At 39.4% G+C, this 126,650-nt stretch overlaps 5 protein-coding genes and 1 long non-coding RNA gene across 9 annotated transcripts in view; 3 read left to right on the plus strand and 3 right to left on the minus strand.

The window, feature by feature from the left end:
• The window catches only part of LOC145446752 (baculoviral IAP repeat-containing protein 7-like), a 19,392-nt gene extending 17,137 nt beyond the window's left edge, over window positions 1–2,255 (plus strand). For both annotated transcript variants that reach the window (XM_080325106.1, XM_080325107.1), the window contains one exon: window positions 1,869–2,255. In XM_080325106.1, the coding sequence (XP_080181232.1) occupies window positions 1,869–2,030 (162 nt within the window). In that variant the 3' untranslated portion in view covers window positions 2,031–2,255. The remainder of the gene's footprint in view (window positions 1–1,868) is intronic.
• A 10,821-nt stretch (window positions 2,256–13,076) lies between these two features.
• Window positions 13,077–22,526, plus strand: LOC145446759 (uncharacterized). Its single transcript, XM_080325115.1, has 9 exons — window positions 13,077–13,229; window positions 15,385–15,489; window positions 15,752–15,847; window positions 16,541–16,594; window positions 16,650–16,787; window positions 18,027–18,200; window positions 19,273–19,389; window positions 20,423–20,483; window positions 21,317–22,526. The coding sequence occupies exons 1-9, from the start codon at window positions 13,173–13,175 to the stop codon at window positions 21,547–21,549; spliced, it is 1,035 nt and encodes a 344-aa protein (XP_080181241.1). The 5' UTR covers window positions 13,077–13,172; the 3' UTR covers window positions 21,550–22,526.
• A 581-nt stretch (window positions 22,527–23,107) lies between these two features.
• On the minus strand, window positions 23,108–30,002 carry LOC145446758 (eukaryotic translation initiation factor 2 subunit 3-like). Its single transcript, XM_080325114.1, has 10 exons — window positions 29,841–30,002; window positions 29,593–29,784; window positions 27,888–28,095; window positions 27,672–27,830; window positions 26,671–26,805; window positions 26,511–26,605; window positions 26,129–26,273; window positions 24,199–24,368; window positions 23,475–23,647; window positions 23,108–23,419 (listed from the first exon to the last, which is right to left on the minus strand). The coding sequence occupies exons 1-10, from the start codon at window positions 29,913–29,915 to the stop codon at window positions 23,353–23,355; spliced, it is 1,419 nt and encodes a 472-aa protein (XP_080181240.1). The 5' UTR covers window positions 29,916–30,002; the 3' UTR covers window positions 23,108–23,352.
• Window positions 30,003–33,501: 3,499 nt separating this feature from the next.
• On the plus strand, window positions 33,502–106,807 carry LOC145446754 (dynein heavy chain domain-containing protein 1-like). Its single transcript, XM_080325108.1, has 100 exons — window positions 33,502–33,668; window positions 33,782–33,935; window positions 34,806–34,979; window positions 36,038–36,167; window positions 36,893–37,034; window positions 37,101–37,232; window positions 37,876–38,070; window positions 39,140–39,346; window positions 39,930–40,136; window positions 40,844–40,955; window positions 41,015–41,199; window positions 42,638–42,765; window positions 43,359–43,473; window positions 43,672–43,862; window positions 44,848–45,029; window positions 45,430–45,636; window positions 46,362–46,481; window positions 46,539–46,601; window positions 46,764–46,873; window positions 47,414–47,516; window positions 48,017–48,169; window positions 49,105–49,319; window positions 50,086–50,197; window positions 50,260–50,442; window positions 51,182–51,311; window positions 51,377–51,441; window positions 51,503–51,655; window positions 52,282–52,469; window positions 52,533–52,670; window positions 53,117–53,293; window positions 53,361–53,521; window positions 53,582–53,630; window positions 53,934–54,080; window positions 54,149–54,313; window positions 54,370–54,561; window positions 54,621–54,788; window positions 55,461–55,580; window positions 55,707–55,767; window positions 56,320–56,543; window positions 56,692–56,767; window positions 57,302–57,424; window positions 57,493–57,659; window positions 58,072–58,163; window positions 58,366–58,513; window positions 58,576–58,642; window positions 59,146–59,176; window positions 59,239–59,340; window positions 59,399–59,483; window positions 59,849–60,034; window positions 61,265–61,472; window positions 61,930–62,051; window positions 62,710–62,812; window positions 63,250–63,362; window positions 63,421–63,565; window positions 65,120–65,267; window positions 65,891–66,114; window positions 66,809–66,988; window positions 67,048–67,149; window positions 67,731–67,844; window positions 67,904–68,048; window positions 68,573–68,731; window positions 69,509–69,687; window positions 70,774–70,902; window positions 71,013–71,055; window positions 71,761–71,845; window positions 71,941–72,047; window positions 72,756–72,863; window positions 73,122–73,288; window positions 73,349–73,493; window positions 73,818–74,046; window positions 74,674–74,795; window positions 74,964–75,167; window positions 77,337–77,430; window positions 78,228–78,331; window positions 78,542–78,649; window positions 79,251–79,368; window positions 79,430–79,682; window positions 81,101–81,285; window positions 82,830–82,923; window positions 83,174–83,346; window positions 85,163–85,277; window positions 85,759–85,950; window positions 87,079–87,270; window positions 87,475–87,668; window positions 87,814–88,047; window positions 88,914–89,157; window positions 89,942–90,073; window positions 90,633–90,818; window positions 91,370–91,543; window positions 92,521–92,740; window positions 93,383–93,571; window positions 93,633–93,696; window positions 94,620–95,285; window positions 95,652–95,790; window positions 95,965–96,141; window positions 97,077–97,229; window positions 104,464–104,673; window positions 105,303–105,449; window positions 106,299–106,468; window positions 106,533–106,807. The coding sequence occupies exons 1-100, from the start codon at window positions 33,580–33,582 to the stop codon at window positions 106,687–106,689; spliced, it is 15,189 nt and encodes a 5,062-aa protein (XP_080181234.1). The 5' UTR covers window positions 33,502–33,579; the 3' UTR covers window positions 106,690–106,807.
• LOC145446761 (uncharacterized) lies at window positions 98,058–103,664 on the minus strand. 2 transcript variants are annotated; one of them, XR_013917342.1, is made up of 5 exons: window positions 103,538–103,664; window positions 101,476–101,572; window positions 101,085–101,235; window positions 99,251–99,430; window positions 98,058–98,357 (listed from the first exon to the last, which is right to left on the minus strand). It is a non-coding gene; the product is annotated as an uncharacterized LOC145446761 (long non-coding RNA). The 2 variants fall into 2 exon arrangements; XR_013917341.1 differs by lacking the exon at window positions 103,538–103,664 and adding an exon at window positions 102,851–103,489.
• A 432-nt stretch (window positions 106,808–107,239) lies between the features above and the next one.
• Window positions 107,240–120,476, minus strand: LOC145446756 (uncharacterized). 2 transcript variants are annotated; one of them, XM_080325110.1, is made up of 11 exons: window positions 118,329–120,476; window positions 116,776–118,130; window positions 115,532–115,861; window positions 114,405–114,785; window positions 112,257–112,399; window positions 111,817–111,963; window positions 111,540–111,691; window positions 110,034–110,213; window positions 108,889–109,101; window positions 107,934–108,101; window positions 107,240–107,598 (listed from the first exon to the last, which is right to left on the minus strand). In XM_080325110.1, the coding sequence occupies exons 2-11, from the start codon at window positions 118,061–118,063 to the stop codon at window positions 107,529–107,531; spliced, it is 3,072 nt and encodes a 1,023-aa protein (XP_080181236.1). In that variant the 5' UTR covers window positions 118,064–118,130; window positions 118,329–120,476; the 3' UTR covers window positions 107,240–107,528. The 2 variants fall into 2 exon arrangements, with proteins under 2 accessions (XP_080181236.1, XP_080181235.1); XM_080325109.1 differs by lacking the exon at window positions 118,329–120,476 and having other exon boundaries at window positions 116,776–118,263.
• Window positions 120,477–126,650: the final 6,174 nt, after the last annotated feature.

A 126,650-nucleotide genomic window follows, 5' to 3' on the forward strand; every position in this document is an offset into this window, starting at 1 on the left:
ATATTGTAGGATTAAATGACCATAAACCAAAAATCGCGACAACTGGTACGGTGTGAATTTCTGTCTGAACTGCGAGTACCCCATAGTATTAACACATTTATACTATTAGTGAGTAGCAAAATGTGAATACCTTATCTTTGTTATTGTCATGTGGTAATAGTTGAATAAAAATGCTTTATGAATAATTTAGCATATTATGTACAATAAGATTGCTCTCACTGACCCTTCAGCCAATTCGCCATTTCACGTTTATTGGCTCGGCTGATAGGAACTTGATAGTCTAGCCCAGTATCGTATAGTCCAGGGGCGGGCAACTTCTCCAGTCGGCGGGCCGGATTGCTGAATCGATACACTATTCGCCCATTTATCCACTATACACAGAATAAATCGTATTTAATGAATGAATTTTAACGACAGCAATGTCACTTCAAAGCCATTTCTCGCAGATCATGACAAAGACAATGTAGATTTGAGAACAGCATTGTCATACCGGCGAAGCCATGTCTGCTTATCACTGATCAATTAACCGATCGAGAAATGTGATAAAACTGGGGTCAATCGAAAGCTACCGCGGTACTGATTTCGAAAATAAAAGTTTTATTCTTCTCATAACTCTGGAACCCTCCAAAATCAGCCCCGAATGTTGCATTGTAACGGAGTTTGGTATTGTGACGCAATCATGCCGTCTGGGAGCAAGTGAAAGCCGCAAGGATCTTGGCCATTGTTAGGCAACCAATTCAGCATGCACACTCTCACTCTTATCTCATGCGCACTTGCTTCTGAGCTGCTCAGACGGCATCGATGCGTCACAATACCAAACTCTGTTACAATGCAACATTCAAGGGTGATTTTAGGGGTTCCAGGGCCACTAGCTGAATAAAATTTATATTTTATTGCAATCAGTACCGCGGTAGCTTTCTATTGATACCAGTTTTATCAAATTTAATGCTCGGCAAGCCAGTCAAAAAATACCGTCAAATTGCCTTTAGCCAAATGGAAAGTGTGAAGTAGACCAATTTCAGTAAGCTGTGAGATTTGCTTTTTGTGCACACCATACAGGACACTATGGTGCAAATGCTGCAATCCCTAATTAGGATTTCAAGGCGTTCGAGAAGTCCGGCACCCCAAATTTGCCAAGATATCAATTCATTAGGGTTGAGTACATGGTTAATGCCAATAATGGAAGTCTTTTCGCTTCGACAAATTTACCGGTAAGCTCTACTCTCGCAGGCTGCTCACACATGTACGTAATATAGCGTTAGCATATTTTGGAAATCTGAAAAGAGGACACTTTTTCAGAATTTTCAGATATGCAAAACCAGTGGAAAATTCTGAAGTAATGGTGAATTTTTCACACTTCGTGGTGGTCGGATGACTAAAAAAAAGTGGTGGTCGGTTGACTAAAAAAAAGGTCAACTTTCTCGCCCAGTGACCAAAATACAGTTTTCCCTTCACATTGTCAGGAGGTTGACTAAAAAAAAGGTCATCTCCGGCTCAGCTCCCAAAATACCCGCCAGAGCGTAACTTAAGTGCTGATTTACGGCGTCTCAGTTGATTTTGGCCGTTAATTTGACCAAAATTCTCAAAAAAGAGGACAAAATATCCAAAAAGAGGACAAAAGGGCGTCCTCAGAGGACACTTTGAAAAAGTAAAAAAGAGGACAAATCCTCTTAAGAGGATGTATGGTAACCCTAATATAATAACATCCAGTCACTAAAACTTGACGTTCAAGCAAGTAGTGGGGAATCTCGGCAGACTGGGGCCGCGGGCCGGACAAAATCCCGTAGTTGTCCATGTGTTGCCCGCCCCTGATATAGTCGTTTGATTAATTTCACAGTGTAATGAATATTCGATTGTGCGTCTTTCAGGAGACCCTCTCCATGATTGAAGAAGAAGCCGTCTGCAAAATATGCTACCGTAATAAGGCAGACTTGCTGTACCAACCTTGTAACCACATGAGTTGCATGGAGTGTACACAGGCGGTACGCCACTGTCCGTTATGCCGCGTTCATTTCTACCGAGCGAGATAGTGCAATGGTTGTTCGTCCGGCTTCTCGGGCGTACGTCGTGGGTTCGATCCCCGGCCAGGTCAGACCGAAGACTCGAAAACTGGTATCCGCTGCTATCCTGCTAGGCGCTCAGCAATCACAGATAACATGGAGCATCTCGATGGTGCAGGCGAAAAAGAATGCCATATCTCTCTCTCTCTCTCTCTTTGTTTTGTTGTTACCTTTCAATAAAATGTTTATAATGTATCTGCGCGAGTGGATGGTAGATGTAGTTATATTCTTTTCTCCTTTCGAAATTGGCGTGATAGGGGTTCCAGGGTTCACAACTTGAGTTTATGAAAAGCTACCACATTGGAGTCCGACAACTGGGTTAAATCTAAAACACCTTGTCCTCTTCTCATCTGGTTACCTCAGTGCCCGTGTCGGTCCTCTTTACTTTTTATGTCAACGCCGTTTTTGAATCCTCATTGAGTACCACAATGTTCGCTGATTATACTCACGTTTTCTCTTGCACATCATCTACGTCAAACTTGGTGGTTGTGACCAGTGATCAAACAGTCTTTGCGCCAATGCCACGAAATCCCAATTATTGGCCGTAGACTCTGCAAAAAAACTTAACCATTGACCAGAGGTGGTCAGTAACGAAGTACTTCTACTTTTTCGAAGTACTCAATTAGTTTTCGTCTATTTCTGGTACTTACTCAAGTAGATATGATTTTTTTTCTACTTCATAATATTTTGTGATCTACTTACTTACTTTTCGCTATTTTCTGTTTGTCAAGTAAAGGTAGTTAATCTTATAATAAATTTTCGTCGCGCTGCGCGCTCAGTGGATGTGGAGTAACCAGTATGATTTCACGAAAACATCGTTGAATATAATTCAAGTGGCGGGTTGGCGTAGTTCCGTTCACAACGCATTGTCGCCCATATGAAATATTTCCATCATAGTATATATGACTCATCATAACGTTTGAAAGCGATCTTTCGCAATCTAGCATTTACTTATCATCAGGGCCGTAACAGCACTTCGTCAGGCCCGCCCCCCAAAACTTTGGTCTTGGGCCCCCCATAGGGTTATAGACCGAACTTCTGGGGGGTTTCGCCCCCCAGACCCGCCTCCGGTGATACCCTGTTTACCGCTATTTATCATATTCGTTGGGAGTTTGTTTAGTGAATCACCTTTTGTCGCCTAAGCGCGGGAAATTTCGAGAATTCCTGACTGAATCGGTCAGTTTGATCGGAAATTGCATATATATTGTTATCAATTTTTATCTTCTCTCCGCTCACGTAATCAGATTTGCCGGTAGAGCTGAGTGATGTGCGTTTTAGGACCACTCAATAATAATTAAACATCTTCGGGCGTATACCCGTTGGCAGGAACGAAACAGCACCTCGTCAGGCCCCCAAAAACGTGGCTCTTGGGCTCCCATAGGGTGATGAAACGACCCCTCCATCACGTTATGTTCGCGTTTGTCACGAAATCATCTGTACTGTATTGTGAGCCAGCGCGAGGCGCGATAATTTATGATAAAATCGGTCAATCAGATCGGCGATTGCATATATATTATGCTACCAATTTATTGTCCTCTCTACTCACGTAATTAGATTTACCGGTATAGCTGAGTGAAGTGTCTTGAAAACGGGAGGGCCCGTAAATAATAATTAAACATCTTCGGGCGGGCGGACCCGTTGATATGACTTCGTTACATGATGTTATTTCGTGACTTCCAGTCTGCTATATCAAAAAATATAGAATCGCCCTAACGTAGTCTTCTAAAGAGACGCACACGATTTCAAATTGGTATTTCTTCACTGGCATAAAATTTTCCCCAGCGGTATGGTATTTGTCTTGTGAGGTTCAGATTGCAAAGACAGGAACATTCGGCGCCAGTCATTTAGGCGCCTATGGACAATTAAACCTATACGTATTTTGTATATATGACGAAGTCTTCGGTCGGCATAAGGGCATAGACCTTTTCGGCCAAGGTTTTCTCGCTGCCGATCGTTCTGGCACACTTCTTGGAGTCGCATGTTATATGACCTAAAACTTGATTGTATGTCTTGGTGGGTCGTGGCGCGGTAAGGGCCCAATACCCAATAATAAAGGTAAATGGCTACTTGAATTCGCGCACAGCGCGAAAAAATTTTGATAAAATTGCATAAATTTTCAAAAAATACTCCATGATTTATGCTAATTCACGAAATAATTTTGGGCCCCCTTCGAGCTCGGGCCCCCCCCAATTAGGGGGTTTGGGGTGCGGCAGTTACGGTGCTGCTTATCATATCGTAATCTAGCAGTCCATGGCGTGTCCTAATCTGGAAAAGTGGAAAATGAGATTTATTGTTTTAGCATGCCACCTTTGAAACTTTCTGGACATACGACATTAAATACATTTTCCACTTTTAGAAGTATTTCACTTTCAATTCACAGTATCATATACTTTGAGTTCTAATTATTATCAGTTCGTTTGTCTGGATAACATACATGTTGAAGTATAAATGCAAGTCTAGTAATGCCTTTAATTTCCGGAAATAATGCTACACAATATGGCATTTTTACGCATATTTTTTATTAACGTTTACTAATCGCGCAAAGCGTTTACACCGTATCCTATATACAACTTCTCTGTATTGCTCTTCGGCCTTATAATATGGGGGTGTGCGTCATCCCATGATATTTTCTAAATCGTGCCGTTCGAGTAAACAGAGGATTAGTATCGAATTTCCATATTAATACTATCATTTTCATCCCATATGATGTGGACGAATACTTATGCTATCGAAAATTGGTTACCTGCTGGTATGCATCAATATGAATCAAGCTCGTCATTTATCGCATAGCTCAATTTGCACCTTTTTACCATCCATGTGAACCAATTAGGATCGTTTTCATAACTACTTACTTGCTTGAGTACTTTTAACGTCAGTCAATTCTACTTCTATTTCAAGTAGTTTTAGGTTGCTTATGGAAGAAGTACTTCTACTCGTGCTTGAGTGGATTTTTTCGTCGCTACTTCTACTTCTACTTGAGTAGATTTCTTGAATACTTTGACCACTTCTGAGTATTTCTAACTAAAAATCTTAGAAATATTCTGAATAGTATTTTTGAATCTACTCAGAATTGCTTCGCGGGCCGGATGAAATCACCTGGCGGGCTGTATGTTTGACACCCCTGGTCTAGGTAGCTTTATATATACATTAATAGAGTATGTCAGATTATTATGATATTGATTGGCTTAGCCCGCTTGTTGTGTAGGGCTCCAGAGTCACGTTGCGCTGTTGATGGTGGGTGTCGCTCTGTCGATACTTTCTATAGTCGCTTTGGTTAATTGTGATCACACATTACCATGCAGCCTTTCCTCGGCCTGTAAGGGTCCGACTTGTACAAACTAAACATTTAGTTAATGGTCAACTAACTAACGGATTTTTGAGTAGTTATCTAGTTCTAGTTGCTGATTCTTAAAATTGAGTAGTTGTAGTTGCGCTTTTATAAAATCCAGTAGTGTGTACTCAGTGGTGGCCTTACGAACGATGGGGGGGGGGGGGGGCTGGGCGAGAATTACCGGGGGGGGGGGGCTATAAGTATCTAACAGTAACTTCTGGGGGGGCTCTGCCCCCCAGACCCCCCTTTCCCGCGGTAGGGTTTAACTGTTGGATTCGCCTATGTCTATTGTTGTATGTGTCTAAGGATGGACTACATCAAGACTAAGTAATTCTACCGCATGCAGAGACGTGATTATTATCGGGATATGGGACTTTTCTCACAAATGCAGAGATTTGATGATGATTGACACATCCGTACGGAATCATATTCTTACTTGGTACACGGATTTCCGTGTTTATTCGTTATTATCCTTGAAAAAATCGCATAATCCGAATAGGGGGGCCCTTCGACCAGGGGGGGGGGCGGGCGACCGTCCACCTCGTCCACCCCAAAAGCCCCCAGTGTGTGTACTGTACATTGTACAAGTCTGGTAAGGGTAAAACTTGGTCCGCGAATGCAGCAGGTAAAATGTTGCTGAAAGGTTTGCAGCAGGATTGTTGAACTAAACTGGGGTCGCGGTCCGGATCCAATCCTTTATTAGATGGCTATATAACGGGGCCGGACCAAAGTGATTCCAAAATGTTACCAGCAAATCCTTAGCCTGCCTTCGTTTTTCATCGGAATGCTATCATCATCATCATTGGTTTATTAGCAATTTTATCAGTTCAATACACCACAAAATGCGATACAATGAAAAGACAGGAAGATGTCGAAGCGACAAGGAGTAGTCTATGGCTATTTCCAAGCTTAGGCCTATATATAGCCCTTGTAAAGAATATAGGAGATTTAATTAAACGGGTACGTTAGAATTTTGCTTTTATTTTTCAATCACCTTTCGGATTTCTCTGAAGGCCGGAGACCTTTTGCGTCAGTAGTAATACAGACTTACAGAGGTATCATTGCCGCGACGCCAGCTGAGCACCAGAGATGAGCAATGAGCATGGATTAGGAGTAGGTTTTGAAAAAACAGGATTTGTGAAATTTTGGCGGATTTGGATTGGATTTGGATTAGACATTTTTTTCAGAACGTATTAGGATTTGGATTGGATTTACCTATTTTCTGGGAGATTGAAATGTCGTGTGGCTATAGAGACTGTAGGATGGAGCGACGACCCATTGTTCCAAGTTTAGATCCGTCACGCTTGACTTTGCGTAGTAAAATTCCATTCGCGAAAGTCCGATTGTCCTATTTTACATGTAAAAGTATAGGCGATTTCGGAAATGCATGGACGAATTTGAGTGCCGAAAAAGGGGGGAAATATTCTGGCTAGACGTTTCAAATTTTGCATGTTACGAGGAAGTATCAATATGTTCTCACTAAAAAAATTTCACAACTGTCGTCCACCCAGAACACGTTTAAAATCAATTTCCCGCAATGCCTCATTCAGCGATAAGTTCGCCACGGCCGAATCCCGTAAACTCGTAGACAATGCTATAATTGATAAGGCTTTATGCGGTAATAACTGAGTGGCCGATGATACCGGTACCAAGTTACCAACCTGTTTTCTGTGCATAAGCATTAAGCAACCGATGAAAAAACGAATAGCCTACACGGAAAGCGGATGACAAAGAGCGACGAAAAGATTATCAATACATCCAAAAGATCAATATCGTACAGTGTTTCATCGGGCATTAGGCCTATGTTACATTGGAAGACTGTACTTGTTCGTTTTTACATCTTCTTTTCTGTTCACTAGGCTACATCGCATTGTCTTATATCCCAAAGTACATTTCGCGTCTTTAGCAGTAAAAATAAGGGAACCGCCACGGCAATTATGGTCAACAACTGCGCTATCCCTGGATGTACCTATGTGAACAATCCGCGTAGTGACCAATCTTGCAAGAGGTCCTTATTCACGGTACGAAGACCAGAGCTGTTAAGGAATGAAGCGGCCCAGAAGCAGCACGCAGCAATGGCCAACCTGCTTCTTTCCATCAGGGACCCCTCAAAAGGAGATCGTATCAAGACGTTGCTCCATAAGGAGACGTAAGTAAAGCAGCTGTCTCAAATTCATCAGAATAAACAGTGTAATTTATAATAGAGCCGCAATCTGCGAAAATCATTTTGAGGAGAGCGATATCATTCAGCTCAAAACCAGAAAGCAGCTCAAAGTGGGAGCTCTGCCTAAGCTAAATTTGCCTGAAAGATGTAGCACAATCATAAAGGTATGCGGGGTATCTCTCACTCAGATCAAGAAACCAATGCACCAAACGATTCCAATTGATATATTTATTCATGTAGAAAGAAAGGAAGATACCTTTCCCAAGAAAAGAGTTGCCAGAGACAGTGAGGCACAAGAATATTCCAGATTTGGTACAATCAGCTTCTAATTTGAACAGCAAAATTTGGGGTATAGCAGGCCTGATGGTTTGATATCAGAAGTAGATTCAACGGCTGGATATTGCTTCTTGATTTAAGGTAACTGGGCATTCTATGAACTGAAAGGTAGACTGCACATTGAGAAGCATGGTATGGAAGATGACATAGTGCCAATAATCAGGTTAAGTTAATGTTAATTTCATTACATTGATTGAATTGTCCCCGCATGAAATTATATTCATTTTGAACAGGGTAGTAATTTCCAGCACTCTATCCATTGAATCAGCAGCTCTTCACGGCTGGAAATTCTGTACGGACCAGCTTCTTCATATCGATCTGAAACATTCAACCCTTCATAACGTCTTAGGTTACCTATAAATTAACATTAGATTAGAAAACTCGCATAACACGAGTTATTTATAGAAAAGCTTGATGAAGTAAGACTTTGCACCGGAGTTCAGGAAGTGACAAAGCATACAAAGGAGCATATAATTATGAAATGGGATTCGGACCAGTTGAAAGTGGTAAAAACATTTTCACGAGCTAAAAATTGCATTATAACAGGTAACCATTGCAGTTCAATTGTTTGAATCTATTTTCAAGTGATGCGGTATGTATTTAGTTTGGGATCCCGATTCAGTATGCACTAACTGTGCCAAACACGACATAAAAGCGAGATACAACAGGAAGTACTGTAGCAAAAAAAAGTTGGAACTCTTAGAAAAAGATGAGAGGCTCACAGTGCAGGAAGACCTCCACATGGATATTATGGTTGCGAGAATCATCTCGTGAATAATGAAGTTCATTGTTCAATTCATTTATGACTTGCAGGCAATGATGAATGAGGAATCGGAAAACATGAACGAGTGGCAAAGAATGTTTTTTCAAGAGCAGTGCTCAAATGCAGAGAGGCATCCTAACGCTAGACGATATCATCCAGACGTGATTAGGTGGGCACTAGAATTGTACGCAAGATCACCTGCAGGATACCAAATGCTCCGACAAACCGGAGTTTTATCGCTGCCTTCATCTGGTGTTCTGAGGCAATATAGGTACACCTATACAGAATCTTCAACATACTTGTAATATTGGAACTTTTTAGCATTGCTTGATATGTTCAGGAATTTTGCATCTTCTAATGCTGGCGTTTGTGAGTCCACACTCCTGCAATTAGAAAAACTGACAAAAACTATCGATGCATATTTGGTGGTTGACGAAATGAAAGGTACGTTATGCGTATGTTACATTTATACAAACTGGCAGGCTAAACAAATGTTTCATTCAGTGAGAGAAAACCTAGTATATCAGGATGGCAGGATATTGGGATATGTAGATCATGGTGATCGACATTCTCCCGAGGATATTGCAACACATATATGCAGTAGGCTCATTTTACTGTAGCTACAAGATTGTCCCTTACAATTCAAGCTTTGATATTTATTTCAGTGTTTTACGTAAGATCGTTCGACCGAACAATATCAATGCCTGTATCTTGGTACCCGACAAAGGCCACTCCAGCGGCACAATTGACTTCAATGTTCTGGGAGGCATTCATGGCTTGCGAATTCCGCAGTGTCAGAATCCATGCTGTGGTGGCTGATGGAGCATCAACAAACCGAAAGTTTTTTTCTATGGCGCATGGAGCAATTGGTAACCCAAACTACAATAATTACACCATCCCACATCCCAGTTTACCCGACGAGCCAATATTTTTATGCTCCGACACAAGTCACTTATTGAAAGTAAGTTTCTAAATACCATAAACAAAATACAGATATGGTCCTATTGATTCCCATCAGACAGCAAGGAATGGATTGTATTCGTCAAAACCAGGAGGGACGAAATATTTTTGCAAGGATGGAAAAGATATTCTCTGGACACACGTGCGCGAATTGTTCAACAAAGATCAGGCACAGCCACTGCACCTTCCTAATAAGTTGACAAGATCACATATTGACCTAGACTCATACAGCAAAGTTCGCTACCTTCTTAACTTCAAAATTATCGCTGTACGATTCCAGTTTGTAAATTCTAGATGAGAGTTTCACTGGCGAAAGATGTGCTCAGTTACGAAGTCGGGAAGTCACTTGTGTACGATATTTCAAATTCAGTTGGGACGTCAGAGTTCGTCTTGCTGTTCGATCGATGGTTTAACATTGTAACATCTCACTCCATCTCATCTGTAACTGATGAAAGATTACTTTGGCTGAAAAATGTGTTCATCAAATATTTGGAGGATTGGCAGGTGGGTATTTTTTTAAACCTTCAGAGCAAGAACTATACCAGTAATACAATCTCCCCACAGAATGAGGTGCACACAAAACATCCTGGTGAGCACAAACGATTAATGGCCACGCCAACACTGATCGGCCTCATGTTTACAACCAGAAATATGATTCGCCTAGTAATTCGGTTACTTAATGCTGGACATAAATCGGTAGCATTAAAAGTCTTGACACAGGATGTACTCGAAGCAACTTTCGGATCCTTGGTAAGGAAAAGTGATTATAAAATAGGCTTCAAGATTCAAAAACTTGATTGAAACTTTTCAGAGGCTGACAGGGAGATACTCCAGGAATCCAGATGTGGCACAGGCTGGATACTCGATCACAGCTGTATGCCAAAGGAAAATTATCAAAATGGTCAAGGGTACCAACACAACCTACGCTCATGGATCAGTAAATCCATGGACTACCGTTTGTGAAGATCAACTACCCAAACGCAAGCGAAAGGCTAAATAAATTTGTTCAAATAATGGACTGTCATGATATATGGCTGCCGGCCAATATTAGTGTAAACAACAAGCCAATGCACCACGTCAAGGTTTTGGCCTTAGCATTGGTTTACTTTTTTTGGTAGAAAGAAACCCATTGTACATAGGCAGCATCAGTTACAATGGGAAAAGAAAACTACAGAAGAACTCCCTAGCTACGCAAGGACTTCAACTCATCTCGTAACGCCTTGGAAAACTTGGAGTTATTTTTTAGCTTACTGTTCAATTTAAATTTCACCAAACCATGCGTCAGAATCCTGTTCAAATGCTTCATTGCCATGTCAAGAACATCTTCCACATAACTGTCACATTCACCTGTTTGCATGACAACATTTTCAATAAGACTTATATACCATGGATCTTGATGAATTTCATCAACTAGTTGAAGAAAATCAACTTGCGAGGCAGGTTTAAACCTTTCTCTGCTATGGAAACAGTAAAATCGCATAATCACTCCCTTGAACTTATCTGATGGGTACTTCAGGCAGTGATGCTTTCTTTCCATTATTTGAATAAGTTGTCCGGTTGGTGCATCCTCCGACAAGCAAGCAGCAACAGCCTTGTGTGATTTCGTAGAGAGTGAATGAAGCAGTACCCCTCCAATGTACTCCAGAATGTCTGCAAAGTCATCTTACTATAATGAATTGAATAAAAACTAGGCCAGCACACGGAACTAGAATATTGATTGGTATGCTATTAAATTTCATTATTAACACCACACATTCAACATAATTGCACAATATACCATACCCGATTCCCTGCTATCGATACCAGACATTCTTGCAGTGGAAACTTTTTCCTCAGCTTGAACAAGTGCATCAACAATCTTCACGAGCAAAGATGCAGCAAGAAGCTGATGCTGCAGTCCAAGAAGTTTGCTTGCCTGCTGGCAAATGTTTGAGTAGTATTGATAAATACCATCAGTACCAACGTCACAGAACACAGCATTCAAGCGTTTGACAAGTGGAACAATAAGATCCAAATCCAATTCCTCAAATCGTGGTCCACACCTGGAAATAGAATGACAATTACGGCAAGCAATCTTCAAAATGTTCATTACTCGGTCGATGTCAATTTGCTCAGTTGGTGACGGGAGCTTATGTACTTTCCCGTGCTTCTTGAGTTCCCTTACAGTGGGAAATATGGCTTCACAGACGTCACAACTTATTCCACTCCACTCATCCAATCCTTCGAAGCATTGGGAAATTTCCTCCTCGGTGATGGATTCCCAATCCTCCCACAATGATTCTTCGGCCATAACTTTTACGAAAAAGTATCGGTTATAAAGGAATCAAAATTTCTGTGAAAGCATAATACTCAGAATTTTATTCCGTTTTGCTAATCAAATAACAATTACCATACTGTAACAATACATGAAGATAGCTCGCTAATTATATAGTATCACAACAATGTCCTCCAATAGTACGGTAAGTGACTTATATTTTCCTGTCGGCAAGTTAAAATACATACAGATTCTGCTGAATGACGCCTTCCAGAAGGACCATGATTTGGCATACCCACTTCGCCTGCAACGAAATGCCGTTTCATTTTCATCGCCTGCCCTTTTATTGTTATCTTCTATCATCATATAATACGCCACTATAATAGCTATTATATCATAAATCATCGCTGGTATTCACCGACCGTGCGCATTGCGCAGCGATATACCGGCATATTCATCGCTTCGTACGGCAACAAACGCAAGACCGTCACGCAAGTATCCAAGATATTCACTAATCAGGCCAAACATATTAGGACGTCCAATTAGTCACAGAGTCCGTTATAAGTATTTAACCTCGAAAACTCCGACTCATTCCCATAGACAACCATGCATTAAACCAAGAAAAACTCAACTTTTCACCGTCTGAATTCCATGTGGGATTAATAGTGGTACACGTAACAATGGGTAGCTCCCTACGCAAAGCGGAGCGTGACCGATCTAAAGGGAGTTGAAAATATTATTGCGCGCAGTGTAAATAGGGTAGTTAAACTTATATAGATATTTCGGTATATCAATGCACTAATACCAGTATAATATAAAATATTTATAGTAATATGGGCAATAATACCATAAATATCCATTTTTATAAAATAAATGCTGTAAAACCATGCAAACAAAATATGTGGCGGATGAATATTAATTAGGCATTTAAATCAGTCGTCACTCCATCCTACAGTCTCTATAGTGTGGCGAATGGCAACAAACTTTATTCAGGTCAGTTATTAATGTACTTATGGTTACTAAGTTATCTTGAATCAAGTGAATCGTTGGTTGAGAAAGAAAATTTTCGAATCTCTCCATTGCATAAATTAGTATTTTTTCTGAATTTCCAGTTGGAATCGGATTAGGATTGGACATGGACTTGAATATGAAAAAGTTATGGATTAGGATTTGGACTTGGATATGAAGGTTCGGATTTGGATTGGATTAGGACATAGAAATTTCAAATCCGCTCATCTCTGAATCTTATATGTATTTGTTTATTTACTGAAGTATTGATTGAGGGTTGAGTTGGCTGGTACAGTATGGACAGTACCGCGCAGCAATGTGATCAGAACGATGTAAATAGTAATACAATTCAGGTAATAATATTTTAAACATTCTAGATCAGGGTTTCCCAGCCTTGGAGTCGCACGATAATATAGTAACCATGGCCAAATTAAATTCCTAACACAGTATTGTATATCCATATACTATCTATGGGAATATTGAATTTTCAATTCGGATAGTTTACATAAATGAGCTCTGTTATCCAGTCAAGGAGGTCTCGGTCTTGGGTTTTGTTGAAAATGAGTGTTGCCGAAAATTTGCAATTAACTGTGGCGAATGAAAGACTTGATCAATAAAAATTTACCGATACAAAACATTATGTTTTGAATTTGGTTTGAAGAAATAGTTAACTTGCCTTACAACATCACAAAACAAATTAATTTATTTAAAAAAAACATTCATTTATTTGTAGTATAATGTTGTCAAGAGGGAGAGTCATGGGTTTGCTAAAGCCCTAAAGGAACGATATCTTCACAGTAAGAAGCCTGTAAATAATTTGTATTCTGAGCTGGTTATCTTGTTAACATCAAAGGGCAGCGTTGCAGTGCAGCCTTAACTAATGTGATGACTAGAGTCCGACTGATATTGGATTTTTGGGCCGATACCGATATGTATAACACCTTCACCGATAACACTGATATATATTCAGTCAGCCAATATTCAAATAATGCGGAACCTACCTCAAAAGGCACATTTTCAAAACTTCAGTGCATTTATATCATTTTTCAATAGCTTTACGGCCATTGTCATACTAGAACATGAAATATAAGATAACTAGAAAGGCTGCATCTATAGACACCGTGAAAGTGTAAGCTATATGGAATATAGCTATATTTCCAGTCTAGCGGTGAAGGATTATAGTGTTCTGAGTTCCTACCACCATGCTATGACGTCACAAAAATTTCTGATATTTTTTCACCTCCAATGGTCAATAACGATAATTCTTTTGGCACTTCTTCGATGGCAGTCAGAGATCGAAAAGTGCTCACCATGATCACCAATCAATGTTTTCCATGAACACGAACTAAAATTTATAAACGTCAAAATAAACTGTTTTTTTTGTGCCTTTGGAGTGACGGATATTAGGGTTGGGGTGGGGGGAAAAGGGAGATTGGAAGAGGGTTAGGGTCAAAGTTGGGGTTAGGTATCTCAAGATTAGGGAAGGGGGATATTAAGGTTGCGGGATATTAGGGTTGTGGGAGGGGGGATATTAGGGTTGCGGGAGGGGGGATGTTGGGGTTAGGGGGAAATTAGGGCTGTGGGAGAGGGGATAATAGGGTTGGGGGAAAGGAGATTGGAGGTGGGTTAAACCCCGGTTAGGGGTAATCTAACCTCAACTTTGAACCTAAGCCACCTCCAACCCCCCAACCCTAATATCCCCCCTTCCCCAACCCTAATCTTGGGATACCCTACCCACCTCCAATCTCCCTCTCCCCTAATCCTAATATCCCCTACCCTAAACCTAATATCCTCCCTCCTGCAACCCTAATATCCCCCTCCCACAACCCTAATATCCCCCTCCCGCAACCCTAATATCACCCTAACCCCAACCCTAATATCCCCCTCCCACAACCCTAATATCCCCCTAACCCCAGCCCTAATACCCCCCCCCTAAACCCTAATATCCCCCTCCCGCAAGCCTTATATCCCCCTAACCCCAGCCCTAATACCCCCTCCCGCAACCCTAATATCCCCCTAGCCCTAATACCCCATCCCACAACCCTAATATCCCCCCTCCCACAACCCTAATATCCCCCCAACCCTAATCTTGGGATACCCTAAACCCAACTTTGACCCCAACCCTCTCCAAACGCAAAAACAAAACAATATATTTTGACGTTTATAAATTTTTGTTCGTGTTCATAGGAAACATTGATTGGTGATCATGGTGAACACTTTTCGATCTCTGACTGCCATCGAAGAAGTGCCATTCTTTTTAACATGTGATATCGAGTCGATTATAATCGGTTTGACTCTATTGATGACCATTGTTTTGTACTTTGGTTGAGTTTACTTGGTGACATTTGTTGCTTGATAAATTGAAATTTGTAACCACAGTCTTCAAACCACTTCAACACAATGCACTCTCCTATTACTCTTCTAGTAAATTACGGTATTATATTTTGAACAGATGAATCGATGCTAAAGACGCCATTCAAAGCTTATTTTAATTATCCCATTTTTCAGATTGATGGGCAGAATGTGCGACTCGTCACAATGAACGTAAACCAGTTACTTGGAGGTGCTCAGCAACCGGTGATACTGAGATCGAATGAAAATGACACAAATCGGGTGAGATATCATTAACCTCGACAAGAATATGCTCTTGCGGAGAAAATCCCAGTCCTTGTTATATTGAAGGGTTGTATTGTAAGGACCGCGTCATTAATAGAGGCTCATTTTTGAATTTATAAAGAAAGCAGTGATGTTCTGTTGCCATGGTGTCATGGCAATTTATAAAGTAGGCTACATTCTGTCTGATTGTAAATCCACGCAAGCAAAACTATCAGCTCTGCTGTACCAGTTTGAGTAATGATAACATAACGTCTTTTAGATGACTGGTGGCCAATCACTTGGGAATTCGTCAGTTTTTCAACTTGTCCAAGGACAAGGCGGTCTTCAGCTTCAGCAGACAGTGGATAATATCCAGGTATACCGGAAATCCCGAATCGATTACATTTTTAGTATAACTTATGTTTGTCTGGCTGGAAAACCACAAGGCCCTGCCTCGAAATTTGAATTTATGAAAGACGCCTTTGTTTTGATTTTTATCTGCTGCGCTTCTATCGGAACAGTGGTATGAACCACAAGTGGCATCATGCAAATAAATGCCTCTGAGCAGCATGTGATAAAGCTGGTTGACTGAGGTGGTTATTTTTGCGATTAGAGAATTCACAATTCATCCAGTTATTCTTGTAGCAATTCTCATGTATCATAGACATGGAGTTTATTGAAAGTTAGTAAACTCATACCTCCTTTTATTGTATCCACGTTTTGTCATTGATTTTATCTGATTTGAAGACATTTTGTGACAACCATGTCACAAGTCCATCTCGCTTTTATATTTTTAACTCAAGTCAATTTCTATTCACCACCCGGTCGAGTCAAGAGTATAAGTCAGGGTGCAAATATTCGAGTCTGAGTCACTTAAAACTCTACAATTATAGATTATAGATATAGAATTGCTATAACAGGTAAAACACCCTAGAACCGAGAAAGGCTATAAAATTTATCACATCAATGGAGTATCGAGTGTTCTCGAATCCAATGACTAGAGCCAATATTTTTAGTCGACTCAACTTGAATTGAGTCATTACAACCCTGGTTTATTTTCTCATTTCAGCAAATGCCATCTCAACTTTTGCTCAACGCAGACAACAGCATGCAGACCATACAAGTATGAGCGAGAGTTGTGGCAATTGACACCTTTCATATATAATATATTTTCAAAGCTTGCTGGGGCATCTCAACAGCCAGTCATGTTACAAACCCTAAACGGCGACGCAGGTTCGGATGGCAATCTCAAAGGGATCAACATTGCAAATTCACTTCTAAATATTGGCGGAGCGCGCACCGGTGGCGTTGTCATGGTGAGGAATAACAAATGTAATGTGACACGTGATAGCATACTCATCGGTCGTCAGAGACAAAGTATTTTATTTGGAGTATTGACGATGGCTTTGCCTGCTTGCACTACTCATTCGAGTGTTGATGTTTTCAGATTACTTCCACCGCCACTGAAACGTTTTTGACGCCAGAGTACATACTTTTCAACTATGGCTTGTGTAAAGTAGGAAATAGGTGTGGCATTTGTTTGTATCGCTTTAGTGACAGAAATTATCGTAGGGTTGTTGCGAATACACGTCTTGCGATTTTGGATGTAACCCATCTTCGATTTCCCACCAGATGTTTGCTCTACCAAATCTACTGACAATATAGTGTAAAGTTGGAGCGTCTGGTGTCTTGAACAATACGTTGCGGGTTCAATGCCCGGCCGGGTCAGACCAAAGTCCCGATTAATAACACTGGCATCCATAGCTTCCCCGCTTGGCGCTTAGCATTTTGGGGATAGCAAGGTGGGGTGGTGGAAGACTTGAAAAGCCTCGCAAGGCTATTTCTGCACCTTCCTTGTCCCGTGGCATATGCACATCACGCACTCATGGTATGCATATGCGCAGATCGTGTGTATGTATGGGTCGGTGTATACTTCAAGGACACATCACAAACTCATCATCACTTCTGCATAAAGTAATTTAGGAATTTCTTGGAAATAGCTACTTCTAATTTGATAGAGATTTGGAGCAATATTTCCACATGATAATATATTGATAGTGAAATGAACCTGTATATTTTGGGCTGACACTCGTCAGGGGCAATCGTCAGCAACTAGTAGGAGAATTGGAAAGAACATTGTACAATTCACTAGTATATTCATATTGAAATGAACAATGTTCTTTCCAATTCTCTACTAGTTGCTGACTATTAGCCCTGATGAGTGTCAGCTGAAAATATCCGGGTTCATTTCAATATTTAATATACTATTCAATTATATATTGAAGTTCTGTACCTCCAAGAAGCTCTACAAAGAACATTGTATATCAACCATTGTATTATCAAATATGAAGTCACTGAGATGAATTTTGGATATCCAATTCTCTACTAGTTACTGTTGATTACCTCTGACGAGTGTCGGATGAGGGAAATTTTGGTGATACAGAACATCACCATACTATTGGAAAATGTAATGATATTGAAATAGACTGGCTGACACTTACAGGGTAATCGTCAGCGACTACTAGATTAGTACTTGGTACACTTTTGAATCTTAGATGGTACCAACGGCCGGAGGTGGCTTTCAGCGGGTGCAAGGCAATATTGTGACTGGCGACGCCAACGAGGAAGAACCGCTTTACGTCAACGCGAAACAATATCACCGCATCTTGAAAAGGAGACAGGCTAGGGCCAAGCTCGAGGCCCAGGGGAGGCTACCAAAGGAAAGAAAGGTTAGTGATAATTTGGTTGTAATTTTGTTTGGAAAATATTGGCTTTTTGTTTTATGTTGCTTTTCTGGAAGTAGTCAGAGGGGGTCAGTAATGAAATACTTCTACATAGTAGATTTTGCCGCGAATTGTATGGTTTGGACGTGTGGTTCTCAACCTTATTGAACCTCACGGACCTTTAAAACTTCAAAACAAATCTCGCGGCGCTGTGAACCTTCATTACCTAAATTCACCCTAAATTTAATTATGTAAATTTTAATATAATATTGGAAACTCCAGTAGATGTGAATTTTTGATACTAGATATCTATAAGTGGTGATATTGAAGTTTCTGCGAGCCGAAGTTTGTAAAGTCCTAAGTCCAAAAACCGATATCTTGGTTGTGAGATGTCCTTAAAAAGAAATATGATTTTGCCATTGAAGTTTGTTTAACGTCTGCGTAGCTTTCACATATAACTCGTTCGAAAATAGCTGTAGGCTTCGTTTTGGCGGATTCTTGTAGCACTTGTACAGTTGTGACGAACGCCTAAAGTATCGACCGCGAACTTCCTATTGCGACACGATGCAAAAAAGATGTGCCGCACTTGTAAATAAATTTAAAAATTGATGTTTATTCCTCTAATTAACAAACAAGAACCCAACTTCTTGCATTTTGGAATTTAGATATCTCATTCTAACATATCTAGCGCCTAGCGGTCTGGCAATTGGTTAGACTACTTCTACAGTTTGAAGTTTCCCAAGCAAAACTACGCCTAGAATACTCCACTTTTTTCCTTACTTGATTAGAGAGTTATGACGCTACTTGAGTACCAAAGGTGACTGCTTTGACAACCTCTGAAATATGTGCTTGCTTACCTTGATTCTGCAATGCTGTGTGTTTTTTTCCTACATTTGTATTTTAGTTGCTTAATCTAAAGCAGTGAATCCCAAGATCCCCTAGGAGGAGAATATGTTAGAACGTTCTGTCAGTCGAGTGTGTTATAGTGAGCCTGCTGTCTGTGCCTTACTTATCCGTGTATCACACTTCACCCAATTTCATTTTTGTAAAGTGTGTTATTGATTTGCTGATTTTGTAGAAATATTTGCACGAGTCTCGGCACAAGCACGCCATGAACAGAAACAGAGGTAACGGCGGACGGTTCAACTCGAGCGGCGATGGGAAAGACTCGGAGGACCCCAACGCTATGGATTCGGCAAGTTACCTTCTGTGGTCAATAGGCGAAATGTCACTTTAAAGACTCTTGTCACTGTAAAATACTGCAAAAATCAGAGGTATTTGAGTGACCGGTTATGAACATCTGGAGTCTTGTGATGTCACACTAGTCGCACACATTGTGATGTAGGAAATGGTGGTCTTCGCCGATTGATTGCCACAAGATGACAGCACTATAAGTTCAGGGTTGTATCCAAGTCACGAGTCGATCTCACTTTTATCGTTTTGACTCGATTCAAGTCGAGTCATTTTCAATTCTCCACCGAATCCAAGTCAGTGAGCAGAGGGTCGAGTCCGAGTCATGGTGTTGTGAATCGAGTCCAAGTCATTGTGTTGATTGTTTGGCTAGCATTCATATTGTCGTAGTTTTCTTCAGTCCTAACAGTTTCTGACCCTATTTTCCAAGTATCGGGACTGATGGATGAAATACCAATGACTTCACTATTCTTCGAAGTTACAATGAAATGTCTGTATCGGCCGTCCTAATCTCGAGTCATGTGACTTGGTTCGAGTCATGTACAATGACTCGAGTACAAGTCGAATCATTTTACACATGTGAAAAAATGTAAAAAATATATGAGTCGAGTCATGACTCGAGTCATTTCAACCCTGCCATAGTTAGAATTGAATAATATATTCATATAGAAATAAATCCGAATATTTTTGGCCGACACCCACTATAGGTAATCGTCAGTACTAGTAGAGATTTTAAAAAGAACTTTGTATATCAACAACCATCTGTTAACCTCGTTTGTTCGAATTCGTTTGTGCCAGTGACGTAGCATTTGGTGATATAACTGTTGATGTGCAAATTTATTTTCAAATCTGCTCCAGTTGCTGAGAAGTTTCAGCCAAAAATAGTTGGGTTTATTTCAATAAGGAAATATTATTTAATGGTATACTGAAGTTGTGTGCTTTGAGAGTTTCTTCGAGCATCATTTTTTCATAATTTTGGAGATCCTCTTACTATGGTGTTTTGAAGTCTCACCGATTGTAAGTTAATCTTTTTTTAGGAGCGAGCTTTTCAATTGATGGACTTGCACCAGCATTCGACTACCACAATATCCATGCCAGGTAATGCGGTGTTGCATGTATCCCTTCTAGGATGTGGTAAATAAAACTCTTTGGAAGATCACAGAGCACACAACTACAAACAGTTGGTCCGAGAATTGGTATCTGCATATCGAAACCTTGTCAGTCATCTCAGTCACCAACTCAGTCATCTTGATATATTTTTTGATAATATTGTTGATTAGAGGGAATAGAAAGGGGAAGCTTCAACCAAGACATCAAAACAACAAAAGAAAGACATCGGTACATATGTGACAAACATTATGGCCGACTATTGCTGGAGTCTTTCAAGAAACAGCACTCAATTGCTTACAAGCAAAAATGGTACAATAAACAATTATGCTTCAAGATAAGTTATCAATATTATATTCCAACTGATTATTTTGAATTTAAAATAGGTGGTGGACATAAAACTGATTCAATTAATGCAACATTATTCAAGTATCTAAGTAAATACTTATACCCATGATTAAAGTTTATTTATGTATATGATATCTGTGAAATTCTCGAACAATGATAAATCCATATACCCTGAAATATAATTCTATTGATGTATTTTGACTTAAATCAGTCTTCATCGTGTAAAAATAAAAAGTAGATTGAATTTCTCAACTTTATAGTACGACTGAGCGAAAATATAATTTAGTAATAATAGCCCCATGGGTTATCTCCAAATCAAGAGCCAATTTGAAGAAAAAAATGAGGTCATATTCGAAATCAGTGCCTTTCAGAAGCCCCAAAACCACTCTGACTTTGTCTGTCTAAAATTATGTTGGCCAGTGTTATGATTGCCGAACAGCTGCTGTACATCTTACTATAGCTACTTCTATTTGCAGCTCAATATCAAACCACCCTGGCGCCTGATAACGCGTCGGAACTGCTAGGATCGTTTCTGCGCAAGTCGAGAGCTGACGGCGCGAACAATTTGTCCGACGAAATGGTCCGAGTTACGTCGGTTCAATCCTCCGACGTCACAAACTTTATACTGAGCTCCACTGCGAACACGTTCACATCTGCCGGCGGCTACTCGGACCAGGTGGAGTTCTCGTTGGAGGTGCCAAAGTCGTGAAGTGGTGACAAATCGACCGGCCTTGCTGGTGCTAGCGTTTCTCAGCGTAGCGATCGTGGCTGATATCTGCCGAACAGTACAGATGCATGGATGCTACATTGCATTCCACGGAATGGACAGTTGCTACTGTCTAACATGAAGAGACTGGCATTGACGTTAGGGCTATTTCACATCCTAGGCTAGTTACTAGGGCTGGGCTCAATGATTCGAGTCAAGCAGTGAGAAATTATTTCTTTGAGTACTAAAAGTCAAGTTTCCTAGCCACGAAGAGTCACTTATCATTGACAATTTTCGTCGCTGTTATCCACTGTGGATTGGTCGTACGGCAACATATGAAACATGTAGTGTAGAGCTACGTATGTTTCTGAATATAACGTGTTTGTGAAGTCAAATAATACTTGATTTGATGTTCAACTGGGATATTTTAAATGGTGTTGGCAAGTCCATATCTGAACTTTTCACATCGTTCATGCTATTGTGGCGACATGAGTAATACGCGACTCAAAGCCTAATACTCGATTCAGAATCGAAGTGCTCAATTTGTCCAGCCCTATTAGTGACCGCTTGTGGACGATGCTGTGCACCACATGTCCAAATCTTGCCTTTCGCTGCACCCAGTGGAAAATCCTGTTAAAGCCCAGCCCCGTGGTCAAATTTTCTGCAGATGAACGTTGTTTGGATCCAAGATCTCTGATTTAGCAAAGGATTTAAGTTCAAGACGACCTAGTTTGCACTGCTTATATAACAGAGCATCCGTTTGTTGCTGAAGTGGACCAACTGGAAAGTACTTATTTTGCTATTTGCCTTTTGAAAAGCTCATCCGTCATTGACTGCTGACATAGCAGTCGAGGAAATGTTGGGCGGGCGTACCGCTTGCGTAAACTGTCTACGTACCGCGCAAGGGCGGCCTGCCGCATACTGAATGCTGAACTGCCTCTATATTATTTTTAATTATAAGAAACTTTACAGCTCTTTGACTTGAGATTGAGTTGCTCAACTAGCTGAGCGGGATTGATTGAGTGGTGTTGACAGATTGTTGGGTGGGGGATTACTTCAAACACAATGGTGCCGTAGCGAGGTTCTATGATTCACCAATTAACGAAAAACTGAAACTGTATACAAGATCAATATCATGGGCGGATTAGTAAATATATCAGCCAGGAAATTTCAGAACAAATGTGGCCCACCAGCTAATCTACCTATTATTTATTAACAACACGCACTACTAGCACAGGGAAACTAATTTGATTGCAATTATTTCCTCTCCACTAAGCATTCGATGAAGCCTTGAATCGAAATCCATTTTCTGCGTACCGCCAGAAATGGCTTGTGAGGACCACACTGTTCCAAGGTGTAGATTCAAACTTTGGCGCCAGACGTGTTGGAAACAGAAACTGCATAGGATGTCTCGAAGATTATGAAACAAGAGCAATCCTTACGCGCCACAAGCTGAAAAAGGTGCAAGTAGACTCCCGAAACATGTTGGAGTCGTTGTCTGTAGTATGAATCTCGACATTCATTTTTTCAATATCTAATCAGCTCCCGAAAAACCAGTAAGCCGAGTTCCCGTAATTTTAGTATTCCATCAAAAGGCAAGTACACGAATCCGCAAACTCCACACAATTATCTATATCCACGTAAGACAAGGTCGTAACGACAAGGGTCAGTCCCGTTGCTGCGCGTATTTTCCTCTAACGGAAAGAGCCAAACTTCACCGATCCTGATATGGAATACTATTGCGACCGTGCGCCACGACTTCAGTCCCCGCACTCGAATTTTTTAAAACATAAATAAAATTCTCGACTACTTTTTCAAAATATCTTTCGGCACTATCCTCGCCCCGCGGCGGATTTGTCCCCATCCGATCAATCTGAAAAAAATGGAATTAGACAAACCTACATGGATGCTAGCGTAAAGGACACTACCTCCAATGCTTGTCCACCCTTCTGCTGAGGGCTATCTTTTCGCCGACGTCCGTGCATACGGGCCCGGTGAGCATGACTTTGGCTAAATCAGCTTTGATCGCTAGGACGCGACCTCCCGTCGACAGGGAACCGATGTTAACCATCAGCACTTCGTTCTTTGTCAACTTTTGAACCTTTGAACGAAAAGGCAAAATCGTAGGTGATAATATGACGTGACACGAAGAAATTACTAGATTTTCAAAATGCGCAATTAACTAGATTCAATTCTGAAGAAACTCGTTCATTTTGATGCTAGTGGAAACAGTACGGCATTTCGCAAGGACTAGAACTAGAACTACTCAAAAAACAGTGGTCCATTGACCGTCAACTAACGAGTCTATATACGACGGGGGTTCTGCAATTTTTTCTAGCGAAAATAAGGACTAAGTCACAAGCAAGGACAGATCTTATAGATGGTGGTCCGATATTTGACCATGCGACACAATGAAAAACGACAGTTGAGCACACTACACTTACATATACTATATAACCACAAAACTAGCCATATTCCCAACCCAAAGTCAACCCCCTTATGCTCAAGTGCCGCATGCCCTCATACGTCCACGAACTGTAATCAATAAGGACATCGCAGTTTTACAGTTGTAGTTTCAATATTAGCCTCTCATGATTCACTTAAAACTGGTCCGCTGAAAACCCCGCTATTTGAGGACTTTATCTTTCTCACCTTCGCCCCTTTCTTGTCGCCCTCGGTTTTCACTCCGAGCAATCGTCTCAGCAAGAAGTACGAGATTTCGATCTCGGTGAAAATGTCAGGCAGGGAACCGATGGCGCCGAGCACGTGACCCACCATACGATCGGCCCTGCATAGCGTGGGATCGACTTTCGTTCCGACACCTAGGTTGAAGACGAGAGCGGGCGATGATTATTATTTCAATACTCAAAGCCGAAGGATGTGAAATAGTAATAATACTAGAAGCCGGCAAGAACTCGGAAAGCTGGTATAACAGTATGTCGTGTGTAATGCTGCGCATGTACATATACCCATATTGTGGCCTCTCCGTCTACGATTAGAACAGGTTTTGATCTCCTATGGCGTTGATAACTTTGGGTTACAATAAATAAACGCAACAGACTATAATTACAGTGTGGGCTGTAGTACGTTTCGAAGTGCTTGAAGTTTATCTGGGCCAATCCTCCCCTGTGTCACCGTTCCTACGGTGTGTCCTTAACAAACAAAGACCAGGGGCGGCATTACAAAACAACTACCGCACTGCGGAATCAACATTTACCGTCACAATTCGAGAGAAGCGGACAATCGCGATTACAAAACCCTCTATAACGATGTCTTCGAGAGCATTTTTACCGCTGACATTGACTTACCGCAAAACGTAGGGATCGAGAGAAAACGTTAACGATCTGCGTCACGAACGTCACTATCCGCGAAGTTCAGTATTACAAAACTGAAATTAGCGCAGATATCTCGCGGTAACCGCTTAGCTTCTAGCTGGCGGAGTTGAATCCGCGCTGGAAATAGCAGCTTTTTGAACTGCAAAATCTTGATATTCTATTTCAATAAAGTAAAGAAGTGAGGCAGTAATTGATCTAAAAGGGCATGTCCTGTAATTTACCCAATTGGGTTATATTTCGTAGGCCTAACTGTGAGTAAAATCAAGCAAAATAAGGCAGTGGCGATATATAACGCTTATGAATTGAATTCTCATATAAGGACCTGTAAGTGCGTGGACTGAGTAGGCTACCTCGCCGTTTAAAGCCTGTATGAATATAACGGGGACTTGAGTTCTATGTCGGAAGCATGCTATTATAACCTACCGAGGTTGGCAATCTATTGCCAAATAGATTTATTTAATATCCACTTTTTAACTTTGGCTAGCATATAGTGTGGTCGCTTTGTCAATAAGTAATCCGCTGCCGAACGGTAGAATTCAGTCCGATCCGGCAGGCCTATAAATTCGTTGCGAATTACGATCAGCGCCGTGTTTCCAGAATGTTATACATGTATTGCTCCAACTGTATTATCCTCATACGAAGTTAACGCTCAATGCACGCGTGATACTTGACGCAGCGGCCTAAGCAGACAAACTATAATGTACCGTACGCCTGTAATTTTGTTCTCTTCAAAGCAAATACCACAAACAATTAGGGTATTTCCATTTCCCAGTATGTAAAAGATTATCGCAGCTGAATTACAAATCGTTGCTGACCACACAGCATTACAAACTCTCATTTGATGTCACCTTTTACTGAGATTATCGACTTTGGCGAAATCACAAATTAGCGCGTTGATTGCGAAACGTTGTGTTGCGTCTGGAATTACGAGAGTTTACGTGAGTTCAAAGCGCCCTTGCGTGAGCTGGCCGCAAAATGTTTTGAAATACCAATTTTTACATTATGCGGTAATCGCATTCGAGAGAGCTCGTTACCGCTGGCGGAGATTCTGATTTACCGCATTTTTTTGTAATGTCCCCCCTGATGAGAAAGATGTTCAAGACCGAACACCGTTACAGCAGGCATTGATTCTTGCAATACCAGTAGGCCGATGTGGTTGTTACATTAACCCACATTTTAATCATGAATTCTCGCCTTCCTATGAGATAATTTCTGAAGAAAAACAAATAAAAATAACCACCACTTACCAATAAGTCCTCCAGGCACCGCATATACAAGGTCGTTGTGTTCCGCAAAGAGCGAGACCACTTTAGAAAATATCGGTTGCACTTCCAGCTTTCCGTCGCTGTCTTTTGTGACAATCCCAGGACGGATTTCAATTTCTTGCCCAACCTGGAAAGGTAGAGTCATCTAGTTATGATGCAGATACGTGAAGCAGACAATCTGTTCTAACAGCGAGCAAGTAGAGTCCAGTGTAGATAAGAAATTAAGAATAGCAACCGTCACCTGGTATTGAACAAAAACTCGACCTATTTCAAGAGAGAAATGGAGATATGCTAATGAGAGGTTGAAGGTCACAAGCAATATCGAGATTTGACAGTTACAACAGATTGCGGACTTCATACTCGCCTTCAAGACGCCTTTCAGAATACTGCCTCCAGCTACACCCCCTTTTAGATCCGTTACTTCGCACCCGGGCTTGTTGACATCGAACGATCGAATAACTGTAACGTAAGGAAAGCTTGATCAATTTCACGACGCTCCTCTATCATGGCAAGTAGAAACACACCGATGAGACGCGGTTGCGAAGTGAAATCGCGAACCGGAATCGGAATCTTCTTGACGATGTATTCGCACACGACTTCGATGTTGTATTTCAGTTGAGCAGAAATCGGGATGATTGGAGCTCCTTCGGCGACGGTACCTGAAGAAAAACGTCACAAAATTACGGACACCAAAATGCAAGATGCATCGCAATGTAAATAAAGACTTATGAAACATTCGTTCAATAAAAATATTGGAGTATATAGACCATAGACCAATACCAGCATTATGCCAAGCTCCCCCCAAATGTTGGTACAGGGCCGCCAATATGGGCTTCAACATAACTTTCGGGGTTCACGCAAACCAACTTTCACATCAGACACATCATATCACTTTCAGTAGAAGATTCGAGGAGCCAGACAGAAAAACACCAACGTTAAAACAAAATACGATACAGTACTCATTTCAAATTGGTTCTAAAAATAATTGCGGGTCCCCTCCGAGCTTACAGGTTCAGAGTGGGGCAGTTACGGCCGCGAATATAAGCTGTGTTATCCTACTACAATATGTTTGACCAACTAAAAGGCTGTAAGTAACAATTTAATCAATGCTTAGTAAAAACTCTCTTTCACTCTTAAAAATAAATTAAAATACCACGATATATTTGACGAGTATCTCATAACCAAAGAAACAAGTGTTCGGATGGTTTCACTAAACCTGATCGAGAAAGAAAAGTCCTATTTCATATGTCTGAGGAGCATGGTAAGATTTTAAATATTTTCTTTCTCTGTAGCCTATGTGTACACTGTACAGCATACTGCAATGGATTCACTTGATATTTATTACCGGTAGGCCTATATTTTGACACTCCACTATTAAACTTGAAAACATCTTGATTTATGTTTCGAAAAGTAATTGGGAGACTTGAGACGATGATAATCCCGTGAAAAAACCAATTGAAGCATCTTGGTTCTAACACTGCTGCAGAATTGCATTGTACCAACGAACATCTGCGCCACGACATACCTTTAACAAAGTCAACAATCTGCTGATACTGCTCCTTCGCTTGACTCTCTTTGACAAGATCAATTTTGTTTTGAAGTATGATAATGTGCTTTAATTTCATGATTTCGATGGCCGCCAAATGCTCCGATGTTTGCGGCTGTGGACAGGATTCATTCCCAGCTGAAAATATATCGAACATTCAGCGACTTGGCAGTGAAAATTGGTCCACAACCATACCGATTAATAAAAGTGCAGCATCCATAACTGCAGCTCCATTAAGCATGGTAGCCATGAGAATATCGTGACCAGGGCAGTCGACAAACGAGACATGACGAATCAATTTGAAAGGTCCTTTACAGTCCGGTATGTTACACGGGAATTCATCTTCCTTGCTGCTACTGCAGGCGCAGTAACATTCTGGACGAGGTCCTTCTGTTTTATAAATCTTTTAAAAATAGAAATATATTCTGTTAAATACTACAATGATATTGATACAATTCACGAGTCTAGTGTTATCCACAACATCACAATCACAAATCAGGTTTACACATGAACATTTATAGTGTTCAAAATTGTTTTAGGCTATAGTAGGGCAATTTGATACCCTTTCTGCCAACCCTAACACTGTGATACCTCAAACTAACCGAAAACCCAAGATTGTAACCAAGTCGCAAGGCTCCGAGTCTCAAGTCAATCTCACTTTTATAGTTTTGACTCGAGTCAAGTCATTTTCAATTCACCACCGAGTCCAAGTTAGCAAGCAGTGGACAGAGTTCGAGTCATAGTGTTGACTGCTCAGTTTCCAGTCAAACTCTTGTTAAACCCACTTATTATAACGGTGTTTGGTGATATCGAATGGTTAGCATTTATAATATGCTAATTTTCCTCACTTTTTGCAGTTTCTGATCGCATTTTCAAGAACCAGTACCGATAGACAAAATCGCAATAGTGTGATTACTTTACTATTCTTCGAAATTACAATGAAATGTCGGTCTTGGCCGTCCAAGTATCCAGTCAATGTCGCAATGACTTGAGTCCAAATCGAGTCAATGCACAGATTGACTCGAGTACAGTCATTTCTGTATTTTGAGAAAATGACTCGAGTCATCACAAAATCGTCACTCGAGTCGGACTCATTATATCCCTGCCGACAACCCTAATTTTAAGATGCGACAACGACAACTCTAATTTTAGGATAAACCACACCAACATTAATTTTACAATAGGCCTGAGACCCAACCTATCCCTAGCTGAACTATTTTAGCTCGTAATCCTAACTTTAACGCAATGGTTCTCAACTTGGTACTGTAAGCGAAGTCCATTCAAATGTGGTACGCAGTGTATGCACTTTTTTCAAGTAAAATCAGATTAACGTAATTTTTCTACGCAAGAAATGTCTTCATGGAATCCATAGTTAAATACCATACTTTGTGCGTCATTTGACTCAGTTGCCCATGACTAGATCAGATTATAGAGAAGAAATAATATAATACAGGTATTAAGTTTTGCCTTGTTAATAAATTTATAGGTGCTATTAATAATCATGAGCGGATTAGCTCGTATTTGTTTCAAAATTTCCAGGCCAACTCATTTGCTAATCCGGCCATATGAATAATCCTATAGGCTACACATTTGAAGTAGAGAGGAATTTTCGTTAATTGGCTGGTAACAAAACAAAATCATAGAACAACGAAATGGTAGAGGCCTATTATGGCAAGGAAAAGGTTCAGAACCAATTCTTGCGGATTAATGCATATAGATACCGTAGCCTATGAATGTCCACATATTGTGTTTACTGGAGAGCGAAGTTGATGATTACATGAATGAAACACCGTAAATTTTGATATGTTCGTGGTGAACACTGATTGGTGATGGTCATGTGTCAAATTGTCGTGGATATCTAGAGACAATTAAGTTACACCATATAAAAATAAATTCTTACCTTTGCATTCGCGTATCCTAATTTGATTGTGATGTTTCTTTCAAGCTCATTCTTAAATCTGACGGTGTGCACTCCCGAAATTGCTTTGACAACAGTCGACTTGCCGTGGGCTACATGTCCGATTGTGCCAATGTTGATAGTAGCCTGTCGGCTAATAACTTCGGGAGTCAATGGAGTAAGATTTTTCACATCCTTTATAAAGATATTCTGTTAGCGAACTGATGCATAATGCAAAACATCCAACTCACAAGGTTTTCCAAACTTTGCACGCTCAATTTGGGCTTCTCTGGTTCAGGTTCCTGGTCCATCATGATTTCTGGCATTACTGATCCGATCAAATTATTGTCAATTAAGTACTAATCTGTATCAAATTTTACAAGTATTTCCTGCAAGTGAAACATAAAATGAAGTAATGAACAGCTATGGCTCAACACATGATGTCACGAATAAATTGACATAATAAATCTATATACGACAGGCACTAAAAGTCAAGTCTTCAAAAATGAAGCATGCCGAAAGCTGACATAACTCAGCAAGCCATGTTGCATCAGATCGGGTAACAATAAAAGACGGACTACGCACTGTACGCAGATCGGTGATGGGAAATGCACGGATGAAGATTTTGCGGGGTCCGGATCTCACAAAATTCCTATCAGCTCGTAAACGTCAATGGGCCGTATCCTGGATAATGGTGTGTCGCGTGTGATCAGCATGGAACTGCGATACAATGAAAAAATGGAAGCAGTCGAAATGACTTAGCGGAGTTTTAATCCATCAAACTGTCACCTTGATCTACAAATATAGTAACAAAAAGAAGGTATTAAAAAGACACATGTACATTTCAGAGATGCCACTCCTGGGTTTTTCCACCCAGATCTGGGTTTTTTGAGCATCACCTGGGTTTCTAGGTTTTTATCCTTGAAATCTGGGTTTTTGTCAACATCCAGTTCGCCAGGTCAGTTTTACGCTCAAAAATTAATTATTAGATTCGTATGGTCGCAATATCGTAAAATGCACGCCCTTCAGTTCGCCATTGTCGATGGATTTTGCTGTTATTGTAACGTCAAAGTGTTGAGAATCTATTTCACTACTAAAATAAGAGGCTTCCGCTTGATGCGATGGAGCTTCATTGAATGGTAACTTCCAGGTCGCAGAAAGTCATGTTCATAGGACGATTGCCAGTAGCGAACTCGGCACTTGGGTGAACAATTCGACATGTACCGATAAATATCATGTATCTGTATGGCATGCACAAGCACATGAACAGACCAAGTGATGATTCGGCTAGTATAATCCTATTGTTATCTGAGTATATTTATAGTTCCAACAGGGACACTCATAGAAAGAGAGAGAGAGAGAGAGAGTTAGTTAGTTGGACACCCCTAGCAAGTTAATCAGAGGCATTGGTTATCAGCACATATGAACCCTAACCCTAACCCTGAATTTCATGATTTGACAGTTACCGTATTTATTTTCACTATACATTGGTCTGTGATTATTCCAAATAAAATGGATTGTCGTGGGATTAATCAATCGAAAGCTTTTTTCAATCTGTCCAGGTCGCTGAAAATACATGAAATATTCTTAGAAACAGGGAATGGATGGCATTGCATTGAACTTTCGCAGCGCGATGATATAATTAGTACCAATACACTATTAAGTATTCACGCCTGCGCCCCAATTGTTTCATGGCGATGTGTCGAGAGGAAAACGACATGTTTTTTGTGCGATTCGCAGTATTAAACAAGCAAAACGTGTATTATGAACTGTTGCAAATTCAATTTCAAAGGCTTCAATGACTGTATGAGTGTATTCGACGACTATCAGGCTCCACTTTCACAGCTATTTCCTGTCTTTTGAGTGAAATATAGGATCTGGGTTTTTCTGGGTTTATTTCGCCTCCACATCTGGGTTTTTCCGAAATATCTCAGTGGCATCTCTGGTACATTTCAGGATACACTACACACAGTACAGTGTGCAGCTGTGCAGTGTACGTACCAGAGATGAGCATGGATTAGGATTAGGTTTTGAAAAAACAGGATTTGTGAAATTTTGTCGGTTTTGGATTGGATTTGGATTAGACATTTTTTTCGAAACGGATTAGGATTTGGATTGGATTGACCGATTTTCTGGGAGATTGAAATGTCGTGTGGCGAATGGCGACAAACTTTATTCAGATCAGTTATTAATGCACTTATGGTTACTAAGTTATCTTGAATCAAGTGAATCGTTGGTTGTGAAAGAAAATTTTCGAATCCCTCCATTGCATAAATTAGTAATTTTTCTGAATTTCCAGTTGGAATCGGATTAGGATTGGACATGGACTTGAATATGAAAAAGTTATGGATTAGGATTTGGATTTGGATTTGAAGGTTCGGATTTGGATTGGATTAGGACATAGAAATTTCAAATCCGCTCATCTCTGGTACGTACGTCGTCCACTCAATGAGAAATACCCTGAAAAATTGCCCAGCTGTAAACGACCATGCGACTAGCAGAAAATGTTTGAATTTAATTGGTCATATAGATAGTTACCATACGGCAGTGATTATTCTTTTAAAAGATTCTGATACATGTTCTTAAATGAGAAGCTTCGTTCCTGGATGCCGTTTCAAGAGCCAAATGTCCCCTAATCATATTCCGGACCCTGCGGATATAATGGGTCGGATTCCATCGGCAGAATGCAAAGCGCTGATTCTTTCTAGGACTTCAGTGGTCGATGGTCGAATATACGAACGCAAATAATAATTCAGAGTACCCAGATCCGGGCTGCTTCAGTGGAACTGGTGGTAGAAGCATAGTCGTTTACAGCTGATCGTAAGATTCAATATTTATCCGATCAAGACACTCATAATGTGCAAATGCGATACACAAGACACAGTACAATGTAATGAGCAGATAGGATCAGTTGCGGTCTCTTAATCTGACATCCACCTCAGGTTCCCGGCCTAATGCCCGATGTCCATTTTTTCGATGGTAATCATCATTCGACGGCCCTTTTAGAGATGCTCTTTTCTTGCTCTTTCCTTCCATTCGCTTTCTTTATGAGTAAGTTCTGCGCTGGGTCTTCCTATTTTTTTTTGTTGCGGTGAAAACCGTCACGCGAAGGAAGGTGAGCCCAGAAAACCTCGGACCCGGGCCGTCGGCGTAAATGGCGTTGCGAAGCTCACCATTACGCGATCTCCCCCCGCTATATTATATAAGGCGGTGCTAAGAAGATCTCCAGAGTCCCTTGCTGCCGCTTGCTTCCGCATTGAGGTTAACTCTGCTTTTTTCGTTATGTGCTCATGCCGAGTTGAATAAACTCTATTATATCCTAGTTCTGTCCCGGTTACCGCATTCAATTCATACCCATAAAATAGTAGTCAGTAGTGGGCGTACCGCAGTACCGAAACAATATCCATGGAAACCTCACGCAGTCTCGTGCGATGTTTACTCATGTTTATTAATGTTTAGTTGTTTACTAATTTATGTAACTCCACATGATACACACGAGTAAATCCAGCTCAGTCAGGGTATTAGCATTAAATATAATTATATATATTTATAAGCATTAATCAGTACACGCATCTAATTGGACTATTTTCTACAAAATTTACCACAGTGAGCCCAAACACAGCGGATAGATAGTGAGACAGAGACAACTATCACGTCGCCTATTAGCACCTATTTCTAAATTCTATTACATATCAATTTATGATACGCATCCACGATATTTGCTAGATGTATTCTTACCGCTAACATGTCTAAGTAACTGATGTAACTGCGTATACTTGCATTGGTTCCGTCATGAGTTCATGGCCAGATATGATAACAGCGTTGCGGAATGCCGTCGATTTTATTTATTCCAAGTGTTTTCAACATTCCCACGAAAAAATTATTGAAATTTCTCTTCCTATAATATGTTGTGTTTCTAATTATCTCAGCATAGCATGTTTACAATAATTAAGACTGCAGCAGAATGGAATAAGATACACAATAATAAACATGTCCTCCGGTCAGAGTAATCTGCATTTTCCTACAATATTTCCTCAAGTTGACCGACAACCACTTCTTGTAACGCAACAGCTGGATAGGTAAGTCATATATTCATTTAGAAAAAACCTACATAGAGCATGTATAAATTCGATTTGTGTGCAGAAATTCTGGACTTTTTCGAAATATCTTAAAACAAAATGTTTCTTTTCAGAGGTTTACCCGAGCAGTGGGCTTTGAATATAAGGAAGCATATTGACGAGTCCATTAGAGTCAACGGTCATCCAAACAATGACGATATCATTAATTTACAAAAGAAATTTGTACGAGTTATCATCAATGTACTGCAGCCAGACTGTTCGCGGAAAGTAAGATTATGTTATAGTAGTTTCATTTATTTGTCTATTGTTGAAGTCAACGTGTATGACCGGTTTTTGATCTATAATGGCTTGCACATAATTACATAGTTATTGACTAAAAATCGGGGATTGGTGAACCTACTGTCCTGCAGGCTGCCTCAGCAGCATAACATTTGGGTTGTTTTAATTTTTTCTCATTTTCTTACCTCCATAGGTATAAATGAACCCAAAGCACACAGATGTAAAACTTCATTGAAAGGTAAATTCATATTGAAATGAGCCCGAATATTTTCGGCTGACACTCGTCAGGGGTAATCGTCAGCAACTAGTAGAGAATTCAAAAGAACATCGTATATCAACAATCGTATCACAAAATATGACGTCACCGGCATGAAATTACAAATAAGTAAAGTATTTTCATGGGGAATTTTATTCGTAAACATTTTTATGCTACTCTGTATTGAAATTTAGTTGTGGACCACATTCAAAAATAAAACTCAGGCAGGTTTTCCATTCCTGTACTAAATTGTACCTACCTATCCGTTCGATGGTACTAGAGGGCCCTGTGGATATAAAGCTGTATCAGCTGGTACAGCTTTATATCCACAGGGCCGTACTAGAGATTTTGTTGCATGGTGTCGACTTCCTGATTTATCAAGGCAGCGTCTATTGTAATTTCCATAAATTAATCTGTTTCTCTAGGCGAGATAGAACTGTATAATTGTTTAATAGGGCCAGATCTAAATCTGCATGGAAGGCTATAGTTTGCTTCATGAAGGCTGTGCCGCACTTGCGATAGCTTGGGTATTGAGTTTGCATTACAATATCCTAACTTCCAGCATTCCATTCGAAACTAACAAATGACGTTTTACTTGTTAGGATTGGTCCGCACTGTTGGACGCAGTCAGATTGATAGAACCGTACACCGGTTACTTGAATGTGAACCAAGGGCAAGCACTACAGAGGAGGCACTACATTGAACGATTGTATCGGACATGCATCAAGCATCCAGACGGAGAGGATTTTACACTTGCAATCGAGGCCATGAAAAAGGCGAGTTGAAAAATATTGCCATGACGCTGTTCAAAGGTTGTAATGACTCGAATCACAACTTTTCGTCGACTCGACTTGACTCGAGTCATTTTCTAGACAATGGAAAATGTCTCGACTCGAGTCAATTTGTGTACTGACTCGACTTGTACTCGAGCTATTGCGTATGACTCGAGGCATTCGATATGAGTTATTCAAGCAATGTATATCAAGACCGAGCAATGAAAAATTTGAACCGTCTTCTATATGTTTGAATGAACATGCTTTCTTGAGAAAAGTGAGTAGGGCTATATTATGAATCCGATGCCTCCGATATCACCCAGGAGTATCACAGAATTGAGTTGAACCTGACTTGAACAAGATACTGAACATTAAACAATATGACCTGGACACGGACTCGAGTCTTAACACTATGACTCGGACTCGACCCGTTGCTCCTTGACTTGGACTCGGACTTGACTCGAGTCAAAACTGTAAAAGTCAAATTGACTTGTGACACGGAACCTTGTGACTTGGTTACAACTCTGCGCTGTTCCCACCAAGACAGAACTGACCCTTGTGTAATGCGTATGCGTATATGTGAAGTAACGTTAACAGGAGACTGACAGACTTGTACAAACTATGAATCTATATGACGGTATATTGACTACTTTTTTGAGTAGTTCTAGTTCTAGTTGTGAATATTGAAAAGTTCATAGCTCTAGTTCGAGTTGCGCATATTAAAAATAACTTATTCGTAGAACAATTACAAAACACGTGCCGTTGTTTGACATGATTCGTGATACTGGTGTTCTGTTTTTGTGGTTTAACTGCAGCCATTGGTAGCTTAGAGTGATCACTGCTAACAGTCATGTAATCACGGTGGAATTTTTGGCGTCCTAACCCCTTCCATTTCAAACTCAACCCCGTCCATTCAAAATGCCGATTCCGTCTCTAATATTTCTTTGCTCATTTGCGTTTCAGTGATTTTTATTTGCAGTTATTTGTTGGTTGTGTTTTAGTTGCTTAGTTGCGGATAGTACAACATTATAGTCTGGTTTGATAACTATGAATTTTTGTAGGTCTTTCCCGATGAAGTTTCTTCAGCTGAAAGAAGGCATTCGCCTGCGTTGAGTCGAGACATTCCGTCTCGGAATGGCGCTAAGACTCCCAGTGTGAGAGAAACTAGACAAAAGATGCTACGGAAATCCGGTAAATATACCATGTTTTACTACTTTAGAGAAGCGGTTCTCATTACGTAGCTCTGAATCTACCTGTAGAAAATAGTTCTATCAGATCTGACATGGTTTTGGTAATTTGCGATATACGACACTGTATGATCAATATGACATATAAGGCGACTTTCTCACGTATTGAGCCATACAGTAGGTTGCCTGTGCATTTTCTTAGTCAACATTATGCCTTTAACGGTGAAGGCAGATCATTCTTCGAGCCCATTGCCGAAAAAAATGTCTGCGTGAGGTTTTAAGTTGGAGGTGGACAATGTCGTTGTTCATATTACTCAAGTGAGAGTAGTCCTACTAGTGGCGATTTCTATGCATTTTTAAGTCATGAAATTTTCAATTTGGCTGCATATCACTTCCCTGGTTTTCTTGATATCTCGAAACAATCATTTTGTAGATATTTTTGAGTATCTTGCTGAGAATAAACTGTCCTTCAAGGAGGTGCCAAAATGTTACCATAAAAAACAAACTACATTGAATGATATATTCGTATTGAAATAAACCCGAATATACAAATTGTTTGGAAAACCAATCAAGCAGCTCAGGTTCACCCGTCCCACACTTCTCTCACGTGACATAACATCGCTACCTTCATCTCCAAGACTTGTACAATTACAAGGATTACCGTCCTCGATGCACTCGTGCAGATTTAATTCAGAATTCGTGAAGGTAAAGTTTCGGTTTGTGGTGCAGGCCGGATACTATTGGGGAAGCACATACCTTTAAAGGAGTTAGGACCGGCCACGTTACCTGACGGTAGTAAGCCGTTTGACTTGTGGAAAGAGGAAGACAGTGTTCCGAGACCGCCCGATCAGCTAACAATCGGTAGCGTGAGGTGCGATAATATTTTGATAATGTCAAAACACATTGTGCTAGATAAGTTTCTATTTTTGTTTCTCAGATGGGCGTTGAATTCGGTTGCGGCTGAAACTGCTGCTCACGAATATTCCTGGCAAGCCACCACAAGTTCAGTCGTAGGGGCGTTATCCATGTACCTTGACGAGCCTGGATTTCAACCCCAATTCACAGAGGCGTGAGTTTTTTAGCAAAAATTTACGGGATCTGTTGGCTTGCCTGGACCAGAGGTCGTCAACGTAGACATTGATTGTGACATAGTGCAAAAAAATATTACTGGACCACCATCTGAGATATCGACTTTGCCCACCGACACATGACACACTTATTCTCATCACTAGCCTTTTTGTCTAGTGTGCATACCTCTTATTTACATGCTCTCTACGCCAAGGCGGGTGTCTGATATGAATACTACTCCAAGTCGTTTCGATACCTTCCTATCTTTTCATTGTATCTCAATCTTGTGGTGATTGGATGGAAATTTAATATTTAATTGAACTGATGCGTTTAAATCTACTATTATTCATTTTATATCAAATCTTTTATGAAACTCATTACGCGTACTGCCACAAATCAATCTTTTCTGTGTCATACGAATTCCATGTTTGGATTTTTGCAATGGCGAATAAATTCTCTCTCTCTCTACCGAGAAACCATGTTTTTATAGGCATTCACATACCACCTCATTTAGGTGTCATACGAATTCCTTGTTTGAATTTTTGTGATGGCAAATAACTTCTCTCTTTCTCTCTACCGAGAAACCATGTTTTTATAGGCATTCACTTAACTTTTTTAACGTTACCATCTTCACATATCTTCAGGAAATTCATTCCGCTTGTTCAATTGGGTCCGAGAACGACCGAAATCCCCGCGACAGAAATGTCGAAAGCGCCGGAAACCAAAAAAGAGTTTTCTTCGATTACGGGACGCGACGCCGTCGAATTATTCACCTCGAAACGTCACTTGGACGTCGTTGAATTTATGTACTTCAATTACGCCAACACCAGACATTACAGGTACAGTGTCTTGGCGGTAGTGGTTGTCAAAGCAGTCAGCGTGGCTACTACAGTACTGTGGTTCTCAACAGGGGCTCCCGATTTTCAGGGGGTCCACGAAACCTCCAAATTTGCAGAATGGTTGATATCCTAAATTTTATTTTTTAATTAGAGAAATCATGAGGCATAACTGCTAAAACTTTATAATTGACATAAACAGAATGGCCGTCTGAGATGAAATATACTACTGTGCAAACTGATTTTAATTGCCAACAACCTACTGATACAAATATACTGCTATTTAGATATAGGCTATTTTGTTGTGCTTTTGGAAAAGATTTGCTTGCAAAATCCATTTTCTCCTGTGATATACATAACAGCTATTCCAGAATAACTTCAAGATGATCTGCTAGATAGAAATGACTAGGCTAGACTTTACATGTTCATTAATGTTTGAACATAAAGACTGTTACGTTAAAATTGCTTACAGCGTAAGTAGAAAGTGCCAAGTCTCAAAACTACTCGAGTAAGTGGTTTCGAAATGTAGAATGGCATACTATTTGCAGTATTTGAAACGTAACTAACCTAATGCAACTCAAAAAGACTAATGACGCTAAGAATGGGTGCAATTTAGGGAACTATATTCTGCTACCATGATAAAGGGGCTGTTTTTATATGGTTCTTGTAACAAGTTCTCTCATAAAAATGATTGAAGCGCTGCAGAACTACTAGTTTTCCCTAAAAAGGTCTTCAAACATAAATGGAAGTAGTATAAAACATAACCACCTGAAAAGTATAATCATACTAAAATAAACGCAAATATTTTGGCTGACTCTCGTCTGTTGTAATCGTCAGGAACTAGTAGAGAATTGGAAAGAACGTTGCATAACCGCAATCTTGTCACAAAATATGACCTCACCGGCATGAAATTTCGAATAACCGGGGCGAAGAGAGCGCTCAAGTTCAATTTACTATCTTTAGATGGTACAGAAACTCCTCCTGTAAGCATAGACTTGGTTGGCGTATTTTGATAAAAGATCATTATCTGGTGTGTTTTGAATTTATGTCACCCTTTGCGCTTTATCCATAGGCCGTACGATCTCGTTTCCGTGCCGGAAGACAAGGCACATTCGGAGCATTACGTCTTCTCCTCTTTTGGCGTGCTTCACGTATTCGGCGACGGGACTCCGTCGGAAACTATGACTTTGGCGGAATGGAACAGGATGGCGGTTCTGTGGAACATCGTTTCGAAAATTCCGTTTTTCAAGAATTTCCTCGTGACGCGGAGCTTCAGCCAGTAGGATTATTACTCTGATCTTGTTGATAAGAATATTTGTGCCGTTCAGCTTATTGAAAGATGTCAATATTGTCATCATTGCCGCTCGAGTAGAAATAAAAGTAATGCCCTAAATTTCTTCTCAATTTCAGGCAGGAGTAGTGATTTCTAAGATATGCTAAAAATACTCGAAGTAGAACCTTGGAATAAAAGGTCTGAAATGTACTCAAGTAGTACTGAGGCTTTTGATTGTTTTCGTAATTAGTTTTCTCTCAAAAAGTGTTCCAAACCAATACAAAAGCTACTTTCTACTTTACAATTCAAGAACAAGTGTACAAAGTAATTGGTTTTTAATTGGAAGTAGTCATAAAAGTAGAAGAACTATTTCCACTACCGTTGCCTCAATAATACATTGGCTGTTTCATGATACCAGTATTTTTAATGGGATGCTACTATGGGCAAAACCATTTTTCTTACTTCAGCCAACCTGGTTATGTAACTAACTATTGAACCTGCGACCTCACGTCTGTGAGACAGTGTTCTGAAAACTGAGCTAAAGTGGCATGTAGCTTTTTCGAATTGCCACACTATTTTATCTTGACAGTTGGCGGCATATCGTGCGACGGCAAAGGCTTTTGAAGATCCGCACTTTCCTGCAGAATAATTTGGTGTTTGCCATCCCGGAATTTGCCGTTTCCATCACGCGAATTCTGCTCCTATCCAAAGAATTTAGCGAACTTCGACTTCTTCCGAGCGGGTCGTCAACGCAACGGAATTTACCTCTAGCCGCATTCGCCTTTTCAGCGTCAAAGTGAGTGGGTTTATTTGCATTCTTTCATTCTGTTCTTGAAAAGGTGCTGAATCATGATTTCATTGAACACTGATTGCTGCTAATTCATTAATATACATTTCATGGATTTGTATCTGTAGACTTGCTTTTTTATGAATTTTATCAGATGCCTATTTTCCAGCCTATCGACGACCTTTCAAGAGAAACTAGTCATTTCTTTATGTTCTCGAGATCGCCGGTATATTTGGACTCCCATTAATGTATAATTGAGTGATGATGTCAAAAATAACTGTGTGATCTTAGTTTTTTATTATTTTGTTGAAAACATTTTGACTTGCAATGTTTGAAGAGCTTCTTGGAGGTAGAAAACTTCAATATACAATTGAAGAGTATATTCATATTGAAATAAACCCAAATATTGTCGGCTGAAACTCGTCAGGGGCAATCGTCAGCAACTAGCAGAGAATTGAAAGAACATTGTATATCAACAATCCTATCACCAAATATGACGTTTTCGCCATTTTGGAAATTTACATTTGCTAACAGAACAATTTTGCTTATGTAATATGCAATCCTTTATTTTATTGAAATTCATTGAAATAACCATTATTTTTCCCCACATGTCACAATCTTAACTAAACTACATGATTTTGTTGCACTCCTTAGCGCTACTTATCTCTAAGTTACTTGATATCTTGCTAAAAATAAACTGTACCCATTTTCTATAGGCAATTAAATGCCGTTGAAGAGAAGATACAACTATATTTTCGACTATGCATAAAGATCGTGAACAGCACCAAACAGAAATGCCTAAACGAAATGAAGCAGGCCGAATATCAAGTATGCCTTTGCTTTTAAAGTTTCTGTCCTTATTAAAAGCATATCATTACGATGCACAGATGCAGCACGAGAAGCCACTTTTCAGCAAGGAATCTATGTACGTACAAAGGAAAAAGAGAAAGCAGTTTACCGTGCAGTTGGAGAAAACGAGAAACGCAGTTCGTCAGCTATCCACTTTTGTCTCTCTCGTCAGTCAGATTATTTACATCAACGTTCAACAAATGTGCAGGTCATCCGTGAATGGGTGAGTCAGTTAAGAAAGTGTTTCGTATCTTCTGCACACACCCAGATGTGTTTAGCAACACAATACATTTTTGAGCAACTTAAGTAGGTTTTGCGTAATTGCAGTTCTTAATCAGTTGTTTATGTTTTTAGACTTCTATCTGAACATTTTTTTGGCAAAATGCGTAATTGTTTCAATTTTGTCTTTGAAAAGTTCAAATTTCCATCATTTTTATCAGCAATATTGGTACAAGAAGCATGATACGTAATTGGTTGCGTATTGGTTGCGAATAAACGAATATAGTTTCGAAGATTTTACCTATCCGCTGTGCCATTAGTCATTTTGTATTAGTTGCAAAGTAGCCACCTCCAATTAACTATTAAAGGTATGTGATCCTTGACCAAATATACCGTTACTGCTTACTTGATTACTTTTAAGAGCTTTCACTTGAAGTAGTTTTGAAATGGCTCTCTCTAGTGCAGGGGTGTCAAACTCAAATTGCGTCGCGGGCCGGATTCCAGCCTTCAAATCGCTCGCGGGCCGGACCAGTCAACTGATTCCAATATGTTAACTCGTGCTCTTGCTGTTCACTTGAATATAGATAATACACAGATCATAGGGTTTTTGAAGTAGCAAGTCGAAACACCTTTATTCGCGAACAATGAAATTGGCAAAATACGATGATAGTCCGGTTGAATACAGTTAAGAACGGTTAAAACAGTGGCGTAGGTAAACGACGATATAAGTCGGCATATTCTATGCTCCCTTTGATTTAGTAGTAATCTGGTGTTAGCGTTGCATATGCGTTCTGGGGAATACAAGATATTTCACTGGAAACGTAGATGTTAGAATTTGGTTTATTACCAATAAACCGCGAGTCCGGTTTATCTCATTTCTGAGGATCTACTGGGTCGAAAGTGACACAGCAGTTCGACCATACATATTTCAATTATATAATTGTGTAACTAATATATATTTCCATGCAAACTGCATATCACGGTTCTACATTGACGTTTTCGCATCTGTGAATAACTACTTTTTGGTCCATATTTGCATTAATTCTGAACTTGGTGTGCACTTTTTGCCCTCTTAAAATTGGATTACAATTTCACCGACTTTTGCTACTAGTGGTGACTAGAGTGAAACCGCAGCGCCGTAGTCGAGTGGTTATGATGGGGGCTATGAACGTGGAAGTATTTCCTGCAAAAATTCTCAACATTTGTTACAATTGTTCTGGAAAATATAATAATTTTTCAATCTACTCAGAATTGCGTCGCGGGCCGGATGAAATCGTCTGGCGGGCCGGATGCGGCCCGCGGGCCGTATGTTTGACACCCCTGCTCTACTGGTAAAGTTGCCCCTAAATTTGTGACGTTGCTTCTACCTCTGTTTGAGTAGTAAAGCTCACTGCTTTGAGATAATCTCTGCCCAAACCCTACAAGACATTCCATTTCACCAGGTTTGTTTATCAAGTTTTGGCTGCACAAACGTCTGAAACAACCGAGGATAACACAGATCCATCTTCGTCGCCTACAGCTCAAAGCAAAGACAACACCGTGATGATGTCGCAAAAGTCAAGTTACATCGGTAATTTGCATAGCCATATTGTATAACTTGTGCATGGCTATGAAATTCATGTTATTGCTATTGTCTGGTGACGGATTTCGATATTTATGAGTAGATGTAACTGCGATGACGTTGCAAACGTCAAGTTACATCCATGAATTCTGTAGTCATATTGTAAAAGTTTTACATGTTGTAAAATTGTGGCTATTGACATTGTCTTGTTCGGGATTTTGATATTTAAGAGGGAATTTGGTGACCAAATTTTGCGGGAAATTGGCTAGAACTCGTTCCAACAATACACATTTTCACAAAAATATTGCGTCTATTCATATATTATGGAATTGACTTCATCGTATACACCTATTTTAATAAATACATCAAATGCTTTTTTTCCCTGATGTACGATTCGAGCTTCAAATTTATAATTTTCTAATGCTCCAAGGCACAAGTTGCACCATATGGCATACCTGCAATCTGCAATTCAACAATTGTATTTTTGATTGGAAAATTTGAAATTATTATGCAGTATACTCTGTGTGGCTTTGTGCGTAATGCTAAATGCTTAAGTCAATCCAACTTGTGCTGTAATGAATCCACGGTAAAAACGTTCACAGGATACCCACCCTCCATCACAAGCAGTCAACACAACTTAGAGGATTCCTTGTTCGTGACGGAGATCGTTTTTAACCGAAAGACCAAAGCGTTCGAGATGAATCCCGCCTCTGAACAGTAAGCTGTCACTTTTTCACAAAGTTTGCAAATTTTGAATAACCATAGGGGTCAGAACAGAAGCAAATTATTTCTACTTTTTCGTGATACTTACGTGGGTTTTGGTTACTTGCTCTTCTCACTCAAGTCTTTATGTTGTTTTGCATCTATTTCAGCAGTGACTCTAACTACTTTAATAGCATTTAACAACGACAACAGGTTCAGCAGCGCCATCTCCGATTTCATCCCTACGGCCATATCGGCAGTTTGCGGCAGCGCGGAATTGATCAACGAAAACACGCAAGCCGACGGGCAAGAATCTGCTGTCAATGACTCTGATAAGGACTCGGCTTACAGCGACCAATATTCGGTTGGATCTTCCGCGTCCAAGGAGGAGCATGAAGTATCTGGTAGGCTCAGTGTTAACCTTTGTTCTTTCATTGGTTTTCTTGATACTTGGCTAATTCATCTACTATAAGTGTAGGTTCTTGTGATTGTTATTCTTGTGTAATCTGACTCCAGAAGGTTGTTTGTGTATGCTGCAGTGTATTCTCTTCATCAAATGTTGTTTTCTTAACATATGTTTCTGAATGGTTGCTCTATGTGTATGTGTGTTGGTTTAACATCTACATACATATGTCTATGTAATTAACTATAGTTTACGCCAGATACTCATTCGGGTGGCGACTGACTCTAAAGACATCGTAATCCCGTGTCTTGTCTTAGTCTACATTGCCATTTTGTATTGTACCGGTATCTTTTTTCATTGTTCTTCGAGTGACGAATACAAACCTATATATCTATCCATTTATGTAAAATTACCAGGATTTATGTGTGTGAGCAGCTTGGTTAACTTGATATACCACAATGGCTTGTCTCCCAGACACAAATACCCTGTCCACACTGATATTCGTGTTTATCATCTTGTTTATTGAACCAATCACATAGTCCTATGTGTATATTGTTTAAGAGACCAATATACAGATATATATTTTACATAAATACAAGAGTCTTACCCACATAACGCTTATCTATATTTCTCGCGGCAAGCACGAGGTATCATAAAAGTCATATCGGATATTATCTTAGTTCGACGGATACCAATATTAGGAATACATTCTCACAAAATGGAACTATTACTTCATGAAACGTCAACAGGATATATTCCGTTATAGTAGGCTCAGTATCAGCCTTTTGCTGGTGTACTTATAATTTGTTTCTTCATGATACTTGGGTAACTCAGTGCCAATTCTTTGTTATTTGACTGGCAACACCGCTTTAGACGCTGGTATTTTCAGTGTCAAGTATTCGATGTGTCATGCTGGTTATCTATTTACTTAACAACTGAGAGTTATGTCAGGATAATGCTCTCACTGTTGAAAAACATGATTATAGATCCTCTTCTCTCGTGTCTGGAGGAGCCCGGCATTAACTCGGACCGAGAAGAATCTGGAAACCTCAGATTCTCGTTGAAAAACACTCATTTGGGATTGGCCGTTACTGGTGACCGTATTGTCGGCGACTTGATACCGATAGACAGCACAAAATGGGAGAGTAAATTGAACTCTGACGAGGAGGTGGGTAACTGGGTGTGTGGGGCTTGATTACGCAATCTGTAATCCGTGTGATGATTCATGGAATTAACCTCGTACAATATTAGTAGTCAAGCTAAGCTGTAATAAACTGATTTGGTGTTCATTAACCCTCTCTGGGGGTGGGGTGGGGTAGGATAGGGATAACCACACTACCTGCACACACAAATCGAATTTAGTATTATGTCATCATTATTCAGCTGTTGGTTTAGGTCGTCTAAACATAGACTTGGAGAAGTGAAGTAAGTTCAAAGCTCAGATAACTCATAAATCCGACAATGTTGTGGTAATCTGCATCAGAATGGCAGGTTTTGGCTTGTGACATAGAATTCTGCGTATCTTTAGTTCAGTGTGTATATCGATTTTTGTGTGTTTTACCCTGAAGGTGGTCGCTGCAATTTCGGTTCAAGACTCCATTCTGAGCGATGCCCTGCAAGAAGTCTGCGAGTTTTGCGACGAGCAAAATGAATGGTTTGTTCCGATCAGCGAATTTATCACGCAATGGAGCGCGGAAAGCTCGCTGGAATGGAAGGGCAAACCTGCGCGAGATCTCGAGACCATTCTCAACCAAGTGAAAGCTTGGAGTGACAGAGTAAGACTTGGGGTTCATATTCAGTCGGGTTGTAACTTTTTTTGCTGGATTCCGCGGATTCGCTGATTAAATTGGTAGGTTGCCTAAAAAATAACGTTACACACCAAATTTTACTCGATTCCAACTTAAAATAGATGCAAAGGCTTAGGAATTTGAAAAGTTTGAATTTAATATAATTTTTTTTTGTCAACCCCATGAAATTGTTACGTTGTCTGAAAAAAAAACAATGCTTGATAATTTTTGCTCACTTCCACCCAGTAGAAGCGAAGTTATTGAAATCGAAAATTTCAGCATTTTTGCGAACAATTGCCTACAACTGATGATTGTTACAGTCATTCAACTACGTCACTTAAATTTTTCGGAAAAATGCGGGTTTTATACTTTTAAGGGTAATTGTGGGATAGTTATACTGCCCTGGCCAGATTATCATATCTTTTCGGAATCAGTGCGACAGTGCCTTTCATTCAAGACTCGTTTTAATTAATTTTGCATTTGGACCCGAAGCTATAGGATTACCATATTTGTTAACAGAGGTATGGGTAATTGCTAGCCTTTTCTGGTAGACCAACTGTGCAGTCAGGTATTTGGTATCAATCTGCTGCTTAATTATCTATCAGACGCGTCAATCAGAATACTCGCAATTTATCACATACATATGTATCCTGAAGTGATCATTTCAATCGTTTCTGGTAAATTAGCATTGATATAAAGCCATATATATTCAGGTGAAGAACATGGATCGATTCGTGAAGTCTACTAACGGGCTCGTGATCGCCGATTGTCGCAAACCAAAGAAAGAAGCTCTCTCTGCATTGTCTAGTATTTTCAAACAACTCATTAATTTGGTATGTCGTATCTAGAACTCTAGTGAATGTTATTGTGACATTTGTGCTCGATTTCAGATTATCAGTGAAGCCAGGAGTCTTGCCACCGAGATTGTTCACAGTTCCAAAGATGCCATTAAGGTATTAGTAATTATGTTTGGTTACTCCGCTCTCAGCCAGTGTATTATCCATGATCAAAACTTATATATTTCAGTAGTGTTGGTAAACTAAATCGAGTGTCATTATTGAACTTTTAATGTGTTTTACAACTGGCGGTACGTAACATTTGATTTTTTACTGAAGCTGCTGGAAAATAAAGAACTTGGCATCAAATCGTTCGCCAGCTACGCTAGAAAAGTGACTGAATGCCATCAAATGAAGGATGAAATGTCTGGTAAAGTCACATATGTCAGGTGAGCGATGTTAAAAGGTTTGTTTTGAGAGCGTTCGAGTTATCAGATTTCATGTCGTAGCGATATGGATACAATGTTTTACACGCCTAGAACTGTAACATTCATGTGTTTTGGTGTTTAGTACAAACAAATGCCCCCATCTTCTACAGCACAAATTCTGTGTACAGTAAGCAATGTTGATTATAGCAAACATTTCTGACGATGCGTTTGGAGAGTGTCAGCTCGTACATATTCCCACTATGAATATGAATATATTGTCAAAATATACGTTCTGATTCTGTACTGTTTGAGGTCTCACGTAAAGTTATCGAATTTGACACAAAAATTGCTCGCTTGATTTATAAACTGAAAATTTTATATCGTTTTGGTTTCAATTTAATAATCTGTTTCAAAGTTCATTCACCCACCTTATTTATTGTAATGCCAGGATCTTCACATGCAATGTGAATTAAATTTCACCCATTGTCAGCTTTTGATAATTTCAAAATACCGAATGAACCAAATGACATCGATATTTGTTTTTTCCGTTCCGCAAAACAGGCAAATGTATGAAGTTTTGAGGATGACTCACCGACAACTTACTCAGGAAGAAGAGAAGATTGAAGAAAGAGTGAAAAATGCATGGGAGGCTTACATGTTCCAGGTCTTTATCGTGATTTTGATATAGTACATAATTTCACTGTGACATTCTGGGATTTTTTATAAATTTCTCAAGTCGTTACCATTATTCTGTAATATTGCTGTAAATATGTTTAAACCAAAGATGTTCCTGGAAGTATGGCATTTTCGTAAGGTTTTATTTGTGCTACTGGACGTATGCTAGTCTGAGCTTGAGATTACAAGACCACAATCTAACTTATCTATTTCGCCTGCCAACACATTTTTATCACTTGTCCTCTCTATGTTATCTTCTATTACTTTAATTCAATATGCGTGCCTCTTATTGACATGTTCTAGGCCAAGATGGTTGTCGGATTGAAATAATACTCCAAGTTATTTCGACTGCCTGTTTCTTTATTTTATTGCAATCTCATGGGGGTTTGAAAGATAAAAATATTAATAAAACTGAACGGAATTGCATTCCTGCAAAGCTTGGAAATATTTTGTACTTCTGGTAATTCCTTCATCATCTTTACTATTCAGTTGAAGGACGCCACCAATTTTGCCTCCAACCAGCAGCCACTCATTCTGAAGCAGCTGCACGAACTTTTCGACGAGAAGTACGCCTTCATCAAGAGTTTGGTGAATCCCGAAGCCTTAGAATCGTTGCACGACCCCACAAGATCACCATCAGAGGTATATTACACTGCTCCTTCTTAATTCTATTTTTTTCATTTTACTTTGTATAGTTGCTTGTTTCTTCTAGTTTGATTGACAGCAGTAAATACGCCTGATCATTATATATAGTACAGTATTGGGATGACTCAGGTCATGGCTAGACTTGAGTCACCTTTTTTATGTATTACTTGACTTGGCTCGACCTATTTTGCAAAAATGACTCGACTTGATTTGACTCGGCGTTTCAGAAACGTGGATTGACTCGTGACTCGGAGCAAATTTTATGTGTCAATTTCAAGTCGTCAAGTAATCGGTGTCGACTGAATAGTTGTATTATGTTTATGTCTGGATTCTCTAGTATGATTTAAACTAAATGAATATAGTTTATACATTTAAATTACGCGTCAACAATTGGAGCAGTCTAAATTTGTATATCATGGATGTCTAGGTGCGTAGTGCATGCATTGCATCATATCAATTTGTTTCAACTTTCTGAGGTTTCGTATTCCATTCTCTGTTTTGGGTCATAATTATAGACTGAGGCTATGCAGTTACTTACGTTTATCAGTTCTATGTATGCGTGAGCGATTCAACACCTTTTTTCATGTATATTTTACTCTATATCCATTCCTCGATTCAGAATAAACGGCGACTCAATCTGTGTTTCAAACAGCTTGAAAAATGCAGTGAATTTAAATCATTCTTTGTTTCAGAAATTCAACTTGACTCGTCCCGTGACTTAACCTCACTTGATCTAAATCAAGTCACTTTCGAAAATGCAATGACTCAAGATGACTTGTGACTCGAAGGCAATGACTTGTTCCCAATACTGGTATAATGTGACCAGTCAACTTAATGACGTAATGGCCGTATCAATGATTACCATTTCACTGAAATACTTCTTTTTCATTTTTCCTGTCCCTGATATTGTTATCAAGTTTAATTTCCTGCAGGTTTTGCTTGAACTGAAGGGGCTGATATCGAGCTTTTCGTCGACTCGACGTCAGCTTTACGAGTTTAGCGTCTGTCGTAACGCGATAGAAGGGAAGGAATTCGATTTGTCCGAATTGGAAGAGATGTCTCTCGTTTTGGACACGAGGCACGAGCTTTGGAAGTACGTCAGCATATCGGCGCAGCAAATCGCGGAATGGAAAAGTACCTTGTTCAGGTAGTGATTTAATCCGGTTCGATGGCTGAATGTAATGTCCAGTGGTTTTCAACCGCCAAATTTATTGCAAGTTTACATCTCAATTGCAATATACAAATACAAGTTGCACGATTATCCTTTACTTAGAGAGATGCAACATAAAATTTGAAAGGAATTCACCAACTTGAGCATATTTTTTCCGCATCATCTCGTAATATAGAGTTCATGGTCTACTTTGGAGCTAGTGTTCATTACAGTGCTGCAATTGATACATCCAAGGATGTATAGAGGTCTATATTTATCTGATTATACCAAAGTGTTTAAAAGGGGCACGGAACTCATTTGAGACCATATACGAAAACCAAGAACACTTTTGAATCATTCATTCAATTTCAACAATTTTCCGTCATTAGGCAGTATAATAATAGAGTCTAGCAAACTCAATATACAATTTTTGCTTTGAACAGAACCTCTCAGATCTTCAATAAACTCACATATAACACATTTAATAACAAGAAGGCAGCTTCAAATTTTTCATGCTATTAAATTTTCCAATATTTGCTTTTGATCTGCATACAATTGGTCATCATTACATTTTGGGTGAAACTTTTGCGGCCAACAAGCTAAACAAGCTTGAGAATCACTGATTTTGTCCATGGGTTGAGTTTGCACAACATGTAAAATCAGCGTGTATATGTTGCTCATTATACAGCGTACTGTATATAGTAGAAGCGATTGTATTCCCGAGAACTGTCTATGTAACACCGACCACTCCTGTATATACTAGGAGATTCGATGCAACTAAGGCTATGAATAAGATTTCGGATTGGAGAAAAGCTATGAGCAAGCTCTCAGAACGACTCCCGACTACAAATGCAGTCCTGCAATCTTGGAACGAGGTATGTGGACATTGTCTTTACTGGTATCTCAGCATGTAATGAGTGACGTCCTCGCCATTTAGATGATATCTGAAATAGCTGTCGAGCTGCCATTGCTCGGAATGATGGCGAATCCGGCTGTTAAAAACCGGCATTGGAAGAAAATCTTTAACGGATTTGGCGAAAATTATGAAGCTGGCTGGTCGTTCACTGTTCGGGATCTGTTGTCGTATCAGCTTTCGCAGCACGAAGGATTCATTAACCAGGTGATGTATTCTGCGGTGTTATTTATTTTTCAATGAAATGTAGTCTTTGAAGAGCTCATTCGAGGTACGGAACTTCAATGTACAATTGAATAAGATATTCATATTGAAATATACCCGGATATTTTCGGCTCAAGGTAACTCTCCGCAACTAGTAGGTAATTAAGAACATTAATCATTAACAATCGTAATCTTTCCGTGTTATTTCATTAGTTAGAAGTGTAGCAATGAGGCCTAGACGGTTACTGTGTCATTCCACAAGCTTGTTGAGCAATTTATGGGTACCAACACTAGTGTACTGGTCTGTGGCATGAGTGGGCAAAGCAGTTACTGGTGTGACTCAAGCAGAGATGAATTGTTGTAAAAGTTTATTTGAGTAGAAGAAATAGGTACTAGGAAAGAAAGTATAAAATGTATAGTTTGTGAAGTATTCCAGTATTTAGGTAGCAAAACATAATTTTGAAATTACAAGACTTATCTTCTATACTGTCCATAAATTGCTCTTCGCTTGCGCAAATTATGGAATTTTGCCTCAAAAACTATCGTTGTAGAAGAGCAAGTAGTAGAAAACTTATTTTCTGTCACCAAAGCTTTTTGAGTTAGCTGAATAAGTCAAATTAAAGCCTGAAAATATTTCTACTTACTGGCTCTGTAGTGTGGATTTTTGTATGACCCTAACTCACTAATAATTCAGTCTTTGGATGTTTATTTGATGAAGACTAATGGATTTTTTTTTACACAGGTTTGTCAAAGCGCGTCAGCGGAATACGCTTTGGAGCTGTTGATGAAAAAAATCAAAACGAAATGGGAAAACAAACAATTCAATCTGGCGAAGCACATTCAAGTTGTTATGACAACGCCAAAACAAGAAGGTCGGTGAACTTTTTCCGAACATTTGTCCCGTGCACCAATTTGTAATCAATAACTTTTCTTTCAGAAGAAGCAAATACTTTGCGGAAGAAAAAATTGAAAAAACTCAGTTTCTCCCAACCGGTTTCTCAGGTATCGTTATTTGAAGCTATATAATCTGCGGCTTGGCATAAAATTAAATTTTTTCGCGCAGGAAATTGACAGCGATACATATGTTCTTGTGGGATATAAAGACTTACTCCGCGATATCTCTGACAGTCACGTGATGTTGCAGAGCATGTTGCAATCGAGATATGTCGCGGAAGTTCGAGGCGACGCCGAAGTTTGGAACGACGCGTTTCAGCAAGTATGAAAATGTTTTTAATCCAGCGATTAAAAGCTAAACAGTAGTTAGCGTTTTAAACGTCTTTTAATATTCTGCAAGGTTTTGAATATCATGAGGTCCTTATTTTATAACCGTCATCCTGATCAAATTCCACCCGATCCACTTCAATAAATTATTGCTGTGTCATTGGTGTATTCGGCTTCAATATATGTTATTGCAAAATATAACTTATTGAAAGGTATTTTCGATAAAATCAATGCAAAACTTCGAAGTTCCATATAATACTTACCTTTAAACACGTTATTCGGGGTACATTCGGGTCAGCATTTCCAATATGGGTATTGCATTCACTAAAAGCTTTTTAACTGATCAGTAATACGTCAAATCAAATTCGTAAAGATTCTAAATCAAACTCAAAATGATTTTACCTGCAATAGCTAATGTTCTGTGTTGCTGTTTTTGACTATTTTCGATATTACAACGCCACACAGCTAGAATATTTCTCACATTTCAAATTTGATTTACCTGATTATTGATGTTTGCTACTGATGAGAGTCAGTGGAGAAGCTCATAGGGAATTTATTAATTACATTCGTATTATTGTTTTGTGCGATACTAATCTTTAATATTCACTTCCTTGTGTCAAGATCGCCGATATCATCGAGGTGTGGACATCATGCCAAGACAAATGGAAGTACCTGAACATGGTTTACAATTCGGGGGTGTTCACGAGGTCGCGTCTGAAATTTTCGCTATACACCGACATGGACAGACGATACCGAGAATTCGTGAAGGCGATTGTTAACGATCCCCACGTACTTTCTATCCTCTCGAGGTAGTCTAGTGCAGATCCCAATGATATGTGTCCTAGTACTTATATTCTGTATAATACTCATAGACGGCATGGACAGCAAGGATGGAGAGAGCTACAGGGCGAAGTTTTGAGAAAACACATCTTGTCGTGCATTCAGCTGCAAGAGAAGTTGCTCGCCAACCTGTCGCAACTTTTAGACGAATTTCGATCCGACTTCCCCAGGTAAATGTGGCAATTCTGTTGCAATTTCAATTATCGAAATTGGTTTCATGGAAGATCCAGTATAACGTCATATGCGTCTTCAGAATGATTGTCGACCTTTGCCTGTTTTGCTGTCTTCATGCACTTCAATTATTGGTATTTTTCAAAATGAAGATTTATCCATTTTATAGTCTTTATACCCTTCTAGTTGGACGTTACTATTAGTGTGAAGTTCGATAAATATATAAACAAATCCCCCAAACCGAAACCTTGCTACTTGTTCATTTTAATTAGATGAATACCCTTCAAAATTATAATTATATATATTATACATATTGATGCGCTTTATATGGTCACGTGGCTGATACTTCTAATAATTATAGCTGTGTGTGCAGTTAGTCGAATACAATGAAAAATAATACTCTGATTTTGAGTACTAATTTCGAGTATTATAATTTTTTGTGTAGAATGTATTTCCTGTGCGACGAAGACTGCATCCATCTTCTGTCAATAACTCGCGAGCCGAAACTGTTCGCGCCATACGTTCGAAAGTGCTTTTCTGGCATCAAATCACTTACCTATGCTCTGCCGTCTGACGTGACAGCAACATCTAACAATCTGGACCGGAAGATTCATACTCACAAGTATGTTGGTTGTGATCTATATTTACAAATTGACCACATGACCTATGGCGACTTACAATTTCTTTAGGCTCGCGGTCACTCAAGTGCGGGGACACAATTTGGAATGTATTACCTTCAAGAAGCCCATCACAATGCAGACCGAGCCTTTGGATTGGATGAAAATGTTGGAACACAGACTTTTAAGATGTCTACAAAAATCACTGATATCAGCCATCTCCAGTTTTCCGAGTTTGTGCATTCATCAATCTATCGTGATAAGCATAAACTGATCTATGTTATCATTTCCAGACTTCGTAAATGCTGAAGGAGATGATACTGATATTCAAAGCACTCTCGGGTTTGTGTATTGAATATAAGTAGTAGTAGAATTAGATTTTGAAATGTCTCCAAACTTTTTGCTTATCCATAGTAGGCTATCCTACCTTTTTCTGAAATTTTTGTGTATGCATATGTATACCGTACGCACATATACATCACAGGACCCCGTTCAACATATACGTAATATAATACATATCTATATATATTGTATATGTATGTATGTACCATGTACGTATGTACGATTTCTTTCATTAATTTACATGTAGAGCTTCTATGAATATACTATCGAATTTGCATGTTTTCAAATACCATGTCGCTTCAGGTGGGTGTCAAGATTTCCTGCGCAAACCATTTTGCTCGTTGATTCCATAAAGTGGTCAAATTCGGTTGACGATGTCTTGAGAGATTGGAATGAGGACGCTTTCCATTTGCTGGAACGCGAAGTTTGTTTGAAAATTGCAAAATGCAGGTATGTTTCAAAGGATTTTCTCGGCAACACATCGATGTAATCTCTAAATTCTTTTGCATATTTTGTAGTCTGTGTTTGAGAAAGACGTCTACAACCGATCCCAAGTACACGCAGTCAATCGGCACGCTGGTTGCAATGTTGTCGCAGGCCATATACCAAAAAGATACCTTACACGATCTAAAGCAACGATCGGTTATGTGCATCGAAGACTTTCATTGGCAGAGGATAATCAGGTACTGTTATGAATGTTTTCAAATGACGCCAACAGTTTAAAACTGTGTTTTATCAGGCATTCTGTGAATTTACCTGTAAACGGAATACCTTTGACGGAAGTCTCAGCTCCTAAGCATTTGGAATGTACCGTTCATCACTTCGGCAGCGTGCTTGATAAATATGGAATGGAATATGAGAGCTCCTTCGTTGATTCGCTATCGAGTTCGTCACTGGGAACTCCATTTGTGATGTCACCATTGTCTGAAAGGTGCTGTCATCCCTTTTCTATAGTCTGATGTTCAATTTCAATCGATATTCTTACCGTAGGAGTATTGTCTCGCTGTGTTTGGCTTTGAAGATGGACATGTGCGGCATTCTAGTGGGTGCTCACGGAAGTGGAAAGACCAGCGTTGTCAGACATATGGCGCGTCTGTTTGGCCGGCCTTTGGTGAACTTTAACCTGTCCGAATCCACGGAGATGAATATGATTTTGAGGTGAGGCAGAATTGATTGTGAATGGCAGTGTTCAGGGATGACGGCATTAAATTAAAAAATATCCTAGATTATTTGCTCTGAAGTTTGATAGCATGTCAGTCTATAATGAAGAGGTGCTTAACCTGGCTCTCATTAACCCTTCGAAGGTCCGCAGTCTAGTTTCCGGGTCCATGAAAGGTCAGTGTTAATATTGTAGCTATAAAACTACATTGTCCATATTTACAAGATCTGTCCTGAATTATTTTGATGTATGTCGTTACTACAGGTCAAAATAGCCACACAGACGATACAAACACTGATAAATAATTGCTCTCCATTTTATATTCATCTGCTTCCTCCATTTAGCGGTTAGGGGGTCCACACAACCACTTAAATTTTAGGGATTCGAGCTTAAAGAGGTAAAGAAACCCTACTCCAATGACGTAAAGTGAAGTCTGGCAGCGCTACCCTCTGTCTAGTGAACAAATAAAGACAACTTTGCAACTTGAAAAGGCTATTAAATCCAGCAATGCTTGCTAAACTGCAGTTTGCATGTATATTATTGCTGGGTAAACTGCTTTCTGGTGTTTTATAATTGATTGTTTGTGTTATGAATTTGTTATTCAACTGACTCCCAGTTTGATGCAAACTTCAGGAATTGTTTTTATATCTTTTCTTTATCGACGATTACAGAGCTCTCTGTGGAGTAGTTGAATCGCAGTGTTGGCTTTGCTTTGACAAGGCAGAGGACTTACGAACACCCATACTGAGCTCCCTCACGCAGCAAATACAGAATGTTCAGCAGCTTTACAGGTGAGGCATATACACTTGAACATGCTTTCAAAAGCTGCACTTTGGAATGACACAGAAAATTTATCTGTTCCATTGAATTAGCTACGACGCCTGGAATGTAATATAAATCATCAATTGTATTTGTAGCATTCTCCGACAGCCAAGTGTACAACGCAAGGTGGTTTCGAGGGGTGAAGAAAAATTGAAGGTTAGAGAATGTTATGTACTTGGAATTATGTAAATCAGGGAAACACATCACATTGATGATCACTAGGGCATTATATGTTTATATGCGATTGATTATTTATTTACTTCAAGAAACAATTTTTGACTGCCTTTGCTCGCTTTAGCAAAACACCATTCTCGTAAAATAACTATACCAAAATTTTGTCATGTCTTGATGAGTGTTGAGCCATCACAGACTAATTATTTCATTTAACGGTATGTGATTCATAATATGTAGACAGTGGGCCAGTTACAAAAATATAAAGTAGGCTACACGACGTAAACCGTAGAATGAGAAGTTTACTGACAATGGAATGTCTGTCTCCCCATGACAATGCAGTTGGTAAAAATTTAGACTATGTAAACAATTTTGACCCGTTAATTTTGACGAACCTCTGACTTTATTTGACAAGTCAAAAAATATTCACTGAGGAAAAATGTTATGGCATTGATTGAGAATCATGTGGCCTTGAAAAAGATTCAATATATTGATATTCACCGATATGCGCTGGTGTGAAAATCCTTTCCTTTTCAGAGGAGTGACTCGTTTCCGAGTCTGCATTCGGCTACAAACAGCAGCAGCTCTCTCCTATACACTGAGGATTGGAATCCGTCGACGTATTTTACCGTTGGCGACGACAGCTATCATCCTGTGCCGACTTTGGTTGGAGACTGCGTGGGGTCTCTGGTGCTCAACGGAAAACTACTGAAAGCCACTTCGAGATGCGGGCTGTTCATGACTTGGGCCAATCTAAAAAAGTATGCGATTGCATATGCTCTCACTTTGTCTTGTATATCGCATTGTTCAATGCTCATTGTGCATTTTGGTGTTCAGGCTTATCTTCTACATATTCTGCATAGATAATACCTGTACCTAAATCTTTAAGTCTACTTCAATATGTTTCAGAGACTTTCCAAGCAATCTGAAGGCGGTTGCGAGATCAGTTGCTTTTATCAGGCCTCTGTTTGAGAAACTTGCCGAGGTATGTTGACTTGCTTCTGGCATAACCTACTAATTAAATAGTTTGATTTCTTATACATCACTCACTGCGCTTAGGCCAACCATCAGCGAGTGCATATTAGGGGTGTTCAAAATTCTCCAATTGCTACAGGAGAAGAAAGTTTCTATTTATTATATAAAAATTAATGAAAAAAAAATCGAACATTTCTGTTAACCACATCAAAGTGTTAGGTTGTCTGTAGAAACGATGTTCACCAAATTTGACTCAATTCCAACCAGTGAAAGCGGAGTTATTGCCGTCGAAAAATTTGGATTTGAATAGAATAGTATTTGCGGTGGTCAATTCCTTAATTATTTATTATACCGTAAATACTATTTTATTCGAATTGAGAAAATAGCTTTTGTGTACAAGTGCAGTTTATCCGGTTACAATATTGCGATATTCATACATTTCGCAATGGATTAGCTGACCGTTTGATGGTAAATATAATATTACACGAGGATGGCTATATACATTTTCTATGATATGATATTTGAGACAAATTAATAATCCTAGATATGGCTCACATCACTCGGGTTCGTCAATACACGATCACTATCCGGTAAGCTGCAGGAATGCGTCCGTTTCCTGCAAGACATTGGAGACCGAGATGTCACATCGGGGAATGCGCAGTACAAGGTATATTTATATTTGAGTTGCTTGCGCGTTTCGAATATATATCTCATACCGAGTTTATGACGTTTCAGGAAATTACGATCACACTTCGAGACGTCAAGTCGATCGTTTTGTGCGCGGCAAGGAAGTTTGATGACAAATTCAAGATTTTGGCATTGCAAGGATCTGCTTTGGAGGCTGCGGAAGATACCTGTGTGGGAGATGCTGTCTGTTCAGTCCTGATAACCAAATTGACCGAGTATGATTATCTTGTGATGCTATCTTCATAAAGTTATTGTATTATATTCACCATTACGTTATAACGGGGTGGCTCAGATGTCTTGCCCAAAATCAAATCATTTATTGAAAATATTATGCCATCGGATTGTTAAAATAGAAGGTTCTGCAATTCTACAAGTTTCACGTTATCACGTATTCTATTATTGATATCTGTAGGCCTAGCTGGGGGCTCGGAAGAAATACCATTTCAAGTTGTTCCAACTCCATCCTATCTTTTCATTGTATTACAATCTTGCGGTGTTTTCAAATGATGAAATTATTAACAAACCAAACGCAAGTTAATGGGAATTCCTGTTTCGTATGGCATTTTTGGCATGAAGTCGCCTTGGATTTGTGCGATATTCCTTCAATTTACCATCTATTTTTTGCAGCGAGTTATTCCGCAATAAATTCAGAGATGTTTTATCACGGATATTTATGTTCAACGAAATTCAAAACGATGAAGTTCACCACAAAATCGAAGGTACGATCCTTGATCCCTGGTACACAATGTTTAAGTTTGGTTTATGATAGTTTAAATAGCTTTTTTCTGTGAAGGTATGTTAGGGTTATGTATGCTTCCTATCATGCTTACAAATAGGGGGTGATAACATGATAATTATACGAATTTTCACTTTTTTACGGCTGTATCGTCTGAAACTTGAAAAATAGATTTGAATTTTCAGAGGCTGTTCGCCACCAAGTGTACATCGACGGTCTCTCATCGGATTCTGCTTTTATTTCCCGGATCATGGAGCTTTATCACGCCATCAACCGTGGTAAAGCCGTCATTCTAAATGGTCCGTCTGGATGTGGGAAAACTATGATATACAAGTAAGTACTTGCTATTGATAGATCGCAAATGGAAGCTATTTATAAACTGATATCGTTCGTAGAACTTTGGCAAATTCGCTCAAGTTAATGCATGGAAATGAAGTCACTCTGGAGGGAGATACGACCAAGGTAATTGTACATTTTGTCAGCTTAACGTGATTTTGAAGTCCGCTACTTGCTAATATACAAAATTTATATCTTTATTGGCAATTGTTGTAGACTTAAGCATATGTGTGCAGCCTGAATCCAGTATGCTTTGAATTATTTTACTGTTTTTTTCCCGTAAATTCGACTTCAACACCGATTCAGCTCTGGTCATGCCATTGATAAGTCTGTCGACTAGATATGAACGTACTACTGTATTTTCAAAGTACGCAATTAGAACTAGAACTAGAACTAGAACTGGTACTAACCACCTTCAAAAATCTACAACCAACTAACTACAACCCAACTCCATCACCTGTCATCAGTCAATATTACCAGAGATTAATGAAAACTGAATCTAATTTTGATCTGGAGTTGCGCAACCAGCAGTCTAAAGAAAACTCCAGTAAATTTTCTAAATTCTGACAGCTTTAAAATGTAACGTAAACCATCTGGAATATCATGCATGAATATGTGTTTTCTCGCAGGGCAACGATAAGACGAATCAAACAGGAAAAGGTAAACGCTGACTCTGTTTAAAAAAAAGTTGTGGCCCTTAAAGTTGTGTGTTTTTTATGAAGGATTGGATGACGCGTTCGATGTCAAACTCATATTCACCGACGTATTATCGCAAGACGATCTCTTTGGACCTTTCTTGAACAAGTCGGGAGTGTGGATGCAAGGTAAGTGAGTATGTCTGTTATGCTGCGATTTTAAAAATATCGTTTTACTATCAAACAGGGATGTTATCGAAGATTTTGAAGAGCAACAATGAAATGGACGCCTTTAACGATGCTAATTCCACTAGAAAAGATCTTAAATTCAAGTGAGTATCAGAGATTTGCTAATATGACATAATGTTTCCTATTTGACAAATCATGACTCAACTTCATGATGTGGATAACTGCAATTCATGTCATAGTCTGTTTCAAAGGCTCTAAATATCTCACAATATCGCTTTTGCCTGCATGTAAGAAAAAACTTACCCCAAAACCGCCAGCTGCTCTAATAACAATCTCACAGAGTGAAAATTCCGCTCAAAATTCCGCTCAAAATTCCGGTAAATAGGATTGTCAGTGACTCTAAAATTGTTGCCCTGCCCATAAAATGGTAAAAGTAATCATCTTGTCACAAAATATTCATTATACCTAATTTTCATCAACTGTTTACCCCGTTACTTGGTACATCCAGGTTGAATAAATGGATTGTTTTGGACGGCGAATTGAACGCACCGTGGATCGAATGCATGAACTGCCTGATTGAAGCTAGCAACGTGACGAGACTCCATGATTTAGACCAAGTGTCGTTGAACGATTCTACGGCGGTGATATTCGAAGTTTCAAATCTGTCGACGGCATCGCCAGCTGTATTGTCGAGGTAGGTACATTTCGAATGATTTCACTGGTCAACACATATTTTTAGGCAGACAAAGTAAGAGTGGTTTTGTGGCACTGATTCCGAATTTGACCTTAGTTTTTTTCAGATTGGCTCTTGTTTTGGAGATAAACCATAGCAGTGGTTCTCAACCTTTTTTTAGACACGCCCCCCTTTATGATAGTGAAAAAATTTCTCGCCCTCCTTATCGTCATATCACAAAATCCAACCAGGATGCTAGCAACCCCAACAGATTGTTTGGTGGCATGGAAGGTTAAGACTGTTGGTGGGATAATTCAAAAATATGAAATTCGGTCTATATATAGAGAAAGACGTGTGAATTGGAAGTAAATCGCGCGGAGCACGAAAAAAATTTTCAGTTGACCGTTTCCTCGCGCCCCCCATTCAGATGCTTTCACGATCCCCAAGTGGGGCGCGCCCCCCAGGGAGAACCACTGATCCATGGGGTTATTTGGACCAAATTCTCCCATTTTACCTGTAATTGCTAGATAGGAAATTGGCTCAGTCGTAATATAAAGTTTAAAAATTCAATCTACTTGTTATTTTGACACGCAGAAGACTCTTTTAACTCAAAATACAGCAACAGCACTATATTTAGGGATATTAGATAGGTTTGTTCACGGATATCATGTACATAAATAAATTCCAGTCATGTATATAAGTATTAACTTGAATACTCAAATATCATGGCATTAATTCAATCAGTTTTACGTCAACCACCTATTGTAAATTTCAAATAATCAGTTGGAATATAATATGATTCGTTTATTTTAAAGCACACTTGTTTTTTGTGCGATTTTTGCCTGTAAGTAATTTAGTGCAGTTTCTCTAAAGGTTACAGCAATGGTCTGCAATAATATGTTCATCTTATCTGCCCTGATATGTTACTTATGTTGTTTTGATGCATGCAAATCCGTATTTTCGCACCAAATGTTAGGAGAAATTTCATGCAGTGAACTCCTTCCTAATATGAAAATGGAATCTTTCATCCGTATTCGAATCTGAAATCTGTCAAAGATACCAGATTCAAGCTTCTCGTTTCATAGGGACACTGGGTATACCCACTTTGTTGACTCAGTGGAAAATCATCCATTTACAAGTCAAAAGAAGTGAGACGCATATCAGTATTGAATATTCAAAGATTTGTACATAGTTATGCGTCGTCATACTTCATTGCTCACTGCAATTTTGTTAAGACATGTTACCATTCAGGTGTGAAGTCGTTAACTGCTCCAACACAAACCAATGGAATTTCATTACCGATTCGTGGATGGACTCGGCTTACAGCAAGTTTGCCGTCACGCGACTCATGGTCAAAACTTGGAAGGATATGATCGAGGACTTGGTGCCGAAATCTTTGGAATTTTTGCGCCGCTTCGACAATAACGTACTCAATTATGGGGCGACTTACGATCAGAAGGTATGTTGGTGAAATCTACGAAATCTAGGTTTGTTAGCAGACTATGTTATTATGATTGGAGAGGGCAAATTTAAATGTTGTTAAATTCACCAATTTAGGATTGTAAATATATTAATTCGGTTTCCTGCAGAAATTTTTGAATTTGCTTGGTATAATGGTATGACAATTACTTGACAGTATATCATCGAGCCCATCTGTGCCAGAGATTAGAATTCAAGCCATTGAATGTATTTCATATCATTTCCATGTCCAAGTTCATATGCGGTATTAACTGAAATTTTATTGAAAAGTTGCGTGAAAACTGTAATTTCTATTATCAGCTGAAAATACTCTGGTTTATTTTAGTATGAATATATTACTCAATTGTATATTGAAGTTCTGTTCCTCCAAAGAGTATCTTATTGACAAAGATCAGTCACTGGGGTAGCGCAGACAATTTTACTTTTCTTCATCAAAGATGCAGCTGGCGTCATCCAGCGGCATAGCGGAGATCACTTCGTTTTTGCAAATATTCGAATCCCTGATGACCACTCATTTGAGCAGACATGCCACGAAATCTTCGGACGACGACAAAGGAAGGTGAATGTGACACAAAAATCATGTCTCAGGCATTGTCATTTGCACTGGTACATTAGTTAATCGCGGTAATCATTTTCCTTCCTTGTAATTGTTATACGATTGTATTAGGTCGTACATTTCGATTTGCTTCTTCGATCTCTTCACGTCAAGTCTTCTAAATTTCATGTCGATGACGCCATATGTGGTGATACAGTAGTCAATATACAGTAGGGTTACCATATTTTGGAAATCTGAAAAGAGGACACTTTTCAAAGTTTTCAGACTTGCAAAACTGGAGGAAAATCCTCAAAAAATGGTTCGGTTGACTAAAAAAAAGGTGAACTTTCCGACCCAGCTCCCGAAATACCCGACGGAGCGTTACTTCAGTGCTGATTTACTGTGACTAAGTCGATTTTGCCATATATTTAACCAAAATTCTCAAAATAGAGGACACTTTCAAAAAAGTCAAAAAAAAGGACAAATCCTCTTAAAAGAGGACGTATGGTAACCCTAATATACAGTGTTGTTTCCAATTCGCTACTAGTTGCTGACGATTACCCCTGACGAGTGTCAGCCGAAAATATTCAGGTTTGTGAGGAATAAATTTACTCTCTCTATATATACATTCCTGCCGCTACCCCTGCTTTATACGAATATCATGCCTCGAGATATTTCCAAGGTCCACCGCGGTTTCGAGGGTCGAATACTCGCAGAGTCCCGCGTCAAGTTTCAGCGTCGCACGCTCGCAGAGGGAAAAAGACGTTCCTGAATTTCACCAGCAAGTGAGAGATTGGATTTTTTTGCCATTGGCAAAACATATCGGTAGCGGATAGCAAAAGTGCTCATGGGTTCAATGTCAGATAACCTTTCTCAGATGCTAGTGGTTTACAGCAAACTTGGACAAGTAGATAATTCTAGTTTTCCAGATAGACTGATTAAAGCGAAATGCTGAATATCTCATTCTAATCTAATTTGGAAATCCTGAAAATTTTCTAGTTCTATAGTTTTTCAACATGGACGCAATCCAGTTCAACGAAACCAGAATTGTTTCTCAATTTAAAAAGCGATCCGAAAAATACCCTGCTAGCAATATGAGAAAAAGAATAATTGTACTTATCTGTATATTGATATTTCTCATCAATGTGACGCCTGACTCCAATAGACTTGAAGACAGTGTCTTGATTGCAACACTGGTATGTATATTGAATATATTTTTCAGCTGTCCAATAATTTTTTCGCCTTTGCCTTCATCTGGGCGTTTGGAGGGCGTTTGCTCGAAGAAGACATGCCGCGATTCGACGCCTTTTTCAGGAATTTACTGTCAGAGTTGGAGTGAGTCCAGTCTTCGATTTGCGTGTGTATTGCTGGTTGAAACATGTTCCTCTCTCAGATTTGAAATCGAAATCCCAGTCTACGAAAATGTATTTGAGTATTTTGTCGACCCGGAATCGGGATTCTGGACTCTGTGGGAGGACAATATCGATTCGCGGGGTAACGCGGCGATGGAGGAAGTGAATTACTCCAGTGTTCATCAGGTGGGTCTGACAGAATAGACAAGATTTCATGACACCAGAGGTGGTCAGTAACGAAGTATTTTGTACTTTTCGATGTATTTGAGTCGATTTTTGCCAGCTTTCACCACTTTTTTACAATTTTGAAATGGATAAATAGAAATTAGTTATGAGTTAAGTTTGCATCAGTTTCTAGAGTGAAATTTCTTTAAGAACCGCCTGAATTAGCCCCTGTAAACATCAAAGACAGAAATATACAGTGTCCTATTTGTATAACGGTAACTGAATCTGTTTTCGAATATTCTACGTATGTGTACTGGGTAGTGTTCTTGTTAATTTTGCTTTAGTTGCGATAATACATCTGCCGATATCGAAAGTAGCCACCTCCTATTTTGTGACCCTCTTTGACCAAATCTGCGACCTTTAGTACCTTTAAAACCCCTCATTTTCAACTTTCACCTATGTATCGCAATTCTTGTGTTATCTTGAATCGGAAAAATAATTCTAATGATGATAATGACCTTATCACTAGGGATGGTGTGAACCTCTGAAAGGTTCAGGTTCGTGTGAACGCGAACCTTTTTGAAAGGTTCTGTGTGAACACGAACGTGAACCTCATGACGTCACGTGACGTCATATTGCTAATTCCAACCCTACATTGCGACGAAGTAGTAGCCTGTTTTAATGTACACGATACCTAGCGACAACGCGGGCCACATAATGTCACGATGCTAAAGTACATATTGATGTTTTAACGTCGCCTAATGTATCAACTGAGGCAATCAAATGGTATAATAATCCGATAAAATCAATATCTTCCGTCTCGTTGCCAACAATTTCAAAAAGGACTTGCAAGGGAGTATAAGCTTACGCCTTAACGGTCTAGGCAAGACCGAACATTGTATCCGGCGTCCGAGTATTGCTACGTTGATTAATTGAGCAGAGTGTAAATCGGGTTTCTATTCTTGCTACCGATATTACCTCATTACCAAGTTATACAGCAGTAGCCAACACCCCGATCGCACGAATTTAGTTTTTATGATACAATAAACATGTGCAAGCAGGATGGACTCCGTACGCCTGCTAGATATTTTACATCAGACAACGATATCAATTTCACTGATTGGTTGAATAAGTATCATTATGACTACCTACAATCCTATATGTAGTGTATTTCGCTCTTAATGCGGGTCACGTTCACAGCAGAGAGTCAATAAATATTCACAAACGGAAAGCTGGATATTTCGAGTTAACTTTTGTAGCGAAGCAAGTAAAATTTTTGAGATTTTCAAGGTGTATGCTCGTTTATTGTTGGTTTTTCTATGCTGTCAACGCCATGCATAGAGTGGCCGGCAGTTGAAATGCAGTAATTTTCAACGAAAGATATTATAATGAAGTAAAAATTGTAATTTAGGAAAAAGGTTCACAGTGCAGAACCTACCAAGGTTCGTTTGTGAACGTGAACCTCTAAATTTCTGAGGTTCACACACAGAACGCGAACGTGAACCTCAAGTTCACACCATCCCTACTTATCACCACATTGCAAGCCTGCTGACTCGTTTCTTCTGAACCGTGCAGATCGAAAGATACGCTTACCTCTCCGCGATTCTGTTACGGCATGAATCCCCGGTTCTGCTTGTCGGCGAACGAGGTTGTGGAAAAACATCAATGGTCACTAATCTGCTGTCGGAAGAACACGCGATGAGCCGTGTACCGATATCAGCCGGTAAACTATTCCTTTACTATTACTTATAATTGGTAGCCTCACCATGCAGACACATCTATTCAGTTTGGATTCGAATGGTTGCCGTCAATAGATTCATGTATAACACATGCAATATAAAAAAAGGCAGCAGAATATTTCTTATTCACATCAAGTTTCAATTCTTTCCTTTTGAGTTGGATAATTTATCGTTGTTGATGGCTTCAATTTGAATGTTTACTGGCCTTCAAACGTATGTGTTGAAATTTCAACACTCTCCAAGCTATAAAGGTTGTGAATACTAGTCGGCTGGTCTCGCGAACCTTGACCTGACATATCTACCTCGCCAATAGACATATGCGTCCTTCATTTTCATTGCTCGTCCTTTTATGTTATCCCTTATTTCTTTCCATCCAGTGTCTATGCCTCTTCTTTACCCAGGTCCAGGTGGGTGTCTGATTTCAAAGATTATTTCAAGTCATTTCGACACCTTCCTATCTTTTCATTTTATTGCAGTCTTGTGGTGTTTTGAACTGATGAAGTTATTGATAAAACTGATACTGTTACTGAACTAGTTTAGACTGTAATGACTGTAATGTAATGTTGCTTACTGTGACAAAATCATTCAATTCGTCTATTTATTGCAGGCATGACGCCGCGTCATTTGCAAAAGCTGATCGAATCTCGGTCTTCCAATCTGAAGCAACATAACATCGGACTTATGGCTCACCCGAACGCGGTGATCGACACGCGCGCAGATAAAGATGTCAAGTGCTTGATCTTTCTCGATGATTTATCTTGTGCTCCCAATATCGTGGGAGACGCCACCGAGAATCTGGCTATTCAGCCGGTTCACGCACTAGTGAGACAGGTATATAATTAGTTATTTGCTTGTTGGCATCTTATTTGAACTTTTTAGGTGTGAGAAATTACGCTACCTTTGATTGTATTGTTATTTAATCAAAATTCATTTATTTCATCCAAATTTGTACATTTGCTTCAAATAGTTGAATAGGTGACTGGCGGTACTTAATTTGAAAGTAAATTTCATAACTAAATTCATTGTAGTCTCATTTATTTAACTGTTTGGCTTTTTGTGTGCCTCTTAATAAAACTTGTTGTCACAATAACATGCATAAAATTTTAATGGAGATTTTAATGGAAACCAATTGGAAAAGTATGCAATAATCAAAACAAAGAAAAACGTATCAGAATCTAATTATATGGTACACTGAAAAACGTTGGATGGACATATATCAGTATATATTAATGTGATATTATGTATCATGTTATATAAAATATCATATATCAATAACATGATCTCATTCTTTGGTATGACTTTGTCTAGCATTCTTTTTATAATCATATCATTAAATTATATGTTTCCGAAATGGATTTTATTTTTATCTCTGTTTATATGCTTGTAATTGCGTCTTTACTTCTGGATGATATCCACCCAAAAATTCTTTGATGTAAATGAATTATATTGCAATGAATCTAGTTCTAACGGCAATAATGTAAAATTTGTAGACATTTGTGAAATCATCCCGTCTTTGCAATTCCAGATTTTGAGCAGCGGGACTCTGTACGACCACGAACACCAGCTCATCCAAACCATAAAGGGCAAAGTTAATTTCCTGGCCGCCTCCTGCCTGCCCGGGGCTCCTGGATCGGGTCACGGATACTCAAGCCATATGCTGTTCCCGAGATTGACGAGATTGTTCACAGTCATACATTTCCGCAAGGTTGTGTCTTGTGACTTATTCCATTAGATTTCGACGATCACGCTCCTTTTCGCTTGTAGCCTTCAAGAGAAGCCATATTGAGCATCTACCACAATTCCGTACAGTCTTGGCTTGAGGAATTTCCGGCATACTCGTTATCGCGGCATTATGATTTATCACAGGTGATGAAACTGGATAGGCTAATACTCTTTGCCAATTTGTCTGACAAGCAGGCTTGGACAGCTAGATAATTCAAATAGTCTAATTAGCCTAATAAGAGCGAAATGTGTGTAATCGAGTTCTAGTTCTACTTCTAATTACAAAATATCAATGCTTTACACATGATTCAAACCATGATTCAACTTCTCATAAGCTGCACGTGTTGTTGAAATGTTTTGAAGAGATTTTGACTTGACGTTAGTGGCATAAATTCCACAGGGAAATGAAAAGTTTGCATCATATCTTATCCTTCATTTGAAGTCGAGTTAAGCTGTGATGTAGATCCATGTTCACACCACATGCCAAAGTACATTATACGAAATCACGCCGTGATTTCTAGAGAAGTTTGTGCAATATCTTATCCTCTATTTGAAGTAGACATAAGCTGCTATTTAGATCCATATTTACTTCACTAGCCGAAGTACATTATAGGAATTCATGCCGTGAATTCACAGATAAGTTTGTATAATATCCTTTGTATAATATATAGCCTCAATTTGAAGTAGATTGATATTTATGTAACTAACTGATGTACATTACACAGGCTATCATTGCTGGAGCACACGAGATCTACTCTACGGTAAAAGGTCATTTCAAACCAGCTCCGTCTCAGCCGACTTATCTCTTCTCTCTACACGATATCGCACAAGTGATGAGGGTATAGTTTTTGCTATCGATATAGATCGGTTTATTTTTTCAGCTCCACGTTTCATTAAGGGTATGTTTTTGCTCGCGCCTAAAGCTCGGGGGCGTCCGAAGCCGATTAGGAAAAGAATGCCAGGTGGTCGCGACGATGGAAATATGGGAAGACTCAGGCCCCTGGCTGGTAGACCCACTCGACGTTTAGGAGGGCGGCAATATGGTATGTAAACTATCTTGCTTGCATCATTTTTACATTATTACAAAGTTACCGTCAGGGCTACGCAAAATTATTTGTGAATTCTAATAATTGTAATGATTTGACACTGCTGAAATGATACGCTTCTTGTCACTAACAGTTAATTAATTTATCAACGAGAATTATGGCCTCAATGCTTTCCTCCCAACACAGAAGCCTTGAGACTTCAATTTATTGTATCACAGCATCCAAAATATGTACTAAAAAGCTACACTCATTAGTGGAAATGACATATCTGCAAAATCATGATCAATGCAGAGCATTGTCACAAAGTACAACGATCTAGGCATGGTCGAAACATACCAAATTACCTTTATGTGATGCAGAAATGGCGTTATTATCTTTGTGGTCATATATAACGGTACATATTTGATCGTTCCGCATTGTCCATACTCTCAGGACACAATAACTAGTTATTTTTCCAGCCCTTGTCTGAACACAGTAGCGCGTGCTCTCATGAAATCAATTGTAAAAATTTTCTCATACAGGCGATAACGCCGCGGGTAATTCCGCGATGATGCGCACCATCATTCGACTGTGGCTGCACGAGTGTTGCCGCACGTTCGCCGACCGAATGACCGCTTCAGACCACAAGATATGGGTGTCCGATCTGGTTTTGTCCATGCTGAAGAAGCACTTCTGTCAAGGTACAGTGCTTGGTGTGGTATTTGACGTGAATTTGAGTATACATTTATAATATAAGCATTAATAAAATATATTCAAACCAAAGCTGGCACTGACACTCATCAGGGGCAGACTTGGCAAACTAGATAATTCTAGTTGTCTAATTGGTTTAAATATTTCATTTCATTTGAATTTATATGTATTAACACTCTCTTGGAGGTACAGAACTTCAATATACAATTGAATAGTATATTGATATTGAAATGAACCCGAATATTTTCGGCTGACACTCGTCAGGGTAATCGTCAGCAATTAGTAGAGAATTCAAAAAAACATCGTATATCAACAATCGTCGTATTTTGTGCTACGATTGTTGATATACGATGTTATTTTGATTTCTCTACTAGTGAAAAAACGTAAAATTTATCATTTTCTAATTTTTGACTTCTGTTGGTAAACATTTGTTGGATAATCCCGAGAAAAAATCATCAAAGTACACAAATTATGTGCTTACAGAAGGAGTTTGCGTACCATCTAAAAATACTACATTGAACGCTGTCTTATTCAAAATTTCATGTCGGTACCGTCATATTTTGTGATACGATTTGTGATATACGATGTTCTTTCCAATTCTCTACTAGTTGCTGACGATTACCCCTGACGAGCGTCAGCCGAAAATATTTGGGCTCATTTCAATATGAATATACTATTCAATTGTATATTGAAGTTCTGTACCTCCAAGGAGCTCTTCTAATTTCTGATAGTGTTTTCTTTGTAATATTTGCATCACTTGTGTGCAGATCCAAGGGAAAGCCGCGCAGATACACCGGGATCTGTTAGAGGCTACTCGTTGACGCCTCCTATCCCGTCAGGACACTTTTCTCAGTTAACTGGGTCGTCTTCACCCTATTCAACGACTATGAATGATGAAGATGTATCTGGCGGCAATCTGGAATCGATTGGGAACGAATCATCTTTGGTATTTTAACTCAAATTATTGAACTTTTACCTAAATACTATTGTAGATTGTACATTTTCAACATACTGTGAAACATCATACAATAGTTAATATCGTACAAATCATGCAATATTGCGTAATTCAACTACATAAGGTCTACATAAGTTATAATTTTGTCAAAATAAAGTTTTTTAATGGCAAATAGTGTCAAAATTTTCAAATATCCACTCAATTTTTAGGTTTAAAAGTAATCACACTGGTTATCACTAGAGCGATTTTTTGACCGAAAAACGGAAGATTTTGACCGCAAAAATCGAAATTTTGACATTTTTTTACCTTAAAAAACTTACTTTTGACAAAATTTAGACCTAAAGTATGCAGATTAGGTATTTTGCTACATAATGTTAGAATTTTACTACTTATCATTGCTGGTTGGAACTGTCTGTCCTTTCGAAGTAGTTTGGCCTGAAAAACTTTTTTGACTCCAAAACTGACGAATTTTTACATGAAAAAACTTAATTCTAACCAAATCTGGCCCTATGAAGAATTCCAGTCGTTATATCACGTATTATGGTAGAAATAATATAAATTTATTGTAGTACAACAAAAGATACTTTCCTACATTCTCGGGTAGAGAGTGTTTGTCCTTACTAAGTAGCTTGTTAAGAATAGAGAGAGAACGTTCAACAGCAGCAGTTGTTGGCTGACAACACTGAAGTTGTGCGTACACTGCTGGTGACAGACCGTGTTGCTTCATTCTGACAATGCTGTCTACATCACAATTTCTCATCATGCGCTTCTTGATATAAGAACCATGCAATGCCCACGCAGTCTAGCTTCAGTTAAAATATTGCGGTTTGACTTTGAAAACAATTCTGACATTTTTTGACTTAATGCTATAATTTTGACAAAATTTTGACTTTTTTAGACATGTCAAGTAAAAAATCGCTCTAGTTATCACCAATGAATTCCTACAGGAATCCACACTTATCCTTTAGATGTACGACTTATAATGCAGGATACATGCTATTATCTTCATTTGTATCGCTATTAATGCCTTGTCTGATAAACATTATTAAGCTGCTAATACTCTTGCCTAATTTGCAGAGAGATGGAGCTGTCACTGAAGACAACATGGTCTCGTTAACATCTGAAGACGGAGTCCAATCCGCTTCGCAGAGGGACTCGAAGAATTCCAATGCTGCCGATACCAATTCCAACGCTGCGGATACGGAGGTGAATTGCATTATTTACTGCGGAGTAAATGAATGTCTGTGTTCGAGAGCTTGCCTACTACATGCAACGCGCCTTCATTTTTGTAATTAACTTTGCTATTTCAATTTCAGATCATGGAGTCTGAGAGCGCATCATTATTCATCGAAGAAGACGGTAAAATATTTATAATTACGCACCGCTTCATTTGTCTTTTTTCAAAACTGCTTTCCTTCCACATGATGTTGTAATAATTTCAATCAATCCAATTCCCATTTATTGTTGCAACAGGCCAACGCAGACTTGGACAACCAGGAAATTTTCAGTCTTACAAAATTAGATTAGAATTAGAATTGTGACTGCAATTTTTTCCAAATTAGATTAGAATTAGAATTGCTGAATTCGTGAAAACTTGGGCATTGAATCAAGCTCAGTATGTATCAAACCAGAGTCCATTCTTATGAGCATGGGGATAGCAAATGTTTGCGCAGCAAGATTGGCTCATTTTGTACTATATAGGTCTTCTGTAGCTTTTAGCGCATAGAAACATTTCACAAATCCAATTAAAATTACAAATAGAGCAAAGAAACATTTCACAAATTAGATTAGAATTACATTATAGGCATCTCGCTCTAGTTGTACAACTAAAATTATCTAGGTGTCCAAGTCTGGACCAAGTCAATTCGCAAATTATTTTCTTATACCTAGCGAAACTTCTCAATGATCTGTTGTAGCTTGGAACTGATTCTCGAGTTCGCTTTTCTAAATTTGAGAAGCAAATCGTATGAATATATGAGATATCGTTTTTGAGACTGCCGAATAAGTGTTGAAATTCATGGTTTTCTTTTGAATTTCGATTCACGGAAAGCATTTGTTTATCAGATGGGGTTTCTGAATTCTCCGAGTTTCAAGACGACGAAACTTCTGACGGAGAATTGGGTCCGCAATCTACCGCGGTCAAGACAGCGTAAGTTCTTAACATCGTCGCCAGCGAATATGACAAAATATTCTATCTGAAAAGTCAAATTTTCTGCCTTTTTACTCAAAAACTCAAATTTTCAGCGACTCTGATGAAGACGAAAGTGCCAGCCCCGATTCTGTCGATCAAGAGTCGAAATCCAACAGGGAATCGGCCGAGAAGCGCGCCGAAACCACAACAGACACCCAAGGTATGGATAACTCGGCATTTACTACCGCTAAAACACTTTTTTTGCTATCTCAAAGCAGCTTTAATGCAGGACCATTAAAATTTACTTTTTTCATTTTCAATTTTGATCCTTTCATTTCTAATATTAGAATTTTCAAGCTTATTGTAAAAAAACTAAACCTACATCTTGATGGAATATTTATTACTGTTCTCTGATTGCTTATGAATTTGAAATCATGACTTCAGTTTTTATTACAAAATTAATGTACATTCTTGTGTCGGAGTCACTAGCTCGCGGTGTCATCCATATATCTGGTTAATGCCCATATTTTGAGACGAAGTACCCAAATTCTTTTGATATTTCCTCTGGACGAGCATGTCCACATTCAAGTCGAAATACAAGCAATTACTACTAAATAAATACAGTCCATCCTCAAGATTACCGGACCACGACTGACCTATCGATCTCGCTTCCCATGACATGCCGCCCTATTTATTGTCGCTTTCTTTTTCTATACTATCTTCTTTACTTTCATTCAGTGTGCATGCCTCCTCTTTACATCGCCTAGGCCAAGGTGGGTGTCAGATTCCATAGACTGCTCCTTGTCGCTTCGACACCTTCCTGTCTTTTCATTGTATCGCATTTTTTTTGTGGTGTATTGAACTGATAAAATTGCTAATAAACCAATGATGATGATGATGATGATGAATATGATTGTGTCTTATCTAGACTCAATACCAAATGATGAGCGAACAACTGCGATGGATAACACTGTCTCATCACAATCGACGTCCGCCGACCAACAGATCCAATCGTCAGTGATTTCTTTGAAGACAGGTTGGTGCATTGTTCTATTCTCAAAGAATATTAAGAATCATCCAGGATAGCATGGAGGGGTGATGTAAGACTTAGCAAGCCATACAAGGCTATATCTGCACCTTCCTTAGTCAGCGGTATATGCACATCATGCACTCATGGTATGCATATGCATATACACAAATCCTGTGTATATATATGATGAGTCAGTGTCTAGGCTGCAAAAACATCAAGGCCAAAATATAGATGTCCTATTCATATTGCTATTTATCAAACCAGATGATACTCCGAAGCCTTCTGGCCTGGCTAAGAAGAGACCGGGAAAATCAAAGCGGCCTGTACATGGACGCCCCGGCGGGGCAAAACACGGCGTCAGCTTTGTCCCGGGACTGATCGATGATCCAGAACAAGACGCAAAAGAAGGACCGTTAGCCAGTGTAGATCAGGTAGAACTGCCCACACTGTATAATTTAACGGGACCTTTTTCAAGCTGCTTATTTTGACAGATTCTCGGGCCAGAAGAGGATCCGTTATCAATAGTTTTCAGCAAATGCATGAAAACAGATTATCAAGGCAACGTATCGGAGTATTACGAAGCGAAAGACTATGAAATACAATCTGTTCTGGCCAAAAGCCAAATTTCATACAACAGTAAGGAAAATGTATTTGGCATTGACATATCATTTTGAATGAGCAGTAAATTCCATTCCCAAATCTTGCTGCTGGAGTGATAACCTCAAATAATGACTTTTACATCATTTCTAGAAAGATTACAACATCCCACCTTTGGATGTACGTAAATGGGTATAATTCTAGCTGGCTACATACTTTATTAGTGGAGTACAGTATATGCAATGCATATGTTGAGATTAACGTATGATTTTGCTAATATCGCTCAATGGCCTATTTACCTCCATAGCTTTCCTCGCATTCCAATTTGGTCAGGAATAACGTATCAACTACCCATCATTACAGAAAAGTACCAAGAAGATCTGGGTATCGTGTTTTACAAGGACTCCGCTCGTCACGTGGCCAGGTTTTCGCGAGTGCTGGCCTTGGAAGAACGCGGAAACGCGCTTTGCATATCCGGCACTAAATTCTCTGGAAGAAAATCTTTTTGCCGACTGGCCGCATTCATCGCAAAGTCGAATTTGATCCATGTGAAGAGCGACAAGAATAACGACGTACGGCAGATATTTAGGAGGTCAGCCGTTGATAAAATTGTGTTATGTTTCAAAAATAGATTGGCTGCTTAGCAGGGTTGTAATGTCATGACTCGACTCGAGTCAATTTTTCAAATGTGTAAAATGACTTGAGTCGAGTCAATTTTTATATTGACTCGACTTCTACTCGAGTCATTGTGCGTGACTCGAACCAAGTCATATGACTCGAGACTAGGACGGCTAAGACAGACGTTTCATTGTAACTTCGAAGAATAGTAATATCTCCACATGATTGGTATTTCGTCTATCACTCCTGATAATTGGAAAAGATGGCCCAAAAATAACGATATTATGAATGCGTGCCATGCTATGTCACTCGGGCATAGTTGAAAAAAGAGGGTTGAACCGGTTTTAACTCAAAACTGAACAGTGAGCATAATGACTTGGACTCAGAAGTCACAGCACTATAGCTTTGACTCGGCCATCCGCTAACTAACTTTGACTCGGTGAATTGAATACGACTCGACTTGACTCGCGTCAAAACTATAAAAGTGAGATTGAATTTTGACTCGGAACCTTGCGACTTGGTTACAACCCTGGTTGAGCCCTACTTTTATGATGTCCATAATTTATGGAATATCTAACGAAATTTACGTGCATTATTTCAGTTGCGTTATCCGAGCCAGCAAAAGTGCGGGTTTGGAGAACAAAAGCACCACGCTGCTATTTGACGAAGAATTCTCCGACGATATCGACTGTCTCATGAATATATGCGCCATCGTAAAAGAAGGTATTCTGCTTCACCCTTAACCGCGAGATGCCTGACAAATACTATGTTAAAATGTATCGTTTGTTATTTCGTTTGCAGTCTTTTTACAAAAATAGCGTCACAGATGTTGCTTCATTTTTATTTTCGCAATTTTTTGTGCAATCAGGCTAAAAGCGTTTTTAATTTCAGGGAGTTACCCATCTCTGTACAAACACAGTGAACTGGCCGACATCGCTTCCAACATGTCATCAGATTCTGGATTCATAAGCCTGGAAGCGTCAGTCCATCGTCCGCCGATTGGCGACAAAATGGACCGTTGTCTTCAGCTGTTTTTCAAACGCGTCCTCGCAAACCTGCATGTCGTCGTGCTCATGCATTACCCTTCTTTGCAAGGTGTGTTGGATAAGTAGTTCTTTGGTTTGGTTAGCTTGATGTCTTTTTTTCAAGTTCTGCTTGTTTCTTCGATGGTATATAATGGAGCTAATTGTAGTAGCCGCTGTCCTGAAAAGTTTGTCTCAATTTATTATCACTCAATAATAGTTCTTTTCATTATAATTTGAAATAACTTGACTCGAAATATGAGCACTCAATTTGTTATTTGTGAAATGCAGGTGTTAAAAGTAAAAATTGGTAATTAATTCGTCTTTAACCGATTGGCACCGGCTGCCATTTTCGAAAAATTTTACTTCATTTTTCAAAATCGAAAAATGGTACCTTCCTGGGATCCGAACACTGCAACCAAGGTGTCGTTCGATTCAAAATGTCAACGCGCAACCGATTGCGCCATCCAAATCGCTACCGTCGCCGTGTCTGATTACTTATATGAAGAGCAAGCCGAGCAAACGTTGGTTGGGAACAGACATGCTAAATTGCGTACTTTATGAACCTTAGTATAGGTATTCGACGACGATACAGTCTGGTGTATTGTATAGGCTTAGAATTCATCGTTCTAGAGAGCCCTGAGTCGACGGTCTACGTCTAGCAGGCGCTAATTTCTAATCAAAACAATGCCGACCGTTTTAGTCAGCTCGCGGCAGACCGCCGAGAGAGTGAGTCATGGCGCGTGATGCGCGCGCGTATGGTAAGTTCTAAGGCTTATAACTCAAACGGTTGTGACCCTATATTAGTCATTTTAGTGTTCGTAGACGGATATTTACAGTCCTTACCATAATGATTTACTGCAAATGCTTATCATTACTACAACGTAAGATATATATCAATGTACGACAGCTCTTTGTATACCCAGACGCACGCTTTTGCGTAGGTATAATCGCTGAGTAATATTGTATGTATTCCGAATTATACTTTACCATTAGCCGTTATTTAGAATCATATAGGCTACAACAATTCACAGACACAATCTATGAATGTTTATGGCTATCAGAACACGAAATATTTCACGGTATGTGACGGGTATTCAGCCATGTGCTTGAAGCTGGTACGGTAGTCTGACGGAATTCGCTTCCCGGTTTTCAAATGAAACCTTGAGCGGTATAGAACTAACTAGTATAGTTGCTTTAGCAAAATATAAACAGAAACTGACAATCGCTATTCATAGCAACAAACTACAGCTGGTTATGACGAATAAAACCAACTAAACGACAGTGTATATAGCGGGTATGAGGAACGCGCGTGTCTGCGAAATGATGCGTCGGCGGATATTTTTGTCACGCGGCCTATCACATAACTTTTGATCAGCTTAGGTGTAACTAATATCAGATATGAAGATACGTGTGGACTTGTATGGACACTAGCTATTCACATAATGAAACAACTATGCCCGAAGACGGCCAGAACGAAACATACAGAACGTTATATGAGAGTGGTCAATGACGCGCGAATTGCCGACACAGTGTATTTTGCAACATATTTATCTACGGCGTTTGATATACGATTTTGACGTCTTCGATATAATAAATATCAAATTACAATCAATGAACTTGTACGAACAATATCTATTCGCAGAAATGAACAGCAACGACCTAGCACGATTAATATGTAATATATCGTGGGTTCAATTACGGTACTTTTCTCACGTACTGGCATGTCGAAAAATAGACACGCCGGTGCGAAACGGTTAAATGTGGAATTCATGTTCGGTTACGATTTTATTCGAACATGTTTAATCTCTCTCTCGAAATATGAACACTCAATTTGTTATCTACCAACTGTATATTGTGAAAATGCGATTTGGGAACTATATTGTCTGTTTCTATGGAACTCCTGTGAATTTGCGATAATCTTTTGAGTCTGACTCGAAATATGAACACTCAATTTGATATCTGTTGAATATATATAGTGATAATACGATTTGAGAACTATTTTGTCTGTTTCCGTTGAGTTCCTACGAAATTTTAAGCAAATTTGAAAATTTTGAAACTCGAATCCTTTGAACCTGACTCGAAATAGGAACTCTCAATTCGCTATCTACCGAATATAAATGGTGATAATACGATTTCAGTGCTATTTTGTTTGTTTCTGTGGAATTCCTGTGAAATTTTGAGGAAAATCGAAAATTTTGAGTTATAGTCTTTCGTTTAAAACCTGTCCTTCGCACTTCAGAGGGGGAGTTCGCGTCGTTGAAGGAGCAAACTTCTGACAGCATATTCTTTCACCGTTGTCACGGGTTCAAATCTTTGCATGAAACGTTTAAAAAGTAAGTGTTTGACATTCATTTGAAAATTTGTATGTTACAATAGTAAAAGCTACTTTTGGATGCGCGAGCATGGTAATTAGCGCAAATATTTCACTTGTATAAATTAAACATGGAACGGCAACGACCGATTTTGCAGCTTCGTTTCGCTTCGCCGAGGCTGGAGTGGAGAATTGTTTTGCGTAAGCGACTGTAGGATTTCTGGCAATCCAAAAGCTATCTTCCCGAGCGCAGAAATTACTGAATCTGGCCTTGATCGAAAGCTACTGTTGCACCGATTCCGAAAACATAAATTAAAATGATGATCGGGCACTGGTCCACCTAGAATATGTTCTACAAGTCTGAAATATCGGCATTGTTCAGAACAATCGGGTAACTGCAACACAATGGCCATAACAATGACCCGTTGCGACTCTGCGACTGTTCGAACAATGCCGTAATTTCAGACTTGGAGGACGTATTCTAGGCGGATCAGTGCCTGATCATTATTTTAATTTCTATTTTCGGAATCGGTGCAACAGTAGCTTTCGATCAAGGCCAGATTCAGTAATTTCTGCGCTCGGGAAGATAGCTTTTGGATTGCCAGAAGTCCTACAGTCGCTTACGCAAAACAGTTCCCCACTCCAGCCTCGGCGAAGCGAAACGAAGCTGCAAAATCGGTCGTTGCCGTTCCATGTTTAATTTCTATAATTTCACTGCTTTAAATTTTCACATTACTGTTGTCACATTGATTTGTTTCACTAGTGGAATCATTGATGTTGCTGATGTGAGAACATCTGACCTTGCTACGAACTGTTTAGATGTCCTGAATTTCTCACACACTTTGCGAGTGTCGACTTCTACCAACCCTGGAACCAAAACGGATGGCTGAAACTAACCGAAACTTTCCTCGCCAATAACGAAAGTAAGGAGTTTGGATAGTTTTGCATAGTTATCATATTTCAAGAGCTTTGCACGGAATATTTTGAGCAAATTTGCTGCCCACCTTTTTGAATGACACACACAATGAGACTTGCGTTATCTTATAGTCATAGTGCAAACTTCAAGTGAATTTGTCTATATAGTTATCTCCTAATATCGGATTGAGGTCTTTAATTTGCTGCTGTGAACCCAGGTGTCAATTCACTTCCGTGGCCGGAAGACGTCAGGCCCAACGATTACATCACAAGGATTTGTTCTGCGATTTCGAGAATCCATGAAGACTCCATTCATCGGCTCAAAGGTTTTTATTACTCCCATTTGATATTTGATATTCTATACTAGAGAACAGCTTCATAACCTCATTTTACCTCAGCTAAGATTTTTATGGTGGTTGTGTGGACCCCTAACAGCAAAAGAATGTAAATAAAAAATACGGACAGATCTATCTAATAAGGAAAATATAGTTTTATAGCTGTATTTCAACATTGGTCCTTCATTGACCCCTTAAAAATAGTCAGCGAATCCCCATGGAGCCCCAGGTTTACAATCCGGTAATAGGTTGGGGTGTATACTAAAAATAATTGAATTTGGAAAAGTGGTCTTGATATATGGCCTTAAATATCTAATAAAATACTTCTGTTATAACGTTTTGTATTCTGGCGCCCTCTTGTGGTAGTGGAATTTCACAATCTCACCAAACTAGTCGAAAATAGCAAATTTTACCATCTCTTAATATCCGTTTATGCTATAAAGCTAGCTTTGGGCTGAAAAGCTGCAAAATAAAGATATTTCTATAGCATCTTTGTGTAACTAAGTCTAAAAAATGAACACCAGAATAGTTAAAAGCAAACTACTGCTTTTTTAAAGTGGAATTAGGCGCTGATGCTATCCTTTTCTCTCAGCCGTACTACCAAACTCGTACAACGCGCTGATCAAGCCTTTAACTCTACAAACGACAGTAGATTTATTCGTGAATATCGCGCTGAAAGTAGGCTCCAACCAAAGAAAAGTATTGGAGAGGTATTCAATCGCTCTGAAAGCCACCGCCGCCGAATCGCCTTGACCTGACGTCTCGATTAAGGTTCGACAACGTGCTGTCAAAAATTCGCGACGCCGACACCGAAGTGGAGCATCTCAAGATGGGCAAAGCGGGACTGATTCCTCTGCTGCAGTCTTCCATCGAGAACGAGAGGTCTTGGAAGAGGCACGTGGAACAGGAGACCAAAGAATACGCCGAGGCTAAAGACAGGTGCGGCATCGAAGAGAAAATCATCGAAGCCGTGGAGGAGGAATTGGAGACGTTGAGAATGAATACGAAAATCGCGTTCGACAAGGTGAGTTTTCGGTCGCTGTTATATTGATTTACTATCGGATATATTACTCCACAACCCGGTGCTTTCTACCGTTAACAATTTTGCTTGATTCGTAGAAATAGACACTGCGATTCAGGTAGATCTCACTTGGTCCCAACATTTTGGTCTTTGCTCTTTGGTGGATTCTACTGAATAAAGACCGCGTTCTGATATATCAACATCGTTTTCCGACACATGCCAGCTCATTTTAATGGCTTGTCCTTTTCTATAACTTAATATTCATTGTGCATGCCTCTTATTTACATCGTCCAAGGCCCACTATGGTGGTGAATAAATATAACTGTGATAGCGAAACGATTTTGGGCCAGCTTGAAACAATTCTTAACGTGACTTCGGTGAATGGGATACTACAGAGAAGAGAAGAAAGAATTTTTATGATGCAAGCTTTGCACAACGCAACTCTTACATTATGTCCAACGATATCAAGCTCGTACATTTTAGACTGACTCCAAAGATTAACGAGCCATAAATCCTCAATTCTTTACGATTCGTTTCGGTGGTGCCCTATACTCCCACAGGAAAATGGTAATTAGTAGTGAATTGCAATTCTGGCTATTTTATGCTGCACTAATACGACCTGCTGAAGTCTGAGTTTAATGCACACCCTTTTGAAAGGCAATACAACATATGGCCCTGCTGGAATACTTGGTTACTCCAGCGTTAAATTCCATCATAGGCTGTCATCATAGGCGTAGCCTGGGGGGGGGGCAAAAGACACCATTCCCCCTCCCATTTTCGACTTGTACATTGTGACTCCATTCGTATCAATACTTCTCATCAGAGTTGACTGAAAAGCTTGATGAAACCTACTTATAATTCGATGATATGAATATATGTTTTGAGCGAATAACAACAAATATAACTAAACTTTCACTAAATCTACAATTTTCCAAATATCTCTACGCCCTACCTGAAAATGCTCCTGCATGGCCCAGTGGTTGAAAACCCCTGGTCTAGGCCCCGGCGGGCGTCTGATCTCAAAGACTACTCCAAGTCGTTTCGATACCTTCTAATCTTTTTGTTGTATCGCAATCTTGTGGGATTTTTGAAAGGATAAAATTATCAACAATAACCTGAACTGAATGTACAATCATCATTACTGTCGAATCTGTTCGAGGCAGAAAATGGTGTATCAGTAAGTACGATTTTCTACCCTTTCAATACATAGCATGTTGTCTGTGAAAATCATTGAAGATATTTCTCTTGCCCAAACGATGTGTGATATCCGGTGAGAAAGTATTTTCTGAATTGGATATTGCCCGCAGACTGTATGTAGATAGCTGTGTAATGATGATTCCCGATTGTTTGCGAGACTGCTTCATAGAACGTATCGTATGTCAATAGAAAACTATATTCGATAATGATCTCTTTATTACCAGGTGAGCCCGCTTTTTGATGCGGCAGTCCACGCAATGCAAGCCGTCAGTGTGGGTGACATTGCCGAGTTGAAATCGTTCAAGAAACCTCCGAAAAGCGCGATCACGGTGGCTACAGTCCTCTGCGAAATCTTCAACGTGGTACCGGCAAACTGGGAAAACGGCAAGAATCTGATAATACAAGACCAGTAAGTCTATCGCGTCAATTAAGTTGAATGTTGTGTTTATGGCATTGTGTAATCTCCTCACTGGTAGAGCTGGGCAAAATCGAGTTATTTGATGCTGATTCAAGTAAAATGCTTCGAGTATCACTTATTATGACGTTATAATTTTGTCAAAATTGTAGCGTTAGGTCAAAAAACTTTTTCACAAATTCAAAATTTTTTTTGCGGCCCGCATTTCGTTTGTATCGTAGATGTTTCCACTGTCGGTGAACTTATCATTTTACATTTTACATCTTGTAGCCTACCTTATAGGCCTACCGTTGCAGACAGTCCATTGTCTGCTTATTGTGAATCATAAACGGTCAAATGAATCAAATAGGTTGACATGGTGTTATGCTGAGCGTACCGCAATCTCCTAGTACAATTCTAACATTATGTGGGAAAAACCCTAATTTACACACAAAGGGGAACATTTTGTCAAAATTAAGTTTTTTAAGGTAAAAAAATGTCCGTTTTTTACGTAAAAAAAATCGCCCTAGTTATAGCATTATGGAAGATGTGGAACGCTGAAATATGATTCTTTTATACAACCAAAAAGGATGTAATACACTCTCTACATCACAATAAAAATAATTTCGTATTTTTTCGATCATGGCTATTCTGTTGCACTTTGCGACAATGCTGTGTTTCTCATCACCACTTTACAGATTTGTAATTTCTACTAACGTGCTTAGCTTCGTATTAGGTATATGTTTCGTATGTTGCGGTACATCCAATCGTGGTGCCAAGGCTTCTACAGTTGAAAATGCCATCGAAACTATAATTTTCGTTAGTAAACCAACTCTAAATGGCAAAGAGCTTATAATTCCAGTACTCGAAAAAAATCATCTACGACTTCTCGACTGAACCATTACAATTGATACTCGATCCACATTTGTGTACTCAATCATTGGGCCCACCCCGGGCCGGTCATGCCTTTAATTATCCGACCTCAAATTGATACCGGAAGAAAAAAGATATTTCAATTCTGAACACACCATGGCTTAAATATCGAATCGGCCTGTGTTATATATTTCAACTATTTCGAATTCGAACACTTCGGTTGAATGTGATCTATACTAATTGAAAAAAATATAAGAATAGATCCAATAGAAGTGTAGGCCTACTTTCTAATTCTGTATCCAAGATGCCGGAATGCCAGCGAGATATATCAGCAGATTCTACTGCGTGAATGCTTGTCTGCGCTAACTATTACCGGGATATCTATTTCAAGAGATCTATTTCACCAACTGACACATCCCACTATATGTTCATCGCTTTTTCTTTTTGTGTTAATTTTGATGTATTACACATGCCTCTTACTTTTATTTTCTGGGCCAAAGTGCGTGTTTCATTGGGAGATAATACTCAGTCCAAATCCAACTTCCTATCCTTCCTTCATTTTATCGAAATCTTTTGGTGTTTTGATATTATCAAATTAAGCTGGTACGAACTGAGTGACATACGCTTTCTAATTTATACTATATCCGATGGTAAACGCTTTACCAATCTATGCTTTACCACGCTAGGTTTTTCGAAGAGCTGGAATTCTACGACAAAGACAATATCCCAGAACCGCTCTTCCAATTACTTTCGCGTCGCGTGGCTGACCCCAATTTCCAGGTAAGGATATGGCTGCTTTGTCATTTTGCAATTGAATAGTAATTACGTCGTTACTGACCAACTGTGTTGGTTTAGTATATTCCAGAACTGGTATTCTAGAGTCCTAATTTCCTGGCTTGATCGATGCTTAACGAGTGAGCTAAAAATATTCGCTGTATTTCAATAAGCATATATATTTAAACTTGAATAATGATAATTTGTCACGCTCTCTAAATTTCCGTCCCATCCACGAACAATCTTTCCTTTTCAGCCGCACGTCATCGCCAGAGGCAGCAGAGCGGCGGAATCGATATGCATCTGGGTGCACGCGATCCATTCCTACGCGAAAATGTGCCGGTACATGGCCCCCAAAATCCAGAAAGTGAAGGAGACCAAGTCGCGACTGCGCAAGGCGCAAATCACTCTCGGAGTAAAACGCGTCAGGTGACTACTAGAGCAGTGGTTGGGAACCTATGGCTCGCGAGCCATATATGGCTCTTTTGGGCATAAAGTATGGCTCTTTGCGAAAATTCAAATTTTGTGCATAATTTATCAACATTGCAGCAACTTGTTATTAAATCGTCAACACGACCGGTATAATTATTCTTGTGGCAGTATAAACATGTATTTGAGAGTGGCGTATTCAGGGTTAGGGGCTAGGACCCCCTTTTCAAAATCCTCAAACCTAAGTTGCTGTCTTGCCTGCGACCAATATCACTCCCGAATCTCGAAGTATCCGCCACGAAATCTCGGATTGCACGATGCGTTGATTGCCCAATGAGAATAACAGACAAGGCGTCGCCTGTATGACAATGCAGTTTTCAAATACACATTGTCTTCCTGATCTACGGCGAGAAATGAACTCCGTGGAAGTGACATTCACAATTACAAATTCAACTTACAAACAACGCCATATAGTGATCCACGTTCTTGATTGACAACGTAGCTTTGTAGTTGCTGTTCAAATGTAGCCGTGTGGCATAACGTTATGTTACCGCCGAATACTTTGAGAATTGAGAAATCGAATCTGAATTGGTGCGGCAATTACATTCAATGGTCAACAGAACGAAAAAAAAATTGGGCAGAACATCTAAGAGCCGTTTCTTGGGTTTTCGAGGTTGCTGATTACGAATATCACATTAGTGATTAGAGATTGGCTCTTGTACCCCTAAAAAAGTCCAAAAGTACTCTATTTACCATTGAATATTTCACTTGGCAAGAAGAAAATCGTAGTTTTTTCTAATTATATTGCACTTCAATAGATAATAATTGACTATGAAGAACCCTCATGTCGTCCCCATGGGTTATCTCCAAAGCAAGAACCATTTTGAAAAAAACTAGTGTCATTTTCGGAATCAGTGCCTATCAGAACCACCAGAACCACTCTTACTTTGTATGCCTAAAAATATGTGTTAACCAGTGTTATCAATTATTATAAATTCTATGATATTTACGATGAATTGCGCTATGCTCATCCCGGCCGTGCCTCATCTATGCCTTAGTTCCCCTTTCACGCTATATTTTTGAACAATAGGCAAGTTGCGTGATTTTCGTAGTAAAAATGTTCAAAATCTAGTAGACAGGTATGGCACTGCCTCACGTGCCTCCCCTGAAGCCACGTCACTGACGCATCACACATTACAGTGGGTATGCATGCTGCTGTGTAGTGACCATCGTGTTTGGCTCCGCCTACTTATGTCCCCATGGGTCCTCGCATTTAAGAATATCGTCAATGCGAACCTATGATCTCGTATAACTGACGAAAGTCGACGAATTTGCGCTACCATGACGTCACGGTTTTTCAATTGTGACGTATTAGTTGATTAAAATGTATGGCTCTTTGGAAGTTAAAATGGAAAATATGGGGTCAATATGGCTCTTCGGACAAAAAAGGTTCCCGACCACGGTACTAGAGAATTCTGGTGATCTAATCGGACATATTACTTCAAATCTAATTTGTGAAATGTCTTTACTTTAATTCTAATCCAATATCTGGTTTTCTTGAAAAAGCTACAGGACTTGCTATAGAACTGTATAGCGCGAAACGGGCCAAGCTTGGTGTACAGACAATCCCCATTCTAGTGCTAAGGACTCGGAATATATTTCGATTTCCAAGTGTTTGCAGATTAAGTAATTCTAGATGCATTCTGATTTGGAAAATACTGCGTAGCTACCTTTCTAATTCCAATGAAACTTGAACTACTGCAACACAACTTGTTAAAGATGTTAACTTACGTCGAGTGCGTGGTTTTCGCCACAGGTGCTATCAAATCAAAGAGAAACTGGACGAGAAGATACAGAAGCACAGGGAAGCGCACGAGACGGCCAAGAAGGTCGGGAGAGATTTGGAGGAAATCGAGTTAAAGATGACGAAGGTATGAGACATGATATAAAATCTCGCAACCAACAATAACAGTATCAGTTTATTTGTAATTTCATCATTTCAATGCACCAAAAGACTGCAATAGAATGAAAAGATAGTAAGGCGTCATTACGATTTGGAGTAGTGGAGCCTTGACACCTTGATTGGTCGTATCTTAACAAACAAAAGATGTAGTACGAAGCTATGCACGTTAGTGAAATTGCATCATCAAATTTCGAATAATCAAGGCAAACATTTATTTATTCTAAATTCCATGCCGGTGACGTCATATTTTGTGATACAATTGTTGATATACAGTGTTGTCCCCAATTCTCTTCTAGTTGTTGACGATGACCCCTGACGAGTGTCAACGGAAAATATCCGGGTATATTTCATTATAAATATATAACACAAGGGTATCTTGAAGTGTCTTTCAATATTCATACTTTACTTGAAGAGAAACACTTGCTTCTAACCACCTCTGATCACGGCAGGCTCAGATCCTGATGGGTAACTTGACCGAGCATACCAACCTGTGGACAGACACGAGGGAAGCGATACGCTCACAGCTCAATACCGCGATCGGGGACTGTCTGCTGTCCACGGCCTGCCTGGTCTACCACGCTGTTCTGCACCAGACTCAACGCGAACCGGCTTTTGCAGCGTGGATCGCGATATGCCACGAGGTACGTCACTGTGCGGTAGGGCTGTTCAAAAATAACTTTTTTTCCCGATTCAAGCCGGTCACCTCTTAAATCGTCAGGTTGCAGAAGAAAACCTTGCTCACCAAATTTCACTCGATTCCAACCAGTAAAGGCCTTCGCAGATCCAATTACAATTTTTAATTTATTATGGAAAATTTAAAAAAAAAATTTTTAAATTTTTCTGGCAACCCCATGAAATTGTTGAGCTGTCTTCAAAGACGTTGGAAAACAAATTTGAGTCAATTCCGACCAGTAGAAGCGGAGTTATGTGAGTTTTTCGATGATAATCCTCGGATTTTCCCTGATCGGTGGATAATCTGCGATTTATCAACGAAAAACTCACATAACTCCGCTTCTACTGGTCGGAATTGACTCAAATTTGTTTTGCAACGTCTTTCAAGACAGCTCAACAATTTCATGGGGTTGGCAGAAAAATTTGGAAATATTTTTTTTTTAATTTTCCATAATAAATTAAAAATTGTAATTGGATCTGCGGAGTCCTATACTTGTTAGAATCGAACCAAATTTGGTGTGCAGCGTTTTTTAGGGTAACCTGACAATTTAATCAGTGAATGGCTGGAATCCGATAAAAAAAGTTATTTTTGAACAGCCCTACTGTGCGGTAGTTTCAATCATCAAAGCACGACCGATAGGGTGGTAATGACCTGTCATAATTTTTCGTTGACTTGACTCGAGTCACTTTGTATGTTCACTCAACTTGAACTCATATGATTCAAGACATTCTGTATGTATAATAGGCTTAGAAACTATCCTTTATCTGCGTGAATGAACATGTTAAGAGTGCGAAAAATTAGTATATTATGACTGCCTTCGGTATCAGCCAAGAGTTTTGCAGAATAGATCCCAAAAGGGTTCGCGGACCCCAGTTTAAGGACCCCTTACATTTATTTCAATGTATATCAACCTTCAATAACAAAACTTCATTTGTCAAGTTTGGTCGTGGAATTCAAGTTTAATTTATAAAGTGCCGGTGATAACTGTCCACTTAAGCTAGGAGCGGTTACAGTTGATGGCAATAAAAATTAAATAAAAATCATTTAAAATTATAATAAATAATTCAAAATAAACTCTTTCTCTCTTTCTCTTCAGGAAGGGATTTTCGTGAATTCGTCGATAGAACATCCGGACGACGAGTCATCGTTTCAAAGCCTGCAATTCTCGTCCAACAGGCCTTTGGGACAAAACAAGATGCATATCAGACGCGACTCCATATTCAACACCCCTCCCGACGTCACGGAGTTGCGTGGCTTCAACCCTTACACGTTGTTCGTCTCCAATCAAGTGAGTCAGAGTATAGAATTGCAAATAAGGTCGTAAATTTCTACCCAAGAAGGCCTACAAGTGTAGTAGCTATTTCCAGATAAGTAATAATTAGGTATGTTAGGCCTAGTTTTGCTTAAAGAATCGAAAACTGTGGAGGAGAAAGGGAATTAGTGTACGCATAAGGCACGTTCTTTATTATTATTCCTCTATTTTCTGCGACAGGCTTGCGAGGACCTGCAGCATTCTTGGAAACCGGCGGAAAAAGTGGTGTACTCCGCGCTGGCTACTTTGTTCAGCGTCTCTTTTCACCAGTCCACGTGCTGGCCTTTGATCCTCGATCCCGACAACGAGCTTAAACCGTGGATTAAAATACTTGCCGAGGCCTTCGCCAAAGAAAAGGAGTCGTCGGAAGAGAGGTTTGTGAACGGGTGTTATTTAGGTATGGGCAAAACGAACAGTGTGAGCGATGTGAAAGTAAATTCCAATTTTGACAGTGCTTAGTTGAACTATTATCTATTATTCTGTATTATTCTCAATTATACTCTATTCCTCTCTCTGCAGATGTTCCGATTCTGACACGGAAGATCCACCTGACATCAAAAACAACAGCAAAGTGATCGTGTGCCCGTCAGATCACAGCCAGCTCGAGCAAAAATTGTCGGATTCTATTTCGCGCGGCCACCATCTGTTCATCACTGATATCGAAAGAGCGCCCGAATCCGTTATGAAGACGGTGTGCGAAACGAAACCCGGACAGGACCAGCGCGAGCCCGACAGGGTCCATCCGAATTTCAGGTATGTAGGTCATGGATGTTTGTAATAATCGGGAACCTCCAGCTTTGGTACGAGGTAGCTTATCATTCAAAACATGTAACACAAGGCTACCCACGTCCGTGGCAATGATACACCAATGTAACAGTGATGAACCTGCAGAATGCTATGACATACTAGTTTATTTACTTCATACAGTTACATATTTCAACAATCCAACACTGTTTTACTGTTATGACTTCATAGTGAGTACACGGGTGCTTGATTTCGACCTGCCCTTGTATTTACTCTGTGCCTTTAATGTCGAAATCTAATCTCTCTTTCTACTTGAATTCGTTGTTGAGCCGACAGCAGATCTTAACAGCTTTTACACCTTATTTAATGTCCACTTACAAATTAAGTATGTTGTTTGTTCATCATGTATTTCTTACCTCGACACGCTCTGAATTAATCCTAATTCATTATCTGCCAACCTACCTACAATGCGCTTTCAGAATCGCCGTAGCAGACTCCTTGATTACCTAATCAGCAAGCTGCTGCTGTCGTGATCATTGAAGCATAGCCTATTGGCCAATCAATAGCCGTGGTTTCGTGATTGCTAGTCTTCTCGCCGTTCTATGGTAGGTGGCACGCCCATTCTTGGGCAGCTACTTTCAAACGCTTTGCACGAAATCCTAGCGGCTTTTCTGCGACCCATTGTTGTTTTGTATCAATAATCTATAGAATAAGACATTACAGCAGAGCATTTTAAAGATTTTCCAAATTATGGACAACCCTTGTGCAGAAGCTGCCAATATCTGAATTCTCTCTCTACTGGCACTCGGAATTGTTCTAAATACTCGTGGATATCAACTTTTCAAAAATATGATGACTACTTGAATTCTGTGCAGGCTATTTCTCGTTACGACGACGGACGTCAAATATTTGGATTCGTTGAAGACAACCAGACTACCACTCGAGCTTTGCGCGTGTGTTGATTTCTCGATTGCGAAAGACCACTTCCGGCACAAGCTGCTGAAGATTGTGATGTCGCACGAAAGACCAGACTTTGAGAATCATCGCCGCCTGCTCAGGACCGACATAGCTCACTTGAAACTGCAGAAAAAGAGCGTAATGGATCGGTTGTTCGACAAGGTAAAACCTGGATTGTGACCAAGTCACAAGGCTACGAGTGACGAGTCAATTTTACTTTCATAGTTACGACTCGAGTCAAGTCGAATCATTTTCAATTAATAATCGAGTCAAGTCGGGGTGTCGAAGGTTGAGTCCGAGCCATAGTCTTAAGACCTGAGTCCAAGTTAATGTGTTCAATGTTTAGATTCGAATTCAAGTCATGTTCAATTCGCTTTCTTACAGCTCTGCTTGGGTGATATCAAATGTATTGCGTTCATAAAATGCTGATGTTCTTAATTCTCAGCAGTTTCCTGCCCTAATATTCATGTTCAGGTACCGATAGACAAAATACCAATAATGTGGAACTTTACTATTCTTCTAAGTTACAATGAAATGCTTGTCTCGACTCTAGTACAAGTCAAGTTAACACACAAATTGACTGAATTCAAGTCGAGTCACCAAAAAATCGCGACTCATGTCAAGTCAATACAACACTATTTGGTGCTCAAGTAGCAATTGAGTGCTTCGAATAGTCGAAGTATTTGAACTAGTCTTTCTCTGTAAAGGCGCCATTAGAACAGGAGGAGTTCAGATAAATCTTCTGCATTTCCATATGGACTATTGCCGAGACTTGAACCGTGGTTGCCGGCATTGATGGTGGCAGATTAACCAACTATGCCAACCTCGCCACCCCAAAACCCAGCCAATTGACACTCGAAGATTGTCGATTTTGAAATCTTATAAATTTCCGCGTATAAATATGATGATCTTTTATCGTAATTAGTGATTGTTTTCTTTTGTGCAGGTGGCTCAGTCCGAGTCTTCGCTTCTATACGATTCCGGTCTGCTGGAGGACATTCGCACTTGTAAACGGGAAACGGCCGCAATCGCCGCGACTCTGACCGAGACTATTAACATGAAGGCAAACTTGGAGAAAGTGAGTCACGAAAAATAAAACGTCAAGCGAGCTTTTCGGTGCGTGAGACATTGTAATAGAGCAATGGTAATATAATTGCGTCGCTATCATTCTTTTACTATGAACTTAATCACTGACTCTTATCAGCAGCGTATGTCCAAATCAGGGATCTGCAACTTTTTTGACACGGCTCAGATTTAAATAGCGCAGTGAAACGACAGGCCGCTCATTAGCTTTCTAGTAGTTACATTTGACATTCGATATTGGATTGCACATAACACAAATATTGTTGCCTATACATAAATCGTACTGAGGGCTGATAATTTAAGTTTTTTATGTTTTGTGGAAAAATTCAAACGCAACGTTCTCATTATGCATGTTTTCGTCCTATTTCTTACTTAGGGTCCTAGGCTTACCCACTTAAACATGACCAGAAAGCGTAAGAAGCAAATTAGCAAATTTTTCTTTCCGATCTACATTTGGTCCGGGGTCTATGCGGATAAATTTGCTTTTAGAAGCATTGACGTATTAAACTAATAGCATGCTCGGCTAATAATATTTTTCCTGTCATTTCATTTAGAAACTTTCGGAGCTCGAAGATGTAGTCGGCGGCGCCCTTGCGTTGTACGACACGTTGACAAAAGCATACTTGATGAAATCTGACTTCTACTGTTGGACATCGAGCGCTCTCCTCTCTGTTCTAACCGATATAGTGACTCTGCGGTCGCGGGGGAAGTTATATCAACCGAACGAAATGTCGTTGAAGGTACGATGTTGCATTTTTTAACGCAGATCATCCCCTGAAGCTTGAATCAGAACGGGCAACTGCAATTAATTCTGTCAATGGCAAATATGTAATGGATATTCCTAATAGTGTGGAAAATTATCAAGACGGCAGGTTTCTCGTCATTGCGAGAGACAGTTCATTCTTCCATTTATGTACCTTGTAGTTATTCGCCAACGTAGTTTGTGCTAACAAAAGGAGTTTGTGTATAATCTAAATATAGTGCATTAAACTTAAGCCATCTGTTTTCTTTTATTATTCGAATTTTCATGCCGGTGACGACATATTTGATGATATGACGTTCTTTTCAACTCCCTGCTACCTGCTGACGATTACCCCTGACGAGCGTCAGCCGAAACATGTTTATTTCAATATGACTATATTACTCGATAGGATACTGAAGTTTTGTACTTCCAATAGTATTTTTTATGTTCCGTTCAACAAGTTAACCTTTCTCTAGCGATGCAGTTTGGTTATGATGTCTGTCTAAAAAATCTAAATAACCGTCATGAACCTTGTTCTATCTGTTACAGTCGAGGGGCGCCGAAATCGATCAGAGCATGACAAGATCCGTGTTGCAGTTGTTGAAAGCGAGCATGTTCAAATCGGATTATTTCGTGCTCACCGTCACCTTGTCTTTGACCAAACTGAGGAACTGCGGTAAAATGTCGAAGGAAGAAGTGGAGAGCTTTATCAAAGATGCCGATGTAAGAGTGTTCTGTATTTCTATTCTGTTCAGAATGCGTAACGGTCAAGTGATAATTGACATGTTTTTGTTTTCTTTGAGGTATAGTAAATAGGCGTTCTGAAGTAGCAAAGTATCATAATCTGGTAGATAGTAAGTAACGCTGTGCTATATTTAACTTGTACATCAACCTTTTTGTGAGATCTTGATAGATTACTCAACTCATAATGATTCGTAGTTGTTGCAATAAAAGCGTTATCGTGAGTCTAAATTCGATAATACACAGACTCTCAATTTTGTAGTCGCTCAAACAAGACACCGACATCATACAAGCCTTGCTTAATTAATATATGTTCCATGCTAGATATCAGGGTGCTAACTGAAGACCATATTTAGTTGCCAGAGCAACTGCAGAGAACATAGTTTGGCAAGGAGTTTTCTTTGACGTAGAAATAGCTTTATGAGTACACGTTTTATTAAGATATTATAGAATATTCCAAATTTATACCCATCCGTCTCTATTTTTGCACCGTGCTATTACATATATTATTTCATAGAGCGGCCTGACTGATTGACTGAGGGCTGACTGATTCAATTTGACTCAAGTATATGCTTCAAGTAAAGTGCGAATCATTTTGATTTCACATAGAGTGAGACAGCTCATATATGTACCTTCTATCAAAGACCATCGAAATATGAAAATATATTGTTGGACATGACAAAGAAAACAATGCCAGCTCGTATTTGAGAAAAATTGAAAAAAACTCAAATCATTGTAAATCATTGTATTTATATTGAAAATATCTGACTATCGAAATCTACTGACAATATGAAAATGACAATAAGCTTGAATTTCTTATGATTACCACCCGCTTATTTTGAATTAGACTAATTTTCGCAAAAAACGCTATCAACAGACTTTCCTGATGACATGTAACTCCAAATTTTTTCTCAAGCAGTACTGGTTTGTTACATATTATCCCTCCTTTCCTTGCACAGGTACGAAAGCGCATACCGTCTGGCAGCGATGGCAGCGCTAACGATAAAAAACCGACGTGGATGAGCGGACAAATGTGGAGGACCGCCCGTAATTTAGAGCAGAGCCACCGAGCGTTCGCCGGGCTGACCCATTCCATCGCCACCAAGCACTCGCTTTGGCAAGAATATCTCTTTTCCGACCCGGTCCTGCTCATGAACGTGCCCGAACCGGAAATGTCCCGTGAGTGATGATTATATTTTGTGAAATTAACTGTATATCTAGCGCAGTTCTCTTCAACTGGTATACCGAAATATACACGGGGTTTACTAACAAGAAAAGTATAGTCATATTGAAATGAAACCCGAATATTTTCGGCTGATACTCGTCAGGGGTAATCGTCAGCAACTAGTAGGGAATAAGAAAGAACATTGTATATCAACAATCATATCACAAAATATGACGTCATATTCGAAGTTTCATGCTGGTGACGTCATATTTTGTGATATTGTTGATATACAATGTTCTTTCTTATTTTCTACTAGTTGCTGACGACTACCCCTGACGAGTGTCAGCCGAAAATATTAGGGTTTCATTTCAATATGAATATACTATTCAATCGTATACTGACGTTCCGTACCTCCAAAAAGCTCTTCTAACAAGAAAAGGTGTACATACAAGGGTGCATGACTAACTTACGTAAAAGCAGTGTTTTACATCCTGGGGATAACGTTTACTGACCTTTTTTGGTAATCAGGTTCCCAAATAGGATGTAAGAAGTACTTTGTCAGTGAACTCCTCCGGATGTAACCTGTGGCCCGCATTTCTTTGAATTAGTGATATTTATTTGCTTTCAATCCGCTCAAGTGCAATGATTTTTGCCAGATTTAACGATTGGACAGAAGGCCCTGCTGTGGAAAACTTTGCGACGCGAAACAAGCAAGAAAATCATGACCAGACTCGTCAACGGAGTCTTCGGTAACGCGAGCACTGCGCCTTTCGATTGGACGATCGATACTTTGCTGACCTCGCAACCGAGGAATGTGCCAATCGTGTTTCTTACCGCGACTGAAGGTGTGTGTGAATTTTATTGCTACTATCGTGCGCCCTTCAATTAGACTTTTATGTTTTACAGGCGTTCAACCTCTGAAGGAGATTCAGGTCGCTGCTGAAGATCGAAGCATTAAAATCGTGCAGAGGTATGTTTAGGAATGATTCTGTGATTGGCGCTATCTGTCATTTTGACGGTGCATACAAGGGCTACTCAACTATTGTTAGCAAAAGTCCAATTATAAAAGTTTGCTAAGTCTGTTGCAGGGTTGTAACCAAGCCACAAGGTTCCGAGTCACAAGTCAATCTCACGTTTATAGTTTTGACTCGAGTCACGTCGAGTCCATGTAAGCGAGCAGAGGGTCGAGTCCGAGTCATAGCGTTTTGACTCGAGTCTGAGTCCAAGTCATTATGTTCACTGAACAGTCCTAACAGTTTCTGGCCCTATTTTCCAAGTGTCAGGACTGATGGACCAAATGCCAATCATGTGGTAACCTTACTATTCTTCGAAGTCACAATGAAATGTCTGTCTTTGCCGTCCTATAGTCTCGAGTCATATGGATTGGTTAGAGTCTTGCACAATGACTCGAGTTTGAAAATATGACTCAAGTCAAGTCATTATGATATCGCGGCTTCAGTCAGACTCAGGTCTAGTCGAGTCATTACAGCCCTGGTCTGTTGTAACTCTCATGAAATAATTTACAGTCATACAAATGTAATATGGTATAACTATATACAAAATCCAGCGGCAAAAACAGTAAGCAAAATGAATATATTGTCATGATAGTCACAGCTAGCGGGAGGATTGGCATTTATTTATTTATTTGTAGTTCTAGTTCGGATTTTAGAAGTTGTTGAATTGTTGAAATAAACCTGAATACTTTTGGCCGGTATTCATTATGGGTAATCGTCAGAAACTTGTAGAGAATTGATATGCAATGTTCTCTTCAATTCTCTACTAGTTGGTGACCATTAGGCCTACCCCTGATGAGTGTCAGCCGAAACTATTCGGGTTTATTTCAACATGAATATATTATTCAATTAAACCACACATGAACGCATCAAATTTTAGGAGCGCCCCGTTCGACCAAGGACTCCCCGTTATCCTGGATCGTTGCATAACCGATGGCCACTGGCTCGTGTTGGAAGAATGTCACATCGCCCAGGATTGGAACACGCAGCTCGTGAATTTAATCACCACCATGACGCAGTCCGCGCCTCGAAGCGCGGACATTGGGGCCGCGAAGGGACAAAAAACGAAAACGCAATTCGAAAAAACAGACGACGCAGACTCGAAACTAAAAAGTCAAATCGTTTACGAAGATTTGCCTCAAAGTCGATTGGAGCTTCACGAAAATTTTAGATTGTGGATTATCCTGTCTGTCGAAAGTAAACAGATTCAACTTCACGATTGTATTCCTGACGTTATCATCAAGAAAGGTTTCGTGCTCAATTTAACCTCGCAAGCACCCTTGCGCGATATCGCCTCCAGAAATTTAGAGCTGATAAGCAAGACCAAGAACATAGACTCCAATGGAGAATGCGACGTGAGCTTATTCACGACAAAGCTGGCGACTTCTCACGCGATATTTACGCGTCTTTTGGACTCGTCCGATCAAGTATACCCGCACACCGACATTGATTTAATCGGATTTCTGAAAATATGCGAGACCATGAGGGAATTCATGTCGGACGACAGCGTGACGGAATTTTGTAAAGAGTTTCTCCGTGCCAACAGGTAACGTAGGCCGAAACGACAGCCTATCTGTTCATTACAACGCATCAAACTTGGGATTATTTTAGTTGTGTAGTTAGACTGATTAGAATAAATACCGCTGATCCAGTTATAATATTATTTGTTAAACATTTCTATGGTCTAATTTCATTGTAATCGTATTCTAACCCAATCTGGAACAAATGCGTAGCTATAATGCTAATGCGAATCTAATTCGGAAAAGCTGGAGATTTCATAGTTGTTCCATTCTGAATCGCATTATGTCTTGTGTGTGGCATTGGATGTGGTGTGACTTAAACAGGTGAAAATATCTTTAACAATATAAATGCTTACGGTGTGAACGGTATTATATTTCTGATTGCGTTTTAGTCTCGGCGGGAATGACGTTCGCTTTAATCAAGCGGTGGAGGCCTTGCGCGATACGCACGACGAACCGTCCAAGAATAGGTTCGAAGGAGTTATTACAAAAGTGTTCGGTCCCGCGATCGACGTCGACGCCATGCTTCAAGTAAGTATGTTACGGAGTGATTTAAAGCGATTTTCGGCAGCACACGGTGAACCCAGCATCAATTCCACCGGATCTTATATTCAATCAATTCCGCTTGTAGACAGAACCTACTTGGCTACTGAAAACCTCAATGAAGTCAGGTGTAACGACTAATGATAATTTGCGCGTTTGTAGCGTCGGCGTGGTAGCAGCTATACGCTGTCTCTGAATAAAGACCGAGACGCGATTGTGTTTGCGTTGAATGTGACGGCCAAATACTTTGCGCAATCCTTGTCTCCTCCCGCTCTGGGAAGCCATTTAATGGAAAGCACAGCTGGAGTTTTGCGCAAGATGGAAGAGCTTTTGACATTGGTAAGTGACGAGCGATAGATTTATAATTCGTGATTGCTGTGAGGCGTTTTCCGTACCGAAAAATACGATCTACGATTGTGTTGCTGGATGGAAAATGTATGCGTGCGATCGAATTCTAGCTGGGATTGGTTGTGTTCGAATTGCACCTACTGTGCCTTTGACTGCAGTTCTTTTCGGTAGGTGTGGTTTGTTGTATAGTTACACGGCAAACTGCATTAGTGGAGATGGGCCAGAAAAATATTCCAGCATCTGTGTGGTTTTTAGCTGGGCAATATCGTTTACCTGGGTGATTCATTTTTTGGGGTCTAATATTGAGATTTGCGTCCAGCGGAATATTCGAGTACCACTCATTATAACGTCATATCAGTACGAATACCTGAGTAGATTACATATGTGCCTTTTTGTGACCACATTGGAAATAAATGTCAATTAGACGTTATGGAAATGATTTTGTACTTCCTTACAGCGATCATTTCATCGCGTTTTTATGACCACGAGACAAGTTAATCACATAAATGTTATTTCCGTGAATATTCGTAGTGTTGTGCTAACTGTTTGGACGCTGTGATACAATTAATCAAGATTTCATAGCTCCCATGGTAGGAAGCAGTATTAAAAATATAGTTGTTGATGTGAAAATACTAGTTACCTCACCAGATTGTCGTGTCAGGATTATGAGAGACATTTTTGCCAGCCAAAATCGTAATATATGACACGACATTATCATTAATTTCGGTTTGTTACAAGCGCTGTTTCATGCCCTTCATTCCGTTTTCACACTTGTAGAGCACTCTGACCTGGATATGTACCTTTGCGTGATGCTGCTGCAACAACATCGTTCTCGCGACTAAACCTGATATTTGAATACCATTTTCCGCATTTTGGCATGTTGTGAAACTTTTGTGATGATGACCTGATGAAATATTTTATCGCAGGCGTCTGGGTTTGACCATTTTGGCGGGTACGAGGGGACCAAAGACGGGAAAGTTGATTTTTTCAGCGCCGAATGTTCCCGGGTGTCGACAGCCATTGTCTTGATGAAGACCGACGTCTCCGCTTGCGTCGAAGCGATGAAAGGATGTATCGAGGTAATTTAGGTTACTTGAAACCAGTGACTTTGGGGCAGACAGACATTTCGAGACGCAGCATAAAAATAGTTCCGATTATGGAAATACTATTCTATAATGACCATATAAATACAAAATTATGACTATTTCAAAAGTTCAAACACCTCCATCACCTTTCTCTCGGTATACAGGTGGAATATTGACCCTAGATTAAACGCTATCATTCGTATTGCAATGACGAAGTGATCAAAGTAGTCAGCGTAGGTACAATGTAAAAGTTGCAATTTTCTAAAATATATTCACTTATCATGATGCAGATGCTATTCCACCAAGTTGCTATCACAATTTCACACATAATAGTGATCAAAACATATCCCAAACTGTGAAGCAAAAGTGAAACATAACCACATGAGCAATGTTCCCTCTAAGCTGCGCACGTGCGCAAATGCGCAGTGCTGAAACGGTCTCTGCGCAAAGAAAATCTAAGTTGCGCACAAAAAATCGGAAGTGATGACCTTTATATTAGTCGTTACGCACTGTTGTCCAAGGGTCTGCGCAGTGAAATGGTGGGTGTGCGCAGACTCGTCAAAAATTAGAGGGAACATTGCACATGAGTAAGATTTACAAATTAGGCAATACATACTTGAGTACTAGGAAAAATAGAAATGCTTTCCCAGTAAACACAGTACAGACCAAAGATGTAGAAAGCCGAGCCCGATATAGTAGATATTAGATCTCGGCAGGTCGTAGAAAGGGGGATTTTGTGTCGACTCAATTCAATGTCTTTTCCATGTCCTTCAATAATGTAAATATTATGCAGATGCTACAGCCTTTAAACATGGTGAGTAGAATGTAGATCCTACATTAAAAGAACATCCTGATATAATAACCTGTTTTCTACCACTGGGCATAACCTGATCACGGCTGCGTACACACACACACACCACATTATCTACTACATATTAATCACATTTGCGGTAATTTAATTCAAAACGAATTGGCAAGTAAATAATGCCGGTGTAAAAAATGAAACAAACGAAATTACTTGTAGGGCCAAGTAGCAATGAATGAAACTATGAGAACAGTCAGTAATCAGAAGGTTTCATCGTCTGATGATGATAATCCCTCTGGCGTTTTCTTTTCAACACCCTGTAGAAATAAAATGAAAATGACGATTATTAGCCAAGACATTCGTACTGCGAAAATGGCAGAGGTAGCGAGTAACGAATGACTCCTACATTTTTTTCACCCATACTTACTAAAATGGATTTGATTCTGGACTATTTCCACTCAAGTTTGCAAGTTTTTATTATTATATTTTTTATTATTATATGGCTAGAGAACTGACTTCAATCGCCACTTCTACTTGATTATCAAGATCAACGATGACTACTTCAGCAATCTTTGAAAACAGCCACTAACACAAAAAGAATTCTTGACTAAAATTTCTTCACATTCTGTCAAAAATGATCAATTCAACAATCCAAATGAATCAGTTATTTGGCAGCTAGTTGGAGAGATATATACTCAAGTCTAGAAAGCGGAATGATACTCTGCCTGGAAAGCTGAAGACCTAACAATATTGTGTACAGAGAACAAAACATTTGAGTGGTGGCACTGGTATAGACATTAACAAATTATTAGAATTGACAGCAAGATAACCAGCAAGACATTAAAATGAGAATTAGTGCAGTTTCTTAGGCTGTAGTGATACTCAGCCAGTAATTGACCTAGCAGAGAGCAAAATGTTGTAAAAAAAGCGAGCGAAACCTCCGACAAATGATATGATAAAACATTAGAATCGACAGTCTTACTAGAAGCAGAATAACAATCATGAGGGGTTAGAGAACAGAAGCCCGGGAAGTGACCATCAGAAATTACTGCATACTGGCCGAACAAATCCATGACCACTAACAAATGGTCTTTTAATAGTCAATATTGATACCAAATGACACCACCCCTATTTCACCGCAACATTTAGCAAATACAGCGCTGGAGTCAACCTTATAAAGCGCTAACCAAACGCCCATTAGTTTTCCCACCTACTACTTCGCGCTTCGCGGATGGAAATACGCATTAAAGCGAATGGACGCGACTTGTCACACTCTTGCTATTTCTGCTCCCTTTTTCTCTTCCTTCCTCTTGAGGAGAGAAACAGTCGGCCGCGTTTCCGGATCGTGAATTCCCGGCTCAAGGGTGATTCTTCCTCCAATGGTCAGCACCTTGAAAATTGAGAACAATGTTGTTGCAAAATGCATGACAATTTGAAAGCTACATCATTCTAATTATTCCAGTTATGGCCGTGAATCGTTACAAGTGCGGTAACCATAAGAATTATTACTATACTTCAACTACAAATACAATATATTGTATAAAATAATTACTAATTCTTTTACGTTGATCGAGTCCCAAATGGATGAAATATGTCAAAGAATTTGCTAAATTTTTTTGTATAATTTGACAGATTCCGAAATCTTCTCAAAGTGCACCTTTCAAAAATTTGATTTAAAGACTCCCAACATTTTACAATTCGAAGTTGGATGGCTTAACCAATACAAGCGAACAGTTTGTATCGCAATTCACAATTATGTAGAGAACGCTGCGAGACATGTGAGTAGGCCTACCCTAAAACGTTTCTCTGACATGGACATTAGGGCTCTTAAAAAATGACTTTTTTCTCAAATCGTTCTGGCTACTTGATAAAATTGTTAGGTTACCTAATTCAAGCCTACACACCAAATTTGGTTCAATTCCAACCAGTAGCCGCATTGCTACAGGAAAAGAAAGTTTCTATTTATTATGTAAAAATAAATGAAAAAAATTTGAAAATTTTCTGTTCACCCCATGTAGTGTTAGTGTTAGGTTATGTATAGAAACGATGTTCATCAAATTTGGTTCGATTCAAACAAGTGGAAGCGGAGTTATTGCCATCGAAAAATTCGGATTTTAATGAAATAGTATTTACGGTGGGCACCACTATAATAAATAATTAAAGAATTGTGTCACGCTGTCATACTGTTTTACGCAACCGTTGTTATGCACTGCATTGTTGCTGTGTTCTGGCTCCATTGATGTTATTTCTAAATTCGACATCAATGCGTCATAATTCTTCATCTGGTTTTGAATTCAACTCTGTTTTGCTTCCTTCATCGTGCCGGTAGCTCTTTAATAGGCACGCGAAAAGTTTTTCGGGTTTCAATAACGTTTATCATGAAGGTACTTTTGAAAGCAGTATTAAAATTTTGTACCACCAACAAGTTATTTAATTACTATTTATCTTCAAAGTAAATGCTCATTGCATGAAGCAGGGTTGTAAGACTCGAGTCAGGATTTTCTGTTGACTCGACTTGACTCAGGTCATCTTCTCAAAGTACTGAAATGACTCGACTCATTGCGCATCACTTGAGACTCAGACGGCCAAGACCGACATTTCATGATTATTTCAAAGAATAGTACAGCAAATCGCTATTGGGATTTCGTCTATTGATACTGGTATTTGAAAATGCGGCCAGAAACTGCTAAAAGTAAGGAAAATTCGTATATTATAAATGCGACCCACTCGATATCACAAAAAATATATAAAAAGTTGGTTTAACAAGACTTAAATTGGAAACTGAGCAGCTAACACAATGACTCTGGCTCGAGTCATAATACCATAACTCGGACTCGGCCCTCTGCTCGCTGACTTGGACTCGGACTTGACTCGGTGGTGAATTGAAAATGACTCGAGTCAAAACTATAAAAGTGAGATTGACTTGCGACTCGGAGCCTTGTGACTTGGTTACAACCCTGGCATGAAGCCTCAATAGTTACATGAGTGGGGTGACTAGACAAAGAACACAGTGACATTTGCAGCATATCATGAATGTCTCTTACTATATGTGATCTTGTTCAAATGGAGGTTGATGAAAGCGTATTTCCCATTCTTTCCGACTCTGCTATAATTTCACCAGACTGGCAACCTTCTTCATGATGCTTTTTGCTGACTGACCAATATTGTCGCCGCCAACGGTACGAGTGCAAATGTCTGATATGTCAATATAGGAACAGAATTAGTTGACTGTTCATGACCGTCCACGTTCAGAGTTGCATCTCAAAGATGCCAAAATAAGCCTAAATATAATCCAAGTAATACGATCGTCCACTTTGACTGACTGAATTTCTAAAAATAATGAACATAACACCTTGATAGCTTCCACATCTTACGTTTATATATACCGTCTGCTATCGCCAAGCATTTGAAAATAAAAAAACAGATTCAACATACCACATCTCTTGCAAAGGCTTTTGCTTTCATTCAATATGTCATCAAACTTCTTTAAATCCTCCTTTGTGGTGAGTGGCTTCGTTTTATCATATACAATCTATGGCGCAATAAAAGTTTCGGATAATTTCTAAAACGAACACAATTTTCCACACAAAAGTCAATTGCCACACGAAATGCCAAATGCTACGGTCCCATTTTACAAGGTATGGCGAGGTAACGTAGTGGTACCCTCCATTATAGCTAAACACCAATGAATTGCGGGTTCGAGCCTGACACGTCGACTCCATAATTCCTACCGAAGTGTTGGCCGTTTATCTAGGCTCCTCCTCGCCATCTGATCCGCATAGCCATGTCTTAAAAAGCCTAGGAGTGGGCCGTGCTATAAGTGGGCAGATGGTTGCCGATGAACTCGGCACTTGGTGAATTCGGCCCACGGGAAATTGTGTAATGAAGTGTATTAACAGCTATTAATATGAATTATTAAACTAATAATAGTATTATCAAGTGATTCGTCAATCTTGTAAGGAGGTCAGGGCATCCGTAGATCACGCAGTCACGGCGTGATTAGATCACGGATTGCGTAGCCGCGGGAAATAACGCAGCGCTCATATACCGACCACGCGCGGTCTGCTTGGAATCGATGGCGTGAGTGACGGGCCTGTGTCGTGTAAATTTTGAGAAGATGGATCTTGGCGTTGTATGTGAGATCGAAACTGTGGAAGATCAAGCGGCGCTTCTTCGTTTATCGATCACGACAAGCCAGTGTTCCTCATCAACAAATGTTTCGCATGATCAAGTCAAAATAAATTATTTTTAGCCTTTGGAGAGACGATTCCACTCTGGGGTTAGGGTGTCTCGATAACAAGGTTGAAGGATCCCAAGATTACGAGATCTACCGCGAGCCACGACACGTTTAAATTTCCTTTTTGATACTGTTCATTCATATTAAATGCATTTCTAATGCGAAGGTGTTCTAGTGCCAATTCCTCCAAGGGCCGAGTTCACCAAGTGAAGAGCGTCACGTTATTTCCCGCGATTACGCAATCTGTGATCTAATCACGCCGTGACTGTGTGATCTACGCATGCCCTGACCCCCGTACAACATTGACAACCACTCAAAGTGCCAAGTTCACCCGCAAACATTCCAGTAACCAATCATGGTGACCGGTACCGCTACGAGATCTACCACGGCCAAATTCACCAAGTGCCGAGTTTGTGCGGCCGAATTCACTAAGTGCCGAGTTCACTGGTAATCGGGCAGATACGGAATGATAATAATAAGAACCGGCCTGGTGTAAAATGACCAGTGTAGTCGAACCACCACCATGAACACCACAAACAAACAAACAAACATCTAACATGGAAAAGAAATTACCTTTACAGCCTTTGACAAACACAGTTACCATTGAAATCAGCAATTTAGGTCTTATTCGAAAGCAGAATAACAACTGTTTTAGCGGACATATCAAATCAAATGTTGGAAAGTTCATGTAAATTAGCCCAAAATATTATCTTACTGTGACCATATTCTATCAATATGGTCTGGCTAGCCAAATTCTCTGGGCCAACATAAACCAGCTGCGTTTGGTTTCAACGATTAATAATCTTGTCACTGGATTCGAGGTATAATTGCACTCAAATATCAAATTTTGCTCCATTAATCAACATCAAGTTGAAAATGTCCATTCTTGCACCAACTTTTATAAAATCACGAATCAGTGTTCTACAGGTATGTATATCTATATGACTTATATACCTAGAAAATTCAAGCATAAATATTATGATATACCGTAGGTATAGGTACCGGTAATTCAGATGTTTGAAGCGACTTGGACAACTAGATAATTATAGTGGTCTAATTTCACTAAATTAGAGCGAAATGCCAGCAATATAATTGTAATCTAATTCGGAAAAAACGGTTTAGCTCTAATTCTAGCCTGGAAAAGCTGAAACTTTTCTATAGTTGTCTACACCTGTTTTGCAGAAAGTCAAACAGCTCTAGGAGTCATATACTACAGGCAATTCGAAATACCCCATAAGCTATATGCTACTGTGTATATACCTTTAACCCGCTACCTCAGTCAGTCACAATTCCTATATATTTACGGCATTTACCATACAGAAAGAGCGAACTATGCCTGGCTGCGACCTGTTGCGCGTCAAATCTTTGTCCGGCACGATGACCTAAAATTTGAATCGCCGAAATATTCTAGAAGTCACGCATCGATAATCATATTCCTAAACGTACAACATCTCACTTATTTAGTTATTCTCCGAATAAAACTATTAGCCATACTCGTTGAACATGCGAGATTACCGAAAGAGCGAATATATATATAATGAAGATCATATATATAAGAAGAAAACAAAACTGTTCGACCTTAGAGCAACAACACGAATATACAACACCGGTGACATCCTCACGCAATACGACGAAGGGAGAACATTGTTTTCTAATGGATAGAACGAAGCTACCGCATGAGATCGAACAAAACCGGATAGGAATTCATCGTGATTGAATGTACCGACAAAGTCATCCTTTCTACGTATTTTAGTCATACCAGCGAGAGATAGAAAATTTGCATTATTAGGTTAACTACCGGATATAACGAAGCCTAATGCATGAGATGGAACAACACCATGTATGAATTTATTCTGATTGAATATAACCACAAGACCATCCTACTACGTATTTTAGACATTCCCTCGACACTTAGAAAATCAGAACCTAATCGAGATGATCCCGGATGATCCTTTTACGGTTTTGTGTTTGCTGGGTTGTTACCGAACACCTCGGTTGCAATGAGCTATAGCCAGGGTTACCACACCGCCCCTATTTCTCAGATGTGTCCTTATATTGACGGGCGGCGTCCTTATTTATAAGATTTGACTTAACGGTATTTCTTACTTTTGACTTGCGTGTCAATAACAACCATGCCTATAGCGTATATCTTATCATTCATGAGTCAATTATACCTCTCAACTCAGATAAGCGACAGACACCTTCGTATCATCGAGTCCTTGATAAACGACGCGATACCTCAAGCTTGGATCGCGAATATTCCGGAAGTGTTTCGATATCACTCTCACCGCACCGTACGTTCGTTCCTTCGCTTATTACAATCTTCATCGACTGTCTTACGAAGATACAAGTACGCTGCGAGGAATTTCTTATCCGGCAACATGGGACTGGAAATGGTAGATGCGTTACCCTTTCAACCTGATTTCTATGTCATTTTGTATTTTTGTTAGCTAATCTAAAGTTTCAGGGTATCGACTAGATCTGATCAAAACTGACAAGTGAAGTGATTCTGTTCTGAATATAGTATTAGGTTTTGAATTGAGTCAAGAATTTGAGTATTACTCGTTGTGACGTCACGACAGTATGTATGATATGATGAAAGTTAAAAATGTATACCTTTCATGCGACCACCAAGAAAATAATCCCAGTTCTACATCATGTTGAAGATTATTTGGTATTTTCCCTACCATACCTAATTCATTTCACTTAGTCGCAATGCTGTGAGTTGATCACCAGATCACCACATCTCAGTGTCAAGGAACGTATTATTTCAGTAGTCCAAAAATAGTATCTCGAATTATAGAATTATTACTTGATTCAGATTCAAGTCACGAATTCTGTAGTAAGATGCTCCTGGCCTGAATGGCTCGACTTTGATGACGGTTTTATATCAAGCCTATCTATCTACGTTATCTGTATATCATATTTCACGCAATTGCATTTTCGTCCCGTAGGTCATTGATTTTCATGCTTGACAGGTAAAGATTCTCTATCTCTTAAAACTGACCACTACTGTTGTTATCAGGAGGACAGCAGGGCGTCCAAGTCGACTCAAACTCCAACCTGCTTCAACCTAGGCGCGTTCGTGCGGCCTGATTTGTTCTTACGGTACGCGATGACAGCCATACTCGGCGACGAAGGATTGCAATCGGACGCTTGTTTTGAGGCTAAGGTATGTTTTCGTACATATTATCCGGGAAATATAGTCTTCTGATATGGTCTGCGTTTATGCCAATAGGGGGCCAAAGTCATCATCATTGGTATGAAGTAACGCTGTAAATTTCTACTTAACTAGAATAAAAGAAGCAATTTCAAAGACACATCATAACTATTTTTAGAGGACATAGCAAGTGAATGTATGAAAAGTACGTAAGTGGTTTTAGAAATTTTCGAAAATGTAGTCAGTCACTGGGGCTATTTCGTCCAGTTGTTATGACAATTTCGTTCCCATAAAAGTGCTGCTAAAATAATCCAGAAACACACTATCTGTGTTACAAAATCCGAAATTTATGAAGTAAGTTTTTTGGCTAAAAAACAGTAAGTACGAGCGGAGGCAGTCTAAAATCATACCCCGTTGCAGAAGTAATATAATCTACTGGAGCACTCCTGTAAAGTAGAAGTAATTCGTTACAGTCCATAGAATTTCCCACCGTAAATACCAATTTTTTACACCCAAAATTTTTACTCCAATAACTTCGATTTTACGGGTTGCAATTGAGCCAAATTTGGTATGCATCGTTTTTTAGACAACCCAACAATTTCACGGGGTAGCCAGTAAAATTTGCAAAAAACTATATTTTCTACTCTTACAGCCTTGCAGCAGCTACAGCTTGGATGTGAGCCAATTTTGATGTGCAGCATTTTTTCAACCAACCTAGCAATTTTATCATCAAGCCAGTAAAATTTGTCCATGTCTATCTCTTAATATCACATTTCACTGACCATGGTCTTGAGGTTGAGAATCCTTTCAATTACAAGACGTTATACACATTTTCAATATATTGCGACCCTGGTTTTTCAGATTGTGAACAGATTTGCGCCCGCTACATTCTACAACACTGCATCCTTCCTTATCGAGGACATTTGGCTCTGCAACGCAACTTACAATCCACGAACGGGATCGATTAAAGACTCCGCGTCCACTTTACCGTCTCGACTTCCAAACATTCGTCTCACACCTGTGATTGGAAGGTAAAACAATATCTCCCTCTACCCAGCGCAATATGTAGCAATGATTTTCAATTGCTATTTGCAGATCTCCCAATTCAAGCGACACTAATGATCTGCGTTGTGCTATATTCCACGGGATTGCCGGCGAAGGTCGACCGCTCCTGAATATCGATCTCAAATGCGACGAGGATCCAAAGAAACTTCAATTGAAAGATGTATACGCGTTTTTGTCTACTTACTGATCCACACGAAAGTGTTGTGTTTTACCGTGCCAAATATACCATTACTGTGCTGTTATTATATCGTTTGAAGTGTTTTACCTGGTATGTATTCATGTGGAAATATATGTATTTTGCGGTGTTTGATTTTTTGTTCTTGTTGAGAGAGCCAACGGGAATGGCCGGTAATGTAGCGCTTCACCACGCCCATTCAAACTGGGTTATTTGTATGTCAGGTACCTTTTGAAGCTTGAATTTTAGCGGGAAAACAGTAGTTTATAGTTTTTACCAGTATGATGAGGATCACAGCATGTGCTCGATACAGCCCTTCTATTATGACAAGGGACAAGCATTTCTAACTATGAATGACTTGAAGCCAGCATAACATGCCAGATGCCTCACCATCCACATTTTTACAGACAATACGATCAGGCCTGGATATATGGATCTGATTTGAGTTAAGTGTTGACCTCAATAAGATCAGATACAAAACAAGCAATTAATGTCAGCTGTAAAACTGTACACATGAAAAAACAGCTTCCTTTTCTTCATTATGTCACTATTCCGGCAGATGCACAATCAGTTCATGATGTATTTGAAACGAAAAACAATTCACAATTACAAATGAAGGCACGCTTTATAAAAAAAGACAGTGCATATGAATATCGTTGTAAGAATGAAGACTGAGAAAGAGGAACGTTGGAACATCGTAAAAAACAGGTAAAGAATGTTTGTAAATACGCATTTCCAGAATGGTATTATTGCATGATTAAAAAATACGCGATTCTACTCTCAGCTAGAATGGCTTCACAGTGCTTCGTAAAATGGAGGTCCTTCAAAAACGGCTGATGAAGTATGTTGGGTCACTTTGGCATCTTTTTCAAAAAGCGATGATTTAACAGTTCGGACGCCTTTGGCCTCTGGTATTGATCTCTGCAAGAACGATTTCGTATTGACAAAATAATTCGGGCCTGCGGGAGCTCGGTGATTTGCCATGAAAATCCCGGATAAAAGGAAGAGGTAGTCTACAAGTAGATGTATCAATTTACAAGTACAAAAAAAATTGCCTGAAAACTGAATAGTGTTAAGAAGTAGTCTAACAACAGAACTACATGAGTAGCGTTAGAAGTAATTCTTTAATGACCAGCTTCGGTAACAAAAAAAGTGAAGGTCTTTCATTTGGAACCATGCAACGGACTATTTTAATGCCATATATTTTATTTTAATACTTAAGTATTACTTTAGGAATACTTAGAATACAATAATACCTTGTAAAGCATTTTTTCACAAAACTAATAACGGATCGTGAAAATTCCGGCTTCGATAACTGCGGCATTTCGTTTCCGTTCCCGATGTGGAATAACGCGGCAGTCGACTCCAGATTCTTCAGGGGCGGGTGAGCCATCGCCATTTCGTACACAGTTGCCCCCACACTCCTGAAAAGAGGGGTTTATTTGCAATACTTTCCATGAAAATACGAATGCCTGTTTTTCCCCGGGACTTACTACTGATTGTGCCAGATCAAACATGTCTGAACTGATAAGAGGTGGTCGCTAAGGAAGCACTCCCACTGAAGTAGTATATACCTAATTGCACTCCATATTCAATTGGCCGTATAATTAAAATACTTATACCCAAAACAGTTTTTCAGACAAATCTGTATATATTCATTAGACTTGGGATTTTGAAAAGCAGAAAATAGTTTTGTAAAAAGTTTGGATCACTTAAACAAGTGAAATTATGATGGGAACCGCGTCAAATTGTCAACGTATCACAGTAACTGAATATATAGATTTGAAGATTGTACAGCGAAAACACATCTCGCCACCTTCGATTAACTGCTAAAACTGATCGATCCCACGACCAAATTCACTTTGTAACTCTGTTTACACGAGTGCTTTTGAATAGTGTATATTGAATATCGAAGCTCTGTACCTCCAACAATCTCTTCAAATGAGTACTTCTAATTAGCGGTACCTTATGTTTTCATTTTTTACAAATTTAGTAAAAATTCATGCCGTTACTTCTAGCACCACTAAAGTAACAATGATGACTACTTTGCCTCCCGCTCAAACTAATATTAAGAAATTGGTATGTTCAACTACAGTTGCAACTGCAAATGAACAAAAAGGAAAGGAAATACGATTGCTTCGGATTACTGTTTTTGCCATGAATGCTAGCCATTATAAATAATAACACGTCAGGATTTGATCATCTACACACCATATATCTGACTTTGGCCCGTGTCCTTGCGACGTGATCACTTCCGGAGCCATCCAGTACGGTGTTCCCAACATGGTCTTCAGAAGTTTCGCGTCTTTGCTACCGGCCGACTCGCTGAGCATGGCGCTGTCTCTCAATCGTTTCGCACATCCGAAATCGATAAGTTTGATGGTGCCGTTCGTCATCAGCATTACGTTGCTGCCTTTTATGTCCCTGGGCGGAAGAATGCATGTATATCGGTATCGCCAGTATTATTTTGAGTCATTTTTGTCTGTATGCGTAGCGGTGGTACTAGTTACACAAGTGATACGTCTTCAGTCTGCTTCCACTTACAATTGAAGAGGTAGGTTATTAATCAAAACTTGATACTTGATGCTCACATTTTCAGAAAGTATTTTTGGAGTAGCTTTGCATAATTCCATGAATGAAATACTCATAAGAACCACAAGAGATAGTCCATGTATCACGTTTAGTGATTAGGCCTAATGGATATGATTTTGTCCTATTCCATTATTCTAAATTTCATGCCGGTGACGTCATATTCTGTGATACGATTGTTGGTTTACAATGTTCTTTCCGATTCTCTACCAGTTGCTAACTATTACCCCTGACGAGTGTCAGTCCAAAATATTGGGTAATCTAATTCTAATCTAATTTCTGAAATGTATATGATATGCTCCGATTCAAATTCAAATTTAATTTCTGGTATTCCTGAAAATGCTACAGGAGAACTGTACAGTGCGTAATGAGCCAAGCTTGCTGATATTGCTATTCTCGTGCTCACAAGGATGAACTATCATTTGATACAAACGAAACCTGATTCCCGGTCCAAGTTTTTGCAAATTCAGTAATTCTAATTCTAATCATGTTTTTTATAAAACTGTGTAGCTATATATCTAATTCTACCCTAGTTTTGAAAAGTTTAGTACCGTCAACGCATTGGATACAAAATTACTAATTTCATGACCCAAGAAAATGACAAAGAAGTCACATATTTTCGGCCATACCATGGAAAACAATGTAAACAAAAGTATCAAGGTCACCGAAGCAAAATCAAATACTCAATGGTGTTGATATAGTGAGCTGAGCTGTTATCGTATAACGTAGGCCCACAATAAATATTGATCCAAACCACACTCCCTCACCTGTGCACTATTCCACAGCTATGCAGATACGTCAAGCCTTCGAGGATCTGTCTCGTGTACTTGCGGAAGATTCTCTCTTCCAGAGCCCCGTATTGAGTCAATATCGTCTTGATTGAGCCACCCGGCACGTGTTCCATGAAGATGTGCACGCAGGAGCCGTCGAAGCAAGTCCCGAGCAGCCTTTCAAAGGGAAGATTGAGCTTCAGACTACTAAACTTAACATTCAAATATCAGGCACAGGCAATTTCAACCAATGCAGTGAAATGCATGCTGGATATATAAGGACTTGATGACTGCTTTTAATTGATGTAATGCATGAGTAAAATCGAGACGCAAGAAAAGTTTCAAATAAATGAAAAATTTTAAACTACTTAACTCTCAGAAATTTGGATGAACATTCCAAAATTGGATACCTTCCAATTAACTCCGAGAAACTCAACATAAATAGGCCTACTATGAAATTTGCACTGATATACTAGGACTTTACCATCGGGTTAGGAATTGAAAATGTTGCCTGAAAATGAGAAAAATTCGAGCAAAGTTGCATATGAATGAATTAATGAAATATGTATTGAAAATAACACTGAAACACACATCCAAAGTGACATCGCAAAAAAGTTATAAAATGAGGAAAGAAAGACCTTTTTACCGGCCACATATCACAGGGTTTTAATGAGGCGAGTCATGACTCGACGCGAGTCCGACTCGAGTCGCGATTTTTGGATGACTCGACTTCACTCGAGTCATTTTTTTCAAGTGCGTAAAATGACACGACTCGAGTCGATTTATGTGTTGACTCGACTTGTACTCGAGTCATTGTGTATGACTCGAATCGTGTCATGTGACTCGAGACTAGGATGGTCGAGACAGACCGACAGAGAGACGCAGTGAATTCGAAGAATCGTAAATTTACCACATTATTGGTATTTCGTCTATAAGTCCTGATACTTGGAAAATAGGGCCAGAAACCGTTATGACTGAGAAAAATTACGATATTATGAATGCGAGCCATTCTAGATCATTGAATAGTGTATTCATATTAAAATGAACCCGAATATTTTCGGCTGACACTCGTCAGGGGTAATCGTCAGCAACTAGTAGAGAATTCAAAAGAACATCGTATATCAACAATAGTAGCACAACATATGACGTCACCAGCATGAAATGTCGAATACGGGTGCGTTCAATGTACAATGATACACGAACTCTATATCACAAGATGAAAAAAGTGAATTGAATACAAAACTGAACGGTGAGCACTATGGCTTGGACATCTACTCACTGAAATTGGACTCAGACTTGACTCGGTGGTAAATTCAAAACGACTCGACTCGAGTCAAAACTGGAAAAGTGAGATGGACTTATGACTCGGAACCTTGCGATTCATATCATTTCATCGAGGTTTATAGTACTTGACAACAAATTGACAAAATATCTTCGGTCGACCACGAGATCGCTTCACACACCAGGGTATCAAATAGTCGCGATTCGAATAACATGAATTACCTGACAATATTTTTGTGTCGCAACGTCTTCAGTAGATCAACCTCGCCGCGTACGCGATTGAATTCTTTGTCGGCGACCTCCCAATTTGACGTGGTAAGTTCGACCAATTTCACAGCCACCAACTTCCCTTCCGTGGTCAAGGCTTCGAAGACCTGTCAGGGATAAGTTACAGTATGATATCACAATAATCAAAATCCTCCGCTTTAGTCTTATAAATAGATTCCAATAATTCTATCTTTGAACTGTTTGTGAAACATCTCAACATTAATGATCCTACCGTCCCATACGTTCCATGTCCGAGTTCTCTGCCTTTTCGCCACCCATTAAATTCTGTCGTTTCCATATCCCCCGTCACCGTGGTATCAGTCATAACACTGTAATCTGTGGTCGTCGTTTGCATTGACAGTCTAGATTGCATGTTAGCCTGAAATCAAAACGATACTTTCAACTGCCAAAAAAAGTATTAGGAACTTTGTCTCAATGTGCCATAAAAACTAGCCGTAAAGTAAAATATTTGTTAATGTGATTACTTTCTAAAATTCGGGCTTTAACATGAATAGAACAAGCATTTTCATACTCTCAAAATAAACATATGCCCTGCTACCTTACTATTTTACTGTTTCGGGTAATTATTGGCAACTATGACTGTAAATATTCTAAAGACTTCTTCACGTTCACATACGTTGGTATGGGATAGACTTCAATTTCTTTTCTCACCCTTTGTTCCTCGTCATAAATCAGTTCCCTTTCCGAGGTCGAATCCACACATTTGCTCACAAGCATATCATGTTGCTTCAGAGCTTCTTGCGTCAAAGTTCTTTTCATGGTCGGTCGCTTCTCTTCAGACTTCAAACTTGGTTCTGTGAATTTTAAGTTGTTCTGTTATGGACAATTTCACGTCGAATCGACGAGATAATATCGCTTTTTAGTAGTCAAGTTGAACAGTCAAATCACAGATCAAGAGAAAAGATTTGAAGCAGTGTTGGGATCAAGTCACTACCTTCGAGTCACGAGTCATTTCGAGTCATTGCAGATTTTGACTCGAGTCAAGTCAAGTCAATCAATTTTCAAAGGTGACTCGAGTCAAGTCAAGTCACTCGATTTTTCGAGGTGACTCGAGTCAAGTCGAGTCAAGTCAAGTCACGAGTCAAGTCAGAATTCAAGTCAAGTTGCCTTTTCTAAGTATGAGGCATGCTTACGTCATTGCATTTTGCTAGCTGTCTGAAATACAGACTGAGTGGTCATTGATTCTGGACCTATAAACGAATATAGAGTTAAATATAAACTCAAGAAGGCGTTTTATCGCTCACATATATATACGTAGAAATGCTAAACTACGTAATTGCATAGCCTCGGATTATAGTTACCAGTCAAAATAGAGAATAGAGAAACGAATTGATAAGATGCGATACATTACCCATTTACGAACTGATATGATACAATTCTAGCCTGTGCCAATGGTTGGAGGACTATATAAACGATATTGGAATTCAATTTCAATAAAACAAGAGGTTTAGTCAAGGTAAGAGCAGAGAACAGAAATACACATTTTGCTATTAGATTACGACAGCGTGAGCGGTAAGCTTTGATCACTTCATTTGCGGTCAATTTATTTGTGAGAGAACAACGGAGGTTCAGTAAAAACGCACGGTCATTGAATGATTGGTCGTTCTCAAGGGTTATACCAGCGTTTCGCGTACAATCCGAACATATGCAAGATACAATGATTTTTATCGACATCGATTGCTTGATGACTCGAAATTGACTCGTGAATTTTGCTCCGAGTCACGAGTCAATCCACATTTTTGATACGCCGAGTCAAGTCAAGTCATTTTAGCAAAGTGACTCGAGTCAAGTCAAGTCATACGAAAAATGTGACTCGAGTCTGTCTCGAGTCAAGTCATGACTCGAGTCATCCCAACACTGATTAGAAGGCCAGTTTTGGTGTAGTTTGTTTGAAAATCGATGATTTTATGTCAAATTTACATAAATTTACATCTAACGGTATTTGCGAATTTCCGGAAAATCTCTTGTGGTGATCACCGTGTGCAATTGTCAATTGTCAAATCATCAAATTGGAATTGTTGCAGTATTAAATCTTAATCAAAGGCGGCCGGTAGGGTCGATCAAAACTAAGTTCTTTTTTTTTCCGATTCCTGTGATTCGCTGATTAAATTGTTAGGTTGCCTATAAAATTCCTGCACACTAAATTTGGCTTGATTCCAACCAGCAGAAGCCGACAAAGAGCCAATTGAATTTACTGAATTTACTATCATGTTGTTGTTTTTTTAAAAGTAATCAAATTTCAATGTCAACCCCATGAAATTGTTCAGTTGTCTACAACAATGATGCAAAAAAAAATTTGCACAAGTTATTTGAGTTTTTCATTAATAATTCTGGGATTCCCCATCGTCAATGCTATTTTCACAAATCCAAAACTTTCAACTGCAATAACTTCGCTTTTACCGGTTGGAAGTGAGCAAAAATTGTTATGCATCGTTCTTTTATGCCTCTTAACCATTTTATGGGGTTGACAATATAATTTGAAAAAAATTTTAATTTATAATGATGAATTGAGCCAAATTTTGCCTGCAGCGTGTTTTTTAGGCAACCAAACAATTTAATCAGTGGATCCCCGGAATCCGGGGGAAAATGTTATTTTTGAACATTTGCCAGTAACAATACTTCAATTTTATCAAAGTACTCAAGCTGATTTCGCCTACCGTACTCCCATTACTTACTCAAATGGGTATGATTTTGGAGTACCTGCATAAATGCCGATAATATGAGTCAAGTGACTACCAACCATAATTACATTGATCAGTTCCGATCACAATGCATTACCAAATCACAGCAGATACACACCTTGCGTTTGATAGCTCTGAAAGGGAATATTCCCATCTCCGTCATCAACCAGCGTTTTTTCAGAATGCTCTACATCGTCACAATCTTCCCGATCGTTACGATACCATGCTTTTGAACTTGAAGGTCGTGAAGCCAAAGAAGCTTCGTTAAGCTTAAATCTATCGACATGCGATGGTAGCATTGTCAAAGACGGAACCGATTCTCCTGAGGAGTCCTCTGTATTTTGCGAGTCCTTTGGCGTGTCTGTAGTGGCGTCGATGACCAACGACGACGAAGTGACTTCCTTAAATTCGGATCTCCCATTTTCGTTAGTGATAAACACGAAACTAGAAGTGTCATCGTCTGATGAGCAGGCGCTGTCTTCCAAAATGTCTTCTTCAACTGAATTATTATAAGTTTCTGATGTTCACACAGTACAACAAATGCGTGTTAGGGTCGTTCGAAAATAACTTTTTACTTCAAATTCCAGGGGTTCACTGATTAAATTGTCAGGTGGCCTACAAAAACGCTGCACATCAAATTTCGCTCAATTCCAACCAGTAGCCTACAAACTGCAGCAGAGTCAATTGAAATTTTCAAATTCATTGGGAAAAATAAAAAAGAAAATTTTTCAAATTTTACTGTCAACCCCATGAAATGGTTAAGTCGCCTGAAATAACGATGCATAACAATTTTTTCTCACTTTCAACCGAAAGAAGCGAAGTCATTGCAGTTGAAAGTTTTGGATTTGCAAAAGTAGCAATGGATGGTGGGTAATCCCAGAGTTATTGATGAAAAACTTGAATAACTACACTTCTACGGGTTGGAATGGCGTCAAATTTCTTTTGCATCGTTTTTGTTGACAACTTAGCAATTTCATGGAGTCGGCAGAAAAATTTCAAAATTTTTTTCAAATTTTTTTTAAATACATTCAAGAATTTCAATTTGCTCTGCTGCGCTTCTGTTGGTTGGAATTGAGCCAAATTTAGTGTGCAGCCCTTTTTTAGGCGACCTGACTTCACAAAAATGTTGTTTCCACTTACATGTGTGTAGCTATCTGTTATGATTTAGTGAATGCGATAGGTCGAATCAAGGTTTCAAGCCCTAGCTCTAAACCACTAAGAATATCTGTGCAGTGTACACCGTACCTGAATTATCCAATTCAATTTCGTCCAGCTCAGTCGGAGACACGACACTTCCAAAGTCTTCACCTGGTATGTATTCTGCCATGCCGTACATTTCTCGAAAAGATATCCCCAACGAAGATCCCGACGTTGAAGATGATTCTTGATGTTGACTGACTGGCCACTGTCTTGAAAGCATGTCTCTGAGTTCGTCCGGGGCAGGGGACCTCGACTGATCTGCGTCAGAGTCTGAGTTGGACGGAATGTGTATCTTCAGTTCCGCGATGTCAGGAAAATTTGTGTCTTTCGCATTCTCGATAGCAATGTCGCTTGGTTCTAATTCGGCATCGGTATCTAAAATTCATGTAATTGCTACTTACGTACAAGAATAAGTAATCATTTCCAGGACATGCGGAAACAATTTGATTCGGTAAAGTGGTAGCATACTTTTATTGGAGGTGGCTTATTTTGAAACTGCACGACGTATCTTCGTGACTAACGCAAAATGACTAACGGCACTACAAATAGATGGTAAAATATGCCGTCCTAGTTTGTGCCACCATCTGAAAATAGTACCTCTAGCTCAAACGATCTCTGCGCCTCGATTATTCGAAATTTCATGCCGGTGATGTCATATTTTGTGATATGATCGTTGATATAAAATGTTCTTTCCGATTCTCAACTGGTTGCTGATGATTACCCCTAACGAGTGTTAATTTCAATATGAATATTCAGTTTTCATATTACTGCCGGGCGTTTCACACAATTCCTACAATTTCACATACAAAAACTATTCAAATAATTCCATAAAGTAAATAGTATTTAAGTAGAAGTAGAAGTTTAAAAACATGACTACTTCGGTAAGTGCTGCGAGTACGCCAATACTACTTAAGTGCTCCAAAAAAGTAGTAATTGGATGGTCTCCTCAGGAAATTATTTACATCTAAGACACATCCCTGATGTAGCCAAAAATGCACACGTCACTCTCAGTTCGAGTATATATCACAACACATTCTAATCTTTACGTCGACCAAATAGGCCTAATATCAATGAAAAAGAATTATGTGCAGAATTTGATGCTGCCCAGAAGAGAGAGCTGAAAACCACATGAAAGAAGTGTGTCAGTGTAAGTACAAGTAATCATGGTAAATAAGTTCACTACGTTATCTGACGAACACAAAAATAATCTTGGATAAGAAGTACAAAAAGTGGCCTACCAAACCAACAGCAACTTCACTTATATATTGATAAATCTAATTGTTACATACCTGATTGGTCATTATTATCCAATAATGATTGTAATCCATGATCGGCCATACCGTTATTTATATCCGCATTTTCTTCTGGAAAGTCGACAAACACAATCTTTTCGACCCCTTCGTTAACGGCGGCTTGTTTGACCTGAAGATAGAGGCTGGACGGAGCCGTATTGACTTTATGAAGCGTACGTCTCTTCGCTCTTGTGTTGTTGTTGAAATGCAAAGCTACGTCGTCCACGGAGGTGGCACTGTGTAGCATTACTGCATTCGAATTTTGAGATTCAGAATTCGAGACGTTCGCGAGTTCGTTGTGTTTTCTATCTTCACCAATGTCTTCTGACTTTTCGGGTTCTTTTTGCTTCATGTCAGGATCTTGTGTATTCTGCGTGCCGACGGCCTCGTTAAGACTCAGAACTGACTTTTTGACTCTGCTCGTTTTCGGCATTTCCGGCATTTTTTCTTTCTCTTTTCGTTTTCTAGCGGGGGCCGATACGGACCGTAGATAATATGGCACTTTTGGAGTTGTCACCTTGACTTTTCCTAGAAGTTCCTTCGCGTTGTCTTTTTTAGCAGGATACACATCTTCTATAACCGGAGTTATTTGCGAATTCGTGTCCGTCCTGTTTTTAGGCTGCACCGATTTGTATTTTGCTTCCATTCTCTGCATTACTTGCGCCGTTTTCGCTTCATATTGTGCACCTTTTTGCAGACGCGACTGTTCTTGATCGGTAGTTTGACACGTAGATTTCTTCTTCAACTTCTTGGATTTCTGAGTCGAACCGCCCGAACCCATTGGTTTTGGTTTGCTTCTTTGGTTGCTCACAGTCGATAGTTTGTTTTTTGCGTTGTACGGACTTGAAACATCACTTTTAGGTTCTTTTCTGGGCTTCGTAACGCTATGATCTGCTTTTTGTTGTAAATCATCCGCAGAATGTTGCTTCTTAACAGTATTTGTTGGAATACCGCTATTGCCGCACTGCCTACACTTTGGATTAGAGCAAGTATGTTTGGAGATGCCTTCTTCGTTGCTAACTTGTGTTGACATTTCGCTTGGGTTACTCAAATACCCGGCTCTATTATATTTACTCGTTTCTCCATTCAATTTCGAAGACACTGACGATTTTATAGTGTTATCTTCTTCCATCTCCTTGACGGGAGTTAACGCGATATGAGTTTTTGGAAAGTGGTTGAACGGGTAACTCATTGACCTATTCTGACGTGTGACGTTGTAAGGTAACGGGGTCCTCGCGAAATCAGAATCAGCAAAACTGTGCTCTGCCTTTTGATTGGTATCCATTGCTTCTTGTATTGAGCTGTGTTATCCCTACGTTAAACCATGTCACATAATGTGACAGCGTTGTAAGCTGAAAAACGAAATGTTGTGGCATTCAACTACTGGGTGGCAGCATATAATATTGTGAGCTTCAAAATCAGTCAGTCAGGCATTTATTGAATTATCTTTATCAAAAAAACTCTTGTAGGATTGAGATATAATTATAAGATTGGAAGGTGTTGGAATGAAGATAACATAAAATGACAAGAGATGAAAATGAATACAGCACCTGTAACGCTGTGAAGAGAAGTATATTTATGTGAAAATTGGCTCTGAATCCGTGGTTCTCATCCGTCTGTCTGCCAAATATATTCAAATTTCATATCTCAAAGGAAAGAGGTTGAACTCCTGTTGGAACTGCAATTTTTTAATTGATTGAGCAATTTGGAACATGGAGTGAATGGTGCTGTAATGGCATCCATGGTCTACTTTGGACCTAGCGTACGTCACGAGGCTGCAAGCATTGCAAGGAACTGTTTTTAAGTATAATAAAATTAGTTTAATATCAGTGAAAGCTAAGACTGTCTAACTAAAATTCATTCTCTTCTGACAGTACAATTTACCGACATTCGGCAGTTAAATAGAGGCTAGTGAACAGCAAAGTGGCATTTCTTTCAAAAGAAACCGAAGAAATCAAAATCAAGTTGGTGGTTTTAAAAGAACTTTGCCTTGCAGAAACTTCACAGGATCATGTCCAACACATCCAATGCCATAAAGGCAGCAAATGTAGTATTCTGGGTTATTGACCAGTACACCAAATAAGTTTTGAAATTCTCCGAGTCCGCGAGCTGGAAAAGGATGAGGACAACAGCTCTATTATCACTTTTGAGGTAGGGGTAGCTTACTAGTAGAAAACTAGTACAATATCTTGTGTAGAGAAACAGTCTTCATAAATCAATCAAATGAAAAGCTGCACGATTTTAATGTGCACTAACATTTTTAAAAATGAATTCAGCTGGCAATATTGGCCTGCAAATGAGTTAGTTCTCCTCAACTAGATATGGAATATCATAACAATCAGCAGGTTTATTATCTCAAAAATTATCTGCAGCTACCTACTTGAAACTGCTGTTTTAAATGAAAACCAATTCTCACTACAGAATTCCTATTGGTTTTTGCTGAAATCTACTCAAGAGTTAGCTTAGTGCTGAGACTGATGGAATAATATTCTCCTCTTCCTGTACAAAGTTGTATCTCACTTGAATCTTAATAGTTCAAGTCATGCACTGAGTTTTAATAAAACCCAAACAGGTTCGTTAATATTTAATACACTCTTTTCAAAATTGGAAACTGGAACTAATGAAGCAATACCCAATAGAATGAAATTCATTAAGTCAAACTGTCATTTATATATGGCGTTATGCTCGAAGCGAGGCTAGTTAATTGATTGCCAAGAGATTGAGAAGAAGAAAGCTAGCCAAGTCAATAGAAAGCAAGTATTTTTAGAAATGATACGGGTAAAGATGCAATAAGTAATGTTGATTTACACAAAAGCAGTTACAATATTACAACAACGATCTTTAAGAACATTTCATACACATCTTCTCTCTAGTACGAATCTCAAGCTTAGTGAGTGACGCTTCCTGAAGATTCGACCCACCAACGTAAACTCACAGATATATTTAGATACATGATATCACAATATGACAATGCCTTGTGTAACAGTATTGTATATGCGGGAAGTTGAGATAACATTACCTGAACGAGCTCTCAGGATAGCTACTTGATAGATGCCATTTATTTGCCACACACTTACGGACAATGGTTCATTGAAATAACCTCCAAACAATAGGCACGCGGACGGTAACAGTTACTTCATAATTCGTGCTGAACCAGCTCAACTCTTTAGGAGCGCTCCTGTCTGGCAAATATCAATACACAAAAGACCGGGAGTCAGTACTTGATGGTTGTAAGAATGGATAATATTCTCCATTGTTGGCTTTATTTATATCCTGATGGGCATATATTACTGGCCAATGTTGACATGCAGGGATTAATTCATAGACAGTTTAAATCTGACAACATTTACCCTAAAAGTGTACTGTTTGGTGATCTCTTTTGGTTCGTTGTGATTATCAAGTATATAGACTACATGTCAAAGTGTCTGAATGGAAGTACAACACATCACACCCTGTCCTAAACTGTTAAGTTTCTTTTGTTAGTATTTTCATATGTTAATGGGATTTCTTTTCAGATGGACAGAACAATAAGTCTCTTTCACTCTCTCAACATCACTCATCAGTAAATCAAGTTCAAAGGACGTACATTACTGAACAGAACTCAACGAGTTATCACAAAAATCGTAAAATCACAAAATCATATGCTTGCCCATCATTTCATGTTATTTTTTCTGCATTTTTCAATAATGGGAGAGCTTCTTGGAGGTACAGAACTTCAACATACAATTGAATAGCAAATTCATATTGAAATGAACCCGAATATTTTTGGCTGACACTCGTCAGCAACTAGTAGAGAATTGGAAAAACATTGTATATCAACAATCGTATCACAAAATATCAACAAAATATCAACAATCATATTTTGTGATACGATTGTTGATATACAATGTTTTTTCCAATTCTCTACTAGTTGCTGACAATTACCCCTGACGAGTGGGAGCAGAAAATATATTTACCCATTTCAATATACATATACTATTGAATTTTCAATAAGTGTACATTGTACAATGTAAATTCTTTTGCTGAACTTTGTTGCGTTTTACTAGATACATTTTTGGGCATCAAGTTGATCAGAAGAAATGCTGGTACGGTATGTTTAAAATACATGAATGTGGGGTTTCCTCCCAGAAAGGAATGACAAATCGGAATGCTGTACAGTTTATATACTGATACACACATATTTATTGCTTTACTATTTATTTATTTGCTTATCGTCATTGAAAGGGACTTAAGGCATGTTTAGATGTGTACAATACATATTAGTATTTAAAATAATTTATGCTGTTACTTTTGAAGTCATGGATGGCACCGGCACCAAGACTTTGTCATATTTGGTCACCTATTTTAACTGTTCATGAATTATTTAATTTCACATTGATATATTAGCTCTCCCCCGCAATTTGTAATTGACGGTCTAAGAATAAATTATTCTCTTCTCTCTCAGTTAATGTGTTAATGATGCACAGTCGAATACTATACAACTCTGCATCATGTCCTAACCCATGAAAAAATGGGAAACTACAGAGTCATAAATTCGACTTTAGCTAATTGAAAAGTGTAAATTGTTGGCATGACATGATCATGTCTCTCATGATAAAACATGCATTATATTAAAAAGTTCATGTGATATTTAAATAGGCTGAATCTGATCCATCATCAGCTAAAGATAATAGTAGTCTACGGTCGACTTCAGCTCAAACAGACTATGCTTAAGCTGTTCATCTCTAATAGATACTTTTATGACTTGAAATAAAGTGTAATCACTAATCATTTATCTGCTCGTTCGAGCTGGCCTCTTCCATTCACTTTGGTTACAGTCAGTAGGAAAATACCTTACTTGTTATTGATTATGTGAGATACGCTCAAATAACAATATATTTATTGTGAATTCATGAAACAATGCGACAGATCGAGACAACAAGCGCGCACTCGCAGCTGTTTTGCGGAAATCAAAACAAGCGGAATGTCGTTGGCGACGGTTGCCAGTAAACTCGCCCCAAAGTAAATTCGGCCCAGGCAAATTCGGCCATTACATCAGTAAATTCGGCCCACCGAGAATATTGTATTAAAATGTATTACCAACCGTTAACATGAATTAATTACATAATTATACTATTATCAAGTGATTTGGATGTCAGGGTATGCGTAGATCGCGTAATCACGGGAGATAGCGCGGATATTCACGGGGACCGAATTTACCGACGGCCGAATTCACCGGTCAATTCACTAGTTACTCGGTCAATTCTGCCCCCGGAGAATTTTTTATAAAAATGTATTACCAACTATTAATGTGAATTAATTTCATAATTATATTATTATCAAGTGATTTGGAGAACAGGGTATGCGTATAAATATATATATGTATATATATATGCCGATGTTTACGGGGCCGAATTTACCGACAGCCGAATTCAATCGGTATATTCGGCCCTCGGAGAACATTGTGTGAAATTGTATTACGAACTAATAATGTGTATTATATTACATAATTATAATATTATCTAACCTGAACCGTAACACTAATCCTAACCCTAATTCTAACCTAACCCTAATCCTAACCTAACCTAACCCTAACCCTAATTCTAACCTAACCCTAACCTAACCCTAATCCTGACCCCAACGCTATTCCTAACCCTAAACCTACTAATAACTAATAACTAATAATGTGTATTTTATTACATAATTATAATATTATGAAGTGATTTGGAGGTTAGGGGTTAGGTTTAGGGTTAGGATCAGCGTTAGGTTAGGATTAGGGTTAGGGTTAGGTTAGGTTAGGATTAGGGTTAGGGTTCAGGTTAGATAATGGTATTGCAACTGTTGTTGTTACTCTGGCCCTGGCCGAATTTACCGAGGGCCGAATTTACCGACGGCCGAATTCACCGACGGCCGAAGTGACCGAGGGCCGAATTCGACGGGCCGAATTTACTTTGGGGCGAGTTTACTGGCAACCGTTGGCGACAGCGTAACTTGTTGTTATGCTCTTGACGCCTGCTAGTGATATAGTAGGAATTCGAATGAAATGCCATGAATCAAAGCCAACCAAAGACCTATGTTATGGCAGATAGGTAATCGGTAATAACCAAGAGTAATTTATAAATTCGATTGGTTTCTCGTGTGTTGGGAACGAATCCTTAATCCAATCGAAGTTACAATATGACATCTTCTGTTGGGGGGGGGGTCGGGGGGCTTCCAGTAAAAGTGCACTCAAGCCATTGCAAAAACTACAACATAAAGTACTCCGATTCATAGCTAGAGCCCCAAAGGGGCCTGTTTGTCCATCTAACAAGTCGCTGGTGTCCTAAACATGGAAGATATGCCGAAACTAGAAATCGACTGGTTTATGTATGAGTTCCACTGCGGTCATTACCCCGAATATTCCAATGAATTCTTCACCTCGGAATCAAAAGCGCACAAGTACAACACACGCGCGTCCACGTTGTTCAAATATCATATGATCAACCGAAAAGATCATCGCTCTATCAAATATTCCGGACCTGACGTGCAGAGATGCCACTCCTGGGTTTTTCCACCCAGATCTGGGTTTTTTGAGCATCACCTGGGTTTCTGGGTTTTTATCCATGAAATCTGGGTTTTTTTCAACATCCAGTTCGCCAGGTCAGTTTTACGCTCGAAAATTAAATGTTAGATTAGTATGGTCGCAATATCGTAAAATACACGCGCTTCAGTTCGCCAGTGTCGATGGATTTTGCTGTTATTGTAACGACAGAGTGTTGAGCATCTATTTCACTACTAAAATGAGAGTCTTCGGCTTGATGCGACGGAGCTTCATTGAATGGTAACTTCCAAATCGCAGAAAGTCATCTTCATATAGGACGATTGCCAGTAGCGAACTCGGCACTTGATGAACAATTCGGCATGTATCGATGAATATCATGTAACTGTATGGTATGCACAAGCACATGAACAGACCAGGTGATGATCCGACTAATATAATCCTATTGTTATCTGAGTATATTTATAATTCCAACAGGGACACTCAGAGAGAGATAGAGTTAGTTAGTTGGACACCCCTAGCAAGTTAATCAGAGGCATTGGTTATCAGCACATTCGAACCCTAACCCTAAGTCCCTTACCCTAACCCCGAATTTCATGATTTGACAGTTATTTATTTCCACTATACATTGGTCTGTGATCATTCCAAATAAAAGTGATTGTCGTAAGATTAATCAATCGAAAGCTACTTTCAAGCTGTTCAGGTCGCAGAAAATAATGGAAATCATCCTTAGAAATAGGGGGTGGATGGCATTGCATTGAACTTTCGCAGCGCGATGATATAATTAGTACCGGACTACCGGTACACTATCATCAACTATTCACGCTGCGCCCCAATTGTATCACTGCGATGTGTCGAGAGGTAAACATGTTTTTTGTGCGATTCACAGTGTTAACCAAGCAAAATATGTATTATGAACGGTTGTAAATTCAATATCAAAGGCTTCAATGACTGTACGAGTGTATTGGACGGCTATCAGGCTCCACTTTCACAGCTATCTCGTGTCTTTTGCGTGAAATATAGGATCTGGGTTTTTCTGGGTTTATTTCGCCTCCATATCTGGGTTTTTCCGAAATATCCCAGTGGCATCTCTGCTGACGTGTGGTACAGTATTCCGCCGGTCATCCGACAGTAGACGAGCATTTCCACATTTAAATCGAAATACAAGCAATTACTACTAAATAAAGGCTAGTCCATCCTCAAGATTACCGGACCACGACCTGACCTATCGATCTCGCATTCCATGACATGCCACCCCATCTTTGTCGCTATTGCTGCTTTTTTTCTATCTTCTTCTGCTTTTCATTCCGTGTGCATGCCTCCTCTTTACATCGCCTAGGCCAAGGTGGATGTCTGCATTATGATTCCATAGATTACTCCAAGTCGCTTCGACACCTTTCTTCTTTTCATTGTAACGCATTTTTGTGGTCTATTGAACTGATAAAAATTGCTAATAAACCAATGATGATGATGATTTGTATCCCACACATTCCCCCACCAAAAGGGGAGATATCGTAGTTGGACGCAGGAGGTTGTTCTGGGCTCCTCGTCCCCCGTGTCGCTGTTCACACGGCGACAGAAAGCCCACAAAAAGACCCGATAAAGAATGAGAGAAAGACAAGAACAAGAAGGAGGACCGGTGAATAAAGATTAACACCGAAAAGACTGTGATATCAGGCGATAGGCCACGGCGGGTGCAAGATCAAGAGGCCGCAGCTCGTTGTTCCGGATCCTTCTTTCTGTTCTGTTCATCACGTCACATTGTGTGTTGCATATCGCATTGTACATTTTGTGTGTCGGGCAGATGGAAATGTAATCTGACGATGATGGATTATATCTGATCATCCAGGTTTTTTTCATCAAAGAAGTTGTCAATCTGAAAGCTAAGACACTTACGTGACCTTTGACACGAACCAATCAGGTTGCAGCAGGATGTAAACAAAGAACAAGGCCGGGCAAGCTTACTATGAGCGCTTATGGAAAAGGGTTGAAAAATGAAGGTTTTTCGCAAAATTACATTGAATTGGGAATAGCTGGCTTTGGTGAATGGTAATAACGTAGAGCTAGTATGTATTTGCAGTGTTCTAACCTACAATAAACATGAAAGGTGGCAAGCACTCATCAGCATGGTATGTCCAAATGAATAGATTTCTGACAACTTTTCGGATGAAGCAACTATTGCTGTATTATCCTTAGTCGTATACTATAGGATTGTCGTACCGAATAGCATGTATTAGATTAATCTTGAGTCAGGATATATGGGGTAGGCCTATTCATTATGTGGGCTTGGCGTTATATGCGTTCTATTTATGGAATCGTATATAGTACAGTCTACCTACACTCTACAGTCTGCATCATTATCTAGCAAATTACTGTTACACTGGACACTTGTCGGCAAACTCAATGATCATATTAATATGATGTATGTTAGGCAACACGATCCGTTCCCAGCTGAAATCGTCATTTTTTGTCCTAGCTCATGTATTGAATCAATCAGGACAAATGCCGGATGAACACACTATGCTAATAGCCTGTGTAACTTGGACGTGGCTACCCAGACCGGGTGTGCGCTTGTACCTTTCCTAGAGCCAATAACATGCATGGAAGAATGTAAAATCTGGATAAAGGCATGTTGACTTATTCCTTGTAGTCATCTGAATTCTCATTTTATTAATAAAATGACATATCTATTATTGTACCAAAAATATTGAATCGTGACATTAATAATGTCCAATCTGAAATGAAGTCACACTTGATGCCACAATCGACTTGGTGTGTGTCTCGTTTTATTCCACTCCAGTTTTGTTGCTTGATGGTCTAGTGTAGACCTAATGGATTGAAATTGTTGAGAGCAATGTATTCAATAATGAGATGAATAGTTGAAATTGGTAGAGGTGATTCGTTGCATGAGTCGAACGAGTACGCCGTGATAGGTGCCTGCACAGCAGTGTTGCTCTGTAAAATAAACATATTATATATTTTGTGCAGGCTTGATGGATATCTTTTATGAAGCTGCAGAAAGAGGAAGTCGATGGATAAAACGCAAGAAAATCAAATTTCTGGAAGAAGTAGAAGCACAAAACAGGAAACTTGTCCAGGAAAATTACAAATTGACGGACAATTATTGCTAGTGAAGTTCAGTTCTCAGAGGAGCATCACAATGTCAAAAGATGCGGAGAAGCTGAAATTTTATGCTAGACTACATCAAATTCTTTCTGAATTGCCCGACTTATCCTACCGATGTCAAATTAATAGTATTGCTGTAAGCATAGTATTAAACCATAGGGTCAACTGATTTGGCCATATAGATATGTGGTTCTTTAAAATGCACCATTTGCATTCATTCATGATTTCT

The sequence above is a fragment of the Botryllus schlosseri genome, chromosome 9 (assembly GCF_051294905.1).
Source record: "Botryllus schlosseri isolate E-star chromosome 9, Bs_hap1, whole genome shotgun sequence".
In the NCBI taxonomy this organism is placed as follows: Eukaryota; Metazoa; Chordata; class Ascidiacea; order Stolidobranchia; family Styelidae; genus Botryllus; species Botryllus schlosseri.

Excerpts from the sequence above, each read along its gene's own strand:
- LOC145446754 (XM_080325108.1), top strand. The coding sequence starts at position 33,580 with ATGTCCTCCGGTCAGAGTAATCTGCATTTTCCTACAATATTTCCTCAA. Across the intron at positions 59,484-59,848 it reads AGAAAAGATCTTAAATTCAA|GTTGAATAAATGGATTGTTT; the intron begins GTGAGTATCAGA and ends TGGTACATCCAG. Across the intron at positions 65,268-65,890 it reads CCGTGTACCGATATCAGCCG|GCATGACGCCGCGTCATTTG; the intron begins GTAAACTATTCC and ends TATTTATTGCAG.
- LOC145446759 (XM_080325115.1), top strand. The coding sequence starts at position 13,173 with ATGGACAGTACCGCGCAGCAATGTGATCAGAACGATGTAAATAGTAAT. Across the intron at positions 13,230-15,384 it reads TAAATAGTAATACAATTCAG|ATTGATGGGCAGAATGTGCG; the intron begins GTAATAATATTT and ends CCCATTTTTCAG. Across the intron at positions 18,201-19,272 it reads GGCTACCAAAGGAAAGAAAG|AAATATTTGCACGAGTCTCG; the intron begins GTTAGTGATAAT and ends CTGATTTTGTAG.
- LOC145446756 (XM_080325110.1), bottom strand. The coding sequence starts at position 118,063 with ATGGATACCAATCAAAAGGCAGAGCACAGTTTTGCTGATTCTGATTTC. Across the intron at positions 112,400-114,404 it reads TCAGAGCTATCAAACGCAAG|AACCAAGTTTGAAGTCTGAA; the intron begins GTGTGTATCTGC and ends TAAAATTCACAG. Across the intron at positions 107,599-107,933 it reads GTGAAAAAATGCTTTACAAG|AGATCAATACCAGAGGCCAA; the intron begins GTATTATTGTAT and ends TCGTTCTTGCAG.
- LOC145446758 (XM_080325114.1), bottom strand. The coding sequence starts at position 29,915 with ATGCCAGAAATCATGATGGACCAGGAACCTGAACCAGAGAAGCCCAAA. Across the intron at positions 23,648-24,198 it reads GCGACAAGAAAGGGGCGAAG|GTTCAAAAGTTGACAAAGAA; the intron begins GTGAGAAAGATA and ends TTTCGTTCAAAG. Across the intron at positions 23,420-23,474 it reads AGGGTGGACAAGCATTGGAG|ATTGATCGGATGGGGACAAA; the intron begins GTAGTGTCCTTT and ends CATTTTTTTCAG.